Source organism: Emydura macquarii, unplaced genomic scaffold (genome assembly GCF_026122565.2).
Source record: "Emydura macquarii macquarii isolate MOO-44397 ecotype Brisbane River unplaced genomic scaffold, CSIRO-AGI_Emac_v2 contig_3623, whole genome shotgun sequence".
Taxonomy (NCBI): domain Eukaryota; kingdom Metazoa; phylum Chordata; order Testudines; family Chelidae; genus Emydura; species Emydura macquarii.
The window spans coordinates 1-123882 of NW_027133760.1; the positions used below are offsets into that span (position 1 = coordinate 1).

Here is a 123882-nt window from a genome sequence, read left to right on the forward strand (position 1 = left end):
CGATGTATTTCCCCCCTGCAGTAACTGCTGCTTCCCAGCGTTTCCCTCCAACACTTCTTGATCCCCCAACATACACAGCTGAGGCCTGGTTCTCCCCCCACCTACGGGTACCAGGGAGAGCAGCTTGTACCTAAGGTGCTTCTTCCTCCTCCCTCAGGTCCTGAATCCCTGCCAGGCCCTGCAGCCAAGGGGGGCAGGTGCTGGGCCTGCAGGATCCTGGGTGGGGAGCAATGGGGCAGACACCGGGTGGGGAGAAGGGGAAGGAGAGGGTGAGGTGGCTCAAGCTGCCTCCTGAGCCTCGTCTGTTTCCCCTCCCAGGTCAGCAACGTGACTCAGAGCTTCTCCTTCACGGTGGAGCAGGACTTCCCCGTGCAGAGCCTGAAGCCAGCGCCGGTGAAAGTCTACGACTACTACGAGACGGGTGCGTGTGGGGGCAGGGCTAGGGGACGTTAGCCCCGTGGGCCTGTCTCAGGGAGGGGAGAGGCCACAGGCAGAACCACGGGGGAACTGCTCAGCGATGCCCATGCAGGTTCAAGGGCAAACCCCGTTCGCTTCTCCTCCTGCTTCCAACCCGAACGGCCCTGCTGCCACCATGCCTCACGCTGGCTTCCCCCACGCAGACAATGTCCGCACTGGGGTCCCCTCCGGGGCTCCCACTCACATCTCTGGGCACAACGGGCCTGTTCTCAGCAGCATCTCCCCACTCCCAGCTGAGAATGTGGGGGACGCAGGGATTATGGGCAAGGGAGCATCCTCCTCTGGCCCCATGCTCACACCATGGGCCCCAGACCCCTCCCGCCCTGTAGAGGGAAGGTGCCAACCCAGTGGGTTAGAGCCAGGGGGATCTGGGAGGGTCCTGGGTTCAGATCCTGCCCTGAGATACCAGCTCTGTGTGTGTGACCTGGGGGAGGCACGTTCACTCCTCCACGTCCCCAGCTAAGAAATCGGGGTGACAAAACCAGAGCCCAGCGGCAAACCCGGCTGTCGTGTGGCAGACGAAGTGTGCGCAAACGGTCACAGGGCACCTGGCACAGCCCCGCCGGAGATGCCTGCTGCGCTGTAGGCTTGGGGTGACCTTTGCCTTCTTCCCATGGAGCCCAGCGGAGGTTCCCCGAGTGCCCCTGGAGACGGGGCTCCCTCCCCTGCTGCGGAGATCTCTGCAGAGCCTGCCTGGTGCGGTGCCAGCTCTCTGCCGCAGGGCCTGGTGGACGCGCCTCTCTCGGCGCCCCATGCGCGCAGCCCTGGCTGGGTCTCACGCAGCCCTGCTCACGTCTCTCTTCCCTTGTGTCCTCCAGATGAATTCGCCATTGCTGAGTACAGCGCCCCCTGCCGCCAAGGTAGCGTATGAAGAGCCATTTCCTCCCGTCTTCCTGCTCGCAGCACCCCCAGATCTACTCCGCACCGCGAGTGCTCATCTCCGGCAGTGTACCCCCCGCAGTCGGAGCTGGTGGCTTTTCCCCCCTGCACAGCGGATTGGGCCTTGCACTGATGGCCCCTTGGCTTATCCCAGGGACAGATGCTCCTTTCATCCCTCCCTTTACACAGCTCCCTCCTGCAGCCTCTGCCTCATGAGCCATATTGAAAGGGTGTCACTGCAGTGGTGTGTGAGAGGCTCTTCCTGGGACGGGGCGAGGGCTTCTGCCCAATCGGAGCCAAGAAGTCCCTGCCCTCGCACAGGGTCGCTTGTTTCTGTGAGGTTTTCAGAGAGGGGCTGTCCCAGCTCGGATCAAATAGCGTCTGAGACCACTCAGCCTGCTGCCAAAGCTTAGCTTTTTTACACCCTTTCCCCAGCAGTTGGGTCTGAGCTCACTGCCCCTGGCGCTGACGGCTGTTGTGTAAATGGATTCACTCCATCCTGCATTGGGTCCCATAGGAACAAAGGGGCGGGGAGAGAACGTGGTCCCCAGATCAGCACCTGGCCCCCAAAGCAAATGTTGGAGTTGAGCCTCAGCACGTTGATGGCTCCAAGGATCCTGTGGCCCCACGTCCATCCCAGCTGTGCTGTCTCCTGGCACATGGCCGCTCTGCAGTGTCAGACGCAGCAGGGAACAGCTCTCATGCCAACCTGTGCTGGATCCTGTGCTGTGACCCCCAGCACTATGAAAGGCTCCATGTGGATGGCAGCTGAGCCAGGCCCCTGGTGGGGAGAGGTCGGGGCCATGGAATCTCCTGGCTGGGGCCCTGGCCGTGCTGCGCTCCCTGGGGCGGAGCAGCCGTGCCCAGCCCTGCAGGTGTTTGCTGGCTCTGTGTCCAGGCCTGAGGAGGAGCAGCGATTCTCTTCTCTAGCCCCCTCCCATTCCCTCTCCTTTTCCCCTCACAGTGGGAGCCGAGCAGAGCAACGTGTGAGGGATGGAGTCATGGTCTGAGCCTCCTGCATCCCACCTGCTCATCCCCTGTGCAGGCTGAGGGGTTGGATGGAGCGACCGAGAGAAAACAGCAGCAAGAAGAGGGAAATGAACATCACAAATAAATGAATCCACCAACCTAAGCAATGGCTCTGGCCCTATTCCCTTAGCCCTGTTCAGCCCCAGATCACAGCTTTAACACCCAGGACGTCTCAGGCCTAGGTATGTCCCATCCTGCTAGGGCTCTGCCCCGCACAGCCAGCCAGGAGGAAAAGGGTCTGTGGGGAAAGATCTGCTAAGCCCCATTCTGTCCAATAGCCCTCCCCTTTTCCAGTTAGAGACTAGTGCGCGATTATACTTGTAAACATGAACTGTGGGAGTGTCGATGCTCTCTGCCCACTATGGGATGGGAACTGGAGCATGAATGAGGTAAAATGCAGATGTCTCTGGTACCATTTGCTTCTTTTTCACTTCCGAATTTTCCTTAGCATAGGCTCTCAAGTTAATCATCTCTTTGGGGCTCTAAAGGTTTGGTGAGAAGATAATAAGGGAATTTTGCTTTCTAAAGGTTAACTTGTCTCCCTCATCTTTAGGATTGATTCTTCCTCTGCATCCCTTTCCTGGGGCTGGAGGGTGGGATGCCTTCTTGCTTAAAAGAAGCCACTTGCTGACTAGGTGTGTCCTTTCACAGCAGCTCCTTTGTGTTACTAGCTAGGGGCAAAACCTTTCTACAGACAGAGACTCATTCTGAGCTACACTTCTGTGACCTGCAGCACATCAAGCTGTTTGTAAATCCTACCATAAGGCTGCTTTTCCCCTTTAGGAGCCTTGGTAAACAACATCTCATCTTGCATAAAAAAAATCTGCTTCTGCCTGCCCCAGGCGGGACTTGATTCTGAGCATCAACCCTTGCCCTTTCTAATGAAACGTTATTTTGCTGGGCCACAACAAATTCTGTGTTTCTTTCCAATTCAGAGCCAAACCATTTGAAATAATCTTCTTCTCAGACAAGACTTGCTTTAACCAGAGTGAGGTCAGAAGCTGCATCTCACTATGATAAACGGCTTTTACCATTAACTTGCACTCTTTATGAATGCACCATCCTTAGCATTAATACAATCAGTGGGGTTACCTCCTGCTGAGATTCCAGGAACAGAATTCCCACACACAATGGCAGTATTGGGGCATATTTGGTTATCCTCTATCTTTAAAGTAACAGCATTAGAGTTTATATTGGGGTTTCTTGTGGGTGCAGCTTGTATAGTATTTTTTGAATTTGGACAATCTGGTTTCATGTTCCCAGGGACTCCCAGAGATGGCAGATAACCTTTAAGGGTTGTTTTTCTTTCTTTACATAATTGTTTAAGCTTCTTTGAGTCACACTCCTCACATGACTGTGATTCAGCTAGTCTTGGAACGCTTTAACCACCCAAACTCCCACTATCAAATTTTGAATAGCGCAGCAGTTCTGACCCATAGGCAGAGTTTGGGAGAGCATTGCCCCCTCCCTCCCCAAACTTTGCACCAGGACTGGCCGGGCTCCCAGCTAGGAGCAGGGACCAGCCAAGAGACAGGCACTGCAGCCCGCCTCCTGTCTGTGTGCCAAGATCAAGCTGGAGGGGGCTGCTGTCACCAGGGTCCCAGCTTTGTGCTGGGATCAGCCAGGAAGCAGGTGGCTACAGCCCATTTGCCCACCTGCTGGCTGCATGCCAGGACCAGGCCAGAAGATGCTGCTGCCACCAGGGTCCTAGCTTTGCCCCCCAATAAATCAGTTAAGCTCTGACTATGGTTCTGACCAAAGCCCAGTTTAATGTAGTAATGTGCATCCTAATCAGACTCCCTAGCTTCTCCCTTTCACTGCTTCCCTCACCTGGGCCTGTTTATAGCCCCTGGTTAATTAGGCACACAGCTGTTTCCCTTGTCCCCAATCAGGTGCAGGTGTCCTTAGCCAGCTCCAATCTACCTCTCTCAATTGGGGCTGGTGTGCCAGAGGACTGGCTAAGGGCTTGCTGCCCAGCACGCTGTTAAATTACACCAAATGTGAGCAGGTCATGGAGATTGCCATGTTCAGGGCTGACGTCAAGAAACAAGGCAGACACTTCCCAAAAACAGCTGGTTTAATTCTATAATTAGATTCACCAATCTAGTATCAAAAGAGCTTCTGTATCACCACACTGGTTATCGAGAAGCCAAACACAGTCCCCTTTAGATATTCCAGCCCTTAGCTCCCATCCAGACAAACAGATCGAATTTAGTGAGCAGTTACTGAAAACCCAGTTCACCATATGTGAGGTTTTACTAATCCCAAAGGATCAGACTCCCAGGTCAATGTGTATCCCAGATCCTACCCAAATATCACAGCGTACCTTTTCCTCTGACACCTTACCTGATACACTTTGTATCACATGTCGTGCAATTGTGCAACAGTGGTAGCAAGAATGATATTATAAATGGTCCTCTTCATTCCTGTACCGTGGCAGTAGGCATGTCCAATTTAAAGGGCCAGATGGAATGGAAGGCTAGACTGTAATATATCATTCAGCCACTAGGTGGAAGTGTGTGTAAAATATCTTATTTAAGCGAACCTCAGCCATAGCATTAAAGGATCTTAACCATGATCACAGCCAGGTTACCTAGGGAGGTGGGGGAGTCTCCATCCTTAGAGGTTTTTAAGCTGCGGCTTGACAAAGCCCTGGCTGGGATGGTTTATCTGAGGTTGGTCCTGCTTTGAGCAGGGGGTTGGACTAGATACCTCCTGAGGTCCCTTCCCACGCCAATATTCCATGATTCTGTGTGTAAGCAGGTTCTGTCTATATCTGGCACGGCAGTACAAAACAGGTCTTTTTTGGTCTCTTTGTTTTTGGTGGTGCAGATGATCACTTGGAGGTATTGGCAACGTCCCTGAGTGTCTCAGTAGGTTTTTATCCCAAGCAAAGAACTCCCATCCCTTTGCTGGGGCCTAGCAAATCCAGTCTCTTAAAGATGTTTTCAGTGATACCCTTCTGATCATCAGGCTAGGTCTGCATCTCCCCTAGGTGGGTCCCTCGCTGGCTCAACCACATGCCCACCTTCTGATGCTCAGGGAGGCTGCACATTTTCAACGCGCACCCCAGCACTGCCCAGAAACTTGGTCTGGTCGTGCCCCGTAAACTTGGGTAACCATAGGGCCCCCATGGGGTATGTCAAAGTCATTGGGGTCAGGCAGCTTGGCAGGAGGGGGTCTGGGTTGGAGAGGCTTATTTGGGAGTCCATTTGAATGAAAGATATCCCTGGTGCCTCAGACATTGTCCTCTGGCATCCCTGCCTAACCGCCCCAAATCCTGTTCATGATGCCACTTGTCAGGTGGAGGGGGTCCCAGGATTGGGGGATGGGGTCCCAGCCTGACACCTCCGCACAAACACCAGCAGGGTCAGAGTTAGCCACTGGAACAAGCGTCACACTTAACAATAGCACAACACTTTGAGCTAACCCAGGAGCAGACCCAGGTCAGGATCTCTAGCAGGGGTTACACAGACTCCCTCACCCATGGAAGAACATACAGCCCACCTGGTCCTCCCCTCACCCACACACACCCGTAGCAAGTCTGGTGCTGGCATGAACGCTGAGCTCAGGGTGGTGTGAGCTGTCAGCTCCTGGCAGTTCCAGACGGAGCGTTTACAAGCGTATCCTTTTGCATAAAGCCGCCTCACCTCCAAGCAGCTCTCGCTCTCTCTCTCTGCCCAAGCTCAGTCTCCAGCCCCCTGAGCCTGCTGCTTTGTCTCTTCTTCCAATCTTCCCGTGCTGGTACCCCCTCTCACCTCGCATCTTCTTATTGGCGCAAACTCTCTACACGCCTGAAAAATCCACTCCTCTGGCCCCTGAAATCCTCACCTCTGTCCCTCTCCACACTGCTGAAGAATCCACCTAAGTCCCCTGGGTAGACAGCACTACATCAAGGGAAGAATTCTTTTGTTATCTACCAACCGCCTCTGGGTGGAGGTGGATTACCTGTGCTGAATGCAGAACCCTTCCCATCGGCGAAGGCCTTGTCTATGTTGCAACGCTACAGCAGTACAGCAGTGCCACTGTAGAGTGTTAAGTGTAGACATTGTGACACACTGTACCTTAAAGTAGCACCCTATAACCCCCTAGTCACCATTCACGTATAGTTGTGATATGTCATCAAAGCACACCGTGTAAGATATCAAAGGAAAGGTCATGATTTGCTGAAACCCATTGTTCTGTCCAAACATGCATATCGTTAATGTGTAGGAAATGATAGGATTTTGCTGTCTGGTTGTCATTGAACTATGTTGTGAGTCTCCCACTGCTCATTCTTCAGTGACAACAACAAAGGAGATGGCTGGCTACAGGTGTTGTCTTTAGTGTCAGATCTAACGTACAAATTGATCTGGGGTAAGTGACTGGTCCCTTGGGACTGGAAGCAACCTGAATATTACGTGATTACTGGCACAAGTGACCATTTATCACTAGGTCCAGCTTGTCTGGGTGGCAAGATAAACTGGCGAGTCTAAAGGGAATATCTGTGACTCCATGGTAAGACTGTTGCAATGACCCAGGAGTTCACATTGGTTACTGAATTGGTAAAATCTGACTACAGAATATGCCAGTCATTTGGGGTATCTGCCCTGCTTTTGACAGTCTGCACTGACGCAGGCACTGACGGTCAGGAGCTCCCCCAAGCAGTGTGACACGCGGGATAGAAGATCTGGAGATGGCAGAGACTGACCTAGAATTGAGTATCATTTTTGGACCATTTCGGCCTCCAGCCTGAGAGTGGGAATTGCAACGCATGCATCCACAAAAGGAAAGGCAAGCGTCACAGGGAGGAGAGAAGTGGTAAAAATCCTCAGTAACTATGCCAGGACTCTCAACCACAGCAATCCTCATCTCCACTTCCCTCACCTCTTGACTGAACTATTCCAACTCCCTTCTCCAGGGCCAACTCATGTTCCCATTCCCCAGACGCCAGACTGCTGAAACGCAGCTCTTCACACACACACCGTGACCGGTGTATGAATAAAAAGATGTTTTTTCTTCGCTGCCAGGGCCACAAACTGCCCCTGAGAGCCAAGATGGGCTCTTTCCTTCCTCACCTGCAACAGTGATCCAGCAAGAGACATTCTGCCCTCAGGGACACTTGGGCATCCCCTGGTCTTCACATCTCCCTCAGTTACACCAGCACCACCCCACTGACTTCAAGTGTCAAGAGGTTTGCCCTGCAACTGGAGCTTAGGCCAAGAGCATCCCCACTGCAGGAAACGGGGTAGGAAACCTCAGAACTTCCTCATGATCGTGCCATCAGGGCAGGGTCTGGTCCCTGCCTGCACAACTGAACAGGCCTATGTAATGCAAAGATCTTCACAGACCACACGCACCAGAGATGTTCCCCCTTGTCTCCTGTCATTTCGGAGGTCCCGCCAACCCCTCCTTGGCACTGATGGCTGGGGATGGCTCTGGATGTGTGTTAAGGTTGAGATTATCCTGCAGTCTGATCCCAAAAGGGGAGAAGGGATACAGGGGTTCTCAAACTGGGGGTCAGGAGCCCTCAAGGGGTCACGAGGTTATTATTGAAGGGTTGTGAGCTGTCAGCCCTGAGCATGGCTGACAGACGGAGCCCTTCAGAGCTGGGTGGCCAGAGAACAGCAGCTGCTGGCCGGGTGCTCTGAAAGCAGCGCCGCCCCAGCAGCAGTGCAGAAGTGAGGGTGGCATGGCATGGGGGAAGGGGTCATCACAGCCTGAAATATTTCCAAAGGGGGTCCCAGCAAAAAGAGTCTGAGAACTCCTGGGATAAGCCTTAGAAACCAGGAAAGAGGCCACAAGCAGCTGATCAGCATCATGACAATTTATTTATAACACTCATTATATGGCGCTGAGGGGTTTTCTCCGTCAAACCACTTCGCCTGGGGGCATCGCTGCATGCGGAGATGAGCGGAGAGGATCCAGCAAGGCCCAGAACATGGCTCCATCGCTCACACGTTTCCCTGCTCAACCTTGGCTATGATGGGGAAAAGAGAGAGTGTGAGGGTTACAGAGGAAGCAGTGACTCAGCAAGGGGAATCGCTCCCTTCTGTGGGTCACCTCATTCTGAGCGCCGGAGCTGCAGAGATACTGCTCTGCACAGGCCATGGCTTCTCTGCCACCCTGGCCGGAAGCTCCCGAGCACATTCGGGGCTTTGGCCATGACCCATTTCCCAGCAGCGTCGAGTCACCCCAGCCCCGGAAGATGCTTTTTCATTCATCTGTTTTGTTCTGTAGCCTGTTTAAAAACAGCCCTGATGAGACGAGGGATCCGAGCATGGGTTTTGGAAAGACTCGCTCTTGCTCTGTCCCAGAGACGGCTACAGAAAGAAGCACGAGATTGTTCTGACTAAGTACGAGGACGTAGTCTTGGGACGAACCAGCCTGCTGCCTCAGACTCCAGGCCTGAATCTGGAACTTGACAGTGCGGGGGAGCAGGCGACCCCTCTCCCCTCAGCACCAAGGGATGCTGGCAGACCGCCCCAGCACACGGGGCAAAAGAGAACAGCAACTTTTACAGCCCTTCAGACAGGCTGAGGAGATTCAGGCTGGGTTTCAGCTCTGTTCGAACTCAGCAGCTCTGGGCAGCCTGAAAACCAAACAGTCGTCTCTTCATACGCTACCTTGGCGGCAGGGGGCGCTGTACTCAGCAATGGCGAATTCATCTGGAGGACACAAGGGAAGAGAGACGTGAGCAGGGCTGCGTGAGACCCAACCAGGGCTGCGCGCATGGGGCGCCGAGAGAGGCGCGTCCACCAGGCCCTGCGGCAGAGAGCTGGCACCGCACCAGGCAGGCTCTGCAGAGATCTCCGCAGCAGGGGAGGGAGCCCCGTCTCCAGGGGCACTCGGGGAACCTCCGCTGGGCTCCATGGGAAGAAGGCAAAGGTCACCCCAAGCCCACAGCGCAGCAGGCATCTCCGGCGGGGCTGTGACAGGTGCCCTGTGACCGTTTGCACACTTCGTCTGCCACACAACAGCCGGGTTTGCCGCTGGGCTCTGGTTTTGTCACCCCGATTTCTTAGCTGGGGACGTGGAGGAGTGAACGTGCCTCCCCCAGGTCACACACAGAGCTGGTATCTCAGGGCAGGATCTGAACCCAGGACCCTCCCAGATCCCCCTGGCTCTAACCCACTGGGTTGACACCTTCCCTCTACAGGGCGGGAGGGGTCTGGGGCTTCAGGGATTCCTATAGTGCGAGCATAAGGCCTGTGGAGGATGATAGCTATAGTGTAAACCCTGCATTCCCCACATTCTCATCTGGGAGTGGGGAGACACTCAATCCTGTATCCCAGCAGGTTCACTGTGGCTCTGACTGGCCACTCCCCTCCCTGAGACAGGCCCACGGGGCTAACGTCCCCCAGCCCTGCCTCCACACGCACCCGTCTCGTAGTAGTCGTAGACTTTCACCGGCGCTGGCTTCAGGCTCTGCACGGGGAAGTCCTGCTCCACCGTGAAGGAGAAGATCTGAGTCACGTTGCTCACCTGGGAGGGGAAACAGACGAGGCTCAGGAGGCAGCTTGAGCCACCTCACCCTCTCCTTCCCCTTCTCCCCACCCAGTGTCTGCCCCATTGCTCCCCACCCAGGATCCTGCAGGCCCAGCACCTGCCCCCTTGGCTGCAGGGCCTGGCAGGGATTCAGGACCTGAGGGAGGAGGAAGAAGCACCTTAGCTACAAGCTGCTCTCCCTGGTACCCGTAGGTGGGGGGAGAACCAGGCCTCAGCTGTGTATGTTAGGAGAGCAAGAAGTGCTGGAGGGAAACGCTGGGAAGCAGCAGTAGCTGGAGGGGGGAAATACATCAGTTTGTGTTTCCCAGCTAAGACTTGGGAGATCCCCTCCCTGGGGTACGTCAGGGGTGATTCTCCCCATCCTGGCCCCAGGTGGCCGCTCACCTGCTCCATGTACAGCAGCACGTGGTTGGTGCTCAGTTCCGTGCGGTGGATCTGGTTATGTCCTTCCAGCTGCCAGCAGCCCAGGGAGAGAAGCAGGATGTTAGTGAGTCCCCCTTCAATCCACCCCAGAGCACTAAGGTAGGGGATGCTTTCAAAATTCAAGTCCAAAGCCAGAGGGGACCATTGTGATTCTCTAATCAGACCTAACCATGGGCGTAGTTTGGGAAGACTGTGGGTGGGGGTGTTGTTCCCCAAACTGCAAGCTTCAGACAGGCATGGAATTTCCCTCCCCTCCGTGTGTGGCCTCATTGGGCTGACTGGAGCTGCCCCTCCAAATACAGAAGTCAAATTACGCCTATGTATATAACACCGGCCATAAAACATCCCCAAAAGAATTCCTGGAGCAGATCTTTCAGACAAACATCCAATCTCGATTTAAAAATGTTTCGTGATGGAGGAGAATCCACCAGGCCCTCTTTCCCCTGGTGCTGTAGGCAGGGGTTGGAGTATGTGGCCCCACGCAACTGCTGGACTGAGGTGTAAAGTGCAGCTCAGGGGCTGGGCGCCAATTAAGGGCAGCACCAGTTCCAGTATCGCCAGCCCCCATCAAAGTGACCTTGCCGTGCTCCCTGCTTCTCTAGCTCTTAGACTGACACTGTCTGCAATGCCAGGAGTCGTTGCACAGAGTCTCCATAAGCCCCAGCCTGGAATCAGACATGGAACGATTTGCTGATCCCGTAGGCTGGGAAATCTGCTGGTGAAAGACTGATCTGAAGTGGGACTCATGACAAAAGCGGGGTGGGGGATTTCACACCTTTGCAGACTCCAGTAGGAAAGAAGAGATGGGGTCAGAAAGACGGGAGACATAGGGGGCCCTAACGCTGGAGATAAGACCAGGCTGCCCCTGTAAAATGAGGGGTTAGGGATTGGAGCTCACTGATGGCCAGATACCCCTCGGGGGGGCTGAAGGCAAGGGGCACTGATTGGTTGGGGCCTATACACAGAACAAGCTGTTACCCTCCTCACTGATGTCTTCACAGGGATGAATCCTGACAGCATCTTAACGTCAACAATGACCATGTTGGAGACGGGGCGTTTCCCTGTGTAGCTGGGAGACCAAGCGGGAAAGGAAACAAGGTTTAATACATCTCAGCACAGAGCTGACGCACCTCAACCCTGACACGCATAGGTGGAGACCCCCTGACCTGCAGCATCTCCCACCCCACCTGCTTCCTGCTAGTCCACCGCAAGCTCCTGGAGTGACTCATCCTGGCCCTAGGAGCTCTGGAAGGCCCGGCCCCGCGAGGGGAGTTACCTGATGTTTATGGCGATGTCAAAGGTTCTGTGGGCCTTGGGCCCGTCACACGTCTCGGGGACCGTGTGCACCTGCAGCGCGAACGGCGCCTCTTCCGGCTTGGGAAGCACGTTGTACCTCAGGCTGGTCTGTAAGAGAATACACAGTTGTGTCTGTCTGTGTCCGTCCGTCCATCTCCTCTCTGCTGTTCTCCACTATCTTCTTCCCCCTGCTCAGTTTCATTCCTTCCTTTCTCTCCTCTCTCTCTCTCCCATTCCCCAACTCTCTGTCCATTCTCTCTCCTCCTCATTTTATCCTCCTCTCCCCCATCTCTTCCAGTTTTTTCCTTCCCTTCCTCCCCTCCCCACCCCACCCCACCCTGCCCTCTCCAATGGGAATGTGACGGGCTTCCCTCAGCAGTAGCCTCTGCCTCTCTGCCTGCCCCCGGGCCCCTCACCTGCACGTAGACACACCCTTCTCCGGTCACCGCTGTGCTGTATTCCCCTGGCACCTCCGGCAGTGCCGTGCGCTGGAGCAGCAGACGGTTCGTTTGATCCACCTGGAACTTGGCATGGAAGTCCCCTGTGGATCGCACGGTCACTGTGGAAGTGCCTCCGTCCTTGGTGTAGGTAGAGGCTCCGTATCGGGACAAGGCCTGGAGTGCCACCACTGTGTCCTGCCAGACAAGAGACGTGTCCCAGCACCCAAAGGGATGAATTAGCAATTTTCATAGACCTGGAGTCCCCTCCCCACTAGCTCCTCTCACACAGCAGTGCCCAGTGCAGATTAGTGCACAGACCCACAGGGCCCATGCCCAGGGGCTCTGGCCAATTTGGGGACCCCACAGATGCGCCAAAGCGTGAGTAGAAGTGAGGGGCACTCGTGCTGGAACTGTGTCCCCACCCGCTACTCCCCCACTCCTCCTCTTCTGCCTGTGGCCCTGCACCATCGTCAGGCCAGAAGATGGAGCTGGGCCATGGTAAGAGCCACACAGGGAGGCCAGATTGCTGGGGGGAGCCCCAGACCCTCCACCTGCCCTGAAAGCATCCCCCGGCCTGTGTCCTCATCGCCCTGGGGCAATCAGCCTCACTTCTCCACTGCTGGTGGTGGCGGCGTTACTGTCACAGCTAGGTGCCCAGCCAGCACCCAACACACTTTGGCCACCCAGCTGGTGCTTAATACCTGCCGAGGCCCGCTGGGGCTGAGCCCCGGCACCTCTTTCTATATAAATGAAGCGCTGGGGGAGGCAGTGGGGCCCTAGGGGGGGGGTGGGAAGCCAAGGGAGCCTGTGAGGGCCAGGTGTGATGGTGGTTCAGGAGCCCGTAGGGGCCCGGGGAAATGGGGAGGGGCACTTACAGGGTCAGGGGTTCCAAAATCACTCAGGGTGTCATTTTCCCTACAGCCATCCCTGGGTGGCTCTTACCACAGCCTGGCTCCAATTTCTGATGTGGCCAGGAGGCAGGGCCCTGCGGTGTGGTGGGGGGCACACATTCTGAGTGCCCAGGGCCCCAGTAAATCTTAATCTGCTTCTGCTCTGCTCAGACAGGTCGGCTTGTCCCATTTCCACCCACTCTCCCTCTGCCACCAGCACAGACTTCCTATTCCCTGGGGCCCAGATCCACCAAGGTATTTAGGCACCTATCTCCCATTGAAAGCAGCCAGGTGTCTAATACCTTTAGGAACCTCGGCCTTGGGGATCTGGTATCTCTGTTATTCCACTGAAAGGAGCAGGGGGAAGATGCTAACCCCTCCACTGAAGGACCAGCCCGAAGGGCAGCTGAGGTCAGACAGACCAAGTGAAAGGGGAGCTGCCCGTGGCTCAGAAAGGACCAGCGAGGCAGCTGCCCGCCAGGTGGCTCGGTAATGGAGTACAAGAAAGTCTTACAGCCCTTTGGGTATCAAACCAGCCAGGGCAATGGCGGAACATGGGGCCAGTGACTGGTCCTGTCTAGAGAGGTCACTCCCGAGATCCCAGCCTCCAAGCACCAGCACGGCCTGAACTGCTCAGAGGGGAGACGGCACCTCCTGTTTGGTCCTCACGCAGGATGGCAATTCTCCCCTGTCCATCCCCCCCACCCCGCTGTGTCTGGCAGGGACTGGCAGCTGCTGCTTCTCTGGGGAGGCCCCAGCTCCCGATCTGGACTGGCCTGGATGGACGGGGTCAGTGCTGGGGGGAGCTGCAGATGGCGTCGCACTCACGGGTGCTCAGGGCGACTCTCCTGCCTCATCTGGTCTAGCCCCCCAGGGCCTGTGGGGATCTGATGTAACCATGCTCCATGCGCTGCCTATCCCAGGATCTAAACCGTACAGCAAGGGCACTGTGTCCCCATCCCCGCCCCAGGGAGCCGCCCCATCCCCCCGGGTTACTTGTCTGTCTCCTGCCCTGTCCTGTCTGCCTCCCCTTCCTCCCCTAGGGGTCTGAGGCCGGGGAGGGGAGCGGCTCACCTGGGTGGAGGAGAAGCCCCCGTTGGGATTCTGCTGCTTGCTGATCCACTGTGCAATTGGAGCGGCTAAGGACAGGTCTCCTTGGGATGGTGCCGGCTGCGTGGTGAGGTAAGCGAGGAGCACATAGGACGTCATCTCCACCTCGGCAGAGGGAGCTCGGGGGTGATAGAAGGGGAGATCGGCCTCCTGCTGCTTCCCGGGCCTCTGCCAGTGAACGGCGCCGTCTGCGGTGGGAGAAGGGAACCGGGAGGGGAGAGCAGAAGGAAATGTTTACTACAGAATATCTGGCTGTTGCCAAGAGGGTTACTGACATACTGTCACTGGAGGTGGAGAATGGAGTCTCAGTGCTTGCTGGGCATATCCATACAAAGCATGAAGGTGTTAAATAATCCCTCCCTGGGTGATCTGCTGGGTTGATAAATTCCTGGGGCGGAACCTCTCAGTGATGAATTCGGCTGTCACACCTGTGCCTGTGTCGCCCAGGAATGGCCATGCCAGGGTTTTTAAGGCGTATTGATGTGAAATGTATGAAGAGGCCAAGTAATCCCAGCCTGTCACAGTACAGATTGACAGATTATAGCAGCAACAACCTAACCCCTCTCCAGTCGTGCTGTGTAAGACAGGAAGCAGGAGAAGGGCCCATTGGGAACTCTCACCCTCTTTCACGGCTTCCTTGTCGAGCGCGTCCAACAGTGCCCTGCGCTTCTCCTCCTTCCCCGCCAGGGCGAAGGCGTAGGCCAGCAGCGCTTTTGTGTACACGTGGTTTCCTCCCTGCTCCAGAGCCGTCTCCAGACAGAATAAAGCACTACGGACCACAGAGTGCTGGGGGGGGAGGTACAGGGAGGAACAATCAGTGTTTGCAATGTGAAGATAGGAGCTAGGCTTTGGGCCCAGCATTGCCTGTGCAGACTGTCATCTCACGGCCACGCAGCACGGAGGATTTCAATCAGAGATGTGCTGGGATCTAATATAACACAAATGCCGGGACGAGTGACTAACACCGATCACTGCCATGGTCCCAGTGAACTCAGGCTACGTCTGCACTACAGAAATGTGTCGACACAAGACATGTCGCCTTTCAGTCACCCCCCAACAATACTGATTTCAGCCGGGGTGCGGGGACTTCCTAGTTCCCAGGCGGGAGCCAGCTGCAACCTCCCTCAAGCTTGCCCAGTCCCAGCCGGGACCTGGAAGGCAGCTGCCCAAGCTCCAGCTACCAGCGGGACTGCAGCCGCCCGGCTGGGAACCCAGGCGTGTACGCCTGCTGCGTCACTGGCACCCGGACACCGGCAAGCCCTGGGCGGCTGCCAACCGGCTATGAGCCTGCCTATGGCTTGGCAGCATCCCGGGGCGGCAGCCGCCCATGGTTTGTCTGGACTGGGAGTCCAGGTTTCCTGGGCTCGCAGCCAGGCGGCAGCTGGCCATGACCCACACCTTGCGGAGATGGGATCCAGCCCCCCTTCGTCAGTTTTACTGCTCTAACAGAGCCGTGAAATTGGCAAGGATGACAGCCCCTCCACCGCTCTAAGGGGACACAGTGTCTGCACTGACACGGTGCCGCCCGACCTCTACTGACAAAATCCCTACACCTTTTGTCACGGTGGTTTTATTTTTGTCGACAAAACAGGGCAGTTGTGTCGACAAAAGGGTGGTTGCAGGGTGTGCACCGGGATTGTTTTGTCGACAGAAGTCCCCTTTTGTCGACAAAACTCTCTAGTGTAGACCAGGTCTCAGACTCTTTGGTAATTTGGTCACCCGGGCCACTGAGCACAGAAACGTGGTTTAAATGTGTCTAGCTGAGACAGCCCCAGCAATGATAAAAATCCCATGAGATAGTCCTGCTGGATACAAGGTCTTCACAACATGGAGAAATGAAGGTCATCCGAGGGCTCCAATGCCATTAATTGGATTTTAGCCAAGAAAAAACGTGCAAGGCAAACGAAACAGGCACTGCCATGGATAGCAATGGGCCAAGAGCTGCCAGCTAGTACACAATCCCTTCCAGCTATTCATCCAGTGTGAGCCGTGACTGGAGCCCTTGTGCATTTACAGGGACTATATAAAATGAACGGGAAATAATGAAGAAGGGAGCCGCCATGCTGTCAGGCTGACAGCATCCATCAAGACAGATCCATTTGAGCTGCAGCAGACACACAGGAGACAGCGCCCGAGTGGTACAGTTCTTTTGACATGACACCTGAATTCTTGGGGGTTTTTTTAAATACGCACAATGGGAAAACAAGGAATCCAACCAAGCGAGCAGAGATTGGCCAGAACCAGTACCACACCCCAGACGCTTCTGAGTCCTGGGGATCGGCTCATTCTGGAGCCAGAGCCAAAGCTTTCCAGACTGTTTTTTTCCCCTCCTTTCCTTAGAGGTCTCTTTATCAGGGCAATGGGCTGCCACTATCAGGACTTGACTGAGTATGGGGAGCGGGAAGGCCGCTGACCCAGGAGAACTCACGAAGGAGACTTTGTGTGTGTGGGTACGTACGGTGATGGGCAGAGGTTTCTCCAGTAGCGCGATGGTGATGTAGGCAGAGAGCGTGACCTCATCGTCCACCCCACCCTGCAGGGAACCAGAGAGAGAGACATTAACCCCACACAGCACCCGAAGCCTTTCCCCTCGGCCCCCACCCCACAGGAGCACTCTACGTACTGCGTCCTCATCCCCTTTATCACCCCATGACTGCTCTCACGACTGGGTCTGTCTACACTGAGCGTGATTCCCAGCCAGGCAGACATACACGCGCCAGCTCTGCCCACTAACAAAGGCAACGTGGCCACGGGCAGCAGCTCTGGCTAGCTGCTGAGGACAGTTATGCCCAACCCCTGGCTATGTCCCTGAGCGACTAGCCTGAGCTGCCATGGCCACACTCTTTTTATGTCTGTCTACCTGCGCTGGGAAGCACACTCCCAATTGCCGTGTAGACACACCCTGTTTCTGTCCCCTTTACCTCCCATGGTAGTTTCCATATATCTGCCCCTCCTTTCCTCTCCCTATAGTAGACCCACGTACAGTACAGTACCTGCCCATCCGTATCCTCATGGTAGTTCCCAGGCCCATGTCACCCCCTTCCCCGCTCCTCCCACCCTGGCCCCATGTGCTGAAGTGGCTGAGCTGTTCCCATGTGAATTTGTAGGCTCTCTCCGGAGCCCTCTATGGGTTCCACGAGGCCCACGGGAAGCCAGCTGGGTGAATACGTCACCTTTATGGCGTTGTTCAGGAGTGTCCCAGAGCTGCGGAAACAGCCGTTCTCCTTCTGCCGGCCAGCGAGCCAGGTCAAAGCGTCCTGGATGTGCTTCTCCTCTATAAAAATGTGAGAGCGGGCCTGCGCGAAGGACTTGAGGACAAAGGCTGTCAGCCTGCGACAGAGAGCGGGCAGCGTGAGAGCTCCCTCCCATACCCTGGGCCCGTTAGAGGGGAGGGTCCAGGGGCCATCACCTGCCTGAGGCTATCACCTACCTGCTTCCACCCACATACACGTCCACTTTCTCCTTCAGGATCCAGTTCAAACTCCCTATTCCTGTTTATAAAACCCTCCCTGGACATAGTCCAAACCTCTGGGCCCTCTTCTTGCTAAACACAGCTATTATAGCTGAGGGTCCCAGAGTTAGAAATGTCGCATCTGTATTTAAACAGGGCTCAGTGGGGGATCCATGGAATTATACACCAGTTTGCCTGTATTTGGTAAACTACTCAAATTGACAATTAAAAATAGAATAATAAAAGACTCAGAGGATCATTGTCTGATGGGGTCTAACTAGCATGGCTTCTGCAAAGGAAAAGCATGCCTCACTAATCTCTTAGAATTCCCTGAACGTGTCAATAAAGCACAGAATGAAGGAGAACTGATTGAAATAATTTCTTTTATGACAGACCTTCTCAAAAGCCTTTGGAAAGTCTAAATGAATAGAATAGTCCTGGGGTGAGAGTCGAAGTGTTGTCGTGGATCAGAAATTGGTTCAGGGACAGAAAACAAAGAGTAGGATTAAATTATCAATTTTCATCATAGTACAAGGCTAATAGGAGGGCGATGCACGGTTCAGTACTAGGACTGGTGGTGTTTAATATACATATGAATGATCTTGAAAATGGATGATCAATGGTCTAGCAATTCCTATGATCCTTTCTGGTACCAGGCTGCTCTCTGTCTCTAACCCCGTTCCACCACTATGGGTACAAGAGTCTTCTCTGCGGCTCCCTGTCTGGAACAGCCTCCCCTGGATCTCTCCATCTTTTTTCAAATATGATCTGAAACCTTCCCATCCCCTTTGCCTCTTCATTTCCCTCTCTCCTCAGGGCCAGTGGGAACAGGTGCTTTATAGACACAGCAGGCCAATGATATGCCAAGAGACTGTGAAGGCTCCAGCAAACCCTCTCGCCTTCAGCAGCATCACTAGTTGAGTGAAATTTAGCACTTCCTTTATAACTATATACCAGAGGAGGCTTAGGGGAGGCGTGACTGGCAGAGAAATCTCACCAGGTATTCCCTGGCTGCCTGTAATGCTCCCCAAATGTGCTGTAAGAGCCGTCCAGGTGCTTGTAATTCAGCTGCCTCTGATAACCTGAAATGGAGAGTTAAAGCAGGATTTAAACATCAGAAAATAAAACCAGTAGGGGGTGAGAGCAGCTCAGCCAGAAAAGGGTCTCCAAGGTACAGGAGCAGACTTGATGTATGCCAGCCGGCAGAGAGCACTGGTACACACACACACAATCACAGAATTGTAGGTCTGGAAGGGACCCCGAGAGGTCATCACGTCCAGTCCCCTGCACTTATGGCAGAACAAGCATTATCTAGACCATCCCTGACAGGTGTCTGTCCAACCTGCTCTAAAAAGAATGATGGAGATTCCACAACCTCCCTAGGCAATTTATTCCAGTGCTTAACTACCCTGACAGCTAGGAAGTTTTTCCTAATGTCCAACCTAAACTGCCCTTGCTGCAAATTAAGCCCAGTGCTTCTTGTCCTATCGTCAGAGGTTCAGGAGAACAGTTTTTCTCCCTCCTCCCAGTAATGTCCTTTTATGTACTTGAAAAGTGTTATCATGCCCCCCTCAGTCTTCTCTTCTCCAGACTAAACAAACCCAATTTCTTCAATCTTTCCTCACAGGTCATGTTTTCTGACCTTTAATCATTTTTGTTGCTCTTCTCTGGACTTTCTGCAATTTGTCCACGTTTCCTGAAATGCGGTGCTCAGAAATGGACACAATACTCCAGCTGAGGCCTAATCAGCGTGGAGTAAAGCGGAAGAATTACTTCTCGTGTCTTGCTTACAAACACTCCTGCTAACACATCCCAGAATGATGTCTGCTTTTTTTGCAACAGCGTTACACTGTTCACTCATATTTAGCTTGCGATCCATTATGACCCCCAGATCCCTTTCTGCAATACTCCTTCTTACGCAGTCATTTCCCATTTTATATGTCTGCAGCTGATTGTTCCTTCCTAAGTGGAGTACTTTGCATTTGTCTGTAATGAATTTAAATGGTCTATTTATATCAGACCATTTTCTCCAGTTTGTCCAGATCATTTTGAATTTCAATCCTATCCTTCAAAGCACTTGCAACCCCTCCCAGCTTGGTATTGTCTGCAAAATTTAGAAGTGTAGTCTCTATGCCATTGTCTAAATCACTTGATGAAGACATTGAATAGAACCAGACCCAGAACTGATTCCTGCAAGACCCCACTTGATATGCTCTTCCAGCTTGATTGTGAACCACTGATAACTGCTCTCTGGGAATGATTTTCCAACCAGTTATGCACTCATCTTGTAGTGGCTCCATCTAGGTTGTATTTCCCTAGTTTGTTTATGGGGAGGCCATGCGAGACAGTATCAAAAGCCTTACTAAACTCAAGATATACCATATCTACTGAGTCCCCCCATCCACAGGCTGGTTACACGGTCAAAGAAAGCTATTAGGTTGGTTAGACACAATTTGTTCTCCATAAATCCATGCTGACTGTTACTTATCTCACCTCACTTCTAGGTGTCTGCAAATTGATTGCTTAATTATTTGCTCCATTATCTTTCTTGGTGCTGAAGTTAAGCTGACTGGTCTGTAATTCCTTGGGTTGTTCTTATTCCCCTTCTTCCCCGTTTTAGAAATTGGCATTTTTATTTGCCTTTCTCATCTGGAATCTCTCCATCCCACTAGCTAGTCAGCAGAGGCAACTGACATACAACACATAGGCAGCACCACTGTAGTCCAGTAAGGGGTGTACCACCCAGTCTGGCTAGCTAGAGCTGAGAAGCCATGGTAACGGATCACCTGGCTATTGTCTGCAGCATTTGCACACTAGGGGGGTGATTCACGGGATGGAGTGACACAGCATCCAGTAGTTCTCATGGGGCAATGAGCCTGCGTAACCACAGTGCTGAGACAACTGACAATAGCGAGCCAAGAGTGTGACAAATGGGGACCCCCTCCCCCGACACACAATCCAGTCCATCCACCCTTCCCCGTGGAAGCGTTGTCTGAGCCAGGCAGACACGAGAAGCTCCCAGCATGACCCTGGAATGGAGTAAGTGAAGAAGCAAAAGCCCCGTCTCTCCTCACCGCTGACTAAGTATCCGATGGCCTTGGATTTGGTCTCCTCACTCAGCTGGCCCGTCTTATTCAGATAGTCCAGGACGTAGATGTTGGGGGCGAACAGGACCATGTTCTGCTCCCCGCAGCCGAAGGGCATCTGGAGGAGCTGCTGCAGGTTCTGCAGGGCTGTGCCCAGGATATCGCCTGGGGATGGAGACACAGGGAGTGAGTGCGGCACAGAGCTGGCCTGCGGATCACAGCTCGCTGCAGGTGAGAGAGAAGGACAGAGCCCTATCCTGAAAGAGGAAATGCAGAGAAAGGGAATGGGGAGAAGGAAGGCTAGGCAGATGGCTGGGATCTGGATCTGGATGGTTAGACAGAAAGGCCAACACACAGGGAGACTGATAAAGAGAGGTCAGGGAAAGGAGAGCAGGAACAGAAGAGGCGACTGATGAGATGACAGAGACACTGATGAAGGGGGCAAGTAGCTGATCAGGTGGAAAGCTGGCATGGCAAGCAGACAAGGAGCAGCAATGGCCACAGCTGCCAGGGCAGGTCCTTTCCAGGTTGCTGCACTCACCCAGCACCGTCATATATGCTCTGGCCGAGCTCTGCACCACGTTAGGTGGAAGCTTCAAGGAAATCTTTCCTGCTTCTGAACTTCCTGAGGGAAAAATCAGACAGACAGGATGCAGTAAAACGTCCCCATGCTCAGTACTGAACAGGCCCCAGAGCAGAACCTGGGACCTCTGCACATGGACTCCCTGCCTCAGCAGCTCCATTCCTCCTGTCTGTACAGTGGGACCCACAACTACCCCTCCAGAAACGTTACCAACCGTCCGTAAATTTACAGACAGTGAAAAAATGTACAATTTTAACACTGTCCGTAAACCTGTGAATAAATGAAAATGTCCGTGGAATTGGGTAGAAATAAAACATATTGTATTTTGACATTGATTGTTGTCGTTCAGAATCACTTCTTGTATCGTAAAACTACACTGATCATAGAATCATAGAGTTGGAAGGGACCTCAGGAGGTATCTAGTCCAACCCCCTGCTCAAAGCAGGACTAACCTCAGCTAAATAATCCCAGCGAGGGTTTTGTCAAGCCGCAGCTTAAAAACCTCTAAAGATGGAGATTCCACCATCTCCCTAGGTAACCCATTCCAGTGCTTCACCACCCTCCTAGTGAAAATTTTTTTCCTAATGTCCAACCTAGACCTCCCCCACTGCAACTTGAGACTGTTGCTCCTTGTTCTGTCATCTGCCACCACCGAGAACAGCCTCGCTCCATCCTCCCCGGAACCCCCTTTCAGGTAGTTAAAGGCTGCTATCAAATCCCCCCTCATTCTTCTCTTCTGCAAACTAAACAAGCCTAGTTCCCTCAGCCTCTCCTCATAAGTCTTGTGCTCCAGCCCCCTAATCATTTTTGTTGCCCTCCCCTGGACTCTCTCCAACTTCTCCACATCCTCTTTGTAGTGGGGAGCCCAAAACTGGACACTTTAATACTTTGATACTCATGACTTTATCAATTTCCTGTTTTCTATTATTGCACACGCGGCAAAGAACCTGATTGACCAATTAACTGCAGCTAAAACAATTGCGTCATTCCGAATTCCTGCGTGCAGAATATTGCAAGTGAGCACACACTTTTGTGACATTATTGCATTGTTTATGGTATTTTTCGTGATGTCAGTAAAAAGTTTACCGTGTCAGCAAAAAAAAAAAAAAAAAACTTCAGATCTTCAAGTCAGTGAAAACTAAAATGCAAGGTTGCAACCCTGCCTCTGGCTTGGGATCTTCTGACCCATGGGGAAAACCCAGCCCCTTGTAGGGATGTGCCACCACATGGCCAGACAGGAAACTGCAGTCTCTAGTTCTTTGGCCCTTTTCTGTTTGCTAGGTCCTGGCAGATGGTAGAATCTATTTTGTAATTTCATTCCATGGAATAAGAGATTAGAGATGGAAAAGTCCCATTAAAACCCCTTTAAGCCCATCCCCCAGGGGCTCGGCCCAGGATTGCTCCCTGCAGTCTATTCTTCTAGGCTTCATCAAGCCCTACAGCTCAATGTTCCAAGCAATGTCCTCATGATTAGGAAATGCGTCTTGACTCGCCACACAGAAACATCCCCTCCCCCCCCCATTGCTTATTCTCTATCCTGACACCCCTAGTTCTCACCGCACCCTCAGAGTCTCCCAAACAATCCCCACTCCCTCCTTGGGGCTTTCACTCTTCATCCACTGGCAAAGGGCATAGATGGAGAAGGAGCAGAGAGGTCCTTACCACTGGCACAGAGTAGAGAGTTGAAGGCTGCTTCCGTCTCAATCCCTTCAGGCTTGGGAGGGGAAGGAAAGTGAGAATAGTGAGAAGCTGCTGACAGACTGAGCATCTGGCATCAGGAACAAAGTCTGTGTGGGGATGGGGCAGGGAACTCCAGAAAGGGACATATAGTCAATGGGAGAGATGGGGAGAAGACAGTTAGACAAAACTGGACAGACAATGAATGAGGACAGTGAGAAATGTAAAAGGCCAAGTGGGTGAATCAGAGAAAGAGGGAGATTTGCAAATTTCCATGGACTGATATTGTAAACTAATAATCTGTTAGAATAAAATAAAATCAGCTACTAATAAATTATTGTCTCTTCACACCAAAGGGGAAAATAGTGCAGCTGTATTGCCTGCATTACTAGTTACCTGTAGCACACTAAGCCTGATGGTATCTTACCTCCTTTATAACAGACGGGCCATGCACCACGGGTCATTGCTAACATTGGGTGATGCAATAAATGAAAGACAATTCACTACATAGTGGAATATGTCATTACACTACACACTGTAATGCTGCAGATTTTCTCTTACCATTAAAGGACAGCAGTAGGGTATACTGATAATAGGAAGGGAAGATATTACACATTATTATACCTGGTGTTACTGTTGGTATCATGCAATGAAATAAATTATCCTTGCTTTTTAATGACACACAAAGAGGCTATGCAGCTTTATGTATCATTTGTCACTGATAATAGACGCTATATAAAGAGCTATTGTTTTCCTACAAAGGTGAGGGTATACAGCATTATGCTGTGCTATTTCATTTCACTGTGTAATATCGTAAGTAACTATTGCTGCCCTAGGCAAGAGAGAGGGTACGCAATGTTATCATGTTATGCTTATTTGGCACACTACGTAATGCTTTGTTCTGTAAGGGGGTATGCAGTATTTTCCAAAAACACAACTAATTCCCCTAGGTGCCTTCGTATTAGGCTATGTAGTAATTTGTCACCGTTTCCCTATAACAGAGGAGGCGTGGACAACTATAGCGTCACACTCTGTAATACGTTATTACTGTTTTGCCATTCTACACAGAGTACGATAGCATGTCTCATTGCCTACATTACACTGTGTGAAAACTTACCACTTCTCTATATCTCAGGGACTAAGCAGCCCACATACCTCCACTAACAGCTGTTTGATCACTGTATCCTTCTGCCCTGTCTCAGGGAGAACTGCTACTTCGTTCCCACAGGGCAGCTCCGTCTTCAGGGCCTCAGCGCTCACTGAGAAATTGACATGACCTGAAACAAAGAGAGACAAGGGTTCTGCCAGGTACTGCAGCCACAGGGGTGCCAGCGTCATTCCCATGGTGCTCCGCTCTTCCGCACCATTGATTACATGGAAAGCTCTCTAGAGAGGGCAGAGCGCAAGCCATACCTAAGGTAGGGTTGGTCTACACTACAAAGTTAGGTTGATGCAAGGCAGCTTATGTCAACCTAGTTGTGCATGTGTCTACATTTCAGTTTGGTTCCCACTGATGTAAGTGCCCTGTTACGCTGACTTAATAACACTACCACTGGATAGAGCCAAGGTTGATGTACTTCGGTCAACGCAGTGATCGCGTAAACACTGCATTACTTATGTCAACTGTTACTATCCTCCAGCAGCTGTCCCACCATGCCCCACGCTGACTGCTCTGGTCACCATTGTGAACTCCACTTGCCAGGGTTCACAGAGACCAGAAGCCCCAACCCCCTCACTTCTTTAGAGCCCCATGACTTTTTGTAATTCCTTTTCCTGGATGCATGGCGTGGCGAGCACACCTAGCAGCTGTCCATTGTCGCCCAGCTGACTATGCTGGCTACACACCACAGACATGCTCCTCCCTGGGGCAGACAGGAGATATTGGATCTCCTGGGGCTGTGGGGAGACGAGGCCGTGCAGGCACAGCTCCGAACCAGGCATAGAAACGTGGGTATCAATGAGCAGCTATCACGCAGGACACAGCATTGGGATATTTTTCTCACTGAGGATCCATCTGTGAGTCAGCAATGCCAGTGCCCCTTCCAATGACCAAAAACACATTCAACTGTCATTTTGCACCTGACGAGCTGGTAGCCGAAACATTTCTTGGTGCCGTTGAGGTGACCGCTATACAGCTTTCTGAGCCAGGGAGCAAGGGGTCGGCTGGGTCGCCCAGGATCACTGCTGGCATTTCAACATTCCCAGTGGTAATCCACCCGGCAGGAAAGAAAGTCCGTGGCTTGTAGCTTTCTGGACAGGCCTGTGTTCTTAAAGTTGTGAACATCATGCACCTTCCCTGACCAGCCCGCACTGATGTAGGTGATCCTCCAACACTCGAATAACCACAGAAAGGTAGCATCTTCTGCTGATATATTTGGAGGCAAGGCAGTCTGCTGCCAAAAGAGGGACGTGTGTGTGCCATCTATCACCCCAACGCAGGAGCTTCAGAAACCTCAGCTAATGATATTTGGCAGCACTGAAGTAATTAATAAATACATTCAGAATGACAATTATTGACATCATCCAGCACCTAAAAAAGGAATGGAACTTTTCAGTATTTTTACAAGCTTAGCCAGATTCTCAACTGCCAGGATGAGAATGTGCAGAGAAAAGTCGGCTTAGCTCTAACTGAACACTTGAGTATCCTCTCCGAGGACCTTGAAAATCATTTCAGTGAGGGAAACCTTTTCCATCGGTGCACCTTTGTGACCCACCCATTCAGCTATTCTGGTTCAGGTTATTTTGGCTGCAAACAAACTAACTGCCTTGCAAGACAGATTAGCTTCCTTTGACTCTTTGGATTTAAGCAATCTCAGGTATCTCATACTACAAATGAAAACATACTTCAGTCAGCCCGATGTTATAGTACAGGCGTCCTGGAATAATGTGCACCTGTTTGAGGACACCTACAAGCCCCTAGCTAAAGTTATTTTGCTTTTCTTCTCCCTGTTTTCTACTACTGTGCTGTGTGAGAGGACATTCAATGCATTGCATTTTCTGAAGAACAAGTACCAAAATCTCCTTACTGATGCTAACCTGGAAGTTTCCCTTCTAGTTTCACAGAAGACCCGAGATCCTGCAGACTTTCCATTCAAAGAGCTCCTGAACTTTTGCAAGTAGCCTGATCCATACAGTGGATGTGTTAAAATCCAGAACTTTAATTTCATTATCACACTGTATTACAAAAGTATAATATAACAGGATTGTGTTTGTTGTTACTATTATCATTATTACTGGATTGGACTGATTTTTTGTCTGCTTCTGAAAGAGAAAAATTTTGGACATATTTGCAGATATGTTCTTTCATTAGTATTTGGACTTTTATTAAGTCAACGCATTTTTAAATTTACTTCAGAATTGTTGTACAGACAACCACCTTTTACCAAAAAGGAAAAGAAATAGCATCAAAAAAGACAAGAATGTGAAAAGCACCTTATTTGTGTTTCTAGTCTATGTAGGTCCAGTAAAGAATAGAGACAACTATGCATTATTTTTATTATTGAGTCTGCAAAAAAAATGCCATGAATAAATTACAATGATTTGGATGTATACATGTGCATATTTATTTGTTTTTCCTAAAGTTAATTAAGTATTTTAGGAAAAAGTGTCAGAGCAGCCACCAGAAAGAGTTGGTGGCTGCACTCTGAAGCTGCCAAAAATTTTGTTGTGTGAATCCGTGCCTTAAACCATGCCTGCACTGGGGTTTTTCACATAGATGTAGCCGCACCAGAGCCAAGCTACAGAACAGGCCTGGTGCACTGATGTGAAAAGTGACTCACACCAGTGCCATGCACTCTGACTTCAAACCAGGGCACGTGGCACTAGTGCAAGTCACTGCTTACACCAGTCAGTGCATCTACATGAGGAGTTTGTTCTGGTGCTGTTACTTCAGTGAAGCTACAATAGTGCAAAAAAACCCAGTGCAGACAAGGCACGAAGATCACTGTGCAGCAGCCTTCCCAACCCTGCCAGGAAAAGTGCATGGATGCACACATCTTTAAGCACAGAGGTCCGTTCAGAAAGCTGCAAGCAGGGACTTTCTTTCCAGGTCAGAGGATTACCATTGGGGATGTTGCAAATGCCAGTAGTTATCCTGGGAGACTCAGCCTCATGGACTCATAGACTTTAAGGTCACAAGGGACCAATATCATTATCTAGTCTGACGTCCTGCTCAAGGCAGGCCACAGAACCTCACCCACCCACTCCTGTAATAGATCCCTGACCTATGACTGAGTTACTGAAGTCCTCAAATCATGGTTTAAAGACTTCAAGGTACAGAGAATCCACCAGCAAGTGACCCGTGCCCCGTGCTGCAGAGGAAGGCAAAAAAAACCCCAATAAACCTACCCCTTATTCCTGTGCTTCACGAAGCTGTATCCCTGCTACGTTGACAACAGCAAGAAGTGCTTCAACCACAGGCTCAGCGGGTGAAGAATGATAGCTGAATGTGCCTTTGGCCGCTTGAAAGTCTGCTGACACTGCCTACTCGTGATATTAGACCTCAGTGAAAAACATTTCCTCAGGGTTATAACTGCTTGCTGTGCGCTTCACAATTTCTGTGAAGCAAAGGGGAAGACATTTCGGCCAAGAAGGAGGGCAGAGGTGGAACAGCTGTCTGCTGATTTTGAGTCACCAGATACCAAGGTTATAAGAAGAGCTCAATGGGGAGGTAGGTGTCTCAGGGAGGCTTTGTGAAATGCTAAGCTCTGATTCATTACTAACAAAGCTGCCAAACGAATGAAAGAAGAAGATGAAACAAAGATCAACTAAAGGAGAAAGGCAATGAATCTCATTGTCACACTTGTACTTGTACTCAGTGGAGAGATGAGCTCAAGTCGTAAAAGCTGTATCCAGATCTGAACTGGAGTTCAGATACCTCAGCATTCAAAGCTCTTTGGATCAGTGGACTGGCTTCATGCCCATCTCTAACTCAGCACCGGATTTTATAGCAGTTTAAGTCTTTTCAGATGGGCTCTTCTCAAAGTCAGGATGTGGCCACTTAATCAGGTCATTAAGTTTTCCATGGGGTGTCCCAACTAAGTGGTTCTTCCACTATGTACTATGGGCAGGGATGAATCAGATGGGTGATAATTGTATCTCAGACTTCCAGTCTCCACACAAACCATCCCAGCATTGACAGAGCCATATCATCCTCATTCTAGATGGCTGTTCTGGTCCATGTGAGAACCCAGAGATATAACCTTCTTTTCTGGCTGACAGAAGAGACACAGCCAGCTCTCATCTTTCACTGATGTGTTAGAGAAGAGTGTGTTGGTGGAGGTCCACACTAGTCAAACAGAATCTTTTGAGTGGAGGGGGCCAACAGTTGAAATCCATCTAGGGTTCTCTGTCTTGTCTAAGGGAAGGAAGGAAGTAAAACACCCCAAAGAAATATCTTGGGGAGGCTGAATCCCCTACCCAGAAATTTTTGAGCTACCAGATCCCTGCCCCCAGAGATTTCTCTGCCACTCATCCAGCCCCCAAAAATATCAGAGCTAGAATGCCTCTTACCCAGAGATTTTGGGGTCACAGCCCAGGACACCGTTTTCCTTCCATTCACACAAAGACAATAAGATTCTTCTTCCTCCGCCACAGGGGCAGCTTGGAAGTCAGCAGATTGAGCCAGGGAGATGCTGATCTGTCAATTGTCCAGAGGTGTGTCATCAGGGAGGGGGCCAGGTAAGTTAGTGGTAACTAGAGATGCAGACCGTACAACAGATGGGGTATGCAGAGAACTGGGCAGAACAGGGTTTGTGTTGCTATATTTGCAGGGATCTGGGACAGAGGGGGTTAAGGGAACACATGGGTTTAGTGGTGTAGATGGCTACAGGGGTGTGGAGGTTTAGAGTTACAGGGGTTTAGGGTGCTTAGGAGTTACAGGGGCATAGAGGCTTGGGTTCACAAGTGTTTGGGGAGGACAGGGGCTTCAGGGAGACCAAGTGCTAAAAAGAGCTGGGAGACAGAGGAGTCTGAGAAGCAGAGAGGTGTGGGCTGTGGTTTGGTTGCATGGGGATGGTGCGAGTGTTCCTTACTCTGATGCAGCGGCTCAGGTAGCTGAAGACCGTGACCTTTAGTGTGAAGGCCTCGCCGCGCACTACGGAGTAGGGCAGGGTGAGCTCCACGAAGAAGGGCTGGAAGGCTCTGAGGGACACGGTTGGGGACAGGCCGAAGCCAGTGACACCTGAGGTGCAGAACGCGTTGGCTTTCCATTCTGTGATGGTGTCGGGGATGGTCACGGCCAATTCGGCACTTCCGTGGGAGCTGATGACAAAAAGAGAAAGAGGATCGTGATCACAGCCTGGTCAATACTTGGATGGGAGACACTGAAGGAAAACCCAAGTGCTGCAGGGAGTGAGGTGGGAAACTCGGTAGGTAATGCTCTCCCCTCTGAGTCCACACTGAGCACAGAGCGCTCCAGTGTGGTGCAGTGCCGCAGGGAGTGACGTGGGGACTCAGTATGGGGTGCTCTCCCCTCTGACCTAGCACTGAGCCCACTGTGCTAGGGAGTGTTGTGCTAGACAGAGGTGCTGTCTTTCAGACAAGACATATAGCTGAGATCTTGACCACTTGTGGTCATTAAAGATCCCACAAGCCTTTTAACAAGAAGGGGGTGGCTCACCCCTGTAATCCAATCCCTAGGTCATTACAATCCAAATGCTCAGATTCCTCTTGCAATTTCAACTGGAAATGGAGCTCTTCACATTCCTTTCTAGAAGCTTGTGCAGTGTTGTTCTGCCCCGTGAACAGCTGCCACTTGCTGAGTGATCCTCGCATACATGTAGTTTGAAAAGCACTTTGAGATGAAAGAGGCTCATATTATCATCACAAAAACAATATAATGTTAAAACAACAACAACCAGCCACTCACTTCACAGATACTACATCCCAAATCCAGGTCTCTGGAAAATACTTTCGAACTGTCTCCACCGCTTCTGGAAGGGTCTTTTCCATGGCAAGGTAACTTAACTGCATTCTCTCCGAAGGTCCTGAGTGGGGTGAAAATTACTGATTAACACAGACATAATGCATCAACACCACCCTGATGCTTCTATCTCTGAGGGCAGGTCAACATAGCAGCGGGAGGTGTAATTTCCAGCTTGGAGAGATGTGCGTACGCTAGCTGTGATCAAGCTAACGTGCTAAAAATGGAAGTGTAGTTGCGGGGGGCATGACAGACTAGCTTCCCCAGTACGTAGGTAGGGTCCCAAGTGGGATCACGCTGGGAGTGGCTAGCCCAAGCCCCTATTCATGCTGCCCAACTACACTTCTCTTTTTAGTGTGCTAGCCCTCGATCAAAGCTAGCACATGTACATCTACCAGATCTGGAAAATACACTTCCCGCTGCAATTTACACATATTCGGGATATTTTTCCCTTCCAGCTACACAGATGCAATCAAACACCCAACTCTGCTGTGGTGGGTGGGATGGGAATGGAAAGCTACATGTCTGAAGTGTGTTTGAGGGTCATCAGAACTCCAGTACGTCATTTTCTGCTCCACCATCGCCACCAAAACCTGCAGCCTTCGAAAGGATTGGCCTGAGAGCTGGTCACAACAATTTTCTCAAAGATTATATTTTGACAAAAAATCGGCTTTTTGGCTCAACGGAAATGCTTATATACAAATTTCGGTTTTCATCAACATTTTCAGGAGTGGGCGGAAATAGCTGTTGAAAAACTAAAGAAAAAAACATATTTTTTTTATTTTGGATGAAAATCAAAAAAATTGCTCACACAAAAAAATCTAAAGAAAAATATTTTTCCCATTTTTGGGGAGAAGAAGCTATAAGTATGGATTCAAGAAAAGATCCTCGTCTCTGGACTGTTTGAACTCTTCTAGGGAAGTGTGCCAGATGCAAAGCAGTGATCCCCAGAGACACTATGGGTATCCTGAAAAGACTTTTGGGAAACTGGCAGTTTTTTACATCACTGTCACCATTTGGAATTACAAACTGTGACTCACATGCGCATATATTTTACCTGCTTTAACCTCTCAATAACTTTCATTTCCTTTTTCAGCTAATACACCTGGAGTTAGTTTACTATAAAATTGGCTCCTGCATTGTCTTTGGTGTAAGATCTAGAGTACCAACTGATCTGGGATAAGTGACTGGTCTCTTGGGACTGGAAACAACCTGAATGTGATGTGATTGTTGGTATAAGTGACCTTTTATCACAAAGTCCAGTTTGTCTGGTTGGCAAGATAGATTGGAGACTCCAAGGGGACTATCTGGGTTTCCATGGTTAAACTAGTACAGTGAGCCAGGAGTTCACATTTGTCCCTGGCGTGGTGAAATCACACCACCAGCTTGGGGTAGCTTCCTGTTTTCTGAAAGTCCAGCCTGCGGTAGGCAGTCACAGTCATGAACCACAGTTGTCACTTTGGTGACCTGTGAGGACACATTGTAGAAAGCGATGCCTGGGGAACTCTCTATTGCTGATTGAGGATGGAAGATCATTGTAAAGTTCTAGAGAGCTACTCACCGAGTTGTCTGCCAGCAGGATAATGTTCTCCCTCAAAGCCCCCAGAAACAACCTCCAAGGGTGGGGCTATCAAAACAGGCCCCTCCCTCTGTCAGGAGAGGTGTGCCCTAACCTCAAACTTCAGGAGGCAATGGTCAGTTCATGATGTGGGCAAAACTTCCAATGCTCAATCCACAACCCCAGCCCCAGCACTAGAACCAGCATGCGGCCTGCTAAGAACAACAGCATTCACCCCCAAACCGCGGTGTGCTCTCTGCTCAGAACGGAATGCGTGTGAGGCCTTTGTTCTTTACCAGCTGTCCTGTATCCCAGTGCTTGTCCATGGACTCCACCTGAAACTACAGCATACTCAAAATCCCGTGCAACTTCATGGAACTGGTGGCAGTAATGTGGCTTTCTCACCTTGGAGTTTGTGAAGACCTTCAAACCCATTTCCTGTAGGGAAAAACCCAACACACATTGTGTTATTTATTTCTGTTGAGGTTGAAATTCCAGAACTAAACCAATATTAGAGAGAGAAGGTGGGTGAGATACTAGATCTTTTATATTTATACCAGCTTCAGTTGGTGAGAAAGACAAGCTTTCGAGCTTACACCAATTGGTCCAATAACAGATATTACCTCACCACTACATACACCAGTACTAGAACTTTAATGAGCAAGGGGGAAACCTTGACACTTTTCCTCAATAGGATATGGAGACTATCACCTACAGAGTGACAGTCCCAGGGGTCTGGGAGACTGCACCGCTCAAAGGGATAAGGGAATAGGATACAGGGTCCTTTTATCTCTGGGACACTGGTTCCACTTTCCAATCCAGCTCCAGATCAGAGGTCTGGGTGAATCAGGGAATGGAATACCGAGTCTTATTTCTAGATGTGTGGTTCCAATCTAGTTCCAGCTCAGAGGGCATTCGTTAGTCATGGGGGATGGTAATGGCACAAGGATTATTTTACTTCCAGTTCACCAGTTCCAGTCTAGTCTCAAATCAGCCCTGAACCCATGGTGTTCCTATATGCTGGTCTTTCCTTGGTTTATGTGCAATGAGCTGGTGAGTATTAGGCCAGTTCCTAGCAGATCCGTTACCTACATCAGAAAGAACACCATCACCATAAGCACGAATACACCCCTTGTTAGCAGTCTCAGAAGAGAGATCAAGGATTGAAATGCCCATGAAGAGAGAACTCACCTCACCCTAGAGGGCTGCTTATACCTGATCCTTCCAGGTCAGAGCTGAAGCACGTTGGTGAGAGACAGTGCATGGTGGAAGCTTGCACCGCCACTGTACTTGCCCCAGTTATAGATCAATGATCAGTGCTGCAGAGCAGCTATCCCTGCACCACATGCCACTAGGCACTCACTATGGGTTTAAATGTCCTCCTCTCCCCACAGCCATGAGGACAGGACAAGGAGACTTTACCTTCAAGATGCTATAAGTGTCCTCTTCATCTGGCTCCGACACTGGAGCATAGGTGACTCCGTTCACAATGATCTTCTCCACGGCAATGCACCCCTCCTGAGGATCCACCGGCAGCATGTCTGAGCCATGACGATATCCCTGAAATTCCCTCAGTGGCAGCAGGTTATACACCTGGGCAAACAGAACTGCGTCACATGGCCTCTTGACTACCGAGTGCCATGGAACACTGCTGGGGGAGACAGACAGGCAGAGGCAGGGAGACAGATAAACAGAGAGAGAAGGTGAAGGTGATAGAAAATAAACCCAGAGAGGTAAATGCATTCCAGAGAAGAGAACAGGGAAGAGGGATGTGGGAAGTTGCTTCTTTGGCTGTGGATAGTTTGTTGCCCCAGCTATTATGATCAACTATATCAAAGTATCTGCTGACGGCTCCAATGCTCACAGCAATGGCCTCCCTTGGCCAGAGATTATTACTTACTATATATTGGTAAAGTGCCTGAGACAATGGGCAACCAACCTGGTCTCGGCCTGTAGGCAATACACCAATATACATAAATACATGAATGAATAATAGGCCCTGAACAGGAGAAAATCAGCAGCCCCATTGACCAGGGCTGTTTCCAGACATGGTACCATCCCAAAGGAGTAGAAAAAGTTCCTGGGAGCTAAATAGTGCCCAGTTCTCTGCTCCTCATCTAGTGAAAGAAGATAAGATAAGGGCAGGACAGAATTAAGACATCAGCACTGACAGAAGGTTTTTTTTTCCCAGTAGGTGCCACTCCTCAACATTGAGCTGGTCTTGCTTGGACCAGGTAGCATGATTTTCTGCCACCATGGTCCTTAAGACAAGACCAGCTCTTGTGTCCGTTGATCACCGGACCAGCCTGGGACTTACAGAGCTGGGCGAGAGCTCGGCTTCAGGCTTCATGAGGAGGACGCTGCTGTCCACAGCACGGACGGCGCACAGAGAATCTGAGGAGGCTCCGACCCGGAGGTGAGTGTTGGAGGCAGGGAGGCCCTCGGCTGGTGAGAAATGCAAGTCGACCTGCAACCCCAGGAAAGAAGTTAGAGGAGCTACTTCTCCAGATACCTTCACACGCTGCCCCACAGCACAACCCAGTCCTGGCACTGCCACACAGCTCTGCCAATGCCCCTCAACCCTACCCCAGAGCCCCCCTGCTATTCCCCTCCTGGGCTCCCCACCCAGCCCTGCCAGTGCCCTTCAACCCTGCCCTGCATCCCCCTCGCTATTCCCATCCTGGGCTCCCCACACAGATATACATTATTATCTACTGATATCCAGTTCCTCTCTAAGATGACATTGGAGCAATTCCCCGTTCACAGTTATGACTCAGTTCGGGATTTTATGGCTACCATGAACACCTTGGCACTATCCCAAGCGGTTGCTGGCTCAGCTTGTACAGCTGGACACACCCATGATCTGGCCCAGAGCCTATGCTGCACCCTGGGTATACCAGGAGTGCCATCAGGGAGCTGGTTTTGGTAAAATGAAGAACAGTCTAGGACCTTGATGCTGCCAGATGGCAATGGTTCCCAAGAAGCCATCCCTCAACTTGGCATTGCAAGTGCAAGAGCACTCCAACACTCCTCCTTTGACAAACACCTGGCAAATACTAAGGCCTCCCTAGTTGTGTTTAGGCCAGAGACCCTCACTGAGGTTGTAGAGGTATTGGGAATACACTGTGCCATACAGTCATGGCTTTGGACCCCGGTCTTTATTGGCTGATGAAAGCCAGCGGGGAAGGACGGGGTTCACACTTGGTGGAAACTGTCAACCATTCCCAGGTCATCAGCTTCTCTTAAGGAAGCTACGGTGTGGCTTTCACTTGTCACTTGATGCTGACAATCTGGCTGACTGGGGCCCAGTACCTGTTCTTCCATGTTTGGTCAAGATTATTGAGAAGGTTGTGGTGAAACAGCTCTCACAGTCTCTAGATGCCTCGGCTCCCCTTGACACTGACCAACCTGGGTACAGACCTCGACCTGGAATAGTGACTGCACTAACTGCTTAGGAGGATGATCTCTGGATGATGAATAAAGATCAGGGCCCAGATCCTCAAAGATATTTAGACACCTCACTCCTACCGAAATCAATGGAAGTTAGGCACCTAAATACCTTTGATCGGAGTACAGGTGTCCAAGCTGATGTTATCAACCACCTTTGACTCCACTGGTCTCACAGGGGCATTTACTTGCCTGTGAACCTTAGTAGGAGTGGAAGGGCTGCCCTTCAGTGGCTTGGTCCCTGTCTTTCAGAAGAGTCCCCTTCTGCTGAGAGGGCTCTCTCATGTGGGGTTGCACGGGGCACATTCTCCCCTCTCTCTTCTTCAGAGAGCATATGGGGTCATTAGGAGGACATGGGTTACGGTGCTTCAATGGGCTAAGGACACCCAGCTCTCCCCTGTCTCATCCGATCCAGCCAGTGCTACTGAATGCTTTACTCATTGTTTGCTGTAACGTGTGGCCTGGATAGGAGTGAGCTGGCTGGAGCTCAGTGCGGATAAGACGGCAGTGATGCTGGTAGAATGGTGGGAAGCAGTTAGTAGACACAGCAAGGATTAGATCCGTCCCTTTAATGGAGGCTTTGTAGCTGTTACCAGCCCTCCATGCTCTGCCCTGGTTGCCTATCAGTTACTGGACTGCATATCGGGTGATGGTGGTGAACTAACTAGACTGTGATCTGGTTACCTGACAAGCCCACCTCCCTCACCATCCCAAAGAGCACACTGGAGGTGCTACAGGGAGTGGCTCTTGGCTGTGTGTTGTCTGGGAGGACCCTTCAGCTATGAAAGCTATTCCACCTCCTCACCTCGTCCGAAATACCACAAATGAGTTACACTTTGGGCTATTTTTAGTATTCGGTAAAGTCGTCCAAAGCATTTGACAAGTGACTCTTTTAACGTTTCTAAATCTAAATAAATAAACACAACTTGCTGCTCATCTCTGATCAATGGGTGATGATGTCAAGGAGTGAACGGGGGTTTCTCAATCAAGTCACCCACCTTATTGGCAAAGCAGTTTTCGACCTGGAATTTGACTGAATCAGCAATAGGCTCCCCACTGGGTGAAGTGCTGTAAATGAGCATCTGTGCCATGGGAGCAATATCAGACTCCACGGGGAGCATCAGTGAGAAGGTCCCATTAACTGGCAAATAAAACAAAGGAGAAAGGCTAAGTTACTGGAAGTTGGCTTCAAGCCAGGGACACACACCTCTCTTGAGTCTCTAGGTTTCATTTCATGCCATACTTCTTACAGCTGGGATTCCGAGCACATGGAAACACAGGGAATGGATCTCAATTTATGGACAAGAACTTCAGCTCTTACTGACAAAATCTGGATTCAGATCCTGCTTTGGCACATACTGGTGCCATGAATTTGGTGAGATTCAATCCAGCTTCTAAACCCACGTCATCGAACTGTCCCCCTGGGGAACTCAGAAGCCCCACGTGACCCAGGAAAATAGGATAGAGGATTCTGTAAGTGCGTGGTGGCTGAGGGAGGGATGCAGAGTGGGTGGGATCTCTACTTGTTCCTGCTCCCCAAGGGTTAAAGCAAAGCCAGCCTGAATTACTCAAGAAGAGAGTCTCCTGAGACTGACATCAGTGACAAAGAATATATCAGTCAAGAGATCTGAGGGGCCGGGGCGCTTAGAGCTTGGCCTGAGCTCCAGAGATAGAATGGGGATAGAGGAAAGACATTCGTCCTCCCCCTCTTTCCCCCCCCCATCTCAGGGGATGACACTTGCTGGTCCTCTCATTGCATATAGAAGCAGCCTGTGTTTCGGTCACAGTGATCTAGCCTCTCAGGACAGAGACAGTGGAAGGAGTGGTGACAGCTCACCATCTCCATGCTCTACAGCCAGAACGTGGGTCCCTCCTCGCACGATGCCTCCTCTGGCCATCACCTGCATGGAAGAAGAAACCATCCTGTAATGGGTTATTATGGGCAGGAGAGGCCTTAGAAGTGGGGGACCTGAGAGAGGAATGTTAGGAATTCTGTGCCACTGGAACCAGAGGAGCTGCTCTGTTTATCTCTGCTAGCAGAATTCTGTGTGTTCAGTCAGGGGCAATGTAACCAGGTCCTAATAAAACATTGGTAGCCAGCATGGGGCTCAGCAAAGAGCATCAGCCCAAGGTGTGAAGGATTATGGGTAATAAGTACAAGCTCTTACCCCAGGCCACACACAAGTGGTGGCCCCACCTAGAATTACTGTCCAGGGGCTGACTGTCTGGCAGGCACTTGGACCCATCTGGAGGTGTCATGTACATGTAGATAAAGGTCAGTATGTCCAGGTTTACCAAATAGTAAAAGATGATTTTCTTCTGCTCCTCCACGACCTCTGGCTTCAGGATATAGTGCACCCGGACTTCCTGAGTGTGGCCACAGCTTAGCATCTCTGACACAGGCTCTATTTTGAGAAAGCTTTTACTCGAGGAGTAAAACCTCTTTGCTCTGAAATAGCCCGATTCGTATGAAGGAGAGACCCAGGAACGGTCGTAACAGTAGGTGTCTGCTTTATGAGTGGCCTGGTAACAGAGAAAATATATGTATATTTTAGATTTGAATTGAAATTCACAACATGTGCTCAATGGAGCGAGATAATAATGGCTTGTTTCTGAAATCTGCTGGGTGCTCTGTTCATAGGAGAGTCAATGGGAATTCAGGATGCTCGGCACTTCCCAGGATCAAACCCACAGAGGCCATGGGTTCCTCGCCATGTACAAGACAAGACATATTCTTTATTAGTAGTATTAATCCAAAGGCCTTCATCATCATTCCGTACTCAGTCAGAACTCCCACTGACATCAATGGGAAAGTTGGCCCATGACGTATAGAGCACCAAAAGTGTGCTAAGAACATTACAAAAAGCTACGACAGATTTACCTTGTACCCACAGAATTTAAAATCTAAACTGAACAGACTTTTTAGAGATGAGAGAATGTTGGTCTGAGAGCAGAGAACTACTCTGTTTGGGGGAGGAGGTTATTTAGTGCTTGAGCTGCCCTACGAGCTCACATTTCCTTATTTTTCCCTGTCAGTTTGGAAAATGTTGAAATTTTTCCCTATAATCCTTGAAAATTTCAAAAATATCCCTTGTGCATTGTGGACATTTTGCATGTATTTAACCTGGGACAAGAGAATTACAATGTATACAATGAATACAATATAAAGAATAAAATGAGATAATAGAGAACCAGTCCATGTTACACCTGTTAAATATGTTCCCCCAATAAGACAGGCCACATATTGATGCTTTATTCTGATGTTGCATCTCAAGCTAATGCAATTTCCAGGAACCTTGACATTCAGGGGAAAGAAGCCATTTTTGTGGCAGGTTGATTTCTTTTTGTGTTATAGCAGCTCTCTGAAGCTGCTCGCAGGTTTGTAGTGTTGGAATAAATCCTAGGGGATAGGGACTGATGGGCAGAGTGAAGATGAGGTGGTGAAAAGTACAAGATAAACACAATTATCACATGGCTTCACAACAGATGGCAGGGCTATCACCACCTCAGGGACATGAAGGAGATATAGATATATACCCACATTCCCTGAGCGAGAGGATTTCTGTGTTCAGAAAAGCTATACAAAACCTCAATGGATACTCCCCTTGGAGCCCCATCAATAACTCTTCCCTCCCTCCCCCAGCCACTCACTCTGAGCCCAGCCGAGGCAGACTTGAACTTAGATGTGTCCAGAGCAAACCGTGCTCGCCCCTGATCATCTGTCGTGTAGTTAGTTTCATAGTCACTTCCTTCCAAGGAAATCCGGACCGTCTCATTGGTGATTGGAGCATTAGTCCCGTCCACCAGCTTCACCTAAAGGAGGAAACATTAACCTGGTGTGTTTACACTAGGCAAGGAAGGTGGTGCCCACAATCTTACTGGCCCTTTACTCCATCATCACAGCTGTGTGGCCATGAAAGGCGCTTCCTATGAAACACATTACGGTTGGGGAACGTGCTCAGAGGCAAGTGACAGTGAATATGCCAGGGGATACTGAAGTGTGGCGGTGAGGACAACATGCTTTGGCCAGAGTGAGAAATGCTATCTTAATCCCAGTTAGCTGTATCTTTCTCATCTCTCCCTGTGGTCAGTGGGCTCAGAGGTCACCCATCCCAGAGCTGTGAGGCTCCCAAATAGAGAGTTAGAGAAGCTGGAACTTGACTTGACGCAGCAGGAGGCATCCTCAGAACAGCCAAGGTAGGCAAAGGGCCGGGGGGAAAATTCCACCAGAAGTGTCTCCTCTGGGCCCTCAGGACAGTCAGGGAGAGTGGCTGAGGTCTCACAGAGACAGATAAACTCTACCTCAGTTTGAGCCTAACCAGCTGTGCACAGCCCCAGCTCCTACACTATAGAGACGCGGGTGCCGGAACTTGTGATGAAGAAGCAAAGGCATTAGCAATTCTGTGATCCAGCAGCTCCCACTGAAGGAGAGGAGATATCACCACCTGAAACTGCAGGTTCTGTCACACGCTCATTTGAGGCTCACGTGTCATTTAGCTGCTTGTGGTTTCGGAGGTTCCCTACCTGCCCAAAGAAGGGGACCCCTGGTTTGTAGTGGGAGTCCATCTGCTCAAAGATGACTTTGCTAATGATAGATGTGATTTCACAGGAGCCTGTCTCAGTTAACTCCACTCCTGCAAGAAAAAAAACCCAAAGAGGGGGCATGAACTAACACACCTTAATTCTGCCCTGCAGCTACCTGCCAATTCAGTCCTGGGCTCCCACACAACCCTGGTAAGTCTGTACAATTCATACCTGTCTCTTCCTCTTTAATCTTGGCTTCCACCTGGATTTTGTTCTCATACCCAGCCCGCCTGAGCTGGAATATCTTGGTCTTTACCACTTCAGAAATGCAGCCCTGGTTGTCTGCCTGATGGACAAAGAAGTAACAAAATTCTTAGGGACTTTGTCTCTCATTCCCCCATGTGTAAGGTTTACCATATTTAGAAAATCCATCACTGCCCACTGAACTGAGAAAAAAGAGATCAGAGAACACCACATTTCACTGTTCAGGGTATTTTTCAGATTCGGAAAACCCATCAAGAAACCGACAATGAACATTCTGAAATATACAGCAACGTTGTTGAAACCCAGAGTAAAACGTTTGCTAGGTTTGAAATTTAGAAACTTCTTTAAAAAGTTTGAAATTCCAAACATCTCATGTAAAAGTAAAAAGGGAATATGTAGGGCATATACCATAATAGAAACATCTCCTACGTATCCTATATGTTAGAATATATCCATCTGTTTGAAACACAAGGCTTACACAACAGGCACCATATAAATACCATAAAGACAGTGGTTCTCAAACTTTTTAAATGGAGTCCTCCCGTGGACTTTTGTGTAATATTGAGCCCCCCTTCCCCTGAATTCCCCCCCCCCCCCACTTTCAGAAAAAAAAACCCAGGGCCTACATATATATCAATAACAGCTGACACCCCACACAAAATTGAAAACAATAAGCATTCTAACAAAATAATAATTTTATTAAAGTGCCATGCTGCACCTGATTAGTGTGAGGGGTGCACTTGTTTTTTGCAGCAGAGAATCTCCCTTCCTGGCTGTATTCCTGAGACGGCAATCTGAAGATCCCTTTTTACTTGAAGAGCAGATCGGTATTTGTTCTTAATGTAAACCAGAGCAGAAAAGGCTGTTTCACACAAATAGGTTGACGCAAAAGGTATTAAAACATTCATAGCAGCTTCTGATAATGCAGGATACTCTGCAGGGACTGGCTGCCAGAACTCACTGAGCGGGATTGAAGCAAATACTGTCTTCAGTGATTGGTCACTTGACAAGTCCAGAAGGGCTTCATCAGCCTCTGGTGACAGATTGCTGGGAGCGGTAGTTGCAAGGGGTTGACGAATCCAGTCATACTTATCAAGAGTTAAATCTTCAAAGTATTTCTTAAAGTGAATGCTGAGGTTTGTGAGATGACTGCCAATTATTGTTTTCACAAGTTCAAATTCAAGTTCGTTTTCCTGTAAAAATTCATCCAACAATGGAAATATATCAACCTTGCCGCTTTCCAGCCATTCCCGCCAGCGGTCAAGTTTCTTTAAAAAGCCATCCATCTTCTCACTTAATAACAAAATGTTGGTGTTGGGATCCTGAAGTGAGACATTCAGCACATTTAGTTTTTCAAAAATATCTGCCAAGTATGCTAAGTTTGATAGCCACTTAGAATCAGTGAAACGTTCTGCGTATGATGACCCATCGCCATGAAGAAACAAACGCAGCTCATCTCTCAGCTCAAACAAACGCATTAGGGATTTCCCTCCTGACAGCCACCTCACTTCTGTATGTAAGAACAGCGATTCATGTTCAGAACCCATTCCCTCGCATAACATTGCCAACAATCTTGAATTTTGGGATCGAGACTTCACAAAGTTTACAATTGTTACTGCCATTTGCAGAACACAATTAAGTTCCGGTTGAAGTTTTAGAAGCCAGGGCTTCCCTGTGTATGACACAGTGCGTGAAAAGAACCTGTGGTGCCACTTCCAGAACTTTTGCTTTAATCTAGTCTTTTTCCCCATCATAGCGCCAGCTTCATCTGTGCATACACCGATACAAAATTCCCACTGCAAGCCTACTTTGTGCATTAAGTTGTCAATATTGCAAAATATTTCTTGTCCTGTCGTCTTTTCTGGCAGTGTGATGCAAAATAATAAATCCTCGTGTAGTTTCCTCACATAGGAATATCTTACAAACACGAGTAACTGAGCTACATCAGATATGTCTGTAGATTCATCAATTTGCAAGGCAAATTTGGGGCTCTGTTTAACACGTTCGATAAACTGAACCTTTATATCTATAGAAATATCTTCAATGCGTCTTGCAACAGTGTCATTGGACAAAGGAACAGCTTCAAGCACAGTTGCACATTTATCTCCATGCATAATATGACACATTGCTACCGCAGCAGGAAGAACTAGCGTTGCTCCAATTGTGTGTGGCTTTTTAGATTTAGCAATCAGGTACGAAACTGCGTAGGATGCTCAAAGTGCTTGTGTAGGTATTGTAGTTTGTCTGCTCATAACATCCTGTTGACCTTTCAGGTCTTGTTCTTTTCACTGAAAATACTCAGCTGGCTTGTCAGCATGTGTAGGTAGCATGTTTAGTGAGCAAATGCCTCTTTAGCCTTATGGGTTTCGTGCTGTCTAGCGCTAGCGCCTCCGAACATAAGACACACTGTGGGTACTGCTCACCTTCAGTAAGCAAGTAGGTGAAACCACACTGAATATATCCGTCATGATAGTTTCTCCGTTTACCTTTCTGTGTCAAGGCCGTACTTTTCTGCTTCACTGTAGTGGCCTGTGTTTCACTATCGCCTACTACCGGGACTTCATCAGAAGGTGAAGCACGTTCATTGCCAGCCCTGTTTGTCTCTTCAGGCGTTTTTTTGTTCTCCTTTGCTCGAATGAGCCAATGATCCATTTTATCAAACCCACAGTAGCAGCACAGTTTGTAAATGTGGCAGTAAATTTGTAGTTTGTAAATGTGTGTAGTTACATGTGTGAGTGCGGTGGATGCTCCCGGGGGGGATCCGACACCACGTAGTCGAGTGGCAGCAGGCAGCAGCGTGGGGAGCAGTGCCTGGCAGCGGCGGGAGGGCTGAGATGGGCAGCGGCACCAGTGGCACCAGCGTGGGGAGTGGGGAGCATGCCCGGCAGCAGCGGGGGGGCTGCGCAAAGTGTACCCGACTCCGCCAGCAGCCTCCCTCTGCCTCCGCTCCCCTCCAAAGGGTCCCCCACCCCCAACACCTGCCCGGGACTGCCTGCGTGAGGCGCTGGGGTCCCCACCGCCGCCCAGCCCCGCTCCCAGCCCAGATCCATCTCGCGCCCCCTAGTGGGTGCGCCTCCCACTTTGAGAACCTCAGGATTAGATAAATAGAGAGCAGGGCGAGGTGATAGCTAGATAGACATTGCCAAACCCTGTCCTTTCCTTACTGTCCCCACTGCTGTACCCACACAGCTTGTCACTGTAACCTCCTCCTCTCTGGCTTCTTCCCCCTCCAGTCTGGGCAGGCTACTGCTGCTAAAATCACCTTCCTCGTCCCCTCACTCCAACCTACCTTCTCCCTTTCCGGAATCATTTGGTCAATGTCTGTTTTGGCTTTTTTCACCTTTCAGGCTCTTTGGAGTCAGAGAAGAGGCCCAGCCGTGTATGTCTAAAGTGGCCTGGAATCATAGGTGCTGTGAGAAGCAGTGCAGTCTGGCAGACAGGACCCTGGACTGGCACTCAAGAGACCTGGGATATATTTCCAGCTCTGACTCTGTTGTGTGAACTTGAGTGAGTTCCTGCACCAAACTGGGCCCTTTCCCCCTCCCACCCTTTTGTCTGTCTTGTCTGTTTAGGGTGTAAGCTCTTTGGGACAGGGGATGTCTCTTATTATGTGTATTTACAATGCCTAGCACAATGGAGTCCTGATCTCAGTTGGGAGCCCTAGATGCTACTGTAATATAACAGATAATTAATTAATCATCTTGTAATCATCCCATCTCTGCAGGCCATTGGTCCATCTAGTTCCATTTCCACCTCCCGCTCAGATTGTAGCTCCATCTAACCCAATATCTCAGGTCTTGCTAGACAGAATCCTAGAGTTCAAGGCCAGAAAGGACCACGAGGCCATCTAGTCTGACCTCCTGCATGTCACCAGCTGCCAACACTACCCAGCACCTGCACACTAACCCTAACAACCACAATTAGGAGATTAGACTGTTATGTGCCACAGGGAGAGAATCAGGGGGACTGAGGTACACGCGGGACTGAGGCCACTGCAATGGCAAGGAAATGATATATGAGGAGTCCAGATCTATCATTACGGGTACATCTAGTCTGGTAGCCCACAGTATTTGCACGGAAAATACCTGTTAACCTACCCAGTCCATCTCCCTGCCAGTGCAGAACTGTGACTACAGCATATATACAGTTTTATTATCCATGCCGCCTCACCCCAGTCCACTCACCAGAGTAGCAACGACCCACCTGTCCAGAGAACTCCTCACACACTGCCTTTGAATCCTTGCCGTAGCAGGAGGTGCCTGGGTGGTTATATTTCCGGCACACATGGAAGCTCACAAGGCCAGGGACTGGCTTTCCAAAGGTGTATCTATAACAAGGGAGGGGTGAAAGAAAACCAAGGCCATTTGTGACATGGAAGAGGTGGAGAAGATGGTTAGTTTGTCCCCACAAGGGCCAGAGCAGGGTTGATTATTCTCCACGATGCAGCCTATTGAGAAGTGGGAAGTCCTTGGTGGCCACGGATTTGTTAATATATTTAGGCTCAAATTCAGCTAAGGGATAAGCACTACTGAAGTCAATGGCATTGTGCCTGCTTACACCAGACTGACTTCGGTTGTTAGTTCTTTTGTCCTTCCTCACGAGTCAGTCCCTCCAGTTCCTCCATTATTTGTGTTGCTCTTCTCAAAGTCCCCCTCCATTTTAAGTTGGATAGTGATAAAAGTACTATTCTCAGAGTGGCCTCAGAAGAGCCAGATAAGGCGTGCATCTATTTTAGAGGGGCAAGATAATGCTGTCAGCTGCCTCTCTGTAAATCCCATCTAACGCCACTGAAGCCATCTGCTTTGTTTCTTGCATAGCTGAGAGCAGAACTCAGTCTTGAAGAACCCATTGCAAGAACACGGATTGCTGGAAATGCTTGGCTGAATCACTTGTCTGAGTATTGGATTATGAATCTTCACTACAGCCCCATTTTTGACTAAACTATTACACATCAAATGTCTTCCAACTCATTGTCGCAGTGCGTTCTGCAGTGCCTCTCAGAGTGCCCAGCATTAACTCTTGGCATTTCCAGACATGAGAGACTGCACTGCGGGACAGCATTAGGTGAAGTAGCTGAATCAGGATTGCCTCGTAGAAGCCATTGTTCAAAGCACCAGTCCTATTGGACCTCAGCCAAACACCTCACCCCAAGCAGTGCAACCAACGACTGTAAAACACCTGGGAGAGCTCTTGTGTGTTATGGCCATAAGGGGAGATGTCCAAGTCTTACAAGTTTCAGGTGCTCCAAGCAGCAGTCGTTGAACAGCTTGTTAGTCTGTTATAAACAGGGCCTTAGAGAAAGTATTTCACTCCTGGGCCTGGAGGCCTTTGTGTGTAGGTCCCAAAAACTGTGTTAAGAAATACATATTGATCTTAGCTCCCAACTGTGGCTCCATTAACAACTGGGGTGAGAGACAAACCAAGAGAGGAGAGAATGAAAGAACGATACTCACAGACCACAGACGGTCACCGTCAACTTCTCGTCCAGGATGCTGATCGCCTTGGGCAACTTCACCAGCACTTCAAATTTGGGCAGCACTGCAGAAAAGAGACCAAAGGGCACCACAAAGGTAGAGGAAAGGGGCTAACGTGAGAAGGAGAGGTGGTTATCGCTCTACAGCCGCTTTCCCAAAGGGCCCCAACGCATTTCATAGTCTCTCTCGTTGGCCTGGTTTTCAGAGGTTCTAATCACCTGCAACTCCCGCTGAAGTCAACAGGGCTCCGCATCTTTTAAAATAATGCCATAGTAATATAGAGATTACTGCACCTGCCACCAAAATGCAGCTGCCTCTGAGGTGGAACAGGGCAGCCAATCTGTCCCGCAAAGATGTCTGACAGCAGGCATAATTGTTAAATAAATCGCACACCCGCGTGTGCGCACAGAGGTGCTGAGACTAGACGCAGGTTCCTTCAGTTCCAAAATCACACGCCTCTAGCCAAAGGAGGTCTCCCCTAGCTGCCAGTAGGGGAAAAGCCCCTTCTCTCCTCCATGAGACCGTTTCACACGCCAAGCCAGCCACACTACACAACAGTGTCCTCGGAGGGGCAGTGAGCAGTTTCTGTGGTGGGAACATCAGGAGGGATTTCCGGGAGGTGGAATGGTAAAGGAACTAGTATGTGGTCAGGATACTGGGGTTAACACCCTGGCTCATGCGGAAAGTGCCTTAGGATTTGTATTAACCAGGAGGAGTCAGGACCTCAGCCTTACAGCTCATCTGAAACTTCAGGACTCCTAGCACCAGGCTGCTGTAATTGGTGTTAACACTGACTCAAAGGGGAGCACATCCCTGTCTGATTGGAGTCTTTCTAAAGTGGGTGTCTACCACTCCAGCCGCGAAGATCTTGTATTAGTGGTGATGGGTTTCACACCCTGAAATCCAGGGCTGAGGTGGAGGATGCACTGAGTTCTCTGGTCCTCAACCCTCAAGATATATAGTAAAGGACTACTCTGAAGAGAGCACCACCCCAACCTGTGGGAGTACAGAGACTCCGCCCTGTCCCATGCCGGCTCTGCAAAAAACGCTGATCAGATCAACTGACCCATTCAATCCAGCATTCATTCACCACCTTGGACCAGCTACCAGCAACTGGCTTGACACTATTAAAGCAGCCATCCTTACCATATTCCTCCACAGTAAAGGGGTGTTGTACCTTGCCCCCAGAGCCCTTCTGCACCACCACTTTGTAGGTCCCTTGGATGGGCTCAGAGATGAGGGGGAAGGAGAGCTGGGTGAAGCCCCCTTTTAACTCAATTCCTCGCCACTGATACAGGCGGTTCTTCTGTGGGTCCTAGAGGTGTCAAGACCACAGAATTACTAAGACAGCAGGTTTTGCTACAGGTGACAAATGAGAAGCACTGGCAGAGCTGTGAGGGGAGCCCAGGCCTGGAATAGCAAGGTGGTTGCAGGGCACAGTGGAGGAGCATTGGCAGAACATTAGCAGAGCTGTGAGGGGAGCCCAGGCCCGGAATAGCAGAGGGCTGCATGGTGGGATTTGGGTGCATTATTGGCGCTCTGAGGGGTAAAGTTTATCCCTCTTCCAGTTAGTGTTGTGGGTCCATCCCCTAGACAAAATCAACAAGAAGCAGCTTGAAGCAGCCGGGGGCTGATTGCTGCCCATGGTGAGACGTGATAGTCCTGAACACCAAGTAAATTCCTCTACATACCTCGATATAGACCAGCGGAACCTGGAAATAAGTGCAAAAGGGAGAATGAGTTTAGAATTCATATCTCAGATGGAAATGTCAGCATGTCCTGAAAAGGGTCAGAGACATGGATGTAAATGAGAACAGCGTCTTGAGGATACAGATTACCAGGGCTATGGAGCCACATGCTTCAGCATAAACCAATCGCCAGCTAAGGCCTGGAAAAAAAGTCCCTTCATGAGACAGCGCTGCATAATGAGGTGCTGTGACACTGGCTGGATTGGGGCAGGGAGGCATTCATTATATTATTTAACATCAACGTCAAAATCATAATAATTCATATGAGATATGCTGTGTCAGGTACCGTTAGAAAGGCTGTAATGTGCTAAGTAAGATGATAATGTTTATGTTCATGTGTTATATGTGTAAGGGAAGTTATGGATATGTTTGTATCTATATTTCAATTTCTGCTGTGTTTCTGGGCGACACCCCAGACAGGATGGCTGCAGCACTAGCCTGCTTAATGGCCCATTAAGGAAATTTACAGGTCCAGGTGACCCAGGGGGTCAAGCTAGGGATATACCTGATGAGTCACCAGGACTTACTCATGTGACCCTGGACTCCATCTCATTCCTGTAGATTTCCACAGACAGCATGGCCAAGGCCAAAGGACATAAAAGGCAGCTGCACCACATCCATTTTGTCTTCAGTCAGTCTTCACCTACCTCTGGATTAACCAATCCACAACTGAACTGAACTTAAGCTGTGAAACAAAGGACTGAGACCCATCCAGGTACTGGATGTACACCGGAGGGACTATACAAACCTGTAACTCCACAAATCTTCTAGAAACCTGATATGTATGGACTTTCAAATCAATTGTATGCGTCTGATTGCTTTAATTATTTAGCATTTCTCTTATAGTTTGTTTCTTTCCTTTTATAATAAACCTTTAGTTTTAGTTACTAAAGGATTGACTGGCAGTGTGATATTTTGGGTAAGATCCAAACGTATATTGATCTGGTACTGTGGCTGACCCTCTGGGGTCAGGAGAAACCTTCTTGTTAAAGAGCTTAGATTTTTAAATAACTGATCTCTTTACTGGACCTAGTGACCGATTGGGAGCCAGAGACTGAAATGCAGAAAAGGGGGCTGTGTATATTTTTATTTCAGCTTCTTGATAACCAGTGTGGGGAATCAGAAGCACTGTTTGTGGCTGGTTGGGAAGTTTGACTTCAGTGTCACCCACCAGTGTTGGGAGAATCTGCTCTCCTTTTACAGCCTGCCCTGACTTTGGCATTTTCAGGGGGCTACCCTAGGCATGGACGGGTCACAGGTGCATTATGGGAACTTTAAAGCTTCCTGTGAAGCATGTGGCAGGGCCACGTCAGACAGAGGACAGGGTTGCAGCAGATAGACCATAGCAGGGAGGCATGAGAGCAGCATGGTGTTTGTGATCTGGTGTAGCAGGGAGGAAGACCACCAGGATAAATGGTCCAATTACAGTGATCTGGTAATGGCATCTCCTATGACCCTAGTAACAAGGGAGTTTTGCGTAGTGCTGAGGTGGCTAAAGGGATGTTGTCTGTGTGTCATGTCATTCCCAAATCTTTCCAAGACTGTAATCAGACAACTTTGTGAAGCAGTCTACAGGAGGAGCCGTGAAGTGTCAGAAAGCACTGGGATACGCCTGGCACAAGGGCCCCACCTATACCTCTTCTCGAAGGGATATTTCTCTCACCCCTTTCCCCACACAGATGACTTAAGGACTAGCATACTTACCACCTTATTCAGGGGATGGAAGTTTTCATCCAGAGAGACAACTCGAAACAGGACTGAGAAAGACAGACAGACAGATTTCCATGATGAGACATTCAGCCAGCAAAGCAGGAAATGTCAGTCATATGTCATGATGGGGCATGGGATATGGAATCTTTCATCTCTATGGACTTGTCTTCACTAGAAAATTAGGTCATGTCAGAACAAGACCTTGAGGAATTATGTTAATTAACACAATGTTAAAAGCACCTTTGCTGTCAGTGTAGACATGCATAAGTCATATTTATCTTGGTGTCTACTGATCATGGGTAAATGCTGCTGGAACCGTAGGATTCACCAGCACCAGTTGACACAATGTTAAACACGGTTTGTCTATGTCTACACTGACTGAAATGTTGTGTGTAACATCATGTTAAATAACACAACTCCTCAAGGCTGTGTTCTAACATGACCTCATTATATAGAAAAGACAAGCTCTAGGAAATCAGCTCCACTCCAGCACCAGGCTAATCACCCTGAACCATCACACGCAGGCTGAGAAAACTGGGTGATCAAGGAAAGTAGTACAGAATTTTCCACTTCCAGGCACCAGTTCCAAATCAGCCCGAAGTCAGGGGGATGGATGGCACAATAGACATGGCTTATGGAATTCTTTCACCTCTATGGCACTGACTCCACATCTATAGTGAGCAAAGTCCGTTTCTCTCCTGAAGGCTATTTGACTGCCTATGTGAAATCAGTTGGTTAGACCTCAACCCAGTTCTGAGTGGGACAAGCATCCAAGTCATAAAAATACACTGTTGCAGTGAGTGAAATCTCCTCTTTGGTGGTCTCAGTAAAGAGGATGAAAACGGCATAGGCCACAGAGTCTGGCATGCAGGTAGTATGTGTGCGGGTGGCTTATATTAGCACTCCCCACTATGCTGGGGATTAAAAAAACATTCTTCATTCTCCAGGGATTGTTGATCTGGCACCTTCAGTGCACTGCAGATGTCAGGCCAACATGGATCCAATGCTTACAAAGGCTACGGAGGATTTCCTGAATGCAGTTCCCCACCCAGTTCTCTGCACCTGTTTGTCCCGGTTTGTAGATGGGTTTGTCCGTCTGGACAAAGAGCAAGCTCTCTGAGTTCTTGACCAGCACCGATTTCCGGCTCCTGAACTCCAGCGTCGGCCCCTGCACCAGCACGGTGAGAAAGGCTGCTGACGAGCTGTTAGATTTGGGAAGCTGGAGAACGGTAAAAGAACAGCGGCCTTAGAAATTCCCCTCAACAGCCTCGTCAACTGAACCTGCCTTTGGGAGATAAGGGTTTTGTGTGGAGCCATCCCAGGCCCAACCACAGAGTTGACAGGGATAAGATCAGGGGCAGGGGCACCCGGGCTGACCTCCCCTAACTCCACATTTGCGCTAACATCCCCTCTAACCTGCTGCTCTGGGTGCTTGCAGCAATAGAGGCTCCACCAGCTTCCTCCACCCAGTCGCTCTGTCTCTGACAAATTTCCCCTTCGTGTCGGAGCCCGAAATGTATCTTCCTTTTTTGTCTTGCCACCTGAAGAGTTTGGGAATAAACCTCCTTCCTCCTGTTATACTGTTCCCCTAAAGAGATCTACCCACTGTGATCCTGTGACCCTTTTCTAGATGAAATGCATTGACCCCCTGCACACCTCTCTGCATACGGTAAGACTCAATCTCCAGTCCATGGGTGACAAACCATGGCTACGCAGACTGCACTCGTCAGCTGGGATTTAACATCAGACCCAAAGGCCAAGTCTCTTTCTCCTGAGCTACTCGAGTACTCTTGTTAGCTCTTGGTAAGTCGCAGGTGGTTACAGCACTGAGGCAGCCAGTAGAAGAAAGAGCACACACAATAAACCCATTTCTTACACCCACAAGCAATTCCCAGGCACCAGAGGTCTGATCTGAAGCCAATCTGAAGGGCCATTTGTGATGAACTGTGCCGCAGTCCCCTCTCCTGGCCAGTACCATGCGGAGATCGGAAGGCCTTTCGAAGGGTCTGTCCCAGGAAGGGAGCTTGCTTTCTGAGCATCCAGCAACAGCCACTGCCCGCTGGGAGTGGCTCAGGAGCGCTCTGCAGGGAACAGACTGTTGATGGCAGAAGCTGCTGCGGACAGACCCAGTAGAGAAGCAGTAGCGTCTTGGAGCAGGCGACTGCTGTAGCCAGAGAACCAAACGGGGATCGGCCTGGGAACAATGGAGGCGGCAGCCCTCCAAGACTTAAAGGTGCACTAACTGCAATAAACTATTGCAACACCATGCTCTAGATCAGATTGTAGAGCCAGGGAACAGGGAAGGTGCTGCAGGGCCCATAAAGTGGGATTGCATAATGGGAAGTTTAGTGTGGGCCTTCTAGCCTAATTGTTGCTCACAGGTGAAGCAACATGCAAGCAGGTGTGAGCCTACTGCTACGTTTGATGACAGGAGGACAACACATCAGCAGGGGAGCAGGGGTGGGGCCTTGGGAGAAGAGGCGAAGAGGCAGGCCTCAAGGGAAGAGTTGGAGCAGGGACAGGGTCTTGAGGAGAAGGGGCGGGACCCCTTGGGGAAGAGGCAGGGCAGGAGTGGGGCCTCGGGGGTCCAGTTACCAGCAATTAGGAAGATGATAACCCTACAGTGGGACCTGCAGGCTCATTGCCTTTCTAAAAGCAAGATGGTCCAGAAGGGACAGCCCAGCTACTAGGCCTGAAGACCCTCATTAGGCAAATTCAGTCTTGTACCCTCTATTGCATCACCGCTGAGAGAACATTTCTGGAAATGACTGCATTCACCTTTGGTTTTAACTGACTACACTGATGCTATCTGCAGCCTTTCTGCGCCTTACTAATAAGCCTTTCATTTGAGTTGGCATTAAGAATGCTTATCACAGCATTGCCCACCTCAAGAGATCAACCCTCAGAATCAGACCCTAAAAGACCATGAGATGGTTCCCAAATTGTTGAGACTAAACAAACCAAACATCAGCAAATCCCGTTTTTTATTCTGTTTTTTGACTTTTTTAAACGCTCCTCTGCTTCTTTGGCAATGTGTGTGTGGTCAGTTCAGGCTGAAAAGTCAACCTTCCATGCACCCGAACCTGCACGCCACTCCCTGGCGGCTCAGCCGGAGACTGCGCTTACCCTCTCCTCAGCCCTGAGATAGGGGAACTGCCGGCCGTGGCCCAGTGCTGTCCTGACTTTCTCCCTTCCTTGTTTCCCACCTTCCCCTCCTCCACGATCTACCTCCTCCCCACACCTTCCTAAATCAGACACAACAAATCATGACCCTAATCACGATGTTATTTTAGAACACACTGTACTGGGACTATAAAATAGGTCTGGAAAATGAACAATGAGCATCCACAAAACACTCTCCCTAGGGATCAAGTTTTCCAATTATTTTCCAATAAAGATTTATATGAGCTTTACAAGCAGGAAAGTCTTTATAACCCCCTTGCTCACTGCTGAAATACCCTCCCTTCACCGAATGACCGATCTAGTTTGGCTTGTCTGCAGAAAAACAGCAGTTCCAGGAGGCTGAGCTGTCTCATAGGGACCAGTGCTGCTGTTGGGAGCGGTGGCTTTTGCCATAGGGTTGCCAAATACCACAAAGCTCCATGATGGCTATAGACTTCCAGTCTCTCCCACAGCACCCCCTGCCTCTCCCTTACAGGCCAGCTGCCACTGATCAGGGGGACCCTGAGGAGAAAAAGTCTGTGTCTCCTTCTCACCATTTCTCACATGAAGAGCCAGAGAGAGCCCGGGCACTGCTTATGAGGCACTGCATTGTGGGGTCAACTCACACAGTCATTGGGACCAGGGCCGCTAAAACCCTCGCAGCTTCCTGTCCACATTGGCTAGAAACCATGGTGGTAACCATCTGGATGGCCATCTGTCTTGTATGGTTTAGACACAGCAGATCCTGTATCTCGGCAGGGGGTTGGACTAGATGACCCTTGCGGTCCCTTCCGACCCTATGATTCTACGGGTCAGCTGGCCTTGAACTAGAGATCTCATGGCCAGGGGTGCCAAAGGATTGAGGAGAGTTTCTAAGAATGAGAAGGTGTGTGACCTTGGAGGAAGGATTGAGAAAGTTTCCAGCAGCAGAGAGATGGGCCTTAGGGGCTTGGTTTCCAGCAGTGGGGAAAGGAGTTGTGCATGGAGTGGAAACTGGGCAGGTCAACCACAGGGCAGGTCAGACCCCAGTCCAGGCAACCTCCTCTATTCCCAGACTAGCTCCGCTTAGTTGCTCTTGCTAAACAACAGAGCTCCAAGGGTTAATCCCTCTAGTTACTTTCCTTATTGCTTTACTGTTGACACAGATATTAATCCTGGGGGGGTCCGTTACTCACCGTGAACTGGACGCACTTGAACACGTCCTTCTCCGACACCACGTCTGCAATGAGGCTCCTGTTCTCCCCTGCGTGTTCCAGCGTGGCGCTCAGCGTCACAGACTCGTTCAGGTGGCTCAGCTGGATACAGACCTGTTCAGGAACCTTGGTGTGGATCAGAAAGGGCACTAGCACCATGTACTGCCTGGGAAGGGGAAGGGCACAGGTCAGAGAGGCAGGGATGGGGCAATAGAGGGTGACGTCAATCAGAAGGGTTGTACCAGTGCAAGCAAACAAACCATTTTGATGGTCTCAGCCTTCACCTTCCAACATGACCTGTGTATTTTATCTAACTGAGAAGGACTTTTCCCTTGTGTCCATAACATATTATCCACGGGAGGTGCCGGATAGTGAGGAAGAGTCAAGGGGACAAGTGGAATACGACTGACAGCTGTCAATGTTAGCTTCTGACATTGATCCTCAGCATGTACCTTGGTACAGCAACAGTGGGAACTCTGTTAAGGGTGGGTATAACAGAGGAGTGAAGAATGCCAGAAATGACCACCGTTCTCCCATTTGCTAGATAATGCCATCAGGATTCACAAGCGCTATTATCCAATGAGAGAATGTTAACTCCACATCTCTTTATCACAGCTTGAGAGGTGACCTTCAAGGCAATAGATACTAGAGACATAGCATGGCAGAGATTATTTAGTACCGTTACCTCAAATAGCCACGAGGTGGTGCCAGATCTTAAGAAAGAACCAGAGCAAATGCACCTTACATGGTCTCTCTGGGAGAAAACTTCTCCTCCTTTCTCCCCCACCCCTTCGCATCTCAGCCAGAGCTCTGGGACTGTGCCAGGCTCAAACACTGGGCCCTGGTCTATGCTACCAACTTATGTCAGTATAACAGTGTCACTCAGGGAAATCCACACCCCGGAGCGATGCAGTTATACCGAGATAGCGCCCAATGTAGACAGCAATATGTCAACGGGGAGGCTTCTCCCATTGACACAGCTATTGCCTCTTGGGGACGTGGAGTCCTTAGGTACTCAATAGGTAGCGTCTTCACTAAGCATTACTCTGGTGCCGCTGTCCCAGGGCAGCTGTGCGGCTGCAGCGCAGGAAGTGTAGACGAGCTCTGAATCCAGGTCTTTCACATGATGACAGAGCAGCGTGTTAACAGCTAGGTGCCACCGGGCCCAGCCCCCACAATACTCCCAGGCTCAGCCCTTCAGGATATGTCTACACTGCAGCTAGGTTACCAGCCCTGGTTACCAGCCTCTCTAAAACTAGCAATGTGGACTTTGCGACTCAGGCTGGAGTTTGAGCTCTCAGTGAATGGGCAGGGCTCAGGCTGACACAAGTTTGTAGACCCGAGCTGGGAAGTTCCTTCCCAGATGCAGTGTAGACCTACCTCAGAGAGAGCCTGGGAATCAGCCGGGCCCCTCCCAGGTGGCACTGGAGAGATCTAACCGCTCAGGGGCGGTAGGCCCAGCCTTCCCAGTACTCCCAGCAACTGCCAGCCGCAGCGTAGTGAGGAACTGGGAGAAGGAATGGAACCTGTGCACCAGCACATCAGCGCAGAGCATTAGCCCTCAGAGATCTCTCCGCCGCTGCCTGCCATGTCAGAGGGGCTTGTATGAGAGGGAACAGGGCTCAGTGCTAGCAGCTCCTCTGTTACCTCCTGCAGGCTGTTTGCCCGAGGAAGCACTGACCGTAGGGCTGCTGTCTGTTTACCTGCGTTTGTTAAAGCAGGACAGCTGCCCCCAGTGAGCTTCTCCCAGCAGGGGAGGGGCTGATACTGCCCAAGCCTCAGATGAGAAAGTCTCCCTCCCTTGTGGCAGAACCCCTCACTTTTACCTAGTAACAGGCGGGATGGAGTGCATGGGCAACGAGAGAGAGAGAGAGAGAGAAAACACAATATAATGGCTGACCTGCTGCCAGCCATCCAGGGATCTCAAAGCTCCTCACAGACATTAATGAACTCAGCTCCCCTCGTCTTCTCACACTCACACCCCCCACCCCATGTGTTAGCAGTGCAGGGCAGTGACTTCTCCAGGGTGACAGAGCCAAGAATAGCGCCTGGGACTCCCAACCCCCCAAAAAACAGGACAAGCCCCCTCTGCGTGTGCAGCTTACGGTTCGGTGGTGGGCGAGGTGTCTCCAGGGAGGAGGAAGAGGAGCAGGAGCAAGATGCTCGGGCCGCCGGGCAGCCTGTCCTTCCTCATGGTGCAGAGCAGGGCTGGCGAGTGAGGCCGACGCACAGACTCGTCCGCTGGCTCCCTGCACCTTGCACTGTGCCCTGGCTCACCTCTGGGTCGGCCCCTTTAAACAGCTCTCTGCAAACAGCCCCCGGGAGGGGCGAGATAAGGACAGAGGGCCAGGACCATCTGGGAACTGGGAAGAGGAACATGAGGAGAGGTTCCCTGGCCAGACCCCGACAAACTAGGGGGCAGGGAGTTAGTAGTCTGAAGCCTCTCCGACCGGATGGCGGAGAGGGACAGAAAGGAAGGTGGGGTAGATGAGGGGAAGAGGAGGGGATGGCAGCAGGTGGGGATGATGAGGACCTCATTTCTGCTATAGCCTAGCGTGTGGAGCTGGCACTTACCCTGCACCAACGTGAGAAGAGATGCTGAGGGTGCGGGGGAAGGGGAAAGATGTTCCTTCAAACTGCGGGTGCCGGGCTCAAGATGTTGTATGGGAAGCCCCACTTGTGAAAGGAGGACGAGAACAATCCCTGCTTGGTTTGGGAAAGGGGCTCTCTGCTGAGCCCCCTCTTTTCTCTGAGATTCTCCCGCCACCCCCCATCTGCTTGCTCGCTCCCATTCGCAGACCTATCCAGGCCCAACGCAAGCAAACGGGGCCAGAGAGAGGCTAGGCAATCACCTCTCCGAGATAAACCGGCTTTCCCCTTACCACCTTCCTACCTACGGCAGGACCCAGAGGGAGGGTAATAGTGTGGGATGGGGACGGGAAGCTGCCAACAATTTCACACTTTAACAGTCTGTAACATATTAACCAGTTCCCCAGGGCAACAGCTTAGCTACCCCCACTCAGTGCAGGGGTCGCTGACCTCGAGAAATAGTCCAGCTAATTTAGGCTCCCACACGGGATGAGACTATTGGTCCGTTTAGTAGAGTCTCCTGTGCTTGACAGTAGCCAATGCTGGATGCTTCAGAGGGGGAGAGAAAACCCCGCAACACAGCTCACTAGGTAACCCTGTCTCATGGAGGGAAATTTCTCCCTGACCCCCGACCCTTCGCTAGCAATCTGCTCCAGCCTCGAGCACGAGCAGCCTTAGCTCTGGTAATTATTACCCTAACGGCTACTGGCACCAGGAATGCTTCTCTGAGTCATATTCTCAAACAAAAGCAATGTTAAGAAGGGAGTGATGCTTGGAAGTGTGTATGCCTCAGTTAAGGGGAAAGGCTTCACAGAGAGCTATCTGAAGAACCAGCATTAGGAAGCCAGGCAATTCCAAGTTAAGGTTGCATTCAAAAGAAATCCAAACAGATTCAGGTCCGAAGCAGAGCTGGATTTCCAGTTAGGCACAGCAGGCACATGCCAAGGGCACCGGCATTCTGGGGGCACCTAAACAGTGGTGGATCTCCGCATGGGCCAACAGGGTCCATGCCCTGGGGCCCCAGCCAATTTGGGGGCCCCACACAAGCACTGAAACTCTGGCTCCGTTCCCTGCTCCTCCTCCTCTCTCTTGGGGCCCCACCACCCTGCTCCCTCTCCCCCGGCCAGGCCGGAAGCTTGAATCCAGGGTTAAGTATATTCTCCCTGTCCAGAGCTGGCCGAGCCAGTCGCCCCAGCCCCTCTCCCCACCCCACCCCCCATACACAGAGCTGGCCGGGCCAGTCCCTCTCTCTCCCGTTACCGCCCCTTGCAGAAAACACAAAGGTCAGCTGCGGGGGGCTGAAGATGCCGTGCCTAGGGGCGCGTAAGGTGTAAATCCAGCCTTCGTCAGCAGGGCACAGTTAGGGCCCCCCATCTTCATTCTACCCTCTAGTGACACAATGTGGGAAAGAAAAAAAGAACCTAGATCCATTTTTAAAAATCAGTTTAATCGGCTCTGGGAGTGCAAACCCTGAAATGTCAGGCTCATTCTAGTTACACAACGGCATCACTGGAGGGCATTTCCCATCAGGAAAAGTGCATTTCCCATCAGGGGAGTGCGCCTCCCAGACTCCCAGTGTGCAAACTCCCAGACCAGTATAGCTCTGACTCAAACTCAAACGTGCCGTGACTGTAGACAGGCCCTAAAGCTTGTGCACGTGCACGCTCGGCTCCTTGCACCAGTGCTGCGCAAACTCACCAGGAGTGCTTGTGTCAATGCACAGTGTGCTGCACCATCCCAGCGTGCAGCCCTCTACCATCCAGCACACTGGCTTTTGGGAAGTTTTGGCACTGCATGGTAGGGCAGTAATGCGTGGCCCAGAGGAGCCAGGAAGAGAGGGGTCAACTTCCCAGCATGCAGCTTTCTCCACCCCATAATGTCATCCATAGAGCCCATAATCTCTGTGCCTTTTTAAAAAATCCCATGCACCCGTGCAGCCCTCCTCGCTGTCCGCCATCTCTTGCAGAAGCATGGAACCTACACAGTTCTCCACTACTGTCATGAGTGTAGCAAGCTGAGGACGTACAATCCTCTGGTATTTGCAGAGTCACAAGAAGAACCGAATCAGAACATGATAATTTCTTGGAGGACAGATTGCTGTGAGACCCAGTGAAAACCAGTTCAAGGTTGTTGGTGGTGTTTGTGGAACACCCCCACTTCTGGGCCCAAGCAATGAGCACTGACTGATGGGATCACACCGTAATGGAGGTTTGGGATGAGAAACAGTGACTGCAGAACTTTGCACTTACTTGTAAGCAAACAAAACCGCAACAAAGAAATCCCTGCCTATTACCAATTTCCACTGCCCCAATCTTTGACTTAGCGCTCAAGTCACAAAGGAACAGTGTTTAAGCAATTAAACATACAGATAGGCGCCTAGGGGGATTTTCAAAAGCACCTACGTGCCTAACTCCCACTAGGAGTTTATTGGAGCAGGGAACTGAACTCTGGTGCCCCAGATGGGTGCCCGAACCATCAAGTTGCAATGTCGTTCTTGCTCACTGTCGTCTTTGGACCAATGCCTATTTAAATATTTATCTAGAGTGGAACAGCTTCAACAGGAGAGACCCAAGAAGCCCCACATCAGACTATCCCTTAGCTCAGCAGTTTGTGCACTCTCCTGAGCAATGGGAGGCTCAGATTCAAATCCTTTTTTCACACTGGACAGGGGCAGGGTTGCCAACCTTGCATTTTAGTTTTCACTGACATGAAGATCTGAAGTTGATTTTTTTTTTTACTGACACAATAAACATTTTACTGACATCACTAAAAATACCATAAACAATACAATAATGTCACAAAAGTGTGTGCTCACTCACGATATTCTGTACATGGGAATTCGGAATTACGCAGTTGTTTTAGCTGCAGTTAATCGGTCAATCGGGTTCTTTGTCGTGTGCGCAATAATAGAAAACAGGAAATTGATAAAGTCCTGGTCAGTGTAGTTTTATGATACAAGAAGTGATTCTGAACGACAACAATCAACGTCAAAATACAATACGTTTTACTTCTACCCCAATTTTACGGACATGTTCGTTTATTTACAGACAGTGTTCAAATTTTACACTTTTTTATTGACTGTCCATACATTTACAGACAGCTGGCAGCCCTGGACAGGGGAGAATTGAACCTGGGTCTCCCACACCCCAGCAAAGTGCTCTAGCCATTGGGCTTACAGTTATAAGGGCAGCGGTGGTGGCAGCACCACCATCTTCATTTTGAACATGGCCCGATCTGGTAGATGGCCTCTGAGCATGGCTACTGGATCAGGCCCTGCTTGAAAGCTAGGCAAGCAAACACCTATCTTCCCCTGGTTTGAGAATTGCACGGGGGCTTAGGCCGGGGATAGGTGTCTGGATGCCTAGAGCGAGGCAGCAGTGTGCAGACACAGAAGCAGAAACATAGGATTCTAGGGAACATTTACAGTGAAAACGTAAGCACTGAGTTTAGGCAGGGCTTGTGTGGAGCACAGTGGTGCCTAAAACCAGGATTTAGGTGCCTACATCTCAGCTTTAAGTGGCTAGGTCCCTTTGTGGATCAGGACCCTGGAGTTTAGTCTCAAATGTTCCTCACTCGCAAAAGAACGGTAGCATAAGTGTTGGCGTCCCTACAGGAGCAGAGTTCTGGCCGTGCTGGGAGTGAGGCTTCTCTGTAACAGGACTTTCCTGGTTCTTTAGTGTCAGAGTTTGGGATTCGGAAGTCATAGAGCCTTCGGAAGATTCCAGAAGGCTCTAGTGTGTGGCAGCAACCTGAACTCCACTTTCACTAAGCTTCTTCCAAGCGAACCAAGAATTCAGTTGAATCCTCCTCGCTGCTACTTACTTCAATTACAGTACAAAGAGAAATACTCAGTACTGTCCAGTAATTTGCTGACAGTGGACTTCTGAAAAGCACTTCATTTTCATCATTTCCAATATAAATCCCAACACAGTCGTGTCAAAGCAGGAATATGAAGGTCACCAAAAACATGAGGAACAAGAAGGAATGTAGCTTCTGGCGCATCAAACTGGCTCAGCTCTCACTGAGGTCCTGGCTAGAGTTACAAGCACAAAATCTTTATGAGTGCAGAAAATTTAAGCATACACCAGCCAGATAAGTCCAAAGTTAGGGTTCCTGCAAAGATATTAACTCAGCAACCTTGCACATCAGCACAGATACCAGATCCAAACAGACATTAACCTGGTTAAACAAAACTAAAAGCTCAAATTCCCAGATTCTACATTGGAGTTTTATACTCGAAGATTTGATATGGAAATTGTACATATAAAGGGAAAAGAAAACATGGTGGCAGATGCCCTATCCAGGAAAGAGGGCCTGACATGAAGCATCCAGGTCAGTCAGCGGCTAACCCTACAACTTTGTAAGGGAGGAGGTGTGACAGAATGTACCCGTGTTGACACCCTACACACTACTGTAATATTTGTACAAGGCCTTGTGAGACATTTAAAATATCAACTTGCTGATCAATAATATCATGGCAAAATGCACAAATGTAAAGTTAAGAACATAACCTGAAATCATGACTGAAGTATGTTTCAGGATTGTGCCCTGGTATCTCTCAGGACATCATTACCTGATCATCATGGACTATTTTGCCAGCTTGTCTTGGTACCCCGTTCACTCCACCCCCTCAGACAGCTTCCAAAATGTTGGCTGGTCTTACACTCAGCTGTCATATCTCACACTGCCTCTCACTGCTTTCGCCCCTCAAACCCAGCTTTGTGTGCGTGTTGTGAATAACGGTTATTTAATAAAGACACACTCTGTTAAGGAAAAGCAATCTTTATTTATCTCTTGCACATGGTGGTTGCACCTCACACTAATACACAGTGCAAGCTGGAGAGCAGGCATAGCATGGCACAGTGCTGCTTACACAGGCACCTTATTGGTGCTCATTGTCAAAATGGTTCCTTAAGTCCTCCCTGATTCAAATGGCCCCCCACTGTGCCCCTTATAGCCCTGATATCTGGTTGTTCATATTCAACCGGAAGGCAATCTGCCTCTACACTCCACCCAGGGGAAAACTTTTCACCCTTAGCTTCACAAATATTATGGAACACACAGCTGCTGGCTATAACCATGGGAATATTTTCCTCATTTGGGTCTAACCTGCCATAAAGGCATCACCAGTGAGCTTTTAATCGGCCAAACACACGTTCAACATTCATTCAGCACCTGTTATTGAAGCGCTACTTGCTACTATCCAGGTTGTCCGTATAAAGTTTCATGAACTATGGCAGTAAGGGGTAGGCTGGGTCTCCCAGGATCACTATGGGCATTTCAGCACCCCTATTGGAATCTTTTGGTCTGGAAAGAAAATCCCTGCTTGCAGCTTTCTGTACAGGCCAGTGCTCCTGAAGACGCATGCGTCATGCACTTTCCCTGACCAACCCATGTTGTCGTCAGTGAAACACCCACAGTAATACACAAGCACCTGCAGTACCATAGAGAAGTACCCCTTGCTATTGATGTACTCCATTGCAAGATGGTCTGGAGCCAAAATTGGGATATGAATGCCATCTATCGCCCCCCCACAGATAGGGAATTCCATTGCTGTGAAGCCATCCAATATTTCACACACATTTCCAAGACACACACTCCTTCATAGCAGTATGTGATTAATGGCCCTGCACACTTGCAATAACACAGTACCAATGGTGGACTTTCCCACTCCAAACTGATTAGTGACCGACTGGTAGCAGTCTGGAGTTGCCAGCTTCCACACGGCGATTGCCACGCACTTCTCCACTTAGAGGGCAGCTCTCAATCATGTGTCCTTGCACTGCAGGGCAGGAGTGAGCTCCACACAGAGCTCCATGAAGGTGGTTTGCACATTCAAAAGTTCTGCAGCCACTGCTCATTATCCCAGACCAACATAACAATGCGATCCCACCACTCAGTGCTTATTTCACGTGCCCAAAACCAGCGGTGCACAGTGTGCAGATGCTCCATGAATGCAGACAGTAATCTGGCATTGTTTGTCTGCAAGACACAAACAGGTCAGGCACTTGGGATTTCTGTTCCGATTGGAAGCTCATAATATACTGCATGAGCAGCCACAATGTGTTCACAACGCTGCCAACAACATTGGAGAGCAGTGAAGGATTCATTCTTTCAGATAGAGATGGCAGACATACAGGAAACAGGAGCCGTTGAAAAATGCCACAAAACACAGTCAGAACCCATGGAATGACAGGACATTGAACCTGCACTGACGATGCACTCCGATCCTCTCCAAGCAATTGAAAGACTGTCCACAGGGGGAGGGCCTGGCTGAGAAGGAGTCATCAGCCAGCCTGTGGTGAGCATTATCTAACTTTGGGAGGCTACTGGAAGTATTAAACTTAATTTAGAAGGCAATTTGCTTTTATTTCTTCCTGATCAAATCTGATGTATATTCCTCTGCTTTATAATCACTTACAATCTTTCTGTACTTAATAAACTTATTTGTTTGTTTTATGTAAAGCAGTGCATGCGTTCTGGGTGTGTGTAGAGATTTCATTTAGAGTGATGGAGCTGGTGCATATCAATCTTTTTGACAAATTGACTAACCAACGAGCTTGCAGAGTCCAATGGGCAGGACTGAACTCTGTAAAACAGCAGTTCCTAGGGCTGCATCTGGGACTGGGGATGTTGGCTGGGAGTCTCACCGTTGCATAATCCCAAGAGTGGCTGGCCAGAAGCACTCACTCACTAGGGCAGGGACCGCTTGCTTGCAGGTGACTGTGCATGGGCTGACCGAGGAGTGGGGAGTTCACATGGCAGTGGCAAGTGCAAGATGGGGCTCCAGGAGTGGGGGGATTGGGATGAAACAGCGATGGATCAGGCCAGATTGCAGAAGGGAATGTCAGAGCAGCAGAGTGGAGAAGGACTGCAGCCTGGATGAAGGGCCCCCAGTGCCTCTGCTCCCCATGGGGCTGCATGGTACTTCCTCCCGTGCTCTCCAGGTTGTGCCTTGCCCTGACACTGGGGTCTGGGCTCAGCATGTCCCAGTGCTTCCTTCACTAGGATAATGCTAGAATAGGATATGCTGAGTCCAGGCCTCCGACATGTTATCTCCTGTGCAAGTGATGGGTTCCCAGCCGCAGGCAAAGTTGTCTTTGGCATGGCCGAGAAGGGAGACAGCAGATGCTGCTGGGTTTCTTCTCAGAGTCAGCCAAGGAAGGGTGGGGGAATGCCCCTGTATTCCCTCCTCCCCACTTGTGCCTGTCAGAAACACTAGAACACTGTTGTAAAGTGTGTCAGCATTACTCGAGTGCTGCCCTGTCCCGTCCCCCCCCCCCCCCGCCGTCTCTTTTCTTTCCATTTAGGTGATCCCCTCCCAACTAACCCCCATCACCACCCCAAAAAATCATTGCACTAACACGTTATTTGCTGCCACTCCATTGCTCACGCTGCTTGTGTATTCTACCCTTTCCCTGCCTTGGGTCTGTCTTGCCTACTTGGACTATAAGCTCTTCAGGGCAGGGATCATTTACTACTCTGTGTTTGTCCAGCAGTCAGCACAATTGGGGCCCATTCATAGTTGGTCCCTAGGCAATACCATAATACATGTGATTATTAAATCCTGGACCACTCGAGCTAAAGGAGGCCTGTGATTAGCCTTGACAGAATTTGATTTTTATATTTTCATAATTTCAATGGCTGATGTTGCTATTAAACATTATTTTAGATTTTTATCTATTGAAATTTGTATAGTCGTGGCAAATTATGGAGGGGGTCAGGCAATGTTTAATGACAGCAGATGCTGAAATTCAAAAAGTTAAAGCTGTATAACCATTAAAACACAAATTGTTAACATCACAAGTCAAAATATACAAAGTAAATATCCTTAAATCACACTCTAAGAAGTTCTCAAGCAGCATTTTTCTTACTTTACCTATCTGTAAAGTTTGATTATCAATGAAAATATTTTTCCATTAGTTTGTGTGTACAGTGAAATTGATGTTTACTAACATTTACTGATAAAAGTTGAATCCTTCCAAATCCGTTACACTGCTAAACAGTTCTGATTTGTTCCAAAAGAAGGCTGTGGTGACACAGACACAGACTGCTGGTTCATCACACTACTGGAGTTAGAAGTTTACTTTCATTTCTGGGTAGACAAATGTCACACATTCTCATTTCACCTTCCTCTGCCTATTCACAGCACTCATGGTCTTGTGGCATACATGAGAGACAGACTCTGGGAGCGGAAGTCAGTACAAGTAGAGAGCAAATCAGTAGGGGCAGAAGGCCCAGCTTCTGCAGCACTCCTGGTGCCAAAGAAATGAGAAACAGGGACTGAAAAAAAAGTCTGTCATCTGCTTAGCAAAACAGAAGTCTAACCTAAGGGGTCACTAGGCCCAGCCTCTGTCATACTAATAACTCAAGCCCTGGGCAGAGTGAGAAAGACCAAGACTGGGAATCATTCTCAAGTCTTTTCCCTGGCAACAAAGATAAATGTCAGCAGGTCTCTGCAATGCTCCCATCCTTGAGATGAGGACTGAGAATGGATCTAGGATTTCTGCACAGAACTCATCCTCAGGAGCAAATGACTTTGCTCCTACAGAGCTCTCAGCCTCAGGGAACTGAGAGTCCATGAATCAGATTTGTCTCATACATGGCTGTGCAATTCTGATTCATTTCAGTAGAGAGCAGTGGTGACAGACACAAACCTCCTAGGAGCATCACCAGCTTGGGTCCATTGGAAACAAGGATTAGGCATGTCTGGATGGGCTGCTGGGATCCAGATCCACTGGCTGGGTGTGAGTGAAGGCTATTTGGTGGGAAAGTGCAAGAGGAGGTTACTTGAGGGATTTCTCACAGATCCATGGTTGAAGAACTTCACAGCTAGAGGCCTGGAGGGTACTCTGCCACAGGACACCACAGTGCTGCACAGGGCTGTTAGAGATGACCCTGCAAGAGACATACACAGAACAAGGAGAGATAGTAAGAGTTGTCACTAAAAGGCAAGGCAGAAAACACTCTGTGGTGGGGGGGAGGAGAGGAAGTGACAGGAACTGCTTCAGAAGGGGCAGCTCTCACTGAATCCGAAATGGACAATAATAGAGACTGCTTATCATCATGAAACCCACGCCAGTACTAGACAAAGACACGATGCACTGCATTAACTTTAGAAACTTGAGCTGTGCATGTGCTCATGCCAGGGGCCATCTGGGTAAGGGTGAGAGCAGCAGAGCTGGGATTGCCTTCCAGTGGAGTTCTTTAGACTACGGAAGCTGGAATTCCAGAGAGAACCTGGTCAAGTGGCTAGAGCACAGAACGGGAAATCAGGCCAAATCCCAAGGTCCTTACTCAGGCAACAGAATGAGCATAATTGCTGGCTAAAATGCTGGTTTACAGTGGTGTAAATCCAGAGTAACTTCACTAACGTCAAAGGGCCTTTGGCCATGTAGACTATAGCTGTAACTATGCCAGTGTAGGAACACCATCTCCACAAGTGACAGTAGCTGCAGCAGGACTTAGGTCGGCACAGCTATGACAGTCAGGGGTGTTGATTTTTCACACACCTGAGTGGCACAGCTATGTCAACCTAAATTTTAAGCGTAGACCAGGCCTAATTCTCCTCTGCCTTGAACTGTGTGCGCCACTTACACCAGTGCAAAGTGGCGGTGAAATGCTCCCAAATCAGAAAAGTAGGGCTTGATTCTGAGCTGACTTATGCCAGTTTAACACCAATGGAACTTTAGAGTGTAACCAATGCAACTCTGTTAACTTCAGTAGAATAATTCCTGATTTACAAAGTTGCAGGTAAGATCAGCTTCAGAGCTGTACTATTTTATACACAGGTATAAATGACTTCACACGGTACAAAGTGGCTGTGATGCTCTCCAGGAGTACCCAGGGCTATGAGGCACCTCACCACCACCTACCAACAGTGTGAGGAAGTCTTGTCTGTGCCTGCTGTGGATTAGCTCCCAGGAACCACCAGCCTCTGGCAACACAAGCACTGCCATCCAAGCCTTCACAGGCCTCACTGTGGCACACACCAACCCTGAGTCCTCTAAGCCTATCCTGAAATGTCCAGCCTCTGATGTAATAGACACTTACAGAATTACCAAGCCTGCGGTGCCCACAGGAACAGTACACACCAGCTTGCCAGATTCTACTCAGGCCCAGCCCCGTGCTTAACACCACAGCACTGAGATTTATTTATAGTGAAAACAAGAATACATTTATGATCAAAGCACAGAGATTCAAGTGATAGTGAGTAATCATATTTAAAAAACCCAAATGGTTACATACAAAACAAAATCATAACACGCTTTCTACAGATTAAACTTAACTAACAGGTTCCCCTCCTGTCTAAAGGAAGCTTATCTCACCCAAAATCCAGCGTTTTCAACTACGCCTATTTGAGAATGAGACTTCTCTTTCATGAAGCAAACATGCTATCCATCTACTTCCTAGGTGAAGGATGACAGGGTGTCATCTGTGTCTCCCAAATATAGTAGAGCAAATCAAGATAGGGTTCTCTCCCCGCACTCCACTGTGCACCTCTTCCTGTTATTTTTCTCTCTGGGATGTTTTACAATCCTTCATTATCATTCAGTTTAAACTGGTAAGAGGAGACCCACTGTGAACCATACAATACTTAATTTACCTGTAAACAGCCATACAGATAAACATTTCTTGTCTGTCAGAAAACATGTTATTCACCTTTGCTGGTGCCCAGTCCCTAGACACAGACTACAAGAGCAGAGTTTTCAGTGTATTTACATAACTCCTTGCATAACATTTGCACATGCATTTCACAATTATATAGATGACCAGTGTGACACTAGCTTTTGAGATCTCACATGACATTCTTCGGTGAGCTAGAACATACATACCAGACCCAGGAGTTCCCTGTAATCCCTCTACACCTCCTTGCCAGTTGACATGAAGAGTCTTGGGTCACAGCAGTAGAGAAAAAGGCCCAATGGCTTTCCCTTGGATTCATGCTGATGGTGGTAGAGTAGAATTTGACAGTGCATAAGGTCTGGTCTATACTTAGAATTTAGGTCGACATAACTACAGCACTCAGGGGTGAGAAAAATCCACACCCGCTGAGCACCATAGCTAAGTTGACCTAACCACTGGGGTTGATTCAGCTAGGTCAACAGAAGAACTCTTCTGTCCACGTGGTTACCATCCCTCAGCAATGTGGTGTTCCTACACTGTCAGAAAAAGTCCTTTCCTCAGTGTAGGCTGCATCTACGTTGTGGGGTTAAGCCAGCACAGCTATGGCGCCATAGCTATATCACTATAGTGCCCGTATTGTAGACATGGCTCTCAAGATCTTCCCTAGGAGTTTTGCCTGAGTAAGGACTGATAAAACTGTATTACTATCTTAGGACCTAGCTCTTCAGAGTGCTGCTGTTTTTTTAAAAACTGAAATCAAACTCACTTTGTTTTGTTGAGTTTTGAGCCATCTTCCCAAACCCAACCAGTGCTGGTCCTATTCCTCAGACCAATCCAATGGGCATCTATCTTCATCAGCGAGAACAGGTCCTAGAAAGCAGTGGGGAAGGACAAAGGAACGAATCAAACTCAACCTGAAAATTCAAGTCCTGATGGGCAAACAGAGCAATCAAATGTCATGGAGCAAAATATACCAACTGAGCCTGACTATTCTCAAGAACCTATGTTTTCAGTGATTATTTTGTTTAAATTTTCCTGGGAATTTTCTCTGTTTATTATAAAAATTTGAAAATGTGTGAAAATCAGTGCAAAAAATTAACCTGACAGTTTTCTGGTGAATGTCCTGGTTAATATGGGGGGACAGGAGGACAGAAAAAAAAAGTAACAAAGAAAAGTTAGAGTATTGAAAGTAAAAGCAGTTTAATGCTGTGGTTTATTTCTGTACAATGAACTGTACATTAATAGTAAATGAATATATGCACGTATGCACATATCTTCTACTACATTGCCTTGCTTTGACCAACAGCCGCACATTTACACTTAGACTAACTTATTATTAACATATCTAATGGGATGCACTGAATTCTCTTAAGGTAAACAGTCTTTTCATGTACTTGAGTGATCCAAAATTGGGTGAAAATCTGTAAAAACTGAATAATAACTTCTGTAAAACTTGGGATTTTTTCAGTAAAAACTGAAAATTGAAGAACCTTAACTATTCATGTGGGTGGCAAGACTTCTACCTCCACCTTAAGAAGTGCCGATGGCTTGTCTCCTTTGCGGCTGACCCTGCCTTGTGTTCCCCAAACTCTTTTTTTTTTTTTTAAACAGTTACAAGATAATAGCTGGCAAACAGCTCAATTCTGGGAGTCCTGTCTTGGGACATGTAGCAGACGCTGTGTTCAGGAAGCAGCAGACATAACTTGAGGTGCCTTGGGTTCATACTGCGAAGGAAGTTCTCAGAGGGTGAACTCAGAGTGCACAGAGTCTCTCAGATAAGGGTCCTACATTAAAAGCCACAGGGAAATTTCAAATCAAGTCAGAACAGAGGTGCACAGGCTGAACTTTGGGGGAGCTCTGGACTGGAATAACAGGGGGGCTGCAGAGCTGTGTGGGGAGCCCAGGACAGAAATAGGTATTGACGGGTCAGCACTGAGATTTCATTAAGACATAAGAACTTTTCCCCCTACAGGCTTTCATTTCCATTTGTCTGACGTTTAGCTAGTGTTCATTGTTCATAGAAAGAAAAATTATACACAATAAATTCTGTCTTGGAGAAAATCCACAACAGTTGAGGAAATCACCAGGAATCAATTTGCCCCACTGCATTTCTAACTAAACCATAATAAATACACCCATTTATTAACACCATGGAGATGTCTCGTGTCTCCTGCTGCCAGGATTGGCAATGCAAGGAAGCAAACAACAGAGCTCACATCTTCCACAGAAGCTCTAGCTATGTGAGGCAGGGGACTAGGAGCAGCCAGAGAGATGACTGGGGAATGGAAGGTTGGGGAAATCAGGGAGGGCCTCTGGCAGCGTAGGGATGGGGAAGCATGTCCAGAAAATCAAAGAATGTTTCAAACAAGAGGGAACCTATGGGTCACAGCCTATGCAGCATAAGGAACAGAGTGACACATGCAGTATGGGGGTGACTTACATCAGGAAAACCCTTTGTATATGGAACTCATGACAGAGGGTATTGGAGAAGGCCCCAGGAACAGAGAAGTGGGTGAAGAACTTTCAGCACAGGGATCAGGGAGGTTTTATGGTAGTAGAAAAATGGGTTGTGAGGGGCTTGAGGATGGCTTCCAGCAGCAAGGACTCTGGTCAGGATTTGCTTAAGCAAGAGTCCCCACTAACTTTACCTGGTTTGCCTGAAACTCTCTCATGGTCACTAGTTTTGTGCCCCCCTACCTGGCACTTGGAAGGGGAAGAGCTTACAAACAAACGGCTTCCAGTATCACCCACACAACTGCATTCAGTTGCTGAGACTGGCTGAGCTAACTCCCATCAGTGGAAAGCTAAATATTGGCGGGGTGGGGGATGGAAAAAGGCTACCATGCAACATCCTTCCCTGACTGCTGATTACAACCACCCCCTTGGGAATCTCTTAGATGTAGACTAAAAATGTCAGCTGTAGTAAGAAGTGAGAGCTTAAGGCCTGTAAAACAGGCTAAGGCCTAAATGGAAAAAGCCGAGTGAACAGAAGTATAAGGGGTCACTCAAGTTAACTGAAACTGGTACAGGAAAGTGCTGATACTGCAAGATTGTAAGACTGCCAAAATATTACTAAAATATGTAGCAGGTATAGGAGGTACCAAGATACTAACTCTCTGAAATGACACTTTTATGGATAGAAATGATACATGGAGTGGTGTTGCCCAAATCAGCCAATCAACGGAAAAGGTGGTATTAGACTACGTCAAGAGGGCAGCAACTACCTATTTCAAAGGGGGCAGAATGAAAGTGTATGTAACAGTGTATAAAAGAGGGTGTTAGAGGGAATACCGGTGTCTGGTCTAGGGGATAACGGAAAGTCCCACCGTTGGGCCGAGACCATGGTAACGCCGCCTATGTGAAACTGACCCAGAGATACTCTAAGTCACTTCTCATTGTGCTGCACACAATAAACCTGGCCTGGGTGCCTTCATTGCTCAGCTAATGTGTGGTCATGTCGACTCATTTGATTGTGAGAGCCATCTCAGTTTCCTGATCAGAGCTGGGACAGCATCTACACAGGGACACATGCATGCAGCCTACACTGATAAACATCGGTGACCAACACACCGATTACCACATCAGCCTCCTGTGTATCACTGTTATAATCAACGGTTTTTTCTCCCCTTTGTAGTCAATTTGGTGTCAGCATGATAGCACACACTGGAGGCAAATCACAGAAGCACTTGCAAGACAATAAAAGAGCCTCATGGAATGACGCTGACAGATTTTTACCATTTTCTTGGCATCACTGATCACCAGGAGCTTTGATTCTTCTGCAGAACAGAATGTCTGGCTAGAATTCCAATCCTTTTTCTCCTTGGAGAAGAAGTAACAGTTGCTGCTGTAACCCACCCACTTGTCAGGGCAGCCAGGAGGACAGGGACTATCTGCAAAGGGATCATAATAATGACTTTACTCCATTTCTATTCACCTGAGTCAGGAATAAAGATATAAAAGACTATACAAAGTAATGAATCACAGGCCCTTTGTATAATTTGCACCACACTTTACATCACCTCTGAATTTGATCAGATGTGTGCACCATAGGGCTGATCTTCCTCTTATACCGGGTAACCCCACAGACTTCAATGGATGCAGTTACTTAGTCCTGTGGGAGCAGAACTTAGACCTCTGAAAGCAAGGCAAGCACTGTGTGTGTTTGAAAACCAAGGAAAAGGTTATGTCATACCCATGGTGTGATCGTTTTGCAGGGTGAGAAGTAGAATAGGTGTGACCACAGCTCACAGCAGCATATGCATATGGGGTTTAGCACCTTCTTGTGCATGCCACACTCAGAATGTCACACCAGTAGTACTTTTAGTTCTCAGTTTGTTGTCTTAACTCAGACAAATCTGAAAAGATTTTTCATTACATTTCATTGCTCTTTCTTTAACTAGGAAACAAGGCCTAGGATAGTTCCCCCAGGGTCTCCATAGGGGATGACCTCAGTAAGCTGTAGGCAAGTTTCTGCTTTCCTTTACATGGTGCAAAGCTGGAGTGTCTTCAGTGGAGTTACTCCAGATTTGCCATAGTATAACGGTGATCAGAATCTTGCCTCCTCTGCTTAGGTGAACTGAGAGCAGATCTCCCATCTTGTGATCTCAGGTTGTTCACATCCCATGTCTCTTTGGACACTCACCAATCCTCCAAACCACCCGCACTACCACTACCATCAGCATGACGGCGATCAGTATCCCAGCACCCATAGCCATGCTGCACAGGACAGATGACCAGCGCTGGTGAGCTGGAAGAGAGAAAACAGGAACCATGGTAAATGTATGGTGTATACACCTACCTTACTATGCATCCCCATTAACAGTTATATTTTATAGCCTGTACATGGCACTGGACAATTTATTAATTGGCCAAGCAATAACAGTATTCCTGTCCCAAACAGCTTATGGCCAGAGTAGACTATAGATTTTTATACCCCAAAAGGGATGCACTACTTACATCTCACTATAGTTCCTTTAATAACATATCCATACCCAGAAATGTCTGCCTACATCTGCACTATCCAGGCATCAGTAATTCCACAACGCTGAACTCAACAGCCCCACACAGTGTTAAGGGATATTTTACGGCAAGGAATGCTCTTGGTAGGGGGGCCCCCTTCCTCTGAATCAGTACGGACCCCAATAGCTCACAGTCCAGCTCAGGCGCTGTGTGGATGGGGATGGTGCATGTGACTCAATAAGGGGCGCTCTCCGTGAAGAATCGATACTGACCTCAATGTTCCAGTGTGGTGCTGAAGAATGATTTTGTGCAGCTGGAGCTGCTACGTCTCAGATAGAAAGTAAAAACAAGAGCTTCTCCACATGTTCATTGAAAGATGCCCTGACACTTTCTGCCTGAGTAGGTAGTTTTAACCTCAGCATCCTGCCTAGCTTCCTAATAATATAACTTCATTCTGCCTCTCTAGAATTCTTCCTGGAGTTTCAGATGGAAAAGTTACTCCATTCCTCTGATATTGACCATGTCTTCATTCATCTCTGTACAGTGCCTAGCACAATGGGCCTAATTAGGACTGAGACCTTTGGATGCTACTATAAATAACAATTCATTATTATTCTTACGATAGTGTTACTAGCACAGTGTGGCTGTTGAGTGCCTCAAGATATTGGACTCAGTCTGAGGGCCTGAAAATTCCCTCAAAGCCTAATGTTAGGAGGGTAGGGGGAGCGCCATCTCTATCACATAATCTCTTGCACACATTGATTATAAACAGAAAATGGCTCAAGTGGGAGATAAATATCTGCTCAAACTTAACAATGAAGTCTAGTTTCACAGTTCTGAGAAGTTGCCTGTCCAAATTTTTCAGTTCCTCCCTCTCGCCCGTCTTCTCAAAAACAGAGCGTGTGTCCTGGGCCCTCCTCTGTCAGCCTCCCAGTCCAGATGCTGCATCTTTCCTACGGCAACCATAATTCCTGCTGCCATGAAAAGCTAATCTCAGCACAATATGAATGAAGACTAAAATAAATTAGTGATGGGTGCAGTTTCTTGTTTACATCTTCCCCAAACTGTAGCTATGCTGATTGTCTTATTCATTGTATCTTTATATTATTATCTGGACTTTTAAATGGCCCTGTCACTGGGCTCTAGGCACATGTACAATGAAAGAATCACAAATCAGAAATAAATATATATCTATAAATCCATCTGCCTTAATCAGTTAACTTATTGGGACTATCAATATCCCCTGAACCCACATACGCTTTCCTAATCCTCCCCCTTCTCCAAAGACTGGGGAAGCTAAAAGACCTTGCCACGGTCAGCAGACTCAGGATCCAGAGAGCAGATGGAAACAAATCAAAATAAAGGTTGTGGTGCCCCTCCAAAACCCATCCACAGGACACCACTCACAATCAATTGTACAGATGTTCAAAATGTGATCATGCATGATCCTTGGGTTTGGTTCCTCTTCACTGTAGTGCGAAGACACTCACGCGTTCTGCATGTTTAGTTTCCCGTCTGTGAGGCACATATACACCACTGGGCTTCTTGAGCTTGGCTCTCCTTCAGGATGGCTCAGGTGTTCCCTTGGGTTCTACAAGGCTCCTTAGGTTTGACTCCTTCTTGATTGGGGAAAGTGGCAGTACTCTCCTAGGCCAATCACTCATGATGCCAAAGTGAGCCATCACTCACAGGAGATTGCACAGACCTTCATAATGGGATCATCCCTCTCCTTTCCTACATGCTCATAGTGAGCAATGAAATAGTTAATACTTGAAATGACAACATTGTTATCCTTGTGTATCTGGCTTGGCTCCCATTGAGATGAACAGAGAAGTTCACACCCTACAGAGTTAGCGTGTCAGATTCATCAGTTAGCCTTGAAAAAAGGAGCTGAAGTGCATCCTCCCAACCAACCATTACAGATAGAGACTATTTTAAAACATGTGAAAGCTTAAATTTTGGAGAATAAAACAGCAGCACCCAAGTGGGGTTGGTATACCACACCAGTGCAGACTGGATGAATATAAGTCTTGGCAGGATCCATCCAACTGAGGAAAGCAAGCTCCAGAGTTGAGGGTCCGCCAGTGAGAATTCAGTGCCTGTAGTTCTGCCCTGTTGAACCAAGGTGCTGTAGGGCTGAGGGCCTCTGCTGATCTCAACTGTTATGGTACCACATACACAGAGATGCTTTATGTGGGAAAAGGGAAAAACCAGATGAGATTAGATGAAACTGAACAAGAGGGGGAAATCTCACACTGGATAATCATGAAATATTTCCTAACAGTGAGGGGCCTGTGAGGAAGGGGAGGGAAGGGAACCCTATTACACAGGACATTTAAACAAGAACTGGACAAAGCTCTGGAGAGTTGACTGTGATGAACTGCACTGTTCTCCAAGAAATTACAAGATGTGACCCAATAAGAGGTAGTAACAGACTCACTTCAGCCCAGAGAAAAATGCTTCATTTTTGGAGATTCGGTAGAATGAGGTAGACAGTGATCAGATGCTGTTTGCTGGGGAGGCGGATGGTTGTGGGTTTGAAGAGGAGCTTCCCCTTTTCTATTCCTGTGGTCTTATCTCAATAGGAGACAATGTGAAAAAGGGAGATTTTGAAACAAAAAAGAGACTGCAAATATCTAATTGAAATATACACAATACAATCCCCACCTCCCACAGGATGTAGTTGAAACACAGCCAGAAAACATATCCAAAACCAAGGAGGTCTCCTCCCAACTGAGTGAGACTTCGCTGGCAAGTGGATATTTGAGGTTTCCTATGGCAGCTTTGTTCAAATTGATTAATATCTGGCATGTGCCATTAACAGCCACGGGCACTAGCAATGCGTGTTTTAGCTGCATACACAGAAGCATCCTTTCTTGGGACAGGAAAACCTCTCTACATAGTTCTGATAAGACCCTACCTGGAATATTAGATTCAGTGTGGGCACCTCATTTTTAGACATTAGCAAACTTGTGGGAGTTCAGACAAGAACAACAAGAATGATCAGGGGACTGGAAGGAGACAATTAAGAGATTAAGAGAGCTAAAATCTATATTAACTAAGCCACAACTAAATTGGGGACTTCATAACAGCCTGCAAATATCTGAAAGATGTAAACAGCAAGAGGGAAGAGGAAATTATGAAAGTAAAATTTAAGATGAATACCAGGAAAATCTTCCTGATAGTGAGATGTGTTGAGCTGTGGAATTGTCTCTCAGGAAAAGAAGTAGAAGCTCTGGGTATTTTTAAAACTAGATTGAAGAAAACATTGAAAAAATATAATATACTACAGCGAACAATCTTGCACTTGCCCTCAGGAGACAGACAGGATGATCTCATGGGTCTTTTCCCTCTCTATGATTCACGTACGCCAATAATTCATCTGTATCCTCATCTTTATTAGTCTATATATAGGCTTAAATTTTCCAGTCTATTGTCGTGCAGTCAAACTCAAGAAACTACAGATTTTGGGTGCCCAACTTGAGAACTCTACTAGGGGTCTTATTTTCAGAAATGCTGTGATCTTTCAGCTCCCACTGATTTCTGATAGAATTGTGAATGCTCAGCACTTTTAAAAATCAAACCCAAGATGTCTCAAGTTGGACACACAAAATCAATTACCAGCTCTGAACATTTCTGCCATAGCCACTGTAGATACTGTATGACAGATCCTTTGCTCTGGGATTCACCAGTTTCATTTGGCTTGCTTACCTCTATTTGTCACGACATCGTTGGTACAGACTGGCGGTGTTCGTGAAAACCGTACAGAAGTATAGATTATTTCTTCACTCATTTCAGCCGCCGAGGATTCTGCCCTGCTTCCCTCCATGCTAAGATGAGGAGCGTGTATAGCAAGGAGTTTGAATCAGGCTGTTGAGCGAAAGACCTCAGAACACGTGAAACAGGAAACCTGAGGCTGCATTTAAAAAAAAGAATTCGCAATCTGGCAGCCTCCAGCTGTATGAAAAAAGTGAATTAAAGGAAGGGGTAGTTCAAACGGAGGCAAGAGCCAATACACTGATACAGACAGTGGGAGCACAAGGAAACAGAGATGATTATGATCAGTGGAATAAGCAGCAATCACAGCACACTAACTGCTTAATCACGGTCCAGCACTTGGAGGCAACATAGCCAAGAAGGGAGATTTGAGGAGGACAAAGTGGTTGCTTTGCAGACTTTTATGAAGAGCTCTTTCCATGCATGAGGGTCAGCATGGATGAAAGTGCAAAGGTGATAATTTCAACAAATGGGCAATGAAATCTGGAATCACTGGAGAGCAGAAGCCAGGAGTCACATCTGGAGAGTATGTAAGAGATGACAAGAGTGAAGCTAGGACATGAAGGACTTTTAAAGGGAAGACACATAGTGTTTAATGCCATGATGGGGGACAGAGTGAAGGTGAAGGGATGCAGAGAGGGAGGAAATGGTCAATGTGACAAAGTAAGTAAATGATTTTACAGCAGTGCTATGAATGAATGAAAAAGGGAGAATAGAGGCTTGAGGAGAAAGAGTAAGAGCTTTGTTTTGGCCATGTTGAGCTTCAGCTTATGGCTGAACATCCACGAGATGTCAGACAGGCCTAGATTTTAGCTAGGACAGGAGGAGACAAGAGACAGAGGAGAGGTAGATCTGTAAGCCCTTAGTGTAGATATGATAGTTGATGTTTATTTATTTAAATTTACAAATAACTATAAATATGCATATCCAAGTCCCTTTGTGTCTTAACAGGCATTAATAAAATTCAAATTTCAGCAACATTAAAATGATGACTTCAGGTGGTGCTTAGCCAGCCACCCACAGACGCTCCTTTCTTCCCCCTCATTGTCTAGGACATAGTTTCTCAACCTGTGGTACGCATACCCCTGGGGGTATGCAAGACAGGCAGGGGGTACCCGGGAAAAAACAGAGTGAAGGGGAAGTGGGTGGCAGCCACCGGCTTTTGTGGAAGGCATTTAGCAGCAGCCTGCTTCCTGCCCGGTCACAGTTCCCAGCTGGGAGGCGGGTGGCAGCCGCTGGCTTTTGGGGAAGACAGGAGCAGCCCCGTGCTTCCACCGGATCCCAGCTCCCACGTGGGAGCCTGACGGCAGCCTCCTGCATCTCAAGAGCTGGGCTCGCAGACGGGTGGCAGCCACCCATGCCCCAGCTCCAAGCCAAGGGGCAGCCTTCAGTGCCCCAGCTTGAAGATGGGCAGCAGACGCCTGCCCACATCCCTGGGTCCCAACTGGTGCGAAAACCTTCTCTGCCCCAGCTCGGATTGGGTGGCAGTCACCCACCTCCCGGGCTGGCAGCCAGGTGGCAGCCTCCATCCCTGGCTCTAGCTGAGCAGTGAATTGACAACTATGTCAGCCCCAGATTTTACCAGTCACTGTCTTTTCCTGTCTCTCTCACCCCTTTCTCCTCTCCAATCTATGGCAAAAATTTGGTGCAGCACTTTATATTTCCCAGCATTGGCATGCTGCTCAAGAAGCCTCCAAGCTTTGGCCAACATCACCTCTAGTCCAGGTACATACTTCAGTTATGCACCCCTGGTGTAAAGGTGGTAACCCTACCCACACTAGATCTGACATATGCCATATCACGGCCTTATATATACACTCAGCCCTTCTTCCAACATATGGCTCACATTAGTCTGTAAATATAAAATCCCATGGAAAATTGAGTGTTGGGTACTTATTAAAATTTTCAGAAGTTAGGGGGTATTTGCTACTTAAAAGGTTGAGAAACACTGGTCTAGGACAGTGGCTCTCAACCTTTCCAAACCACTTGCATCTCTTTCAGGCGTCTGATTTGTCTCGCATAACTCCAACTTTCACTTCACTTAAAAACTACTTGCTTACAAAACCAGACATAAAAATACAAGTGTCACAGCACACTATTATTGAAAAAGTGTTTACATTCTCATTTTTACCATAGAATTATAAACTAAATCAATTGGACTTTATTGTACTTAATACACAGAGCAGTATCAAACAAGTCATTGTCTGTATGATATTTTAGTTTGTACCGACTTCACTTGTGTTTTTTACGTAGCCTGTTGTAAAGCTAGGCAAATGTCTAGATGGGCTGATGTAAGGACTGTGTACCATGTACCCTCAGCCCTCTCCAAAATCCTTATCAAATGGGCGTCTTGTGCAGCATGCCTGGAAAATAATCAGCTTCTGACTATTTCAGACCCAGACGGGGAGTTTCCAGTGTCCGCGCTGAGCACACAGAGAGCACTCTGCCAGCCAGCCACCTCTGTGTCGCTACTAAGGGGTCCCAGGACCCACTAGAGCGCCCCTGCGGCTACAGCTGTAGCAGTAGGGCAGAGGGGGGGATCCCTGACTGGGCTGGTCATACACCCCTGAAGGCTTTACCAAGACCTCGGTCTCCATGGGAGACCTGTGGGCAGCCCCTGGCAGATCCCAAAGCCCTGGTACAGCTGTTCCCAGCCAGACACTGGCTCAGGCTGCGCCAGGCTCCCCCTGCCCCGAGGCGGTAACAGCTGGTGGGGCCCCGCCGCCCCCCGGACCCCAAGGCAGCCAGCCGAGCTCCTAGCCAGGCGCACTGGCGCAGCCCGCCGCAGCCGTTAGACGCGGCCGTTCGCAGCGGTTGGAAGTGACCGCGGCCGTTCGAAGCCGTTAGAAATGGCCGTTCGAAGCGGTTGGAAGTGGCCGTTCGAAGCCGTTCGAAGTGGCCGTTGCCAGGGCTGCGGGGGCGGTTGGCAAACAGCAGCGAGGAGCGCAGCATCCCCTAGGAACCGCGGGGGTGGCAGCGCCCAACCCACTCCCGCCGCTGCCATGGCCCTGACTGAAAAGACCCCGACGGTCGGGCGATGAGGGGAGCGGGGCTGGGGGAGGGGGATCCCGAGAAGCGCCGCCAGCCGGGCGCAGTCAGTCCCACGAGGCAGCATGGACTGTCTGGAGCCCACCGCCAGGCGGGGGAAACACCAGCGCGGGCCGCTCACAACCGCCCCTCCCCTGCCATGGCCCGGCGGCTCCCGCCGCGCTCTGCGCCCCGGCTGTGCCATCCCCGCCGGGCCCAAGCATCCCGTCCCGCTCTCAGAGCCGCACGGTCCCATCAAACCGCGCCCGGGCTGCAGAGAGAGTGCGCCCAGCAGCGACCATCGGGCTTTCAGGACTACAACTCCCAGCAGGCACCGCGCCCTCGCCCGGGTGTGGCGGTAGTGGTGAAATCAGATGATGTCGAGCACTGTGGCGCGTGAGGGTCCCGTGACCGTCAGCCACCCTAGAGTGGGGCGGGATGCGCTACTGGTCTTCGGTCATCAGCAGCGCTGCGCCCCCATTGGAAGAGAGCATTTTGCGGGGTGGGTCTTCCTTCTGTGTGCTTCTCAACCGTCTATTGGAGGAATGGGGGTGGTGGGCGGGGCTTTTGTGAGTAATCTTATCGCTCATTGGGTCTTGTCATGTGCTTTTTTTTAATTCCACTGTTCATTGGAAGAGATAAATTCGTAGGCGGGGCCTCCGTTGCCGTTCTCACAGCCCATTGGACAAATACGAGCAGGGAGATTCGTTCTTGCTCGGGGAATCGTCACCATTGATTGGGTGAGGAGGAGGACAGCTTGGTTGGGGGGTGGAGAATAGACTCCTTCTATCCCCCCTTCTCATTGGGCAGAAATCATCCGCGGGCGAGGCACGTTTTGCCGTTCTCATATGCCATTGGGGGACTGGATCTGGGCTGGGCGGGGCCTGCGTCCTGTCGTTGCTGCCTAGCGTTAGAGCCCGCCCCTCCTCCACTTCCTGCTTCCGGATCACCCGTGCCGGATGGGAGAGGGTGGTGGGGGGACAGGCCGGGGAGGCAGGTGGAGGAGCGACGAGTGAGGAGGCGGGTGGCGGTGGGGCCGGGGGCCACCTTCCCTGTTCCTCCAGCTCATACTGGTCCCGCTCCAGTTCACGATGAGCTAATTAGCTATTAATTTATGTCTGATGAATATTCATGAGCGCTTGTTAATCATTCATTAGGTGGATAGGGGTCGAGGTTCCGCAGGGGGCGGGCAGCGTCGGTCGGGGCACGCAGGTCCCTGGGCTGGGCTGGCGCGGCTCGGGTGCGTGGGGCTGAGCGCGGGAGGCGGCGGCAGAGCACGTGGCCTCGTGGGCGCGTGGCCCAGCCGTCACTAGCGGGGTGGGTAGCATCGGTGTGAGGCGCAGCCTCGCGCATCCTGCGAGCCCCGCCTGCCTCGCGGCTCCAGCGCCAGGTGAGTGTCCCCCTCCCCCTGTTATCAGCAGCAGTTCGTTGTCAGGGGTGGTGGAGGTGTCGAGCAATGGCTGAGCAATGCATTGGGCTGCAGTGAGAGGCTGACTGTCGGGGGAATGTGGCTGGGGGATCCCACGCGCTCTCAGGATTCCTTTTACACGTGCCACTCTCAGAGCTGCGCTTGCTGTTCGGCAGTGCCATTGTCCTTAGTGGCTGCTTTGTGGTTTGGGGGGGGGGATGACTGCAAGGGCCTGCTGCTGTGTGAGAGTATTGCTAGGTGCCCATTGCACGGATTCCCATTCTGGGGCTGAAAGGACTTGGCTGCCAGGCCATCTGTCCAGCGTCCACTCCTGTATGAGAATATGGTGAGTATTGAGGGAATGTGCACCATTGTGGTCTCCTGACCTGAGATGGAAGAAATTTGTAAAGGGGAAGGAGCTAATGAGGACAGGGTCACTGAAGATTCCTAAATCGAGATATTGGCTGGATCCTAAGACACTTTGCAGACCTTAGATAATGGAACCAGTCAGCCACTGAAATGCAGCAATCTCTGGAGTAGAACACAGCAGTTTAATAGTCACATTGCAGCAGAACACAACAATTTGAGTTTTGTGTCTAGAAAGAAAGCAGAACTCCAGATCCTGTTGAATCTGGACGGGGAATCGAAGGAAAGGGGATGTAATCATCCAAGTTGGAATTTGGCCAGACACTGGTTAATTCCCCTTCTCTGGCAAAAAATGTCAAGTGATCTTTAATGGCCGTAAGTGGCTCTGGCCCTTGGCTTTACATCTCAGCAAAAATGGAAACTAATTGTGCTGCCTGTTATAAAGCATAAGGGGACACAGACAGGAAGTGAACAGTCTGCTGGGAATAGAAGAACTGGGTTAAATGTGAGTGTTTTGATGATGGAAACGATCACCTGTTTAAAATCAGTCCTTGGGGCAAACTCATCTGAATTCTAGGTTAGGTCACTGGATTCTCTGTTGTAAATTTCCCTCCAGCAGTTTCAGTCTTCAGTTCCTGTTCTGAATTCTTGTACATCCTGAACTTCGTATAGTGTTGCTTGGTTCTGTAACATGGCTACTGTATTCCATCCGCCATGGCTGCATTTCAGCTGTGGGAGGGTGTCCCATGTACATGCAGTCTTCAAAGCATGTTGAGGTCCTTTCCTCATGAGAGCTGCTAAAGTACTGGAAGGCACCAATATTTTTGTATCACTTTCAATTTGACAATGACATGAACTAAATATGTACAAAGCAGCCAGCCAGAAAGGTCTTTGCTAATGTTGAGAGAGGTGTGTTCTGACCACAGGACTGGGAGCCAGGAAGCCATGAGTTCTTATTCTGGCTCTGACTTATTGTGTGCCTTTGTAGTGGGCAAGTCACAAGCTATTTGTGCCTCAGTTTCCCCTTCTATAAAATAACAATAATCTCTTCAGATTTACTTGTCCACCATCCACCCTGATCTAAGAGGTCTCACGATAGTTACAGTCTTTAGGGTATGATTGTACTAGAGGTAGCGGTGTAATTTCCAGATCAAGTAGACATACCCATGCTAGCTGTGATTGAGCTAGCGTGCTAAACGTAGAAGTGTAGCTGTGGCAGGAGGAGCTAGCCACACCAAGTACACTTCCCATCCAAGAACCTGGATACATCCATGGGCAGCTAGCCACTCCCTCCTGCTCTCTGTACTGCTCCACAGCTACACTCTATTTTTAGTGTGCTAGCTCAGTTAGAACTAGCACCCGTATGTTTACTCAAGCTGAAATTTCCACCTTCTGTGTAGACAGTCCCCTAGTGACAGACCTTGTAACTCTATAGTGAAACTCCATTGGACCTTCCTTCGGTTAACTTTTTAAAGTGTTTTTGTAGCCCCAGCCTGATCTTTATAAAATTTTGGGTCAGTGTATTAGTCAGTTTCTGTCAGTGTCGGGATCTTTGCTAGAGTTGTAGTTGAGAAGGGAAATTAACTCTGTGTGGCTGCTGTTGAGTGGCATCATCGTTGTCTGTTTCTCTGAGCAATTAGCTCGATGTTTAAAGGATGCTTTTATGATTAAGACACAAGACTGGAAGCCTGGGCTTCTGGGTTTTATTCCCAGCTCAGCCATTGACTTATGTGACCGTACACATGTCACCTCTGTGCCTCAATTTCCCCATATGTTCAGGGATGTCAGTCCTGACCTTGGGAAACTTAGGGCCTGTAAAGTACTTTGAGATCCTCAGTGGAAAGGAGCTAGAGAAGGCAACATAAATTAATACAATTATTAGGATTAAGGAGCTTGAAATAGACGAAGCCTGACTAATCCTTGTCACTGTCCCCCACAAGCTCTGTACACAGGTGCTTGGAAAGACAATTGATTAGAATGATACCAAGTCTGTCTCAAAGGAAAGATGCCTGTTGCCCCTTTGGGGTACAATAAATAGTGGCTTATGTCTGAAACTGACCCTTATTTCCATAGCTGGCCTGCCTAAAACACGTTGGGTTCTGCTTTGGCCGAGCAGGTGCCAATTGATGCACTCGGCAGCAAGATCTTACCACCCCAATGTAAAGTCCAGGAAGAACTGCAGATCAGGCCAGTGGTTTTGTGGGTCCCGAGCTGGCCCTGGCAGTACCCAAGACGGCCCTTGGAGTCTCCTGATGGTCTCTGAGATTTTCCCAAACCTCAGCTCCTCCCCTTTGCAGCCATGAATGAAGAAGTGGCCAGTCACTGTATTTTTGACTTTCAGGTTTGGGTGTTGGTGTGGGAATGAGGTGTTTAAGGGTTAATCCTCCTTGTCCCTGTCTGTCTCTCTGTAATGGCACGTATGCAGAATGTTCCAGTCTCGCTGTTGTACCTGTACTGCGCTGCTAGTCCTTGCGGCCTTGGCCATGGTCGCGAAGGCAGATCAGGAAGAGAAGCACTGCGACCTGGTAGGAGATACAGCCAAAGAGTCGAAAAGAGAACAGGCCTTGCTGAAGAAGCTGGAAGCCCTAAGTGTTCAGAGGTACCGTGAATGCAACCTTCTGGCCCACTGCAGGAGCTGAGATCTGGATCCTGTCCACTCAGCTCCAGATCAGGAGAGAGTGAATGGTTCACTGGGCATTAAAGAATGGGACACTGGTTTAGTTAGCCTGGGTGAGACACATTTGATGGGTCTTGTTCCGTTCCCTGCTGGGAAGGAACCCACATCACAGAATCGCCAGCACACTCACCACTAATGGGCTCCTTTCATGGCAGTCTCAGCTGTCAGTCTGAGGATGGAATGAGCTACACAGACAGGAGTCTCTTTTCTCTGTAGAGATGGGTGCCTTCAGGCACACGAGTGGGATGGTAAGGGAGGAGTTTGCATCGCTGCTGTCCATTCGCTACCTCCTCTGGGATTAACAGGGGTTTCCAGAGGCCCTATCAGTGGAGAGGAAGGGAGCAAGTGAACTTACCTGAAAAGCAAGGCCTGTATCTCTGACTAGCTTAAACTGTAAGTGGGCCTTAGAAATGGATACAGTGTGGTGAGGCATGTCTCGATGTTAAAGATCTAATAACGTGTATGGGATTCAATAAAGCATCTGTCTCTTGTCTGTCCTCTCTGCGCAGGTTTGAGAAGAACGTGAGCCCGAACGCGGAGGAGAACTACACCTACGTGTTCAAGGTATGCAGAGAGGTCAACAGCTCTCTGCCCCAATCAGGCCTGGTGCAGATCAATGAAAAGGATCAAAAGCGAACAGTGGTGGGAAGAATCAATGAGACACAGGTCTTCAGTGGAAGTAAGACTTCCCTCAACCCTCCTCTGCATCTCTGCCAGTCCCCTGCACTCCTGACCTTCACCCTTCTATGTTTTTCTCTTGCAGGTGACTGGATCATGCTGATTTATAAAGGGGGGGATTCGTATGGCAGCCATTGCAGTGGTGAGAAGAGGAAGGCCATGATAATGATCTCTTGCAACCGGAAGACTCTAGCAGTGAGTGTAGCATTTGGAGAGGAGTGTGTGGTTGTGAGGCAGGAGTGAATATGAGAGAGATTGGAGGAGGGTGTTGCTGTGGGTGGGGATGCTGTGTGGCAGCTGGAGGGGTTTTTCTTGTTGTGTCCTGTGGGTGTTGGGTCTCTGCACCGATAATAGTTGTGTTGCCTTCTGACTGGCTTAGCAGGCAGCTACTAGGAGATGGTTCATTGTTTATTTTAGAAGTGGCTGAAATGGGACAGTTTCAGGGAGAGCTCTGGAGGGGGCAGGTGGGGGCTAGCTGGGAGCCTCCGCATGTGTGTCTGAATTCTGGAGTGGGGGGATTAGTGGAACCTTTGGCAAAGCTGGGCGCATCTGTGCAAGTAGCGGGATATGTTTCTCTAGCCTGCCATATGTTTCTTCCTTTCCCACCCCTCACAAACACAGAATGGCTTCACCTTGCTATCAGAGGAGCGGGAAAAGGAGCAGGAGTGTTTGTACCTCTTTGAGATGGACAGCAGCGTGGCCTGCCCACCTGAGGACTCCCACCTCAGCATCGGGTCCATCCTGCTCATCACGTGAGTTACTGCAGGAGCCTGTCAGTTCTAGGGTTCCAGTTCCAGGCCTCTGTACTTGTTAGGAACATTGCACATGACATACCAGAACAGATCGCATGCCGGTGGCCAATGCTGGATGTTACTCTGTCCTTGAGTAAGGCTTTTCATCCAAGGATCTCCCAACAGCTTGACAGGCATCAAGCCTCAGAGGGGGAAACACTAGCCTTTTCCCTGTTGTACAAATGGAGAAGTTGAGGCACAGAGAGAAGAGACTTGCTCAAGATCGCACAGCAAGTCAGTAGGAGCTGGGGATAAAACCCAGGAGTCCTGACTCTGTCCCCTGTGCTAACCGCGAGACAGCACTTCTTCTAGCTAATGCTGGGAATGGATTTATGGACGCTGATCAACATCCCTGGTACCTTTTCTGCAGATGCTGCTATTGATGGCTCCATTTGCTGAATCGTACTGAGCTGCTGCCTCCAATCCCAATTGGAGGCAGACGGTTAGCTGGGGAGAGGTTGCCTTCAGTGTCCCCTCATGCTTCTGTTTTAACATTCTCCTCCAGATTTGCTTCGCTGGTTGCAGTCTATATCATTGGGGGATTCCTCTACCAGCGGCTGGTGGTGGGTGCAAAGGGCATGGAGCAGTTTCCCCATTTTACCTTCTGGCAGGATCTGGGCAACTTGATGGCGGTAAGTGAAAATCAGTGCAGATCCCCCAATCCAGCCCAGCTGTAAGGCAAAAGAAAGGGGCAGCTGCCCCACCCTCAGGGGGGCCCGTGACTTTTGTCAGATTGCACAAGCTTTATGCCCAGGGTCTCTCTGTTCTTGGATGTGAGACCTCCCAAGGAGAACGCTGGTGCAACAGGAATAGACAACTCATTTGAGGGGGCATGTTCCTCTTTGAGTCACCGCTGGCCTTAGTGTTTCACTGTGATGCTGGGGAAGATACCATCCTGCAGTTGCCACATAAACCAGAGACCCTGCCCAAGCATAGCCATTCAAGACCCAATGGTGCTTTTCACATGGGGAGAGAGTAACCTTGGTGTCCTGGCCAAATTCCAACAGGGAAAGTTCCACTTTGCCTCCCTACAAGTCTCTCCCAGCAGTTCTAGTCGGAAATGTTATTCTTCCTGACTTACTATAACAGGGGTGGGGAACCTTTTTGTTGCCAAGGGCCTGATGGTGAACCTTTTTGTTGCCAAGGGCCTGATGGTGTCCCTGGCGGCGGGCGGGGATTCGGCGGCAGGGGGGGGATTCGGCGGCGGCACAGTTACGTCTGGGGCGGTGCCCGCCGCCGAAATGCCGCCGCCGTTTCCGCCTTTTCGGCGGCGCGGTTTTGCAGTGTCCGCAGGGTTCCGTGGGGCAGTAACCGCCTCCGGACTCCACCCGCCGCCGAAAATGGGCAGACGGCGGCAGGGTTTCAGCGGCAGGGTTTTGGCGGCGCGCACTTCCCGCCCGCCCGCGGGCCGGATCAAATTCTTTCGTGGGCCGGATCCGGCCCGCAGGCCGGAGGTTCCCCACCCCTGTACTATAATGTTGCCTGGTGCTGTTAATCAGCTACCATGTTCCACCCCAGAGGTTGCTGGATTTCAGGATTACAGGCACTGCGTAGGTACCCTTTGTAAAGAGTTCTGGGATCTCTCAAATACCTCAGTGATGGGTGCAAAAGGAGAACAGAACAGGAGAAACATGAGGGGCTGCTCTTGTTAGCATCATCTGTTGCATGTGGTCTGATCCCAGTGCAATAACTTGTTTCTGCAGGACGGTTGTGATTTCGTCTGCCGGTCTAAGCCTCAAAATGCCCCAGCTGCATACCGTGGTGTGGGCGATGACCAGCTGGGGGAGGAGTCAGAAGAACGGGATGACCATTTGCTACCAATGTGATCAGGCTTTAGACATCAATTCCTTTTCTCTCTCTGTCTCCTCCCTACCTCTCACTTAACCAGTGGTTACCTAACCACTTCCCCTTTCACACTCTACCGCTTCTGGTTTTCTTTAAACTATTTGCTTCTTTCACAGCTGGTGTGTCATCCCCTGCTATCCCAGAATCCTCTACTTCAGAGTAGCACTGGCCCCAGGTGCACGTCCTCTGAATGTAATGCTGTGATGGGTTTATGCAGAGAGCTGTGCAGCTGGAAAGAATGGTATTTACCCAGAGTTCTGTGTGGCTATGAGATGGCAAAAGCGCTTACCTAGCAATCAGTACCTGGCAGGCTTGGAAATCCCCTCAATGATATCTAGGGAGAAACCCTGGGTGGGCATGGAGTGGAAATGGGGTGAGGTAGAAACAGCTAGGATTAGGGGAAGCATTTCTCTGTCTTCTTTGTAAGATTTTTTCAGTCTTTGAGACACTGGATTTGTTTTTAATTATTTAAATGCACTTTCTGCTTTCTTTGCATCTGTGTTGTGACACAAGCAAAGCATTCACTGCCCACCTTCTCCCTCTGCCCCGTGTAATCACAGCAGGGATCTCTCCCCCTCGCCAGATTCTTAGCAGAGCTGGAGCAGGCGACAGCCACTTGGCAAAATTTCCTTTTCCTGATAGTAGCCAGAATTGAATAATGCAGTCCAGTTTCTTTTAGCTACTGCAAAGGGTCATCACCAAATAATAACCTATGTTCTGCTAAACAGGGAGGGGTGGTGGTGCTGAAGAACTAATAGGAGTCAGGAAGATTTCAGGACATTTTCCTATTGAAAAGGGTCAAGGGAAATAGTGTCTCTCTTTAAATCTCCTTGGTTGCTGGGAAGCCAAATATAATGACATGCTGCTGAGCAAGAACCTGACAGTGAAACTGACTTCAAGGGCAAAGGCAAGAACCTGAAGACAGCAGAATCACTTGATTTCTGTTACAAGCTTTCCCTAAGTAGAGGTGTTCTCAATAATACGGTTAGGGAATTTTTAAAATTGTGATCCTGACTATGCCCTTCTAGGAAATGATGGTGTAAGTTATTACAGCAATTGTTTTGCTGTGAAATAGTCTAGATTTTATTTTTTAAAAGGTAACACATTTAAGAGAGTGGTGCTGTACCAAATGCTGACACCAGGGTAACTGTCTCCAGCGGTTACATTAAAAACTGAGGAAGCACTGGCAGATCCTGTGCTGTTCAGTGAATGGGTGGACTGAGTTGGCTGTGTCACTGCTCCTGTTGGGTGAGCTGTTCAAGTCACTCAGTCACATAGGGATGGGACATATCAGCTCTGCCTGCCTGTTGTTTCCATCCCTGCTCAGCTGTGGCACAGCAACTGTGCTTCTGTGCCCCCAGCTGACTGGGGAAGTCAGAGCTGCAGTTTTCTGTGGCACCGGAGCTGCTCCCATTAGAAGACCAGCTGCTACAGGTCAATATTATAGGACTCCTGAAGTCAGTGGAATATTGGGCACCTTGATTTTTTGTTTTAATAAGGGGTGAGGGGGTAACTTCTGTCAATGAATAATAAGCCAATCTCCTTCCCCTGGGGCTGGCTGGCAGGGAGCTATCTAGTAGAGGACACAATTGAATCACTCAAGGGGATATATTTTTGTAGGGTGAAAAAACAGACTGCAAAGAGCAGGGTGAGACGTGTGCTCTCTATTCTCTGGAAGGGAGATCTGCCTAGTAGGAAGTAGGGGGCAGGTTGAGGGGCAGAAAGTGGGATGATTTTTTTTTTTTTTTGGCTGGGCTCGGAGCAGGCAAACGTATTTCCTACTTTCTTTGGCTTTTGTTACTTTTACTAAATCTTTTCATAAGATGGGGAAATAGGAAGTCACTGAACTTGTTCTGTTACTGTTTTTCATGGTGGTGTTTAAATAAAATGCACATTTTTTGTACAAAAACTTTAAAAATAAAATGACCCAAAAATACCCCTAAACACTCTATTGATGCTTTTCAAATGACAGAGTTATGGGAGCAACATGTGCATGAACGGAGGGATGGCGTTCAGTGCCAGGCCTCTGACACCCCTTCAGCTAAAGGCAAAACCAACCCCCCTCCTCTTATGTTGTAAATTTAAGGTTAGAGGGGCTATGTTTGCATTATGGATCTTAAACATGATACAAATGATCTGGATTGAAACTTTCCAGCATAGGCCTAACTTTTCAGCTACTTATCAGAGCTGGGACAAGGCTGTAACTTGACTGTTCAGGTGTGGTGGTGGGGAGGGTGGGGGGGGGATTTGAAAATTATCGGCTTTCGTGGTTGCTTGAGATCCTACACTCTCATTGTCTGTAGCAGGCGCTACAAAAACATGGTTAGCATAGGGGGCTTCTATTAATCCCAGAGCAGTTTTCTGCCAAGGGAGTGACTTCCTCACTCAGGTCCATTCTGTTTCAGCGAAGCCAAAGCTGCTGTATGTATGGATTGCTCTTAGCAGGAGCAGGCACCATCTACTTAACTGAAAATAGTTGCTGCCAGAGTTCTGTCCTCTTTCTCCTAGCTATGTCTAAGCAGACCCCTCACTGGTTGAATTGGAGGGATGTGCATGCCATGCAGTGTATGGGCACTTCTCATTCCTGCCGTGTGCTCCAGAATCTAAGCTAAAACCCCAAACTCTAGCAGTGATGGTTTGGAAGACAGCCTTAATATAAATAGCAGGTAAACGAGGCCCTGTTGCATGCTTCAGTTTGCAGAAAGCCTGCAGTAGTAGCTCAGACGTGGGAATTGGCCAGTTCTTATCAGTGAGGGGTTCATTCACTAACAGACCCCATGATGATACTGGAGATGTCTATTTTTTGTGGAGAAAAGGGAGGATTGTGTTGTTGCATCTCCCTGATGACATTCATTTTGGTGCTTGCCGGAGGGAAAGGAAAGGAAAATTGGTATCTCCCACTCAAGAAAGAGTGGAACGCAGCAGAGCATGTGACTGCGGTTAAACCCTACCGAGGGCTGCCAAGCACACTGATACTGTGAACACATTGAACATCTACTAGACGATACCTCCCTTCTAGAGTACCACTACATTTTTTTTCCCTTTCACTCTGACCCCTGGGCAAGGTGGCTCATCTGAAGATCTCCAAGCAGAGGAGGCTAGAAACCCATGTTTTTTCCCCTGCCTGTCAAACAAGATAAGTTGGGCCTGCCTGTCGCCATTACTTGCTGGGGTGTTTTATCACAAATCTAGAACTTGTTAAATGCTGCCTCATTTGCCTTTGACACCAGTCAGCCGGCAGCACAGAAACCAGCAAACAGAGCTGTAACCAGGGGAGTCTGTGGAGACTCGTGCACAGCGCGCACACTCACCTATATTGGAATGCATATGAGCAATCACTCGAAGAGAGGAGGTCTGGTTTTGTTTTGGTGTTCGTTTTGGGGTTTTCTTTTTCTTTTTCCTTGATAGGATTTAGGTGGAAAGGCTATGACAGAGTCAGAGGCAGCAGTGGTATTAACTCAAGCAATGGAAGGGACAGTGAAGATGACCGGATATGGAAGCTGTGGGACGTACGTGATCCTGGAGTGGGTACCTGAAAAGAGCTTTTCATCAGCCTCATTAAAAACTGAGGCCAAGTATTTGTTTAGGTGTTGGGCCATGCCTAGATTATCTTTAATCTCCAGACCATACTCAGTGCATAGCGGTCCCACTTCTTCTTTCCTTGTTTTATTTATTTAGCAGAAACAGAGACCCCATCTTCTTTTTCCTTCACAGTAGCTAATGGGAATGAGGATATGGAGTAGAAGTTACCATATCTGAGGTGGAAGTCAAACTCAAACAGCTTAATGGGACTAAACTGGGGGGTCCAGATAATCTCCAAAAAATATTAAAGGAAGTGGCACATGAAATTGCAAACCTAATAACAAGGATTTTTAATGAATCTGTAAACTTGGGTGTCATACCCCATGACTGAAGGATTGCTAATATAGTTCCTATTTTTAAGAAAGAGGAAAAAAGTGATTCAGGAAACTACAGGCCTGTGAGTTTGACCTCAATTGTATGCAAGGTCTTGGAACAAATTTTGAAAAAAGTAATTAAGGAGAGGTGAACAGTAATTGGAATAAAATGTAACATCTTTTTGCAAAAGGTAGATCGTGCCAGAGCACCCTGATCTTCTGTGAGAAGATAAGATTTTTAGACAAAGGAAATGCAGTAGATCTAATCTACCTGGATTTCAGTAAGGCATTTGATAGAGTTCCACATGGGAAATTATTCGTTAAAGTGGAGATGAGAATTGAAAGGTGGATAAGGAACTGGTTAAAGTGGAGACAATGGGTCATACTGACAGGTGAACTGTCAGGCTGGAGGAAGGTTACCAATAGAGTTCCTCAGGGATTTATCTTGGGACCAATCTTATTTAAACATTTTTATTACTGACCTTGGCACAAAAAGTGGGAATGTGCTAATAAAATTTGCAGCTGACACAAAGTTGGGAGGTATTGCCAATATGGAGGAGAACCAGATCTTGTACGATATTCTGGATGACCTTATAATTGGAGTAATAGAAATGGGATGAAATTTAATAGTGTAAAGTCATGCATTTGGGAACTAACAAGAATTTTGGCTATAAGTTGGAGATGTAACAGAGGAGGAGAAAGACCTGGGGGTATTGGTTGATCACAGGATGACTATGAGCTGTCGATGTCATGTAGCCATGAAAAAAGCTAATTTAGTCCTTGGCCTGCATAAGACGAAGTATTTCCAGTAGAGACAGGCAAGTGTTAGTAACATTATTACAAGGCACTGGTGAGACTTCATCTGGAATACTGTGTGCAATTCTGGTCTCCCATGTTTAAGAAGGATGAATTCAAACTGGAACAAGTGCAGAGAAGGGCAACTAAGATGACCAAGGAATGGAAAACTCACCTTTGGTTCTTTGTTTAGTCTAACTAAAAGAAGGTTGAGGGGAGATATGATGATCCCTCTGATGCATTTATAGAGAGCAAATACCAGGGAGGGAGAAGAGTTATTTAAGGTAAGAACCAATGTGAACACAAGAACAGATGGATATAAACTGGCCATCAGTAAATTTAGGCTTGAGATTAGACAAAAGTTTCTAACCATCAGAGGAGTGAAGATCCGGAAGAGCCAAGGGGAGCAGTAGGGCCAAAAAAATTAACTGGCTTCAAGACTGAGCTTGTTAAGTTTATGGTGGGGGTGGTAGGATGAGACGGCCTACAGTGGCAGGTAGCCAATCTGCAACTGCTAGCAGCAAATATCTTTAATGGTCAGTGATGGGACACTAGCTGGGAGAGCTGAGTTACTGCAGTAACTTCTTTCCCAGGTGTCTGGCTGATGGGTCTTGAATGTTCAGGGTCTAACTAATTGCCGTATTTGGGGTCAGGAAGGAATTTGCCCCTAAGTCAAATTGGCAGAGAACCTGGGGGCTTTTCGCCTTCCTCTGCAGCATGGGGCACGTGTCACTTGCAGGTTTAAACTAGTGTAAATGGTGGATTCTCTGTAATGTGAAGTCTTTAAACCATGATTTGAAGACTTCAGTGACTCAGCCAGAGGTTAGGGGTCTATTATAAGAGTGGGGAACAGGGGCATGAGGTTCTGTGGCCTGCAATGTGCAGGAGGTCAGACTAGATCATGATTGTCCCTTCTGACCTTAAAGTATGAGTCTCTGAGCAGCTTTTAACCTCGAGTATTCAAAATATGGACCACGTGTTTTGCTATCGTGTTGTAGTCAGCAGGGTCACAGGCAGTGCTGGCTTCCTGAAGCCTGCATTCAGTAAGTAAATAAAACCTACAGAAACTCCCTACCAAAGTAGTGAGAATTGTAATTATAAAATCCAAACTCAGTACTTCACTATAAGCAAGTTAATGTGCCTGCACCCACCGTCACTGCCTGTCCTTCCTCCTCTAAACACCTTCCCTCTCAGTGGTGTCCCATTTCTAATGCAAAGCAGATACATACCCTCTGCCAAAGTCTCACACATCACTACTACGTACAAGAGCAAGACTCAGCCCTTCCACTCAACTATGTTGTAGCTTCATTACATTCAGCCAATCCAACCCTCCAGTAACCTATGCAATTGCCTACTAGTGATCAGAGAGAACACCCTTGAGCGACAGCTGTCCGATTGGTTTTACAACCCTATCCTAGCAGATCTTAGAAGCTCCATGCAAGATTCAGTTGGGGGACTGAGAGGACTCTTTCAATATAGCCCTCCTGCGCACGGAGAGAGAGCAGACGTACATTTCATTGAACTATTTCTGAGAGTCGCTCCTCGGTAGAGGCAGAAAGTGGGTCTCAGACCCATGGCACAGTTTTGAATTTACTCCCAGCTGAGCATTAGGGAAGGATTTTCAAAAGCATTCACCACAGGGGCAGAGGTAGGCCAGCACTGGACACTTTTGAAAATCCCACCCTACTGCAGTCTGGCAACCAAGTCTCAGCCTTACCTCTGACATTGTCTGGGAGTGTCCTTGATGTGTGGTGTGGTTTTCTTCATTTTTAAGCAAAAGCTACCTGAACTGGAACGCTGCCAAATCCACTAGTGGAGCCTGAAACGTCAGCAAACTTGTTTGACAACTTTAAGGTATTGCATTTCATCTACCAACGTTTTCTGTAGGAGAGGCGGTAAATGCAGAACTCTAGTTAAAGGGGAGAAAAGCTTAGGTTTTGCTCAGGCCTCTTTACCTGGGTCATTAAGAAGCAGAATTAAGCAGTTTTCAAAGCATTCTTTTTATGAGGAAAAGAAATATTTGTTTTACAACCAAAAATAAGATGCCTGAGGCAGGTGGGGTACAATCCTGCCTGCTGAAACTTTGTCCCATACACTCTCCTGAGGAGAGCGGAGAAGAGATACAAAATAATACAAACTGAAAAGAGAACACTAAAAAAAAAAAAAAGCCCATCGAATGGGCTGGAGCCTTAACGCTCCTGAAAACTCCTGCTTTGGATCCATAAGCAATGTCCCATTCCTGGGGAGAGAGACAAACACCTGATGCTGCAGGGCTCCCCAAATGAATGCTCCTCCTCGTTCTGCAAACTCCTTGACAGAAGTGCTCTAATTAAACCCCCTTCTACTGGCCCAATGGGGGCGGATCTGGAGTGAGCAGTCACCACAACCTTTACAGCCTTCAAGCTGCACTGCTAAAGGAGACGGTGAAGCAAAGCAACTGCTTTTGCCCCGGGCCTCTAAGGTTTGGTACACATGCCAAGATGGCTCTTAAACTCAGCTCAGAACCGTAGTCTAGGGGGCTTTAAAAAAGTGGAATGGGAGGTAGCACTTTTAGTGCTAATTCTGATCTGTCCACCTCTCCTAACATCTGGAATTCACTAGCTTTCCTCCCCCAGCAACAAAGATAAGCAAGACTGCTCCAGCGTCAGCACTGAGCAGGTTCCACCCCATGCATCACATTCTGGTATGGTGAAAAATTCAAAAGAAATAAATGAGGCTCTAACAGCCCCACTGTGGCAGGAAGAGCCCAGCTCAGCTCCCCTCCTCCCCAAAACTGGTTACTCCCAGGAGCTTCTGAGGTGGAAGGAGGTTCTCTTTTCCCCCTTTCTAGGAGTTTCACCTTCTCCGGTTCTCCAAGTGGGGAAGAGTTGAAAAGAAAGTGAGATGCACTTGAGGAAGGGAAGAAAAGTTTCAAGGCCCCAGATGGGAGTTTTCCTCCCCCATGTAGCACCGTTAAGAGAACCAAGACACAGGCTTCTGAGTGACAGTTTCGCTCATTTAAACTTCCTTTCTCATTCTTTTCTTTGCTATGCAAGATCATAGGAAATGGCCCCATTCCCCCGTCCATGCGCCCCTGAGGGAGGTGGTTCCACTGGGGTCAGAGGAAGGGGAGACCTCTGGCATCAGGGCCGTTAGGTCTCCTTGAGGACATTAATCTTGGCGCAAATCTTGAGGGCAGGTCCCAGCTTGATGTTCATGGCGCTCATGAGGTGCTCCTCCTTCAGCAGCAGCAGGGCCTGGCCATCAATCTCCTGGGAGCGGAACTCCTCTGCGATCTCCTGGCAACCTGCCGGCGGGAGACCGAGAGAGAAGGCCAAATGAGACAGGGCTCGAACCCACGCACTCCCACTCCATTAAAAATGGGCTTCTGCTCCCAGTCCACCCTGATGAGTGAAAAAGGGGGCTCTAAGAATTAGCCCCACTCATCCGCCCTGGCCCTTGTTCTCCAGGCAGGCTGGGGAGTACAAAGGGTCTGACTGCACTGCCTACCCCACTTCAGAGTCTGCTGCAATCAGAAACCCCAGGAGTGAGGCAAGGCTAATGAGGAGATGGTTTCCCTGCTCTCCACATCCCAAACACCCTGTTGGGAACCCTGGCCCCCCGGCCATCAGACACGCCACTGTTAGCCTTTCATGCTCTATTGGGTCACGTGTGGGGAAGGGGACAGGACAGCGGGCAAAGGACTTGACCTCACCTTGCAGGGATGCGATGAACTCATATACCTCCTCTACGCTCCAGCGGCTGGGATTGCTGGACAGAAAGTCTGGGTTGATGCCATGTAGGTCTGGAGTAGGTGGGGCCATATTGGAGTTGGCCAGGTCTCGCTCTCCATGACTGGTCCTCACTGACAGGGGCCCTGGGGATGTGGGGGACAGAGCCTCATCATAGCTAGAGTTGTCAGAGCCTCGACTGGAGTCCTCCTGACCCTACAGATGCCAGGCACCAGGGAGGTGGGGGAGGAAAAAAAGGAAGATAGTTAAAAGAGGAGAAGCCTGAAGAAATCTGAGAAACTGGACAGAACAAGCAGCCCCGGCGGGTCTTGGTAGCAGTTTCCCTTCCTCGGTGTATTCTCCTCTCGCTGTGTAAGCAGGGATGAGTCATCCCAATGCAGCCACCGCTGGGGTGAAATGTGAAAGTTGTTCAAACATGCAACGCCACACGCCACACCATTGTTATGGGAGAGAAGTACTCACACTTTGAGGAGGGGGTGACTTAGAGAAGCAGAATGGAGCTAAGACAGAACACCCGATTCTTAGCAAAGTGCCATCAGATCTCAGCCTAAGCCCCACACGTGGCCAGGACTTTGGATTTAGTCTCAACTAAAGGAGCGTATCCAGGAAACCAGGGGCCACCACTTCCAGCAACAGAGACAATTCTAGTACCGGGATTGGGACTGAGCATGTCCAGGATACAAAAGACAGCACCTCCCGTAAGGCAGTGCTCCATCGTGCCAGGCTCAAGGGCTGGCGGGACAAGGGCAAATGGGGCTGTGTCCTCACCCGATGGCGCTTGCCCTGGATCTTGGCTCGGGCAATCTCGGAGCTGCTGCGCCGCGGTCCACGCCGACGCACCCGGGCGTAGTTAGCTTCCTGGAACTCCTTCATCTTCTTCCTCTGCATCCGAAACTGATGGCTGCAGCTCACATTGTACCTGAGGCAAAAAAGAGCAGATGTACAGTGAGGAAACAGTCCTGCTCATCATCTTCCTCCCTCTCCCGGGATGGGGACAGAAGGTGTCATGGCAAAGCCTGTGCCAGGGACTGGGGATGCATTGCTGATGACTCCTCTTCGCCGTCCGGTTCCAAAGCCCGTTCCCCCTTTCCCAGCCCTGCTCCTGCTGAGCTTTAGCACAAACAACATTTTGAGGCCACGGCATCCTGCACTAACTCAGCTGCTGATGGACCAACCAAACTTCTCCCTCCAGGAGGAGAAAGCAAGATGCGTTGTGTTGTGTCCTATCAGGAGGCAGCAACTCCTGGCCTGATTTTCCCACATTCCCCTTCCCTCACTGCCCCGCTCTTCCCCAAACACACACATCCCAGATCTGGGAGCTTCAGGCCCCACAGGACTAAAACAAGCCAGCGGAGTGATATTAATAGGCCTTTGCTAACTAACTCTGGATTTGACCCTACTGGGGGAGAGGATTCCTTCACAGTGTAGGAACAACTCCTCACCCCACTTCCAGGGGGAGTCAAGAGCACTCTAGGTGCAATGCCCTGACCACCTCCCCAAAGGATTAATGGTGGAAGGATGTTCAGCAGTGATTAGCCAAGCTACAGGTCCAATCCAGCAGGCTCTCTGCACACAGAGCTCCCAACCTGGCCAATGCAGTCCTTGCATGGAGGGCGAGAAGGAGTGAGCATTGTATGTAACTTGCGGAAGGGAACATGCCCAGCTGTGAGGGGGGTAATGCCCAGCTGTTACCTTTTAGCACAGGTCATGGAGCAAAACCTCTTGGAGCCCCGGAACTGATTGGCTGGGGCATATTTCCCACAGTACTCGCACTTCAGCAGGTTCATCTTCTTGTCCAGCTCTAGAGCAAGATCCTTTGTTACAACCAAAGACAATCACAACACCACCCCCCCAATTACCACCAGGAGCCAGAGTCACTGAGCAACCTCAGGCTAGTGAATTATTAGGCCGTGTTAGAGCCTCCTTGAGGGACAGAGTGGAAACCCCACTGGCTGAGATCCTGAGGACTAAGACTGGACTAAGGCAAGAGCAAAACAGAGAGGTTCATTCCTCTCCTAATGCCTCTTCGTGTCTCCTCTCTTGCCAAGCACGAATACTCCTATCCTCCACACACAGGCAGGGATCCCCCCAATTCACCCTTCCCATTGGCTCTGCACACAACTCAACCTCCAGGCTTCCAACGGAGAGGATCCAGACTGCCCATGTTATTGTTCACTAGGAATCTCTACCTAGTGTGTAAGTACTCCCCTCTCTCTCCCTCAAAACCCAAGAAAGGAAGACCCCAGATCCCTGAATTTGAGTGGCATGCTTCTGTTCCCTCCAGAAAGAAGAGAGAAGCACCCACCACCAACTGCGAAGTACGAGAAAAGGAAATGAGAAAAGGCCAATAAGCTGTTCTCTTACACATGCTAGGCTCCCTGGAGCTGGGACTCACCCATGGTTGCGCTATCCCCTCCTGGGGAGTTGCTGGACTGGTTCTCACTCTGCCCAGAGGGAGCCCCTCCCTGGAGTGGCTTCTCAGATTCCTTCAGCAGCTGAGAACAGCCAACCTGCAAAGGGGGGAGAAAGGAACTGCCAGTCAGGGAGTGAGCCTCCTCGCCCCCAGCTCAGGTCCCAGCCCCAATCCTTCTCAGAGCTCAAAACTCTCCACACTCACTGAAGAGGGGAGATCTTGAACCACACAGTGGTCATTCCTTGCTGACCCAGCCAGCTGGTGGCCAATGCTTGCTCAGAAGCCTGATTATTTGTATCCTGGCAGCATCACTGTAGATGGTGGTCTTGGTCTTTAACCTTGCTAAGCCACTCGCCTTGAATATCTTACAGCAGTGAGTTCCAAAGGGCAGTGACACACCACATGAAGCAGTATTCCCCCTTATCTGGTTTAAATGTACAGCACTTTAGTAGCAGGAGAGCCCCTTTTGCCTGTATTATGAGTCAGCTTAAAGAGAAGATGCCCCTTATGTTTCCTGCCCCGTTCATTGTTTCAGAGGCCTCTGGAGAAATTGACCTGTCCATCTTTGCCTTCCATCCTCCCTCCTATCTATTTGCCTTTAATCCCACTGCCGCCTTCCCTGGTAATCAGAGCACAGATCCCTCCCTTTCTCTGCCACAGCACCTGAGGGATGGGGGAGAAAGGGGTGGGAAAGGAAATTTTTCTCCAGTGATGGAAGAATACCAGTCCCACAGAAAGCAGCTTCTCCCCAGAGCAGCTCTGACTCCTTCCCCTCTGAAATCTGGCTCCTACCGGGAATGGCTCTGCCCCTTCCTGGATGACAAAGCCCTCGATGATGTGCGTGAGGATCTGGGGCTTGACGATGGCTTGTGGGGGTTTGGAGTCTCCAGTCTGTCGTGACACCATTGCCAGGGTAGGAGTAGGGGAAGATGTGGTGGTGATGGAGGCTGCTTCGCTCGGGGGGGCATTCGGGGTTGTGCTGGGGACAGGCTCAGCTTTCTCTGGAAGAATAAAAGCACATAAGGAAGATAGGACTCACCACAATGGATCAGACCACTGGTCTACCTAGTCCATCCTGCCAGCTGTACTATACCACTTCACAACTCTGGCCAATCCAGTCCAGCATCCCACTTCACATCACTGGGCCACATCACTGGCCATCACTGTGCCCCTCTGCTTTACCACATCAGACCACTGACAGAGCAATCGGAGCTCTTCTCTGTCCACTCACCTCCAGAGCCACTCTTCTCCTCCATAGTTTTGGGGCTCTCAGCCACAGGAGAGGACTTGGCAGGCAGGAGTGCAGTGGCACTAGACAACTCTTCCTTCTCCTCCTCTGACTCTGCTTTGCGCTTCACCGCCAAGGTCTGGGGCTTGCCCTGTGTGAGAGGAACAGGAACATGTAAGGAAGGGAGACAAAACCCAAAGAGCAGGGAGGAGCCGAACACATGCCAAAGGTCAGACGGGAAATAGCCAGCACCTCCTCAACCCTCCAGCTTGGTTCCTTCCCATGGTCAACCCCTCAAGGTCCCCACCACCGCAGATCTAGGCTGCCATGCATCTGCCTATTAGGGAACAATAATGTCATAACACCGATATCTCCACTGCCACCTCTGCCCCTCTCCTTCCTATGTCAACCAGCACCATGACACAGAGACTCAGTGTTCCAGTTTGTGGTGATGGATCCAGGGAGCAGGTGGAATGGCAGCCATCTGCCAGTTCCCAGATAGGATGGTCCCTGGCTAGATTCTGCTACCACATGCGAATGGGGATGAATACGGTGGTGGGGACTGTCTTGGATGGGAACAGAGGGCCCGGAGTCCAGGAGCTATCACAGAAGCTCACTGTCTTGACTACAGAGCAGCAGCCAGAGTTTAGAAACAACAGGGCCCAATTCCATCTTCAGCTATCCTTGTGAAACCCACAGAAAATCAACAGAGCTGCTGTAGGACGCACAGCAAGGTCCCCAAGCGAGCACTGAGACAGGGACCCATGCAGCCTTATCAAGACAGTGGAAGCTACCCCCGCTGCTTTCTTTGAGAGGCCACTGGAAAATGGGAAGTCCCTTGTCACAAGGGGATCCTCAGAGGCCTTCGGCTGGCCTTGTCTCAGAGGCTGATACAATACCCTACGCTAAAGGATCTCTGACCCGGAGAGACCCACATCTACGGGGAAGAGGGCAGTTCAGTCTCTGTGGCCCATTCTGCCCCTGGTCTCTCTGCCAAGACTGACAACAAGAAGGCCTATTAATGTCATTTGCGACAGACACCTGCCCCATTTTGGGGAGGACGGAGATCCACCACCACGTTTCATGAAGGCCACTGAATGGCCGTATCAGAGAGAATGACTTTGGATCACTAATTCCTGGGCTTGATTGGAATCAGTGCCCCAGAGGGGAAAGGCTCCATATCCCATTCCGCACCCCATCTCACTGGCATGGAGCCAGACTGAACTTGGTGCCCTAGCCGTGAATGTAAAGAACCCCCAGCCTATTCCCCTTCCCTCACTTACGGGTAACTGGACAGGCTGCATGTAGAAGGCTGCTGGCACCTGAGCCATGACTGGGGACGAGGCCGTGCTCTTCACCACGTGGGCCGTGCCTTGAACTTGCGCCAGGTTAACCCCTGTAGTGAGTGGAGGGGCTTCCTGCGGGGAAGCTGTGGCAGAAGGAGCCTGGGATGATGGGGAAGTGGCATGGGCTTGGGAGACAGGCTGGACCACTGCCGGCATGCCCCGAGGGGCCGACACTGCAGGGGTAATCTGAGCCAAGCCCAGGGCCTGGGCTTGGGCTGAGCCCTGCTGCCGGCTCCCCACCACCTGCACTGGGATGTGCGGTGGAGGCTGTTGCGCTGCCGACACTTTGGCAGCCCCAAGCTGTGGCGGTTTGATGGGGGCTGAAAGGGGCTTGGACTGAATGGGAACAGGTGACTTGGTGGCCGGCTGACAGGGGCTCTCCGGCTGGAGCTGTATGGACTGAGGCTGTGACTGCATCATGGGTTGGACCACTAGGGTCTGAGCCTGCTGCTGATTTTGCGGAGGCGAAGGCTGCTGCTGGGGAGGTGGAGTTTGCTGCTGCTGCTGCTGGGTCAGAGGGGACGCTTGCTGTTGTTGGGCCAGCTGCAGGTGGGTGGCAGTGTGGAGGAGCTGGGACTGGCGGTGCTGGAACTGCTGCTGGTGATGAATGGCGATCTGCTGCTGGATCACCACCTGCTTCTGCAGGTGAATCTGCTGCTGCTGCTGGATCAGTGAGTGGGGCTGGATCTGTGTGTACGTGGCTAGAGACAAGAGAAAGGGAGAAGAAAAAGAGTGCACAGCATTAACAAAGAAGCAGGGCGGGATGAAGGCAGTGAGAAAGATGGGATACAGACCCTTTCACCTCTAGGGCACTGGTTCCAACCCATCTCTCTAAAAGTGACCACCACAACTAGCTCCACTCTTGGTAGTTTCAGCAAAGAAGCCAGGAACTAAAGAGGTTGAGACAGACTTCCCCTCTCAGAGCTGAGGAGGATGGGACCTCCTTGGAGGAGAGCATGCTGGAGGGGAAGTATTTGTGGGAAACTCTCACTGCTGGGCATTCAGGGTTAGTCCTTGTGACAGAGCTGAGGTACGGGAGCTAAGGAGCAACAGCCAGGAGAAGCAGGAGGAAGCAGAGATAAAGGCTGATCATCGCTTACCTGAACTGATCAAGGTCTGGCTGGGTGCTGGCGTAGCTGTCCTGGTCAGGTTCATGCCCACAGTTTGCTGTCCACCATCTGCTTCGGCCTTCTTTGTTGCCGCTGCGTTCTCTGTATCTGTCTGGCTCCCCTGGCTCACTGTCACTGCCTGTGCAGCTGCTACTGGTAATGGCTGCACCACTCCAGTGCCCTTCCTCTGGCAGCTGCCCCCGGGGCCAGCCGAGGCTCCCTGGCCCATCCCTGTGGTGGCCTGGCTCCCACCACCTGCCACCACGCCCCCAGAGACACCATTACTGCCTGTTGCCCCCTGGCTCAGGTTCAGGGATTGGCCTGTGCTGCCAGAAGAGGTCTGAGCCACTGCCAGGGTCTGGCTAGCATTTGTGGCTTGTGGTAGGCCCGAAGCCTGGGAGTTTCCTGGCAGGGCTGCTTTCTGAGCAGAGCCCTGGAGCTGGGCATTAGCGACTGAGGTCTGCTGGCTCCTCACAGCTAAGTTCTGAACCTGGAAACACACACACACAAAACAATGCGTTTGTTTAGATTACAATGATGCACGTTTATTTCCCTGTAGTTTGACAGAGAGAGGCTGGGAACCTGGAAACACCATAAAAGGTCCAGTCTGGCTCCACTGGCAAAGTCAGTCAGGCTGTGGGCTCTAGCCTCTTGCACTGGGATTTGGCTCATACTTCAGAGCAACACTGCAGGTGCCGCATTATCAGAGGGTTCATCTCTTCACAGGAGACGTTAACCTGAACTCCCGTCTGCCCCAGCTCTGGTGGAAGTTAAATATCCCATGGCACTTTCTGAACAGAACTTGAAATTAGCACCATTCTCGCAGAATAGCAGGTTCTAACAGCACAAGCTGCATGAGAGGCGTGGGATGGCCTCCAAGTGTCTGCCCAGCCTCCGAGCTGCTGGGATCCAACCCAGTATTGTGTATAGCCCCTTGGGATCCCCTTTCCAGCTCAGCAAATCTCCTTTTATGTTTGAGCTGCTATCACCTCTCCCTCGGCATAGGGCATTCCACCCAGGAGGCCCAAATCTCCTCTCATGGTCTGCGGCCTGCTCTAAGCTCTCCAGTTTTCTTTGCACTTCAGTGCTGCCATCCTCTGAGTTCACGCCCCCACCAACCGCAATGTTATCTGCAGGTGTGATCGTGGTTGGCTTTACTCCAAGAAACAGCAGACTAGACAGGTGTGAAGCAGCTACAGTGGGGCAAGTGCTCAGGAGATCAAAAAGAGCCTCGGGATGGAGCAAGACAACTGACAGGGAGCATCCGTGCTCCTTGACCTGAAGGAATTCTTTCTAAAGACAAGCCCAGTCTCTGTGGTCCAGTCAACCCTTGGCCTCTTTAAGATGGCCAACAAACAGGATCAATCAGTACTAAGGCTGGCAGAGGCTCTTCCTTGTGGAGCACCTGCCTCACTAGGAACCGGACGTGAACCCACCAACTCATTTCACACATGGTAACCAAACTCATGAAGATGGAAATGACCCGACTAGTGGGTCACCCCAGAAACTGGGCAGGAAATGACTGGTCGCTGGAGGTGAAAGGTCAGCACAATAACATGCAAGAGACAGAGAATGGAGCCTGCAGCCCCCGCTGTCCACAATGGGCCCAAGGATACAGCAAGGCAGGCAGAGCAGAGTTAGCCTTCTACAAAGGGAGAGCTGGAGCTGGAGACAGAGACCTGAGAGTGGAATGACTGTGTGTGTGTGTGTGGGAGGGGTTGGGAGTGGGAACCCCAGGAGGGGGGCATCACTGACCTGGTCTGTGTCTGTGTGGACCCCGGGAGATTGAGCGGGTGGCACCTCCTGCTGGACCGCGGCCACGGCCCCGTTAGGCATCAGGATGAGCTGGGAAGTAAGAGGCACATTGCGGCCCAAGGTCCGGTTCACCTGCAATAGGTTCCCCAGCTGCGGCTGTGGGGGTGGGTTGGGTGGTGTGGAGGAGGAAGGAGTGGATGGGGAGAGAGAGAGAGAGAGAAAGAAAGAAAGCGAACCACAAGCAGATTATAAAGCAACACTGGGCTGGGGTGTCACACACTGCAAAATCCCCCACCCTCCCAGCACTGCAATCCAGACTGCAGCCCTTGGGAGCTGGAATCCAGAAACTGCTTCCTTCCAGAGCTCTCTTCCATCACATGCACAGCAGGACTGATTACCAAAAGAGCTGTCCAGGATTGGCTAAGAGACCGGAATTTCATTTCCACGCGTATGTCTAGGATTAGTTGAGAGGCAGGTGTATTTGAGATGTATATCCAAGACCAAGAGTGGCTGAAAAGAAGGGGATTATAACTTGAATCCAAGGCTAGTTGAGAGGAGGAGAATTATTTTTCAGATATATAACTGAACCCTGGACTCCCCAAGAAGGGGTTTTAATTTTTGATGTATAGCCTCACCCAGGATTGGTTTAGAGGATGACATTTTTTCAGACCCCTCTCTGCACCCAGAATTGAAAGAGAGACAGTCATTAATTCTGAATTACGAACCTGAGCTGGGCAGTGGTTGAAGAGATAAATCTGTCAGATAAATATCTATTCTAGAATTGGTCAAGAGGAGGAAATTTATTTTTGTGATCTATATATCCGAACCCGGGATTTGCTGAGAGGAAGGGATTTATGGTTCACAAATGTACCCAATTCTAATGAGAAGTGCCATGGGATCTTCAACATCCTTGCAAAGCATAGCAGCTTGGTTCTTAAAGGTCTCATCCACTGACTCTCCCTACACAGTAGAGCATATTGAACTCAGTACCTCTACCATGGAAGACTGAGCCACCCTGCTCAGAATCAAACCTCTGGTTCCAGAAACTAGGGACTTCCAACCTGAAGCTTAAAATGTATCAGATCATTCCCTGTCCTGCTATATCAGAGCCTGAGACTGGTCCAGAGACAGAGATTTATTATGGTGGCCACATGACAGAGCACTGGATTGAGCGAAATGCAGGTGAGGGCATGCTGTGTGCATGTGTCTCTTACCCGAAGATACATCTGGGCCTGTGATTGATTGAGAGGCGGCGAGGTGGTGTTCCCCAGAAGCACAGACTGGGTAAGCGTGGTGGCGCTGGGGGAGCTCACACTCTGTGAGCGGCTGATTAGCTGGGCGGCCGATGTAGTGGCCAGATTGATCTTAAAACAGAGAAAAGCCCCAAATCACATAGGAAGGGATGGGGATAAAAGAGATGAGGCCCCCTCCCCTCTACACACACACATTCACAGGGAAACAGCAGGAACTGGCATTTTAAGGCCCAGCCATTCCCTATTTCCAGCAACGGTACTGGACAGATCAGGGATAGGATGACAGAGGCTGACTCTTGGTACCATTATCCCCTCCCTTTCCAGCAACTGTATCTTGGATGGGGTGAGCAATTGTTTCTGGACACCATCGCAGCGTATCCTCAGCGGCTCACAGTAGGAGTGCTTGTTCCCAGAGGCTCTGGAATCCTAAGCCAGCCACAGCATTAGACACTAACCCACTTACACGCTGCGCATCATCAAGTTACCAGCAAACTCTCATACTGATGGACACAAACACTGCTACTAAGGGGGTCCATTCCCCTTAACAAGGGAATGGGGGCCTTTCTCCAGATACTGCCAGTCTCTGACTAGTTTCTCTCAGCCTTCTGCTGGCCACCCCAGTTCTCTCTCTACCCCTCCAATTAACTCTGATTCTTCCATCCTACACAAGTTCCTGATCTCCTCCCAAAACAGTGCTCTAACTCTCCCCTACTCCCCAACAGGCCACTCATCCACCTGCTCATCACTCCTCTTCCTTTCTCATCCCACGAGGCATGACCCCTTCCTCATCCCAACAGACTTTATCCCCATTCTCCCAATCACCAGAGATCAGTTTTTACCTTTTCCAGCTGAGGCTACCTCTCCCTTTCCCGGTTCCTAACCCCACCCATGATGAGTACCCCAAGCCCTCACCGCTGACAGTTTCCTGTGTCTTCCCAGCATCCCCAGTGGCTGTGTGATCCTGGCTGCCTGAGTTCTGAAGGGAAAAGGGGATGCATGTAGGGGAGAGGGCAGTTACTTACCGAGGCCTGGGTGGTGGTGGTCTGTTGCGGGGTGCTGGTGTTGGGGGAGCTTGCCTGCCTGCTGGCTGCAATTGTAGCCTGTAAGAAAGGGATGGAGGGAGAGAATGAGTGACTGGAATGAATCTTTTAATCCAATTCTAACATTTATCCAAGAAAAAATTCCCAGTCCCAACACCTGCAATCTCAGCATCAGCAGATTCCTTCCCTTCTGTCCTATGACAACTCCTTCCCCAACCCCAGAGTGCTAGCACACCACATACCACACACTGCGACCTGAATTCTGGCCTCTCAACCCACTCTTCTGACTGCACCCCGTTATTTCCCACACCCCCATTAGCTGTAGGTGTTAGGTGTCATAGTTCAGCATCTTGGGGCTGGGAGGCTGGCATCTATGGAGGGTAGAGTACTGGTTGTGGTGTGTAGGTTCTGTGGCGCACGGCAATTGTGATGCTGGTAATTGAGTGCCTGGTTATGGAGGAAAAGAGGGTATGTACGGTTAGGTGGCTGCACTTCTCATTTCTTTGCCTTTGTGCTTTTGGGTTGAATGTGGTTTGTGGACAGCAACCTTAACTGTTGAACAACTAAGATTTGTATGTATCCACTTCCTAGACACTCCCCCACTGCTTTGTCGTGGGTAGGGATCTGGAAAGCAGAGGTTCCCATAGGTGTGACACAGCTGAGGGAGAATTTATCTGCCAGTAAGTGCAATAGTCGGTCAGCCACCACATATAAAATAATTTGCAACGCAGGATAAATCTGACAGAAAGATGTAGCTGCCAATGGAGAACATTGTGTGTCCAACAACAAAACAAATAAACCTCAATAAAAAAAGAATATATTCCTTGTTGCACCAGATCGTCTCAAGATTCATCTCACTACTAATCTGTGTGCAGACAGACAGTGGTTTTTAAAAGATATCAGTCCACAGAAGAGTTGGATTGTCATGGACTAATTTTAGCCAGAGACAGATTACGAACACTTCTTATTAAAATGTTTGAAAAGAAACAGAGAAAATACAAAGGGCAGAAAACCTGACTCTGAAATTTCACATTGAAAGCGCCACCTATATGCTCAGAAAAAACAGCAAGTCACTGTCTAATCTGAGCCCATTTCAGAATGCATCTGCATCCACTGTCTCCATAATAATCCACTTCCTATTTAAAAGAGATGCAGGGGCTAGGGAGGTGACTCCCAGCAGTATACTCCCTATGGAGACCTGTGGGACCTCTCCAAGAACTGTTCTTTATTTGAAAGTTAATTCCATCTCTCCCAGGAGCCCCCAGTTTATAATTCTTTGTATTACTGTCATGTCTAGATGCTCTGGTCAGGAACCAGGACCGCACTGTGATAGGTGTTGTACAAACAGGACAAAAAGACAGCCCCGGCTCCCAAAGGCTGCAATCTAAATATCAGCAGATCCTTTCCTTCTGTCCCATGACAACTCACCTGTTGGACAGCTGCCAGACTGTGGAGCTGGGCACTGTTGAGCTGCTGCTGGAGCATAAACTGATGGAAGTACTGGGCTGCATTGGGCTGTCTCTGCAGTGCCTGAAGAGCCTGGGGAAAGAGAAGAAAACAACTCTGACAAAAACAGACCCCACCACACACACTGTGCCCATGGGTTGCAGTCAGAGAGAGACATGAGGATCTAAGAACTGCCACAATGGACAAAAGATCATCCCAAGACCCCATGATGGAGTGGTGCCACCAGCTACAAGATTTACTCTGTGAGCCGGATGCAGGATCCCAGAGAAGGTGGATCAGAGCCTGAGTTGATATAGCCAATGTCGGTTACCTGATTCAATGGACGATAGAGGTACCCCAGTACATATACTAGACCTAATAAACTCTAGGAAATTAGAAGTTTGCATACTAGACTAGGTGGACTAGTGCTCTGACCCATTACTGGCAGAGTACCAGGCAGGAAAGACCAGTGGCTATTCTAGTACAGCCAAAGGAGCTGGGGTACTGAACTAAATGAACCAATGGCCTGCTCTGAGATGGCAGGATAAAAGATTCAAGCTGTGCAATAATGTGACTCAATAGAATATGAGAATACTAAAAATGGAACAATGGCTGCTCCAGTATCAGTGGAAGCGGATACTGGACTACATGGACTAAATGCCTGGCCAGGCTTGGCAGCCCTTATTTTCCTAAATCTGAAACACACCAACCCTCTGATCACACTCCCATCCCAGATGAAGAAAGTGAGGGAGGTAGATGCACCCTTCTCACTGCCCCCATCCAATACCAGAACACAGTTAGCTCCTCACCTGCACTGCCTGTCGCTCATACAGAGACATCTGAGATATCTGAGGGCGAGTGCTTCCTCCAGAGCCTGAACTCCCATTGGTGGAGTTGGAGTTCTGTTCGCTTTCAGTCTCCATGGTGACAGGTCCCAGGGATCTCAAACAGAGGAGACTGAGTCAAGATCTAAATCGAGAGAATTAGAAACCAAGTCACATTAAGGAAAGAACCAAACTTGTATTTCATTAAAGCAGTGATGGCTTTTTAGTTTGAGCATGCCAGTCTTGAGTTCCCCACACAGCTCTGCTGATGCCCCTCAATCCTGCCCTGCAGCACTGAGAGAAAAGAGTCTCAACTCACCCAGAGGTTAGGCCAACAGTTCAGTTTAAACACAACTGTCCTTTATTATCACAATTATTTTAAGTGAAATGAACAAATTCCAACAATTTATGGCCATGCTGCTGCTGCTGTAATTGCAGTTACACAGCAGGCTCTGAATTCCTATAAAGGCAGGAAAATACTAGCTGAACATTATTCTATTATTCAATTACCTGACCCACTCATCTCCATGTAAACTTCAGTGGACTGAAGAAAAGAATATTGTACTCCCAGTCACCTGTCTTCCCTTCCCAGCTTCTGATCTTTCTCAACTTCTTCCCAGTTCCATTATCCTGCTGCAAAACACCCCAATGCAACCCCTCCCTTCTCGGCTTGGTCCCCCACTCAAGTTGGCTCTTCCCTCCTGCTCACAGAGAGACATGCACTTCTAACTGAGCTGTAACCCTGACAGTTCCTGACTTAACTAAGAGCTTGGGATCTGGCAGTGGGAGTGAAAGGTTGTGTGGAGAATGCACAACCAGGGGGAATCAGGTCAGGTCATGGAGTGGTAAGGGATTACCAGCAGGAAGTGAAATAGGTCACCTGGAGAATGTATGTCAGAGGGATCAGGAAAGGTTTCTAAAGGAGGTCTTGTGAGGGTCAGAGAGATTTTCCACAACAGAAAGATAGGCCATGCTAATCTGGGGGACAGGGGAAAAATTGGAGAGGGTTTCCATCAACAGGGAGGAAGATGAAATGGAAAGCCCTCATCCAAGGGATCAGGAAGGGTTTCTGACAAAAGAGGAAGATGTGCCTAGGCAATCAGAGAGGGCTTCTAGCAACAGGAGATGTGGGTTGACTGGGTAATGGGAGGAAATTATATGATGGGGACTCTGCATGTCTGAGGGAAAACAGAGAGTCTGAGGAATTATTCCAGTCCCGAACAATTTCCCCAAACCTTCCTAGGCTGTGATCTTGTGCCCTTACCCACTCTGAAGTGTATAATCACAAGGTATTACCCACCGCAATACATGTAGCAGTCACTTAAGATCCATCCAGGGAGGATACAAAAATTGATTATTTTTAAACATTTAAATTAAATACATTTTGTTTTAAAAAATAAACCTCTCTAAAATTAAATCTGAAATTATGACAACTTATGTTAAGGCCTAAACATACTACAATAAATTACAATTTAAATCATTTAAAATAATATTAAATAGTGCATGTTTGCTGAGAAAATTTTAAAGAAAATCCAACCACTATAACTGGTGGAAGTCACTGGTTAAACACCTGGAACCAGAGTTTGTTGAAGTGTAAACTAGATTTTGACAGTAGTAGCCTCTTCTGAAGGTAAAGAGAGTATTTTGTTCCTTTCAGTTTATTCATGAGAACATAAGAATGGCCATACCGGATCAGACCAATGGTCCATTCAGCCCAATATCCTGTTTTCTGACAGTGGCCAATGCCTCATGCTTCAAGGGAATGAACAGAATAGAGCAATTTATCAAGTGATGCATCCCATTGTCCAGTCCTAGCTTCTAGCAGTCAGAGGTTTAGGGACACCCAGAGCATGGGGTTGCATCCCTGACCATCCTAGCTAATCATCATTGATGGACCTATCCTCCATGAACTTATCTAATTCTTTTTTTAACCCAGTTACACTTTTGATTCAACTAGTTCAGTTCAATGACTAGTTCATTGAAAGTTAAGAAACTGATTAGGAGTTGAAAAAGCAGAAAAGCTCATTTTTCCTCTTCCAATTTATAAATAAAATATGAATATGAATAAAAATGTGGTGTAAGAGAATGAGATCTGCTAGTTGTAAAATCTTGAAGGACATGGTGATCAGAAACAATCAGTTCAGTTCACTAACTACCAACTTATTTATTAGTAGTATCGTGGGTCAGGATATAGTATTACATTTATTAAATAATCAGTTTTAAATGCAAAATATGTTTTGATAAACTTTTCTTCTTATGTAACCAACACATTTAAAATTGGTATATCTAACAAAAACAATTTTAAAATGCTGGTTATGTGTATTTCAACTGACTTCCAATTTTCATCTAAATAGAGTTTGACACAAATTATAGTGAAAAAAAATTGATAATCTAGTAAATAAATGCACCATTCTAGACAGTCTAACAATAAAAAATGGTAAAAATTAAGAATCTGAGTAATTGTCCGTTAAACTATAAATTAGCTTAAATACATCTGTCTAGATATAGTCTCTTTCTGGTTACCAAAATGTACCAAATTAAATGTAAAAGCTATATTTAACTGAAAAATCAACATGTTTTAATGGGTACCAACCAATGAGAATCAACCTTTCTTTAGGAAAAAAACCTAAAAGTACAAATTCAAAACAAAATTAAAAATCAATTATTTAAATCAAAGTTTCCTGCTTGCTGGTTTAAATCATGATTAAAAACAGTGATTTAAATAGCTTTGATTTAAATCAACGCATCCCAGATCCATCAGTGATGTATTTTAGTTGCCCAGACCAGTGGATCATATACTCTAACCTGTGCCGTTCTTTCTGAAGAACAGCAGCATTCTAGTGATTGAAACATATATGACAACCAGATAGTAGAGGACAGAGACAGAGATGAGGGGGCTCCGTAAAAGTCTCTTTTTCTAGCCAGTGTTGTTGTGGCTGTGTTGGTCCCAGGATATTAGAGAAACAGGAAGAGTAAGGTAACATCTTATACTGGACCAATAAAAGATTGGTTACTCATTATGTCAGGCAAGAAATATTTTTGGTTAAGGGAACTGGGACATGTAGACAAATCATCAATTTTCAAAAGTGCCATGAAGACTTTAACATCTGTACGGAGCAGAGAGGGCCTCACCAATCAAATCCTGTGGACAGCACGAAACTAAGGAGCCAAGGATTGCTGTGCAATGGGTCTGAGAGGCAGACAAGTGAGAACAGAGAACTGTTAGCATGCAGGAGAGGGTTTACTGTACAACAAAACCTGTAGTTTTACTTCACTGCTTGCATAGCACGTGAGGAGTATATTGTAGAGAATAACCCCGCATAGAGTGGGAAAATGCACATAATATCGTCTAACAGATCATTTGCATCTCTGAATTCTATGGGCCGAACCCTTCAGTTATTACTCAGCCATTACTTGCTTATGCTAGGTCTGAATTTAACCCATAGGGCCCAATCCTGCTCCCACTGAAGTTAACTGGAGTTTTGCTATACAATATATGTTTGACACAAATCTGTGATCATCTTGGATGTCCTGGATGTCACTATGTTGCACACCATGGCAATCCAGAACATCACAGCAACAGCAGGTACAGAACGGCTCTAAAAGCATGGGATGTCAACTAAAGCAGAATCTTCATTAATTGTCAGCCATCTGAGGTCTATGGCAAACCGCTAAGTAGTTCTGATTCTAACCACCCAGACAGAACAGTGCAATACAGCCCAGTGCAGAAAAAGATGCACTTCAGGTGAGCGGTAATTAATTGCAGTATGCTGGAGGCATAGAACGGAGAAGAAAAATAAGGTTACACAAATATTTAAAACCGAAGTCAGCAATGCAGGAATGAAACTTACACTAGAATCTGGTGTTACCCAAGAGTGGGACAGTAAAGCTAAAACATTAGAGTGTGATCAGAGTCAATGGACAGCACCAAGCAAGGATCAGACTTGGCCCATGGCAGACAAGAGACTGCCATAAGCAGCCTCCACTGGAAATTTTAACGGTTGGGTTAAAAAATCAGCAGCCAAGACCCTGTAGATCATCCCATGCACAACTCTTACTCACTTCAAGGCATGCATATATATTTGAATAAGTTAATATCTTAACTTGCCCTGCTAACACCCGCGTTAGTTACAATGTAATGTTCTGAAGAGCTCATTTACTTTTCACCATTTACTCTTTAGTTACTTTTTTTTCCCCTGCCAGAGAATGTCAATGCCTTGTTGGTTGATGTATTGACTCCACTTACAGGAAAGTGTAAAACTCAACCAAATCACGGCCCCATCCCGCAAACAGCTACACACAGAATCCTAAAAATGAAGGGCTGGAAGGGACCCCGAGAGGTCAGGCACAAGTAAACCCTGGAGCACCCCCGACAGGTGTCTGTCCAGCCTGTCCTGACCAACCTCCCCCGGCAGCGCTTCTCCCAGCCTCCCGGGGAACCTGGTGCAGGGCTTCGCTCCCTGTGGGGAACTCCCTGAGCGGGGGCCACCCCCGGGAGTCAAATCACCCACCTGGGGCTGGGCAGGACTGAAACCTGGAGCGCCTGACGCTGCGGCAGGGACCGATGAACCCCTGCCCAGCCCATCGGACTCCAGACGGGCTCTAAGGGCCCGGCTCGGAGCCGAGCTGCTTCAGTGAGCGAGGGGAAGGTTTCTGGCCGCCCCGGATCGCGGGGGTCTGGCCGGGGGTTAACCCCGGGGCAGAAATCAGCCTGACAGCGCCGCGGGGCCGGTCCCCGGGCCGCCGGAACCCCCCGCCGCGGGGCCGGGGCGCAGGGACAGGCCGGCTCCCGGGAGGCAAATGTTCGCCCCGGGTCGGTCGGTCGGTCGGCGCCGCGGGTCGCGGACCAGGAGCGGGTCCGGGCGGCGGAGCCCAGCACGCCCCGGGGATGGGGGCGGCGGGAGCGCGGAGCAGAGCCGGGGCCGCGCACGGGCGGGCTGTTACCTCTGATCCCCGCCCAGCAGCGGCCCGGTCCGTGCGCGCGGCGCGGCGCACCTCATGGGGCGGCAGCAGCAGCAGCAGCGGAGCCCAGCGCGGCCGCCCCCGGGGAAGGCTCCCAGCGGCCGAGCGGGGCGGGGCTGCCGCAGCTGGGGCCCGGGCGGCGCCGCCGCGCGCTGCGTGGCTGGGCTCGGGGGGTTTTGGGTTTTTTTTTTTTTTTTTTTTTCTTTTTTTTTTTTTTTTTTTTTTTTTTTTGCCTCCGGGGCTGCTGCGCCTCCTGCCGTCACTTCCGGCCACAAGGGGGCGCTTCCGGGACACGTGACCCTCCCCGCCCCCTCCGCCAGTCCGGCTCCGTCTGTTGTCATGGAAACGAGAGCTGATGCTCGGTCCGGCCCGACTAGGCCCGGGGAGGGGGGAAGCCCCTCAGTGCTGTGGGCGTGAAGGGGAGGGGCGGCTGACACCTAGCGGAGCGGGGGTGGGGAGACAGACAGACAGACAGAGACGGGGTTGGTCTATAGTGGAGAGATTGGTCAATTATAATGGCCCTCAATGGACTGAGATGCCCACCCACACCCCAACACACACACACACACCCCAACACACACACCCACACACACCTGCACACACACACACGCAAAGGCTCCCAGCATTGGCTGTGGGGATAAAGTCTCAGTGGGCTGACACCCAAGCCAGTATTGCCAGCCCCCCGGGTTCAGTAATGAGTCAGACACACGCACACCCCCACGCCAGGGTGACCGTAAGGCCTGTTTTGGCCAGGACTGGCAAACTCCATTTTAAGCCTTGTCCCAGACATCCCAACTTTTTTTTTGGCAAAACTGGGCATTTGTCCCGTTTGCTCTTGCCAACTGATCAGGCAACGCAACTTTGGGGGGAGGGGAGTGTGACGACACTGGACCTGGAGGGGAGGTTTGGGCTAGTCCCATGCGGTGTCCCATTTTCCCTTTGGGAAATATGGTCACACTACCCCACACGAACCCCCCAAATGAGGAGATTTTAATTACAACAAGTTGAGCCTAAGCAGGAAGCTCCCTGTCTCCAGTTTCAGAGCCTGAGCCCCAGCCAGAGCCACAACTTCAAACCGCTATTTTGAGAGTGCTAGTGAAAGCCACACAAGCCTAAGTCTGTTGACCTCAGGCTGGGCTGGGCGGCTTGCTGCCATGGTCTGTGTAGGCTGTCCCTGAAATAGGTGCCTAAATATGAGTGTAGGAACCTCACTTTAGGGACCATGTGGCAAATCTTGACCTCAGATCTCTTTGGAAGCTCTGAAATCTCTTTCTAATCTGTTGCATTATGTTGTGTTAGCTGAATTCTTAAACCCACTTTCTGTCACAAGATAAAAGGCTAAATTCTGTCCTGTCCTGCTGAAGTAAACTAAGAAATGGGGGGGGGGGGAGTAACTGAAAATGAGCCTCTTTCACCCCCTTGTAGGGTGACCACCCATCTCTTATTTTAAAGGATGTCCCTTCACTCCCTTATTTCATTGATTTGTCGTGGAGTAAGGGGAAGACTGCATCAAACCTTTTGGAGCAATACTATGCAATGTAACTTGATTAAACCTTATTTTTGGTGTAAAATTCAGCCTGAAGAAACCTACCCTTTTAACAAAAACTAACCACAAAGCTTTAAAAAAAAAACCAAAAAAACAAACAAACCTCCTTTTGTTTTGTCCTAAGACTGCATAAAAGTGTACACCTGGAATAAAAATCATGGATATGGCTTCTTGTTTCAGACTTGTTAGAACATGATATTAAATATTCAGAAGTTTCTTCACTCCAAGCCTCTGTTTTTGCACTTACAACACACAAGGAAATTTTAGGAAGAATTTAGAGAACTTCTGGAAAGAGAAAGGTTCATTTATAGCTAATTAAACAGTAATGCTTGCCACACATGGAGACTAGTATGTTTTGTTGCAAAGAAGGTTCACTGAATACTGTGTACAGGGAAAGGGGTGAGGTAGCCAGCTCCTTCTCCCAATTTCTTAAAACCTGTGAAATTTATGATGTCCATTTCTACTACTAATGCAGCAGCAGAAAAAACATTTTCTTTGTGTAAGCAGATTTGGACAGCTTGCAGAAACCTGCGAAATATTGATTCTGTTAAGTCTGAGCTTCAAATTAAAGATAATTTCATTTATACATATAAAGAGTTTTATGAATTTATTTTTTAAAAAGTGTATTAAAACTGATAAGTACCATTTAAAACATTATATTGAAGTGTATGATAAATGCATTATATACTTGAGGGCAGTAGAAATGTACACTTGAGAGAAAAACACGATATGCCAAGGGAAATGGTGTTTCCTTAAAATGTTCCTTAAAATAAAGCATTGTTCCTTATTTTTCATGTGGTTTTCCTTTATTTTCATCCAACAAAGGTGGTCATCCTACGCCTCTGTCATCCAATGTACCTAAGCAAGACAACACTGAATGTTGTCCATTGACTTCACACCTCTGGTGCACACAGGGCAACTAACACCTGTGCCCAGAGGCTCTCCACAACTTCGTGGGCAGAGACAGCTGAGAGATGGAGAGCATAGCCATTACGCTTTTCCTAAGTACCTCTTGGATCTTGGCAGCAGGTGCTAGAAGTGTAGCACACACACACTGCATCTTTCTCTAGAAGGTGTAAGGAGCCCTGAGTACTGTAGAATGTTATCTCCACGGCTCCGGTGCCTAAGCTCCAGTCCAAGCCACAACTTCAAAGTGCTCTCCACACAGCTATTTTTAGAGCACTAACCTGGGCCCTGCACACTCAAGTCTGTTGATCTGAGCTGGGAGCCTTGCTGCTATGGGCTATATAGAGGTACCCTAAATGACCTAATTTTCAAAGGTGCTGGCTAATGCTCAGGCCAGTGCAAGCTGCTGGGTCCTCAGCACCTTTGAAAACCAGGCAATTTAACAGGATTTAGGAACCTCATTTTAGGCATCCACTTTGGAAAATCTTGGCCTAAGTATTCTGAAGTATCGGGTGTACCCACTGTTGGAGGAACCGTGCTCAACTACACAGCCCAGTGGTCTGATCCACTATGGCAAAAGGTGGGATACCAGACCTAATAGTCCTGTATAGAAGGTGGGATACCAGATTAGGGGGACGGAGGATCTTGCAGGTCTGTGGTACTTTTGGTCAGTTTCTTGGCCTGTAGGTGGAAGCACTGATTGGTGGTTTTGTGGCTCAGCAAGTGACAGAGAAGGAAAGTGAATTTCCACTGCCTAATCTACAGAGAAAATAAAAGAATATTAGCAACAGTTCCAGCATACATCTCCTCAAACACACACACACAAACACCCTACCAAGAACCAGTAGCTCCTGACCACCCCAGAAAGCCTAAAAATGTCACTTCCACAATGGAGTGATAGCATTGAACCAAGCTACCTGACCAGATGTCTATCATATACACCTTGTCATGGTAGATTGCAGGACTGCTAGCAGGTGAGGCTTCTGTACCAGATATGAACTGGCTACAGAGCTTTCTTCCCAGAGATACACCAGACGTGTTCACTGTGATCCTTTAATGCACACTGCCAGGATTGTGAATGGCTGTTGTGAGCTTAACTATCCATGGTGACATCTAGTGGCTGAATAGTATAATACAATTTAGCATTCCCTTAACATCTCCCCGTTTTTCTATGTTCCTACTGTTTACAAAATTTACACTATCATGCTATCTTTAAAATTCAATACAGATCAGTCTGTTTAGTGTCTCTGAATTGTACTGGTTTTTTAATTATACAAACTGAACATGTAACAACTTGGCTGCCCATTAGTTGCAACGATTGTCTCTAGTCAATTTGGAATCTTTGAGTCTTCTCGTTCTGCATCCGCCACCTGTAGAGTTTGCTCTGTTGATTGTTCTTTCTGAGGAGCAAACTATGATGCTGATGGTTTCTGATGAACTATTGATCTCAATCACATATGATCTGGGTCCTGAATTCATTTTCTTTACAACAGCTGGAGTTGTCCATCCTTTTTCTTCTTCCAGTTTGACACAGACACGGTTACTGAGTTCTAGACCCGACAGTTCTCTAAGTGTCATCTGTTATAAAAATGTTCATAAGCTCTTTTAGCCTTTTTACCCAATTTGGCTACTCTCTTCATGTTTGGACACTTTGGAGTTAGATTCTTTTTCAAAGTTGGAACAGTAGTTCTGAGATGTCTTCACATCAGGAGCTGTGCTGGATTATATCCAGCAGCTGTTATTGGTGTTGATCTGTAACTCAGAAGAGCAAGGAATGGATCTTTCTGCTGTAGGATTTTCTTGTCTGCCAGTACAGCTCTCTTAGCCTCTTGCTTGCAGGTAATATGGGCTGTTAGTAATATGATCAAAAACATATTTCATTCAGAATGACTTATTTTTTCCTAGTGAATTGTGGTCTATTGTCCATCACTAATTGCTCTGGAATACTGAAATGAACAAATGTACACTTCAGTTTCTTGATAACACTGCAACATTTTATGTCTTTGTATACCTGGGAAAAAAGTCCATTAAAACTAGGTAATGATATTCTCTGAATTTGCATAAATCTGCAATTAGTCTTTTCTGTGGTCTGTCTGGAGAAGTTTTGCACACTGTATGGTTCAGCATTGTCTCTTAAGGTTATTTGTACTGGATCTCCTTTCAAAAGTCCAATATAATCAAATCCTCCATTGAGTTCTTCCACCTTTCTCGCTGCAAAATTTCCATATTTTGTGCATTTATTACATCTTGCGCCTTTGGCTAGCCATGTATCTGTGGGCTATGACTTTTTCCATATCTTGTACATATATTGTGAAAGGCTTTGTAGTTTGCCTGGAATTTCTTCATAGCCTCAAGACTTTTATGATAATGACTTTTAACACTCATTCTATGTGTGTTTACAGATTCTAAGCTAATTTTATGATTTTCAAGTTACCCTCCCTTTTGTTTTGCTCTTTGACTAGTTCAGACTGCTTTGTTATCTGTACAGTTGTGGGTAGATTTAAGTGATGTCTGTCTTTATTTGTAATTGTTGTGAGAATATTTTGTCTGTTAACCCAATAACCAGGTTGTCTCTGATATTTTCATATCTTGCAGTCCCAAAATCATGGTTATCAGCGAATGCATGCTGAGTTCTTACAAAAAATTCAACATTTTCTCTTGGTTCCTGAATTCTCTGGGGTAAACATGCTCTTTCATAAACCAGGTTTCTCTGAGGTATAAAGTATACATCAAACATAGCCAGAATCCTTTCATAGTTGTCTTTGTAACTTTCTTCAGTAAAGGAAAAGGATTTCAGGATATGCTCTTCACCACAGCACAAATTAAAGAAGACATCTGAGTATCTCCAGTTTCTTGGTGGAGTTTTATAGCAATGTGAAATCTTGCAAAATACTGCTTCCCATCTGTCTATTCTGAAGGTCAATCAAAGCTGAAATTCTCTAGGGCAGTGTTTCTCAATGACTGGTCCATGGACCGGTGACAGTCCCTGAGATCTCCCTGACGCAGTTTAGGAAGGCGTAGGAAGGCAGCAAGCCGGTCCCTGGTATCAAAAAGATTGAGAAACACTGCTCTAGGGCACTGAAGAGTGGCATGTTGAAAAGATCGATCCTACAACCTTTGTTGCTGTTTTCTTTCTGTTCCTGTTCTCTTCTAGCATTAGTTTACTTTTGACGTCATGTCATGTACACCTTGTACACAATAGGTTGCTTATATGGACTGGTTACACAGCTTCCTTCCCAGAGAGATTTACAGATTCATTCACTGTAAGATCCTTTAATGAACTATCAGAAACGGCTGCGAGCTTAAGTAATATATATTACATGTGACACCACCTAGCAGCTGAACAGAATAATACAAGTTTACAATGTCAGACATAACTGCTCCTTTGCTGCTCCCTGGTGGTTCAGGATCTCATTGATCCTAACAAAAGCCAAACTGGCCTTGTAGTTAGAAGACACAAGATTGGAATGATCCGCCCCTTTCCCCAGATACTGATTCATCAGGGTCTGATCCCCCATTTTGTTGCTCTCTCTTTCCCTGCCCTCTCTCCCCAAGAGAGACCCTACCAAAGGCATCTAGGGCTAAACGCCAGTGCTTGGAGAGGATAAGGGTTGTTTTATCCTATGAATTGTCCCACAGGTCAGATGGTGCCTCATCTCTGTGAGAGACCTTTTGACAGGAACAAAACCAGACAGCATCTTCATCTCCACTAAGACCACGTTAGAGGCCTCCCACTTCCCAAGGTAGCTGGAACGGGGAGAAGAGGGTTGTTAGCAGCCTTTTTGCCTGCACCGCTTGACCACTCCTGAGAAGTTCCTGGTACTGAGTCAGTGAAGGGGTAAATGGTCTGAATAACATGAAACACCATATCCCCCACCTGCCTCCATGTCAGCAGTATAGTCTCCGTCCCCAGAGTCTGGCTCCTCAGAGAGCTGAGTTCTCTGTGGATCTGTGAAGGGTCCATGTACCTGATAGCCAAACAAAGGTGGAAAATCTGTCCATCTGTCTTGCTGCATGTCTTCAGGGCTGTCTCCACGCTCAAGGAGAAGATGGAGACACATGGTACCACAGCATTGTCTGCCAGCCGCAATCAGATACAAAGCTACAAACCATTACCCATTAGGGTCTCCTTTATGGGTCTACAATGGTAGGAGTGCACCCTCACCCCATTCCCACAGAGCAGCTAGAATGTAGTTTTAGAAATGGAAAAGTTATAAAATGAGCAATAGCTGTGTCTTTGTAGGACCTACAGTATTTTCCTAGCACATAAGCTCTGCGAGATCCTGTCTTGTTCATCCTTTCCCTTGAACTGGCCAATGCAGTGATGTGCCCAGCACTCTGCTCTCTAGGACTTTGTCTGCTCTTACATGTAAGGGTGACCTGCAAAGGAAAGGAAGAGCTGGGCTTGGGCATTTGTTGTTGCTTTATGCTACACAGAGATCTGAAAAACTTTTTTCTTTTTTGAAGGTTTCCATCCCCTGCCCACTTTTTAAACATTAGATATTCAGGTGTCATTGGCCCTGTTTTTCCCTGGAGGAATCTATGTCTGTTTGCAGAAATAATGGTTACTTAGGACATGTCTACACTATAAAATTATGTTGACGTAATTTACATCAGTGTTCAGTCACTGCAGTTATTAAATCACTTCGTGATGTGCACACTTGGCTCCTTGTGTCAGTGGTGTGTGTCCTCACCAAGAACATTTGTATCAATTGTATTGTCAGTATGGGATTTTGTGAGACAGCTCCTGAAAGCCAGTAACTTTTGACATAAGCAACGCAGTGTCTGCACTGACACTGGGTCAATCTAATTACATCGACCGTGACTCTACAATGCTTAGGGAGGTGGCGTTATTAAGTTGGCGTAGAGATGCACTTCTGTTGGTGGGAGCCAAATTTAAGAGAAGACACTTCCACCCAAGATATATAAGATATATAAGGGTGGCGTGGCCCCAGCCCTCTTCAGTTCCTTCTCATTGGCCAGTACCTGAGTTAGACCTCACCAAGCAGTTTACCTCATGATTTCTTCAAGTGATGCTGCCAGCTAGTCTCTAGGGTGTGTAGTTAGTTAGCAAGTTAGTAGCTGTTTCCTTTCTTTCTATTTTTTATTGTTGTTTACTGTTTTTTGTGTGTGTTAATTTTTGTTCTTTGGTGCTCAGCTCCATTTCTGATGCAACACCTCCTGTTCATCATGTGGCGTTTCTATTCCAAAGAGTCACCCACCCATGCCTTGATGAGGGGCATATTAAAGAGAGATACAGTATCTGTCATTCTTTTAAAAAGAGAACACAGATTTTATCCATAGTTGGACAAGCAGGGCCAGGTGGAGAAAAGATCTTCAAATACAAATAGCAAAACTAAAAGAGACAGCAACACGGAATAATATTATAATTTGGTATGTAAGTCAGATCAGTGTTAAACTGCCTCTGTCTAGGGTGTTCAGAGGTTCATGGGAATTGTAGCTATAGTCAAGAATCCTTGGCCAGATTACATCTTCCATAATGCATCCTGGCGACCCATCTGACTGAGCCATGTGGTGCATCATTAGAGTCACATGACTGCAGGTGCATTATGAGCTATGTAGTCTTGCCAGAAAGCCTGACCTGGAGGGGAAATGGGGGAATATGGAATCTAAACCGCAACTCTTGAGGCACGATGCACCTTAGGTAGACGTAGTTCAAAGGGGAACTGATTCAAAGCTAAACATTCAGATTCAGTTTCAACAACCAAGAACAAAACGTGTTGTTTTGGGAACGTGGAAACATGCCATTTCACTAGAGAAGACTGAAACAAAATGTTTTGTCATTTCTGTGTCAACATTTTTGGAACTTTTCATTCTATAAAAAACATTATTTCCAAGGTTCATCTCATTTTCTCTCAGTTCTAATTTAAACCCAGTTCATTTTGTAGACAAGGTCTTTCTAAAAGCATAGTGCAGGTGGGACCATTAGTATGTGAATAATGGGGAATCACAGCAGGAGACGAAACACTTATCTTCACATAAAGTGCTGCATCAGTGCAGCTGTGCCATTGTAATGCTTCAGTGAAATCACTACTACACCGATGAGAGAGCTTCGCCTGTCTACTTCCCTGAGAGGCGTTAGCTATGTCGACGGGAGAACCTCTCTCATTGACATAGCTCTGTCTACACTGGGGGTTAGGTCAGTATAACTACATCACTCAGGGATGTGGATTTTTCACACCCTTGAATGACATAGTTATACTGGTATAGGTCTATAGTCTAGACCTGGCCAAAGACACATGAAATAAGGTGAAAAGCTAGAGAACTAGGTTATGGCTACACTAGCACTTTTGTTAGTAAAACTTTTTCAGTCAGGGATGTGAAAAAAACATGCTCCTCACCAACATAAGTTTCACTGACAAAAGCACCGGTGTGGACAGAGCTATGTCAGTAGGAGACGTTCTCCCGCCTACATAGGAGACCTTACAATGGTGCAGCTGTGGCCGTACATATGTGCCACTGTAAGATCTGTAGTGTAGACATAGCCCTAGATGCATGGTTTTCTTTGTTCAGAGAGACCACTCCGGGGAAAGACATGCAGAGAAAGGGCTCAATAAAGCAACTAATGAAGAGATTTCGAAAGACCTAAATATGCATAGTTTGGCTAAATAATTAATAACTAGAAGGCATGATAATTCACTAACTACATTTAAAAGGGGTAAACACACAAGAAGAGGGGAAATTATTTAGGGGACTTGAACAGGTAAAATTAGGAGTAAATGGGCTGAAACCAAGACAAGGGGAGTGTTTCAGGAAACTTTTCCACACTGTGAAGGAGCTCCCAAACTGCGGAGTAGTTTCCCCAAGGGAAAGGGTGGAAGCCCCATTAACTGAACACATAAAACTAATATTAGGTAAATCCGTGGAACATGCCATTCAATTCTAGGACAAGCCAGTTACTACATGCTGTGGCCAGTTGACGCTTCATGGAAGCAGCAGGGATGGAACTTAAATGCTGATGTTCCAAACCCCCAGGCTTTGTCCACTTGAGCCATAGGTGACCCCATTCCATGCTAGCAGGGTCAGGTCTCTGGCGCACAGCCAAGTATTTCTGTTCCCATCCCGTAGTGGGCAAAGAGCATCGACACTCCCGCAGTTCATGTTTACAAGTATAATCGCGCACTAGTCTCTAACTGGAAAAGGGGAGGGCTATTGGACAGAATGGGGCTTAGCAGATCTTTCCCCACAGACCCTTTTCCTCCTGGCTGGCTGTGGGGGGCAGAGCCCTAGCAGGATGGGACATACCTAGGCCTGAGAGTCCTGGGTGTTAAAGCTGTGATCTGGGGCTGAACAGGGCTAAGGGAATAGAGGCCAGAGCCATTGCTTAGGTTGGTGGATTCATTTATTTGTGATGTTCATTTCCCTCTTCTTGCTGCTGTTTTCTCTTGGTCGCTCCATCCAACCCCTCAGCCTGCACAGGGGATAAGCAGGTGGGATGCAGGAGGCTCAGACCATGACTCCATCCCTCACACGTTGCTCTGCTCGGCTCCCACTGTGAGGGGAAAAGGAGAGGGAATGGGAGGGGGCTAGAGAAGAGAATCGCTGCTCCTCCCCAGGCCTGGACACAGAGCCAGCAAACACCTGCAGGGCTGGGCATGGCTGCTCCGCCCCAGGGAGCGCAGCACAGCCAGGGCCCCAGCCAGGAGATTCCATGGCCCCGACCTCTCCCCACCAGGGGCCTGGCTCAGCTGCCATCCACATGGAGCGTTTCATAGTGCTGGGGGTCACAGCACAGGATCCAGCACAGGCTGGCATGAGAGCTGTTCCCTGCTGTGTCTGACACTGCAGAGCGGCCATGTGGCAGGAGACAGCACAGCTGGGATGGACGTGGAAGCCACAGGATCCTTGGAGCCATCAACGTGCTGAGGCTCAACTCCAACATTTGCTTTGGGGGCCAGGTGCTGATCTGGGGAGCACGTTCTCTCCCCGCCCCTTTGTTCCTATGGGACCCAATGCAGGATGGAGTGAATCCATTTACACAACAGCCGTCAGCGCCAGGGGCAGTGAGCTCAGACCCAACTGCTGGGGAAAGGGTGTAAAAAAGCTAAGCTTTGACGGCAGGCTGAGTGGTCTCAGACACTATTTGATCTGAGCTGGGACAGACCCTCTCTGAAAACCTCACAGAAACAAGCGACCCTGTGAGAGGGCAGGGACTTCTTGGCTCCGATTGGGCAGAAGCCCTCGCCCCGTCCCAGGAAGAGCCTCTCACACACCACTGCAGTGACACCCTTTCAATATGGCTCATGAGGCAGAGGCTGCAGGAGGGAGCTGTGTAAAGGGAGGGATAAAAGGAGCATCTGTCCCTGGGATAAGCCAAGGGGCCATCAGTGCAAGGCCCAATCCGCTGTGCAGGGGAGAAAAGCCACCAGCTCCGACTGCGGGGGCGTACACTGCCGGAGATGAGCACTCGCGGTGCGGAGTAGATCTGGGGGTGCTGCGAGCAGGAAGACGGGAGGAAATGGCTCTTCATACGCTACCTTGGCGGCAGGGAGCGCTGTACTCAGCAATGGCGAATTCATCTGGAGGACACAAGGGAAGAGAGACGTGAGCAGGGCTGCGTGAGACCCAGCCAGGGCTGCGCGCACGGGGCGCCGAGAGAGGCGCGTCCACCAGGCCCTGCAGCAGAGAGCTGGCACCGCACCGGGCAGGCTCTGCAGAGATCTCCGCAGCAGGGGAGGGAGCCCCGTCTCCAGGGGCACTCGGGGAACCTCCGCTGGGCTCCATGGGAAGAAGGCAAAGGTCACACCAAGCCCACAGCGCAGCAGGCATCTCCGGCGGGGCTGTGCCAGGTGCCCTGTGACCGTTTGCGCACTTCGTCTGCCACACGACAGCCGGGTTTGCCGCTGGGCTCTGGTTTTGTCACCCCGATTTCTTAGCTGGGGACATGGAGGAGTGAACGTGCCTCCCCCAGGTCACACACAGAGCTGGTATCTCAGGGCAGGATCTGAACCCAGGACCCTCCCAGATCCCCCTGGCTCTAACCCACTGGGTTGGCACCTTCCCTCTACAGGGCGGGAGGGGTCTGGGGCCCATGGTGTGAGCATGGGGCCAGAGGAGGATGCTCCCTTGCCCATAATCCCTGCGTCCCCCACATTCTCAGCTGGGAGTGGGGAGATGCTGCTGAGAACAGGCCCGTTGTGCCCAGAGATGTGAGTGGGAGCCCCGGAGGGGACCCCAGTGCGGACATTGTCTGCGTGGGGGAAGCCAGCGTGAGGCATGGTGGCAGCAGGGCCGTTCGGGTTGGAAGCAGGAGGAGAAGCGAACGGGGTTTGCCCTTGAACCTGCATGGGCATCGCTGAGCAGTTCCCCCGTGGTTCTGCCTGTGGCCTCTCCCCTCCCTGAGACAGGCCCACGGGGCTAACGTCCCCCAGCCCTGCCCCCACACGCACCCGTCTCGTAGTAGTCGTAGACTTTCACTGGCGCTGGCTTCAGGCTCTGCACGGGGAAGTCCTGCTCCACCGTGAAGAAGAAGATCTGAGTCACGTTGCTCACCTGGGAGGGGAAACAGACGAGGCTCAGGAGGCAGCTTGAGCCACCTCACCCTCTCCTTCCCCTTCTCCCCACCCGGTGTCTGCCCCATTGCTCCCCACCCAGGATCCTGCAGGCCCAGCACCTGCCCCCCCTTGGCTGCAGGGCCTGGCAGGGATTCAGGACCTGAGGGAGGAGGGAGAAGCCCTGTCCCCACCCTGGGTATGAGCCACTCTACCTGGTACCCAAAGGCTTCAGGTGCGGGGAGGTGGTGGAAGGGAAGGAAACAGGCCCCTGGCTCTGAATGCTGGGGCAGTAGGAAGTGCTGAAAGCGAATACTGGGAAGCAGCAGCTGGGGGAGATATGTGGGTTTGTTTTTCCTGGCCATGGTCTAGAAGATCCCCTCCCCTCGGTGCCTCTATTGCGGGTACATTGGGGGTTGACTCTCCCCACCCCATCCTGGCCCCAGGTGGCCGCTCACCTGCTCCATGTACAGCAGCACGTGGTTGGTGCTCAGTTCCGTGCGGTGGATCTGGTTATGTCCTTCCAGCTGCCCAGGGAGAGAGGCA

At 49.0% G+C, this 123882-nt stretch overlaps 4 protein-coding genes and 2 long non-coding RNA genes across 10 annotated transcripts; 2 read left to right on the forward strand and 4 right to left on the reverse strand.

Annotated features, from left to right (window-relative positions):
- Positions 1-315: 315 nt before the first annotated feature.
- LOC137145756 (uncharacterized) lies at positions 316-2488 on the forward strand. The gene is made up of 3 exons (XR_010917752.1): positions 316-421; positions 1296-1337; positions 2321-2488. It is a non-coding gene; the product is annotated as an uncharacterized lncRNA (long non-coding RNA).
- Positions 2489-8182: 5694 nt separating this feature from the next.
- On the reverse strand, positions 8183-55694 carry A2M (alpha-2-macroglobulin). 2 transcript variants are annotated; one of them, XM_067536688.1, is made up of 36 exons: positions 55406-55694; positions 52814-52997; positions 49539-49695; positions 48471-48523; positions 46710-46730; positions 46165-46333; positions 44998-45082; positions 43748-43871; positions 39512-39626; positions 39281-39390; positions 38408-38569; positions 37052-37279; positions 36594-36657; positions 35755-35897; positions 33627-33776; positions 32732-32902; positions 31606-31747; positions 29698-29815; positions 28862-29090; positions 28341-28467; positions 23985-24106; positions 22815-22866; positions 21111-21194; positions 20558-20734; positions 18481-18565; positions 17206-17362; positions 16491-16565; positions 14653-14818; positions 13997-14220; positions 12009-12227; positions 11573-11700; positions 11275-11365; positions 10258-10326; positions 9747-9849; positions 8991-9032; positions 8183-8344 (listed from the first exon to the last, which is right to left on the reverse strand). In XM_067536688.1, the coding sequence occupies exons 2-36, from the start codon at positions 52988-52990 to the stop codon at positions 8319-8321; spliced, it is 4365 nt and encodes a 1454-aa protein (XP_067392789.1). In that variant the 5' UTR covers positions 52991-52997; positions 55406-55694; the 3' UTR covers positions 8183-8318. The 2 variants fall into 2 exon arrangements, with proteins under 2 accessions (XP_067392789.1, XP_067392788.1); XM_067536687.1 differs by lacking the exon at positions 55406-55694 and adding an exon at positions 54937-55076.
- Positions 55695-63218: 7524 nt separating this feature from the next.
- On the reverse strand, positions 63219-74969 carry LOC137145754 (killer cell lectin-like receptor subfamily G member 1). Its single transcript, XM_067536686.1, has 5 exons — positions 74717-74969; positions 70689-70793; positions 69782-69936; positions 66813-66916; positions 63219-64318 (listed from the first exon to the last, which is right to left on the reverse strand). Exons 1-5 carry the CDS (start codon positions 74832-74834, stop codon positions 64207-64209), a joined length of 594 nt encoding a protein of 197 aa, XP_067392787.1. The 5' UTR covers positions 74835-74969; the 3' UTR covers positions 63219-64206.
- A 3869-nt stretch (positions 74970-78838) lies between these two features.
- On the forward strand, positions 78839-87510 carry M6PR (mannose-6-phosphate receptor, cation dependent). Of its 2 annotated transcripts, XM_067536685.1 has the most exons (7): positions 78840-79199; positions 82009-82182; positions 82770-82939; positions 83024-83133; positions 83560-83690; positions 84235-84361; positions 85433-87510. In XM_067536685.1, the coding sequence occupies exons 2-7, from the start codon at positions 82010-82012 to the stop codon at positions 85553-85555; spliced, it is 834 nt and encodes a 277-aa protein (XP_067392786.1). In that variant the 5' UTR covers positions 78840-79199; position 82009; the 3' UTR covers positions 85556-87510. The 2 variants fall into 2 exon arrangements, with proteins under 2 accessions (XP_067392785.1, XP_067392786.1); XM_067536684.1 differs by having other exon boundaries at positions 78839-79199; positions 82770-83133.
- A 3988-nt stretch (positions 87511-91498) lies between these two features.
- On the reverse strand, positions 91499-111924 carry PHC1 (polyhomeotic homolog 1). Of its 3 annotated transcripts, XM_067536681.1 has the most exons (15): positions 111355-111924; positions 106396-106555; positions 105569-105679; positions 104123-104200; positions 103062-103211; positions 101848-102003; positions 100084-100582; positions 98921-99684; positions 97641-97788; positions 97202-97410; positions 96392-96506; positions 95689-95797; positions 94765-94915; positions 93960-94191; positions 91499-93551 (listed from the first exon to the last, which is right to left on the reverse strand). In XM_067536681.1, the coding sequence occupies exons 2-15, from the start codon at positions 106507-106509 to the stop codon at positions 93397-93399; spliced, it is 2991 nt and encodes a 996-aa protein (XP_067392782.1). In that variant the 5' UTR covers positions 106510-106555; positions 111355-111924; the 3' UTR covers positions 91499-93396. The 3 variants fall into 3 exon arrangements, with proteins under 3 accessions (XP_067392782.1, XP_067392783.1, XP_067392784.1); XM_067536682.1 differs by lacking the exon at positions 103062-103211; XM_067536683.1 differs by lacking the exon at positions 101848-102003 and having other exon boundaries at positions 111355-111923.
- Positions 111925-121182: 9258 nt separating this feature from the next.
- On the reverse strand, positions 121183-123864 carry LOC137145755 (uncharacterized). Its single transcript, XR_010917751.1, has 4 exons — positions 123795-123864; positions 123235-123337; positions 122323-122364; positions 121183-121337 (listed from the first exon to the last, which is right to left on the reverse strand). It is a non-coding gene; the product is annotated as an uncharacterized lncRNA (long non-coding RNA).
- Between the last annotated feature and the right edge of the window lie 18 nt (positions 123865-123882).

Coding starts and splice junctions, on each gene's coding strand:
- LOC137145754 (XM_067536686.1), bottom strand. CDS start 74,834: ATGGAGGGAAGCAGGGCAGAATCCTCGGCGGCTGAAATGAGTGAAGAA. Junction 69,937..70,688: donor GCGGGTGGTTTGGAGGATTG/GTGAGTGTCCAA, acceptor ATCCCTTTGCAG/ATAGTCCCTGTCCTCCTGGC. Junction 66,917..69,781: donor TCAGTGATGCCAAGAAAATG/GTAAAAATCTGT, acceptor ACTGCTTTCTAG/GACCTGTTCTCGCTGATGAA.
- PHC1 (XM_067536681.1), bottom strand. CDS start 106,509: ATGGAGACTGAAAGCGAACAGAACTCCAACTCCACCAATGGGAGTTCA. Junction 105,680..106,395: donor ATGAGCGACAGGCAGTGCAG/GTGAGGAGCTAA, acceptor CTCTTTCCCCAG/GCTCTTCAGGCACTGCAGAG. Junction 94,192..94,764: donor TCCAGGGCAAGCGCCATCGG/GTGAGGACACAG, acceptor TGGCATCTGTAG/GGTCAGGAGGACTCCAGTCG.
- M6PR (XM_067536684.1), top strand. CDS start 82,010: ATGTTCCAGTCTCGCTGTTGTACCTGTACTGCGCTGCTAGTCCTTGCG. Junction 83,134..83,559: donor GCAACCGGAAGACTCTAGCA/GTGAGTGTAGCA, acceptor TCACAAACACAG/AATGGCTTCACCTTGCTATC. Junction 83,691..84,234: donor GGGTCCATCCTGCTCATCAC/GTGAGTTACTGC, acceptor ATTCTCCTCCAG/ATTTGCTTCGCTGGTTGCAG.
- A2M (XM_067536687.1), bottom strand. CDS start 55,025: ATGAGGAAGGACAGGCTGCCCGGCGGCCCGAGCATCTTGCTCCTGCTC. Junction 11,366..11,572: donor GACATCGCCATAAACATCAG/GTAACTCCCCTC, acceptor TTGGTCTCCCAG/CTACACAGGGAAACGCCCCG. Junction 8,345..8,990: donor CAGCGCCCCCTGCCGCCAAG/GTAGCGTATGAA, acceptor TCCCCATCATAG/CCAAGGTTGAGCAGGGAAAC.